Below are 137,197 nucleotides of genomic sequence, written 5' to 3'. Positions count from 1 at the left end.
CAACTCCCAGAATATGTCTTGTAGGTATTATGCTCACAGCCCAACAGGGGAGGTAAAAGCTCCAGAAATTACCAAGAGATAGCCTCTCATTTGTGGTGCTGACTCCATGAGATAGAATAATTTCCATAATTCTGTATTTCCTTTTCTCATATTGGACAGAGGAGAGACATTGCTTTCCTGCAGAGGAAAATTAAACATGCTAGAAGTTGGATTGTTGGGGTAAAGGGCTGTGGTACTTACATTCTTTCTGAATATTTCTATCTGAAGTTTGGGTTTCTGAAGTCCTTCTCTAGGAGCGATTTCTAGAGATTTTCAGGACAAGAGAACCGGGAGAATACATAGAGGCTTTGTAGTCCAGGCAATCAGATAAATGTTGTTACTATTAGATGAACTATCAAAAGTAATGGCATAGGGGACAATAACACATGTAACAGTCTGACAATAACAAATATCACTGCCTTGTCTCTTTGAACCAGTTTTCCTGCCTTAATTTTCTGTAGTCCAGTGGTGCACTACTTTTATAGAGGGATGGGATTTCAGAGAGCATGCTGAATGGAAACTACAGTATCCAATACATGGGAGGCTGAGTACTTAGCCATTGCAGTCGATAAAAAGAAGCATTACCAACTCCAAACTGAAAGAAGATTCAGAGATTTTTTTATTCGAAAATTAAAATATATAGAATTCTTCTGTGAATCTTTAGGGGACCCATAGTTCTTCCTTTTGAAAATTATCTTTGGACACCAATCAAAAGAGGGTTTGCTGTAGTTGCTTGATGTCTGAGCTTGCAAAGTAAGGTCTCATTTGAAATGACCATGGTGTGTTTTGCTGAGACATTAGAGACCTTGGTGATTACAGTTCTGCTCGAAACCCCATGTTTAAGAGGGTTTGCATTGCAGTTGGCTTATGAATCTGGAATATTATCATTTTCAGTTATCCTAAGAATGCAAATGCCTACAATTAGCAACAGACTTTAACACTTCTGCCTGTTACAATTAGGCTGTTATGATTTTAGTCCTTCTTTTTAATGAAGACAGTATTTTTAATCTTTGAACGGTGTTGCAGCAATTAATTTTATATTTCTTCTATGAGATAACTAATAAAGAAAAACATGTCCTCTGTATTTGTTCAGTAAGTTACTGTTCCATTGTGCTGTTGAAATCTTTGACAAGATAAAGGATAACATATCTGGTGCTTTCCTTTCTCAGATGCAGGCAGAGATTACTGAAATGAGGATGCATTTCAAAGAGCAATGGGTTTGAAGGGTTGGTCTCTAAGTACCCCAGTCTACAGAGCTCACCAAAGAAGTAAGAAAACAAACCCCTGAAAAAGCCAATCTCAGCATCAGCCAGCTTCAACTCACCCAACAAACATTTTTAACTTTGGAGATTTTCCAAACAGAACAATTGTCAAACCAAATGCTGTCCAGTCATGGTTGGAGATGGAGCACTTCTTGCCTTCCCGAATCACTTTATGATTAATAATTTGTTTAAGTAAATGGTGGTGTGTGAATAGTATGTCTCTATCACTTACAAAACACAGTTTCTAATGAAGAGAGCAGAAATAACACTTTGGATATCTGACAAACTCTGTGAGATATCTCCTAATGGGAAGAGAATTTTTTTTCTAGCTAGATATCCAAAGTTCCTGAACCCTGTCCTGGCAAAAAACTTGCTTTTTATCCTTATAATTTATAAAGGGGGAATACAGGCATCTCTGTTTGTCTTGATTTAATTTTATCCCACATGTATAGGGTTACAAGTATGTGGCAGTTAGGCATAAGTGATAGAATTTTATGCTCCAAATGCTGGTAAGAGAGAAGCTTCAGATCACATAGATTAATGCAGGCTTGATTCAAAGACACCTAGCCCAAATCTCCTACACTTTTTTAGATCCTACCCACCATTGTAGCAGAAGATCATAAATATTAACAACTGCCAGCTGCTCACTCCTGGTAGGGACAACTTCCCCTGGGGTTAATCTTTCTAAGCCAACAGCAACCTTTAATTGCCAAGCTGACCTAGGGACTTCTGAAACCTGAGATTGCAAAGAATGGTTTGCCATCTTCATAGCCCATTCCTAGCAAGACTGTTTTCCTCCTGAGTCTAGTAACAGCAGGACATACCCCTAAATTTTTTCTCAGATGCAGAAATAGTGAAGAATAATGCTATAGCATGGCCATTTCTACTCCTTAGATTTGTGCAATGTATGGTTTGTTTTTATCTAACATCTTTATTCTGTTTTTCAAAAAAGATTGATGAAATTTTTTTGTTGTTTTTGTTGTCCTTGGAGTTTATTAAGCTAGAGCTTTCAGAGCCGTGCTTCACTTGTTCCCATGTTTTTCCTGGCAAAGAGTAAAATTCAAAGCTGAGCCTTTTTCTGCTGGATGTTTTTCTTTTCTGTGATAAACACAAAGTATGCAGTTGGTGTCATGAGAGCAGTAGGTGCAGGGTTCAGCTGACACTCCCCAGCAGAAAAGTCTCCATCTTGCCAGGCCTTTGAGGAGACATGACAATGATTCATTTTGTGATAACACAGCAGGAACACAAGTCCAATTGTTTGCTATGTAGGTCAGAATGGGATATGTTGGCACCTCTGTTTGCAGTCTTTACAAAGATGTCTGGGAATGGGAAGCATGATAGCAAAAATCCTATTCTGATATAACTTAAATTGTTCTGCTGATGGAAGTAATCTATGAACAGTTTGCTGTCAAATACTTGCTGTCTAGCTAGCAGAGCTGGACATTGTCTGTGTATGAGGAGGTTTAATTTTTCCCATTAAACAGCTCATTTACTCTTTACCCAAGCTCTGCAATTAAAGTCTGTCTCTGTGCCAAGGAGAAAGCCTTTAGAAATACTCAGTCTTGCTGTTCCAGTATGAGTTCCTTGCAGTAGCTGATGTACATGTACACAATGTACTTAAAAATCAGAGGAAATTGACAGTTAACTTGGTTAGCTCAGGACTTTTCTTTCAGTCTTGTGCCTTTTAATGTCTGTGCTTCAGAAACTTGTTCAGCAGTCAGTTTGGGTTTTGCTTGTTCAGTCAAAAATGGCTTCGGGAACGTAATTTTTTGTAACACATTAAAACATTTTGCTGCACACCCCATTGCACATCATGCAGGAAAATGACATGCCTTTTTATGGGAGTCTACCAGCTCTCCCCTGATGTCTCCTCCTTCCAGAAAAGCCTCTGGTTATTGAAGATGAAGAACAAAGCTTTTCCCTCTTTCCCCAGGTGAGTGCTCCAATGGAGGGCCCTGGGACTGCTTTTGTTTGGGATGTTTGGATGGTGTCATGCACTCTTTGGACCAGGCTTGTGCCTCTGCAAACACCTCATGTCCTCACTTCCAGGTCTGTCCCTCTGATCCTCTGTGTTCATCACCTACATAAACAGCAGCATTATTGCTAATTCTGCTCTACAGCTAGGAGAAGCTGGGGCACCTTCCTATTTTGGGGAGAACAGCTCTTTCCCAAATGATTCTCTCCTTTAAATTAACTGTCAGTTTCTTCTCATACCAGTGGGAGAAATGTGAAATACCTTACAACATTGCTCAAATAGATGTTGTGACAAACATTACAGCCAAAACCATACCTTTTTGTTTTTAGGTTCTTCACCACACACATTCAAGGAAAAATATTCTTTGTCACACATCTTGAGAGCTGCATAGATTTTTTAAGCAGTTGGAGGTAGTGTTGCAAGATCAGAGATCAGACCATGTCCTATTTTTTTTCTTTTTGAAAGAAGGAAATAAATCCTAATGGCTGGACACAATATTGTCTGTGATCATACTTTGTCTTGGCATGTTTATTAGCACAATGCAGATTTTTATGAAACTGTTCTCCTCCCTCTATCAGTCCTAAGCATTTATAACTATTACTTTCTTTGGGGTTCTGTTGGTTATCTTATGAAAATCTGTCTCATACAGGAAGGACACCCAGTCAGGTGATAAGTTTGAAATAACAATATGAGCAACAATTTGAGCTTGCAACACAGTTCAGAAGGGAAGTGGGTGGTAACTGATATTTTTATTTCTGCCTCATCACAAGAATTCAATTGAATCTAAATTTTATTGCTGGTGAGGCTTATTTCAAAATAAAAAAAACAACCCAAAAAACAACCTAGCAGGGAAGTTCTGTATACCTGCCCAAAGGTGAGATTTCTCTTCTAGGAGGGCTAAAGCCCTAGACAGGGTTTGTGGAAGTATCTGTAGCTTAATGCCTTTCCACAGCAGTCCCTAGCTGAGGATCTTGATTGTTCTTGATCATAAAGAAAAACGTAAAGAATAATTATGGGAGGGGATCTTGATTTCTGTTGCTGCACTCTTATGTGAAATGCATGCCAACACAGACCAGAGCACCACATTCTGACACAGAGAGGCATCTGTATGTAAATGAACTTGAGTTTTCAAAGGGCTCCAGTGCTGAGTCCCAAATCTTTTCAGCAACTTCGAAAATTCCCTAAAAAAAAATCAATAACAGACTAGTTTATGCAGGGAAGAGGAAAGGGAGCATGTCCTCTGCTGAAGCATCATGCTGTGATGAATGGCCAGCAGGTCTGGTGAGCCAGTTGTCTGTTCCAGTTTTGTCTTTGTTCCTGTAAATGAGCCAGTGTATATCTGGAAGAACAGGAAGTTGTCTGGAAACTTGATCCAACTGATCCAACAAATAGCTCCGTTGTTGCTGTGATAAAAGCAGAGGATGGCTATTTCAAATGTTTAAATAATGGTGATATTTTTAATTAAATAAGTTATTATAGCCTTCTTTAACACTGCCATTATTGTTTATTGCTGAAATAAGTAAAAAAAAAAAAGGAGTATAGATCATGTGCTACACTCTAATCTTTCCATATAAACATCTCTAAAACCAGAGTAAGAAGTAGCACAAAAGGATAAAAAAAATTTTGCTAAATCTTTATCACATACATTTTGTCTGCCAAGCATAAATATTGTATTTAGTTTTGAATGGTGTAACAATTGCTGTTATATTAGGTTATTTTTATATGCATTTATTTAACGCACTAATCTAAATAAAGCTGTTTTTAACAAGTGCTAGGTTTGGTCTGATTCCTATAAAAATAAGAGAAATGGAGTCCCCCTTGATCTTCTCCTTTGGCGGGAAAGGTGCTGCTGAGAGGACGCTCAAAATCCCTTCGTTGTTCGAAGCTGGATTTCTCAGCTGCTCATGAAAGTTTTCTTGTTCCTCCCTCACATTTATGAGGCATTTTATACACATCTACATACAAGATTTAATTTTTTTCATAGATAATCAGTGGAGGTAGAGTAATCCCGTAATCAGTAAAAAATAAATCTGCTGTGTTCTAACGCCCTGCAATTTTAGCACTGTCGGGGTGTGATTGGGGCTATAGCACTTCACCCTCGAGTGGAACAGCAAAATGCACATGTTCTCTGGAGGCTCAGGCTAAGACAAAACAAACAGGAGGCTTTTCCCCGTGCCTCTGGAGAGAAACTCGTGCTGCACCTTCATGAGCCACTTCTGGCTGTAGCTGCTGGGAAGCAGCAGCTTTGCACACCCCTTCAGCTGAGGTTCGCACACCTTTCAGCTGAGTTTCACACACCTTTCAGCTGAGGTTTGCCCACCTTTCTGCTGAGATTCGTACACCTTTCAGCTGAATGTTGCACACCTTTTAGCTGAATTTCACACACCTTCCACCTGAGTTTTGCACACCTTTCAACTGAATTTTGCACATCTTTTAGCTGAGTTTCGCACACCTTTTAGCTGAATTTCGCCGACCCTCCAGCCGCGGCTGCCGCCGAGGGAGGACCCTCCCGCTGTCCCTCTGTCCTTCTGTCTCTCTGTCTTTCTGTCCCTCTGTCCCACTGCCCCGCTGTCCTTCTGTCCCTCTGTCCCGCACGGCCCCGCAGCGCTGGCCCCGCAAGGGCGGCCCCGAGAGTGTCCGGACACAGCCGCATCCCTGCTCTTCCGCATCCCTAATGAGCACAGCAAGCTACAACCTTGGTTTTTCTTCTGCTTTTGTGAGCTCCGGCAGGCTGCCGGCAGTGAATACCAGGCCAGTTTCTAATAGCTCATGTTCTCTGTGTGTTTGATCAGAAAAAGGCTGGCGTGGGCTGTGTTCCTGCGGCAGCCGCCCCAGCAGGGCTGTGCCTCATGCCCACACAGGCTCCGTGACGCACAGAGCGGCTCCAGGCTGCGCTCCGCAGCTGCGAGCCCCGGGAAATCCCCCTGTGCTCCAGAGCCCCTGGGCAACAGCACGGACCGTGCAGCTTCCGCTTCTCCAGCGGCAGGAGCGGGGAGAGGAGAAGCTCCCTGCCCGTCCAACATGGTTTTGGAGCTGGGAATAATGATGCTTCGATGCTTGAACAAGCTGCAGCTCTAATCAGGGAAGTTTTGGGGTAGAGGTGTGGCTCACAGAGACCTTCTCAGCATCCTCCACCACTGCCCGTTCTCAGGGATTCCCTATGAAGCTGCATTCCCCAGATCATTTGACGTCCCTAGGGATGGGAGTGATGATTCCTCTGCTTGCTGTTGGCAGTGAAAATCACCTCCAACCCTTCACACCTGCGTTTTGCTCCAATCCTGAAACCTTGGGCAAAGTGCTCTATTTCTTCCTGGAAATGGAAATTCCAGCTGAGAGAAGTTAATAAATCTGTTAACAAGGAAAGTGCCCAATTCTCTCCTTTGCCAATCTCACCTGCAAAGTCCATGGGAGTGTTTGCATGATGCTCAACCCTGTCAGAGATACAATGCACAGCGTGTTTTCTCTTGATGTAACACTGGAGGGAGAAGATGTTTTCTACATTGCATGAAAACGGTGTTAATTCTGCTTTCTCCCTTTCAAGGCATTTACACAGTTTGAAGAACTTCCACTTGTATTTTACAACCAGAGAGCAAAGGCAGGCAGATGGCTGCTGTCAGCACTGAGTGGCTCTGTGCTGCACCAAGCCTGAGAGCAGGCACTGCTGATGGACTTTGGGTGAGAACCAGCTTGCTGCAGGCACCTGGATAACAAAACTGGTGCCAGTAAGTTAACTTTCTCATCATCCACTCCAATTCAAAACAGGAGAACTTTTTCTGTCATGGAAAATGGTTGCTTCTTGAATGGTAAAGTCCACAAGAAAAAAACCCTACCTTTCAGAGAGATGCTTTTTGATATGTGAATCTTGAGACTGCTTGTGTGTAAATATGAAGCTTAATATTTGTAAGCAATTATCTTCACGTTGGATAAACACAACCTTTTGCCCATCACCCATCTGAAAAACCAGTGCACTACAAGCTGGAGCCCCATTTTCCCCTGGGTGAGATCTCTGGGATCCTCGGGCGTTTGCTCTCCCCCTGTGCTGCAGCTGCTCTGCCCCATGTGCACGTACAGGTGCCCTTGCAAGCAGCTGCTGCACAGGTGCCCTGTGTGGTGTGTGCCCCAGTGAGTGCCCATGGCAGCAGCTGGCTGCCCCCATCACCCTTTGTCACCCAGCCTCAGCTGGCAGTGCCACTGCAAGCCCCCAGCACCCTGCAAACTCCCCTCTCATCTTCTGGGAGCCTGGCAGGGAGGTAGGGGCACACCAAAGGGTGATGTGCATCCATGGCTTCCTCTAGTGGGGACAGAGCATCCCACTCTGAGCCCTCTGCAGTTCCCCTGCAGTGCTGCCTTGTGACCTCTTGTGCTTCTCTGCCCTTTGATTCACACTTTCATCATGTTAAAATCACACAAGGCAGGGCCTGGGCCATGTGCCATCCCCCCTCTTCTGGCCTGCTCTCACCTATCTCTGAAATTTGCTTTCCTCTCTCCCTTGTGCTGGGAAAAGCCCTGGGTAGGCTCTTTATTGAGATAAATAATTCCTGCTCTCTGTATATTTTGTCACCTGCCAGCTCAGTCAGTGCTGGACAGCTGCACCATTTTTACCTTTCTGGTGCTAAGTCCATGCATAAATGTTGTCTCTCTTCTGTACATTCAACAACTGGGAAAAGGGCAGGTCCTGACTGTCAGAAGGCAGCAAAGCACCCTCTCCTGTTTAGATTTTGAGTTTATCCCCAGCATTAATAGAAAAAACTTTTTATCTGCATGGAGTTTAAACATAACCAGTCCTGGGTGATGGCAAATGGTCTGTTGGAAAGCTCTCCATCTCCCAATGTGTGGGGACAGCATGGACATGGCCTTGCAGGAGCCTGTAAAGCACTGAGAGAGAGAGTTTGGGTGGTCTGCTCCCAGGAGCAGCAACTCAGTGGGTGGGGTGGTGCTGTAGATCATAATTTTGGATGACTTCAGTGCAGCACAGAAGACTAAACTTCACACTGCTGTTCCTTGTCAGAAAACATTTACTGCTCAGCTGCAGCACAGCCAAGCCTCCCCATTGCTGCTCTTGGAGCTCCACGTGGCACCACAGGCTGCAGCTTGTCCTGCTCTTGGGACACATGGCCCTGCACCAGCAGAGCTGCAAGGGCTCACAAGGCTGAGCACTTCTCCCCAGCAGGGATCTGCTCCCAGCCACACAATCACTGGGCTGATGGGCTCCACTTGAGGCTGTTTAGAAATGTTCCACCACAAGTGCTTGGGAAACTATGAAAAGCAAAGAAGAGCTCTGGCTCTGCCAGCAAAAACATCTCCTAAAAGGAGAAGATAAACTACTTTTTCTATGTGGTAGGCTCACTTTCTAGAAAGAAAAATGCCACCAAGAGTGGTGGGAGGGATAAAGGAGGCAGCTTGTATAAGGAGGTGATTTCTTTCAGCATGAAATTATGCATCTGTTCTGCCTGCCACAGGCCTTGCAGCATCAGCCCTCCCTCCCTTGGCTCAGCTTCTTTCTCTCAGCATGAGGCTGCAAGCTGCTGTGCTAAAAATACATATTTTTAGCATGAAATAGCTGCTTCTGCAGGATCACACCTCAGAGACACCAAAGCACTCCTTGCAAGCTCTGACCCAACCTGCTTGGACTTCTTTCCTGAGGGTGGAGCATGAGGCCATTGACTGGAAAGGGCTTTGCTGACACCCCAGGTGAACTGGGAAATCTTTCCCATCCCTCCATGGATTTCTCCATGTCCTGGGTTTGGCTCAATTGAATCTTTTTGTAAGGAAACTGAATTTGAAAAAGAGTCTCCCCAGAAGGTTTGTTCACAGACCTGTAAGCATGAACCTGTCAGAATGAACATGTAAGAATAATGTTTCTATTTGTTCTGTGACATTTTCCTACAAATGTCTCATTATTCCAGGGTAATTCATTCAAGACTTGTTGTTTACATGTAGTAGTTGCAGTGTTTAATCCCTGTGAAGAGCTGTAGACTTTTCTGTTTGGGCTGAGAGCTGACAAAGTCTGGTTTATCACGTGCTTCTTACCAACAAAAAACTGTAATTCATTAAAAACGTTGTCTATCAATCACTGAGTGAAGAGATAAAAATCATGACAAATTGAAGCCAGGTAACATTTGAATCACAGACTGATAAGGCTGCATAAGACTGCTGGGGACCTCTGGAGATCATCTTGTCCAGCTCCTGCTCGAAGCAGGTCAGCTAGAGCAGATTGCCCAGGGTCATGTCCAGTTGATGTTGAATGTCTCCAGGGATGGAGGCAGTGTTTTCCATTCCCCTCTCTGCAATGCTTGACCATCCTCACATTAGAGCATGTTTTTCTTGTGTTTAAATCCATTTCTTGCATTTCAGCTTCTGCTCATTGCCTCTTGTCCTAGCACTGGGCACCACTGAAAATAACTTGCCTCCCTCTCCTGTAAATCCTTTCTTCAGGTGTTTATACAGAAGGGTGAGATCCTCCCTGAGCCTTCTCAGCCTCACCAGTCCCAGCTTTCTCAACTCCCCCCTCTATAAGAGATGGCTCCAGTCCTATAATCAACTTCACAATCCTTCATTGGACTCTCTCCAATGTGTCCATGTCCCTGTGGCACTGGTGAACCCTGAACTGGACAAAGCACTCCAGGCATGGGAGGGGACCTGCTGGCCAAGCTTTGTCTCATGCAGCCCATGACACCATTAGTCTTCTTTGCCAGTTTCCCAGACCTTATTTTTGGCTCTCCTGAAAGAGGAGGACTATTTTCTTTCTTCTTTTTCTTCATCTTCAGGTATCTCTCCTGACTGCCAAGGTTACAGAGTGACCTTGCAGTGACATTGGCTAGCTCCTCAGCACTCATGGTTACATCCCATGGAGTCTCATGGGCCTGCCTATGTCCAGTTTGTTTAAATGTTCCCTAACATGACCAAAGCAAGTCTTTCTTGCTCTGATCTCAGGGTAATTATAGCATTGTACAGTAAGGATGCAATTTTCTCTTAATTCTCTGCAGTGCTCACAGCATGTTGTGGTTTTTTCCCTGTTGAGTTCTGCAGTATTTTCCAGAAAAAAAAATACTTCAACAGCAGGTCTTCATGTAATTATAACCTCTATATCTACCTTCCTTTCCTCCCTTTTCCTCCCACTCACCTCCAGCACCTTATTTCTAAATCCTCCTCCTCCCTCAGTACCTATGAGAGAACACCAACAGTGTAGCATTTCCATGGACTCACATTGACTGCTCTGAAGGGCACAAGAGTAGCATGCTTAAACCCTTGTGGTGTTTGCTTGAAAATTTCAGCTTCATTTTGCAGAGGAGGCGAGCTCTGGTGAAGATTTTCCATTTGCCTCGTCCTGTCCCCAACGCTGACATCACCAAATCCCCAGCAAGCAGTGCTCTTGCTGCATCTTCACAGTGGAAAGGTGAAAAGACTCTGTTTAAACATACAAATTTAACTTGCTACCCAGGGTGTGCTTTAGAATACTGAATTTCCTGAAAGATTAATGACGTTAAACTGTGCTGATGGCAGGCGAGAGCAGCACTGCACATCCATCAGAGGTGGTGCAGGCTGGGGAGCTGCTCCCTGGGCACCCTCTCCCACGCATGGGATGGCACAGCATGGCATGGCAGCCCACCTGCCCCAGCACTGTGAGCCTGGCCTGAGCTGGCTGTGCTCTGACAAGCCTTGGACAGGCTTGGGGAAGAGTTCCTGGTGGTGGCTGTCAGGCGTGCTGGTCCTCACGCTTCCAGAGGGCAGGCGTACTCTGAAATGACAGGTTTTTTTCCAAAGTGCTTGTCTGTCTTTTATGCTTGCCTCCTCAAGCAGAAGAGCACTCTCTGCATTAATACACCACTGCAGGCTTTTCAGAAATATTGGCCTGGCCTTTGCCTGTCCATCTGCAGAGCCCCTGAGCTGACTTGTGGAAAGGATGAGCCCTGCTCCATTTCTTTGAGTATGTGCCCACATCACCCCAGCAACCCACCTTGGCCCCAGCCTGCTCCCCATCTTCCTGTCTGCTCTGGATGCCAAAACCTGCCTCTTGCTCCACACAGATACTTTTTCCTTCTCAGCTCTTTCAGTGAGACAGGATCCTTCTGTAGTTTCCACCATGGTGTGACAGTTGGATTTTGGATGCTGCTAGCTGAGAGGATCTTCTGTCCAAGAAAACATTACCCATGCTACAGGACAAAATAAAAGGAGAAAAAATGTAGCAGCTTACACTCCCACCCTGGGAGATCTGTTTACAGCGAGTGTGGAGAGCCAGGCTTCATCTCCAGCTTATTCCTGCACAAACAGATCCTGTTTGCAAGCCCAGAGCAGGTTGCATTTGGCATAAACCAGATGTCTAAAGCCAAGTATGGGCCCACTGAACCCCTAAAAAGGCAGAAATTATGGTCTCTGACTTCAAGCCCATGCCCCTGCCAGGTTGGGATTCTTCTGAAAAGATTTCAATTCCACATTCTAGTGCATGAACTTGGAGGGAGAAAAATTCTACCCACAGGCTTGGTTAGAAAATGAGATGCACCCCATAAGGCACCTTCATTTTGTGCATGTAACAAAAACTTAATTAGCTGGTGTCCTTCTCTATTCATCTGCATATGACCAGTGAGTGATTTCTACAGAACAAGTGGGATAATCCCATTGCCAAAGCACACCCTGCACAGCACCTGTTAAATGAGTCACCAGAAACTGCTGTGGAGGACACTGATAGGGCAGAAACCAAATGAAATGTTTAGCTGCCTGCTGCTGGAGGAGGCTCACCATGCTGTGGCAGGCTGCTCTGTGGCACTGCTTCCAGAGGAACAGACTGGAGCCACACAGCCTCTGGTTTGCCTCTGACGTGACAAAGGAGAAGCACTGCAGCAATGGCTTGTGCTCTGAGGTTGATCACATCTGACTTTCTGCAACCACACTCAATGGACAGAGATGATTAGAGTGAATTCTGGTGCTCTTTGTGTCTCTCCAGTGCTGGGATGTTGATGAGCAGTGACACTTGCACGACTGCTGTCCTTTTCCATGGTGGATATCGGAGATGGAAGGGGAAATGGTGGGACATGCTGCTTCTTACAGCCCTGTTCTGGGAGGCTTTTGCCCCTGAAGATCCTCACTGGACCAGCAAAATATTTACATGGATCTGTTGTTGTTCTATTATTTCTAGAGTCTCATATTGTTGTTAGATTTCTAAAGTCCATACCTCTTTGGTGTATTCTCTGGCTGCAGATCTTCACTGACTCCTTCTTCTGCATGTTGTTCTTTCCCAAGTCAGGGCTCCTCCAAGGCTCTCCCTGACTGGCTAACCCACCCCCTTTTATCCCAGTCATCTTCATTGGTCACAGCTGCAGCCCAATTAAGGGCATCACAGCTGCAGCCCATCAAGGGCAACCGGGACCTCCGGGGCAAAGCCTCTACACAGATATTTAAATACAATACATTTCCTCTACTATATGGATTCATATATATTTATATGTATGTATATATATATATATGTATGTATATATATATATATGTGTGTGTGTATATTTATATATATATATCAGTATATTTATCTGTACTTCTCCAAGTAGATGTAAAGATTGGTCATTGTCTTTGGGGAGGGGAGGGAAGGTCAGAGTGGACACCTTACCTAACTGCACCAGGAACCAGGTCATACTGTGTTTACTGCATGAAACAATCTCTCTTGAGATCTGTGTCACACTCTAAATGCCACCAGAGCCAAACTGCCCCCTGGTAACTCACATCACCCTGGTTCTGCCCTCCCTGTGCAATCCCTTCACCTCCCTAATGAAACAGCACAAACCATGATCACACCCATAACCCTACAACATTCTTCTGGAGCTCAGTGGGAAATCATCAACATTCAGAAATGCCACAAAAACACAGCAGCTCACAAAGAGCTTCAAAATCAAAGAGTCTGTGTGTGTTTGAGCAGTTTGTGAAGGATGCTCTGGACAGCCCATGTGCCTGTGCCGGCTTCTGCTGGCAGAGATTTGCCTGGAGAGCAGCACGTGCTCTGCAAGGTGAGCAGAGGCACTGTCAGCACGCTGGTGTCCTGGCTGAGGTAACCACTGCAGGGGACATCAGTGCTGGCAGCACAAAGCAGCCTCCCCACCTCTCTGAGCTCTGTTTACAGAGCCTTAGCCTCAGCTGGCAGCAGCCACATTGACATGGCCAGTGGGAAGGTGGTTGTACCCCAGGCTTCAGAAAAAAAGATGGCATTTCCCTGTCTTCAAAGCCACTGAGCTGTGTAACCACTGTGTTTGCAGATGCTCCCTCTTTAGGGAAGAGAGCTTTTAGAGCAATGACCTCTCATCTAGCATCAGTGTCCTGTGGGACACTGAGCACCAAAAGGACAGAGGGACACCAATGTGAAGAACAGAACATTTTGCTTTGAAGTCTCTGTAGCTGGTTACGGAGAGAAAATAGTTTTAACATAAAGTCCAGCCTGTCCAGATTTTTCAGTAGAAAATGTCATGTGGAGTTTTAGCTGTTTTACATATTTAAGAACATGTGAAGGTGAAGTTCTGTTTTTCCTGCACATTTCTCAGCTATTCTTTGCCATGAGACATTTCATATGTTTTATACTCCAATGCACTTCCCATCCCATTTCTGTAGTCCTGAAGTATTTAAATCATAACTTTGTAACTTCACTTCACTTCATTGAAAAAAGAAAATACATTACTGCCTCTCACACAAAAAGTCATTATCCCAAAGGGTGTTCTGGTGTCTCTCTTGGTCTTTGTCATGCATGAGGTGGAGTCTTGGTGCTGAAATTTTTTGTTCCAGCAGAAATCATGGTCATTCCTATTGTCCACTTCAGTTGAGTCAATGCAACTCTTTTAGAGAGCTGTAGCATAAACTAAATCACTGACATGATTTGGGTTAAGAAGCAACAAGGCAAAGGGGGAAAGCTGCATCTTTTTAATGTATATTCAAGCAGAGCAAATAGTTTACTTTCCTTACCCATTTTCAGAAGTATGGTACCTTTCTGCTGGCAAGTGAGGTGAGATGCTGGGCTAGCTGTGCCAGCAGCTGTGCAGCCCCAGGGCACAGGGTTCCATGCTGGAACTCCCATGCTGGAACTTCCACTGAGACTCCCAGGCAGGTGTTGGAACAGGGGCTGGCTCTGCTGATGTGGAAATGAGCCTATGCTCCTGTCCCAGGACATGCCAGGATCCACCTGCCAGCTAACAAGGGATGAGCTGGAAATCACCAACTCCAAAAAATCCACCAGCAGCACAGTGTTGGGAAATGTGTCATCCCCAGTGAGGCAAATGCAGCATAAAGCCATGAAAATAAGTGCCCCAAAGAAACAGGGGCACCATGAGGCATTTTTTCTCCTTCCAGTGTGCTCCATTTACAGACCAGGACCCTCTGCTATATCCTCTCTACTCAGCTCCTTTCTTGTGCATCACCAAGGGGTTCTGTGCCTGGCCATGCTGTCAGGCACTGCCACAGCAGTGCCTTTGTAGTGCCTCTTTCTTCCCCTGATCTAAGACTCTCTTCAAGCATTGCCAGCTACATGATCCCACTGTCATGAAAAAAACAACAAAAAGAAGTATTTTTCAGCAGCCAGGAAGTTGGCATATTTCTCGCTACAACAAAGAAAGTGGCCATAGCCTGTTTTGTACAGATGACTTCCTTTAGTTAGGCCAAAAAATGTGACTATTTCAAAGCTGATTTATGTGGCTAACTGAAGTCCAGAATCTTAATCTCTCTTACTGTTCCCCCTGTCTGAACTCTGCTTGGCTGTGTGCAGAGCAAGGAATTAGGGTTAGAGGTGGAAACCCGAAGGAAGAAGGATCAATTGTTCCTATTGCAAAAGTAAACAGCAGCAAGTGCTTAATTGTTTCTGTATTTTCTCATCAAGTGGATTTTTCAGACAGCTGCAAAGAGCCCTCAGTGTGTGCAAGCAGCACAGACTGAAGTCAAATCAATCAATCCATGTCCTCCTCTCCTCTGAGGTGCTGCTTTTCTTGTCATCGGTCCAGGGCAAGGACAAGCTCCTCCAGTGCTCCAGGCCTCTGCACAGGACAGAACAGCAAAAATCCCAAAATGGGGGTATCCAGACCCAAACTGGGACAGCTTTAGAGAAATGTCTGCAAATCTTACTGGGTCACCTTCTGGGTGCAGCAGGGCAATGATCAGCCCTGAAAGCTGAGCCCTGCCCCTACAGCTGCCACCAACATCAAGGGACCACAGCACAGGGCTCTGATCCCCCAAAGCCCTTGGACAATGCAGGAGGAAAATACCTCATGTGAAAACCAGCCCTTTGGTGAGCACGTGAGCTCCTGACCTTGGGTTTGTGGTTTGTGTTTGCCCTGGGAAAGTGTGGTTTCCTATGCTGTAAATTCCAGAACAGCAGCGCTTCACCCAAAGCAAAGAAAAAGGGGGATTTCCAAAAATCACTTGATTTTCAGCATCAGCCATGCTCTGTGTGTGCTGGTCCTGATGCTAACCAGGCTTTATGAGGATGTTTGGATGGAGGAAACTCACAGAGCTTTGAACTACATATCATAGCATGGTACCCTCCTGTCTGCAGCAGCCAAGTACCATGGAAAGCATCAACCACTTTGGAACAAGTTCTTATCCCCAGTCAAGCCACAGTCTAAGCCCCTGGCTGCCCACATGTTTGCATGTCTTTCTGTCACCCCAGGCTACCCAGGAGTTTCCCTTTCAGCAGGATTTCTTACTCTCCCTCCTTGCCCTCCTGGAAGTGTGCTATTTATTTTAGCCCTAGCATGCATCCTTCAGAAACAAATCCTCAAGTACCCAAAGGCCAAACTGGGCTCTGCTTTAATCTGATTTTTACCAGGCTGGCTGCCTTCAGCAGCAACCTGACCCTGCTACCCACACCAGCCCTCAGCTTTGTCCCCTCATGAGGATGCTGAAGGATGAATTTCCCCACAAAGACAAGGATGTTTGATGCTCTGGCACTGAACTGGGCTGTCATGCTAATGAATGATACTCCTGTGCTTAACATGGCCTTGTGGATAGTGAGATGGAGAAGGACTGGATGAGTTTCCAGAGGCTCACTGTCCTGTATGTTGAGCAGATGATTTCTCCCCTCTTTCCTGTTTTTTTCCCAGGATTTCATGTGTTTCAACAAACAAATGTAACCAGGATGCTGAAGGGATTAACCAGGATCAAAAAGACTTTCTTGACTTGGTGGTTTGGACTGTTAATCTTTGGTCTGCATTTCTCAGAGTCACTGGAAGGCTGCAGTGCTCCTGTGTGGGATGTAATGGGTGTCACATAAATCCAGGCTGCTACACTGCAGGTTAACTGTGAGCAGAGCAGAGATGAAGAAAGGAATTTAGCGTGGGCCAGAGGCACACCCTCTGTTTTGGCAAGAAGCAGTTCACATTCTTACTCTGATTTACACTAGTTTATAGAGAAGGCTGAACTGAGTTCTTGAAGCATGTGGTAGTATTTAACTGCATAAAACTTGGAATCAGCTTCAAGTACTGCATGTGGAGAGATCAAAGCTATTAAACTATATATTTTGTGTAGGAAATATCTATGATGAAGAAATAAATTCATCCCAGTAATAGCCAACAGGGAGAACTCTTTGAAAACAAAGGCTGGTGTGGTGTCATCCCTCTGTTTACTTGTTTTGCAGGGAGATTGATTATTTGAGCTCCCATTTTGACCTAAGCTCTGCAAAGGCTTGTGTGCTTTGCACAAAGCCCCTCGTGCTCCTGAGGCTGGGGCCAAGGCACGTGCAGTGACAGGGCTGCGCTCTCCGGGCTCCTGCCCAGGGGAGGGATGGGGGCTGCACCTTCCTTCTCAGTTACATGGGAAATCCTTCCCTCCTGGTGCAGTCAGGCTTAACTTGCCTCTGGCCATGTTTTTCCAACGGTGAAAGAGGGAGAAAAAAGTCTTTGCTTGGCTTTTTTTTTTTTTTTTTTTTTTTTTTGGCACATCTAATTGTTACCTATTCCAGATCAAGAGGAACCAAGGATGAACTGCAATGCCGGTTCTAAAGAATCTGTGAAAGTCCTTCTGCAACCCTTGGCACTGATGCTGACCTTCAGGCCATCACCATGGAGGGTCCTTTGCCACTGATGATGCCATTTCCTCCACCATGCTCTTCTGAGGCCTCTTCTCTCCCCTCCCTGCTTGCTTTCCCTCACCTAGAGCAGCTCATCTTTCGTGTTCTGGTTATTTATCTGAAGGCTGCTCTCCAGGGCTGCCTCACGTGGCTATTTTAGTCATTTCCTCCAGCAAGTTCCTGCAATTGTTGGGCTGGCATTGTGTGAGTCACCCACCACACTTCCTCCCATGCTCCCTCCCAGATGGGAAAAGCCTCCTCCTGCTAGTTTTCCTTTGTTAACCAAGGCATCCTGAAGTAATTCCACCTTTAACAGCACAAAGGCTGTGCTTGACTGTGGCAGCCAGGTGCTTTGCAGGACCAGAGCAGAGACACCATCAGAGCAGGGGACACCACTCAGCTGCCAGGCAAGTGGTGCAGACAGGGGAAACCAGCTGGGCTGACCTGCCCCTTCCTTTTCTTCCTGCAGGTCCATGTGGTCACTCTGTCCCTGGGGCTTTTGGCTGGGAATGAAGCCAGATTTCAACCAGAGAGAGACCTGGACCTGGGCTTTGCTCCTGCACAGTGACCTTCCTGTGGCCTTTCCTGCCTGGAGGACACTTGTACCTTGCATCCAGCATCTGCTAGCCCTAGCACCAGCAAAAAACCCTGTACCAGACTGTCTGCTTTAGTACACAGGAGGCACAACAGCTCTGCTGCCCAAAGCCCCAAGTCTCTGTAAGCAGAGCCCTTTTGGTGACAGCAGTGATGGTGCTGACTGTCACCACTCTGAGAGGAGAGCAGGGCTGGCAGGAGCCATCCCAGCCCTCTGTGTGTGCATCTGGGCTCCACATGGCCCTGGGAAACCACAGCTCACACCTGGCCACACATCCTGGCTTCCCAGCTAATGAGCTGCTAGCGTGTGAGCACTGGAAATATCTCAGATACATGCAGGGCAGGTATCTAAATACACGTGATAGGCATGTGTTTAAAATCTGAAGGAAACAGCCCAGCAAGGTTTTCTTACATTCCATCATGTTTCTTTCTGCCTGTTTGTTTTGCTTTTGGCTTTTTGTGTGTTGTCATACGAAATAAAATTGCATTTTTTCACCCTTGAGTACCAGACTGGTATGGCATTAACATTTCTGTTCCTGTAAGAGTGGCAATCATTGGCAAGTTTGAGCCTAACAACTCTTTTTGTTTATTTGATGGAGATATAATGTTTTTCCTGCTTGTGCAGTGCTGGACAGACTGATCCTCAGGGATGCCTCTCACAAGGGCACACTCACTTCTCTGCTCTGCCTTGCACTGAGTGTGGGTGAGGTGCAGCAAACAACCCTCTGGAGTGAGCCCATGGGTGCCCATGGGTGGGTGCTGAGCCTCACTACAGCCAGGCAGGAGAAGGCACAGAGAGCTTCCAGCTTTCCTGAAGCTGTCCCTGGAAGACCAGGGACCATGCATGGGTTTTACACAGCTTTACACAGCTCCTCCTTTATCCAAGAGGAAATCTGGCATTTCTCCCCGGTTAGTACCTGAGGACATTGGCTCAGCTGATGTTTTTTGTACTGCTCTTCAGTGGCACATTTCCCACTGGGAAGGTACTAAAATCATCACCCAGTTGCAGGGCATAATTACAATTTCTGCAGGAGGGATCCTGATGTTTCTCATTAGCACCAGTGCTATGTGTGGAAACTGCACTTTGGAGGGAGCAGGTGGCAAACCTGTCCCTCAGGAGCACTGGGAGAGGAGGGAGGCTGGACTGCCACCACCAGAAGCATCTGCCAGCTCTGTGCATGGATAGCATAATCCTGGGACAGTCTGAAGCTTTGCTAACACATGGAGACGTATCAGAGGGTGGAAGAAAAGGAAAAGGCTGTAGAAGAAAAGCTCTAAAAAAGTGTCCTGTGAAAAAAATCCTGTGACTTCATTCAGAAGCCATTCTCTTCATGGCTTCAGGTAGTGATGCAGGGGGAAGGTCAGGAGGGAATTTGGGAGCCATGGGGTGGGCTTGGCCCATCCTTCAGCATCTCTCAGCACAGGGCCATGAAGAACAGCTGGTTTATGCCTCAGGTATGGTGCACAGGTTCTTTTCAGTGCCAGTGCAAGGAGAGAAATTTCCTCACCTGAACACAGTGTTCTTGCCCCACAAGGGACAGAGAGACACCCTGCTGCTGCAGTGTGATGCCATTTCCCGTTTCAGCTGTCCCAGTAGCTTCCCAGGCGTGGCAGTACCTTCTCCCTTCCCCTCCCTTGCCTCCTTGCTAAGTGCTGTCAGTCCATCTTATCATTCCAGCAGGGGCGTCCTGTGATTGGCAAAATTTCAAAAGCTGCCCCTCAGCCCTGGGGTCATTGGCCTGTCCAAGTGTCACTGTCCCCTGAGCCTTCCCCCTGTCCCACCTGGTTGGTGGCTCACCTGTCCCTTCCCTTCCCCTGCCCCCGGGCCTCAAAGACACGGAGGCCGTGCAGTCGGGATTGTGTGGAGCTGTTACGAGATTCAGACATATGTGACTGGAATAAACTCTGGATTAAACCCTCTGCAGAATCTGCCTCCTTTTCCTCTTCACCGTCGCCTGGAGCCTTTCCACCAGAGGTAAACTGAGTTTTACCATGCCTGGATTTGTTCTGAGTGCCTGACTGCAACTCCCAGCCAGCCCAAGGTGTCTCTGAGGGGAAACACCACAGCTGCCGCCTCTGGCCCAGCAGCCAGGGTCAGACGAGCCCAGGCACGTCCCACCTGGGAATATTGGGATTTTATCCCAATGCCCTGTACACATGAAAAGAAAAGGCAGGCAGCACACCCCAATTACTCCACTCATCTGTGCAGGCATCAGTTCTCTCTCTGCCTCACAGCTGCAAGGAAGCTCTTGGCTCTGAGCCTGGTGCAACAGTGCAGCAGCACTGGGGTAATACACCCAGACCTTTCCTTCCTTTGTCTTTTCTCAGAGCATCTGGGATCTTATTTCCTGAAAAAACAAACCAAAATCTGAAAATTACCTAAAACTTGTCAGAATCGGGAGATTGGGAGGGCTGAAAGTGCCTCCTCACACCTGTTTGGGGTTGTGCTACACCTGTGAGCTAGGCTGCTTTCTGAATTTGTTCCTCTAAAGCCTCTTGGGATGGTGACTGTAGGAGGCTGCAGTGGGGCCCAGAAACACTCTCCTGAATTTGGTACCACACAGGTCCAGCAGATCCCTGCTGAACTTCTCTCTGCTCTCTTTCAGCAGGGCTACTGGGATGTCAAGGAGCGAGCGCATTTAGGAATCTACTTCCTTCTGAATTTAATAGGCTTGGAAACTGTGAAGCCCTGGAGTTTGAGGTGAAGAGGTCGGCGAGCTGGAAAATGTTTCTTTTACTCCCAGTCCTGCTTCCAGCAACACTTGAAACAGCAGAGAGAAACAGTGAGGGATTAATTCCCTTTTTATTCCCTATGCCCACAGCCTCAAATCCCTGTCTTCTCCAGGGCCATGGAGAGCAGAATCCCTGGAAGCATTTTTTTCCCCAAAGATGAACTTCTCTAGTTCAGCCAACTGTTACCATGAGTTAAATACTAAATATCCAAGAATCTGAGAAGTCATGTCCCAAGCCTACCTCACACAAAGCCCTAGTTTTGCTGATCTGCACCCACTACCTTGGCCAGCAGAGCAGGTGTCTGAACTCCTCAGGTACTCACACTAAGACTGGAGTGTCTCACAGTGCTGAAAGTGATTCTCCCTTCCACAGACCTGAGTGAAAAAATCATAAATGCAAGTGACTGGCCAAGGTCAGATGAATGTTTGCAGCGAACTGGTGTCTCCTGAGCTGATTGTCACCAAAGACCTCAGCAGGATGGCTAGGACCAGGATGCTCAGGTGTGATTTAGGCCCCTGGCATAGCCTCTATGCATTTTAAAATGTGTATGCCTGCTCTGCTTTAAATGTACCCCTTTAAGCTGTAAGGTTTTCTGGCACTGGCACAGGGATGCTCAACCTGACCTAATTTTATGGATCTTTCTCATCTATAACCTCTATGGTTCATTGACTATGAGGATTGCTGTGTTTCTCATTAGGGGTTAGAAAGTATTTTTATGCTTTTGTTCACTCAGCCCAGAACAAAATCACTTCAGCATAGAGCAAAATCTTCCATGTTGTCTTTCTATGTTGGCCAGGGCTGCAGTCCATGGAGAAGCAGCATCCTGCTGCAAAATCACCTCTTTTCCCTAAGAAAGATGAAACCAAGAAAACTGGGATCAGACGTACAGTATTCCAGTAAAACATTCTCCCTGTGTTGATATCTTATTTTTTTATCTGGACTGGTCAAACTCAGGACTTCTTTAATGGGGCCAGTTCTCTAAGCACATAGCCATGAACTACTTTTTCATCTCTCATTGCACCTTTGGCTGGTGGAGCTGCCTCTCACAGGCTGGCAGTGGAGCTCCTACTGATGTGTGTGACAGCACAGGGGCTCTGAGGTGTTTTTCCAACATCCCAGCCTTGCTGTTGATCATGGCAATGCCTTCCAGACCCCAGGCAGCAGCACAGTGTGCCCTGTGCAGGGAGCAGCAGCACAGTGTCCAACCCTCACCCTGCAGAGCCCTGGTGTCCCAGCCAGGCCATGGCCCTGCCCAGGCTCACCCCAGCAGGAGCAGCAGCCTGGGGATTCTGCTCTCTCTCTCCAAGGGAGGGAGCACCCAAGCAGCAGCAAGATGAGCAATGAGGCTGAGCTTAGCACAAGCCTCCCTCTCCCAGCAGGCAGCAGAGGTTGTGTCCCATCCATGGGACAGCGCTATTCCCATTGCTCGTGTGTGCTCTGCTGCCCATCCTGCTGTGTCCTCTTAGTCCGTTTTTCAGTCTCCTTGCTGACCTTTCTGATGTCCCATGGCCACCCCCATGACCCCCACAGGCAGGGGCTCTGCCCTCACCCACTGGTGCCAGTGCTGCTCCAGGCACCACATCACAGAGCTCACAAGAGGGTGATGGGCAACAGCACCTCTCCTGTGGCTGGGATGCCTGGGGGGTGTTTCCATCCTTCACACACCAGGATGCTTCCCCTTATTTGTTTCCTCCTAAAAAGTGACTTGCTCTTTCTTACTGGAAAGAAAAAAGAAAAGAAAAGAAAAGAAAAGAAAAGAAAAGAAAAGAAAAGAAAAGAAAAGAAAAGAAAAGAAAAGAAAAGAAAAGAAAAGAAAAGAAAAGAAAAGAAAAGAAAAGATTTAAGAAGAGCAACTATTAATTAAGCCTAGGATTTCACAAATACCTTCTGAGAGGCTTCTGGTGAAGATCAAGTGTAATATAACATTAAATATTTAGTGTGGCCTCTCAAAAGGGATTTGATCTTTACATATGAAAAAGGGATGAGACTTAAAGATTAAACAGATCTTTTTAATATCCAGCTTCAGTTACTCAAAATAACAATGCAATCTGCAGTGACTGAAGAATTAGCATGTGGGGGATTAGGCAGTGATCAGACATTAGGGACAGCACTCAGGTCTGCAGGGGAAGCTGGGCCATTTTCAGGGTGTCACTAAGGGACACACAGAGAGACCTGGGAGGAGAAATGCTGACAGCCCGAAGGGATGAGGCAGCAAGAAGTGACCAAGTGCATGAGGAAGGGTTGTGTGACATTCAGGTGTGGTGGCCTCATGGTTTCCCAGTTGGCCATCAAGTGAACAACACATGCTATTACACTGCTGTGGTATCTCCCTGTATACAAGGAAGCTCAGGAGTGTTTCCAAAGGATCTGAGGAGTCCCTCCTGCCTCAGTATTCAAGCAGGAAATACCGTGCCACAGGTATGTATATTTATATACACAAATGTATGCATATTAAAAAAAAAAGAATTTTTGAAATGCATTCCTCAGGCAGACAAAAAAATATTTCAAAAGGCAGAATCATAGTGTGGTGTGGGTAGGAAGGGACCTTTAAAGGTCATCTAGTCCAACCCCTCTGAACAGGGACATCTTCAAGTTTATCAGGTTACTCAGCAGCCAGTCCAACCTGGTCTTGAATGTTTCCAGGGTTAGGCCATCTGCCACCCCTCTGGACAGCTTGTTCCACTGTTTCCCCAACCTCCTAATAAAAAGTTTCCACATTTCCAATGTCATTTCCAATGACTGCCCCTTGTCCTATTGCAACAGGCCCTGCTTAAATGTGTGTCCCCATCTTTCTCATAGACTCCCTGCAAGGACTGAAGCACCACAATAAGATCTTCTTGGAGCCTTCTCCAGCTGAACAACCCCAGTTCTCAAAGCCTTTCCACATGGAAGAGGAATTCCATCCCTCTGTAAGAAGAAAGGGAAAATCACAACATACACAGTTTGGTAAAATGAAGGGTTAAAAGAGAGGGATGTCCATGCTGCCATAAACCCTTCTCTTTTTCTTCTTTAAAGCAAGAAAACAATGAGGTGAAGACAGGTCACATCAGAGCCAGCAGTTTGTTTCTCTGGGTGCCTCTAGGAGAGTTTAGCTGTGTGATGTGGCACTGCCCATGGCAGGGACCAGCCAAACGTGGCCAGAGCTGGGGGGACCCTGCACTTCCCTGCTGCCCTGGCTCCAGCCCCTTTCTCACTTCAGCCTTTCCTAAACAATGCATTTATAGTGTTTGGCCTGGGAAAATATGCTTGTCTGACTTTCTTTGAAGTTATTTTCAGCCCTTTTTCCCAAGCACAGCTCTGTGCCATTTTTGTGTCTGGGTGAGCAGTAAGTACCTACATGGGAAAAAGGTGGGGGTGGCTCAGTCAAGAAAATAAGCCTTCCCCAGTCCTTCCACAACATTCCAGTTTCAATTGTGTCCTTTTTTTGTTCTGTGGAGCAAAACCCTGAATGATTTCAGTCATTTCCCTTTCAAAATAATTGCTTTCCTGATGCAGCTTTGGACAGTCCAAGCAAAGAAGTGTTTTTTTCTTTCCAGCAGCCCTGGTGAAGGAGTGGCAGACGCAGCAAATGGAGCCCTGGTGAGCTCAGCATTACTAATGCCCATCAGATCCAGTTCTCATCACTGTATTGCAGCAATTTGCAAATTTTAAAATGTACTAAAGCTGGTGAAACCTGTCTTCAGTTTACCATTTAGATTTGCCAAATACAGAATCAGAAGACACTCTTACACCCATTTGCTCTGACTTCCCAGGCAGCTCAGGCCAGAGGTTCCCTGAATTAATTTGCCTTTGAACTAGAATATTTCTGTTTAAAAATGCATTGTAGGAAAATTTCTGAGGTTTGAAAATCCATCCCAGTCTAGGCTAAACCTCTCCCGTGTTTGGTTAATGCCATTCCTAAAACACATTCCCTTTGATCTACAACTCCCATCCTCTGACATTCAGCTCTAGATTTTGCTGCCCTTTGTGTTCCAGATTGATGAGCTCTCTCATTATATTTTATTCTCTTTAGATTCATTTACAGTGGAGTTCACCTTGCCTTCCTTTGGGTAGCTGCAGTGAGGATGTCTCCAGCAGGGCAAGTCAGCACAGGCTCTTTATACTCAGTTGAGGGAAAGAGGTACTTTGAGGATACATTTTTGTCACCTGTTTTAGACCTCTCCTTTAGAAGGAGAATTGCACCCCTAAAGTGCTTATTTTCTCTGCATTGCCTTCAAAGGGAGCCTAAAGGATAAGTTTAAATAATATCTGTGCTTAGTCAGATGAGAACCACCCAAGCAGGCAGAGATCCCAGCCTTCTGAATTCATCTCTGACAAACTCCCAAACCACTCTGAGAACCTCAAATGCTGTTTTAACAAACAGCTTTCACTCCTTGCAGTTATGCCCATCATACTTCCTCAGTGCCTCACAGCTTCCCTACCCCTTCCTGCAGTGGCTGCTACTGTGATTCACAAGATCCCACCACATCCCACCAGCCCAGCAGGCTCAGCTGGGGAGTGAGCTCCCTGCCCATGGCATTGCTGTGTTTTCAGGGGTTGTTTTCATTGTGTGCAGAGCTCCAGGGTCTGTTTAGCAGCTCCATGCTTGCAATGATGCTGACAGCTAAATAAGCATGACCTGCTCCCAGGGGATGGCACATCTCCTCATCCCTTGCAAGACAGCTCTGCTGTTCTACCCCCCTGCCTCACCCAAACACTGGGATGCACTGAAGGCAGGGAATAAAAAGGGAGATGCTGTTGAGTCAAGGCCAGAAGGGAGTTTACTGCTCTCTCAGAGAGAACAGTCTCACTAAAGGGAAAGTTTCTTGGATGGCTGGGTGAGCCCTGAGCAGAGATTAGTGCCTGGGAAAGATGGTTTGTGCAGGGAAACACCATCTGCCTGCTGGCACAGCAGGTGCATATCTGGCTTCCTCTGTGTGCCATGGCAGAGGCAGGTGGCTCTGCAGCTGCAGTGACACCACTGGTGGCTCTGCCCCTGCCCCCTGGGACAGGCACTGCAGCTGCTGGGCACTGGGTGTATCACTCCCACCCTGCTCTCCCTGGACTGTTATTTCCCCTCATCACTCTGTTCCAGGTGCTCTTTCTGGAGAGCTTTCTTCCTGGACAGCCTTTGTCTGCACCATTTATGCATACCACAACCTCATCCAAAAATGCCTCCTCTCTCCTAGGCCTTTCTCCAGGACACTGAGAACAGGGAGCAATCAAGTAGACCAACAGAGACCAAAACAAGAGGGTCTCATTTTCCTTCCCCTCATCAGCTCTTGGGACCATTAATTATTTCTGAAAATTCAGAGAAATCCTTGCTTGCTGTGGGGCTGTGTCTAGTTCTTTGCTGGGTCCCCAGAATCCTTCCCATTCCCATGGCAGCTCAGGGAAGGAAGAGAAGTTCTCTTCTTTCCCAAGCAGGAGTACCTGCCTACACCTTAGCCCAGCCTCCAGGCAAACATCCAGTGCCTACATGCAGGATTGGAATTGCCACCTCTGCAAAGCAGCTGAGAAACATGCAGAGCAGAAGGGAGCACAAAAAAGACAAATTCTCTGTAAGTGGATTGTTCACATATTTGGAATGAACACCTGGAGAGATTGCTGACACCCCATCTATCCAGGCAGCTTTAGGCACTTCAGAGCAAACAGCACAGATCCAGCTGAGGGATATGTGCTTTCCCAGCCTACCCTGTCCCCTCCAGCCTTATTTCCCTACATCCTGCCTCCTCCAGCCCTATCCCTTGTTGACCTGTTCCCTCAGTCCTTAACTTCATCCTTGAAAACCTATCTCTGATGTCTATTAGGTTTTCCCATTTAAATGGATAAAATGTGATGTACAGACACACAGTGTCAGATGGGCTCAGCTACCTGAGGTGGAGGTGAGGGGGGCCTGGTGAGAGATGGAGGATGGCCAGGGGGGAACCAGAGTGTCCCCTTTACCTGCAGGATGGGGTGAGGGTGATTTGGCTTTACCAGCTTGTGGTCTGTTGGCTACTGGGGTTTAACATCCACCCCTGGGGGAAAGGGGCTTGGCTGAGGCTGACCCACAGCCAGCAGCAGAGGACAGAGCTGAGAGCCCTGCTGTAGCAGGGACCTGGGGTGGGCTGGCCCCCCAGCACTGCCAGGGACACAGCATGGACACAGCCCTGCCATGGGACACGGCACTGCCATGGGACACGGCATGGACACAGCCCTGCTGTCCTGTGCCCTACCACTTGTGCTCATGTGGGCAAGGAGAAACTTCAACCTGTTTGTTTATTCATTTTGCTTCCAAAGTAATAATGGATATATATCTTAATATAAGACAACATCACTGTCACAGAACTGCTGTTGTTTTTTTTTTCTTCTTCCTGGCCTGGCTTTGACAGAGATTCCTGTGTTTCTATTGAACTTTTTCCCCATTAGTTTTACGACCAGTTCATCCCATACTGACTTTCCATCAACTGTGTCTTAGCTTTTGCTTTTATACAGTTCTCCCATAGCACAGAATTTCTTTAAGAGGTAAACAAAATCATCATTTTCTGCAGTTATTGTTGCTATTTTTTCCATATGTTATTCATCACTGATCCATGGGATAGTGAGTTGTTTTGTTTTAAAAACATGTCTATTGAGGTAAAGTTAAAAGGAAAGTAAACAACCTACTGGAGAAGAGTCTTGAAGGCAATGAAGGTTCCCAACCAGTGATGCTTCTTTCTTTGCTAAGAAAATCTCCCCAATGAAACAGCTGTTGAGCACAAGTCTGGGGAAAGGCATTCCCACAGTCACCTCATAGTATGGATCTGGTAGGTCTGAGCCTTTGCTCTTCCAGCCATTTCCTTGCATGTGTAATTAGCATTGATCCTGAAATATAAAGCAGCTCTTAAGAAGGATAATAACTGCTAAGAAAATGGCATTGTTATGCACAAGTCTGTTCTGAGTGTCTTTCTCAAAGACAAATCTTAAGGCATAACGTATGTTTCTATAAAGACATCACACCTCCTGGAATAACTGGGATTATTGAGAGTGAAGCTGTTAGTACAAGTCAATCCATTTTAGAAGATCCTCCTTTGCTGCAACACCTGGTGCAGAGCATGAACATGCTCATTGCAGGCACTGAGACATGGAGAAGGGCAGATGGTTTGGGTGAGGGCTGTAGAAAACAGCACAGACAGGAAAGGGTGGGTCAAGTGAGTTAAGAGCCAGCCTCGAATATTGATATGCACAATGTTCCTGTGCCAGCAGCGTGGCTGCCTGTCTCTGAGGCAGAGTCCAGAGGTCAAGGACTCTCTCTCACATTTCCATTGAACTGCATCTATTGAAGGGCCTTTCAAGTCCATCCCAGCTGTCAAAGGCATTTTCTTTTCAGATGACCCAAGCTCATAGAGTGCAGCAGCCTCAGGCTGAATCCCAGCTGAGAGCAGAGCCAGGTCAGTTATGTTACTTCAGTTTGTGATTGTCCTCATGAGTCCTCCATAAAATAATACAGCTGTATCTAAGGTAGCTTGTCGGTGACAATGCATGCTGATTTGTGAGGAAGGATTTTAATGCTAAAGGGATGATACAGAAATCCTCTCAGCAGGGAGGGCACAAGAACACACTATTGCTCTGTCCCTGCAGTCAGTGGGCTGGGTAGAGCTCCTTAGATGTTGGCCCTTCATTAGGGCTTGAGGCTGTTCCCTACACACCAGCTTTTCTGTTCCTCTGTCCAAAGTGACCAACAGTGGCACATTCCTTGAGACATCCCCTGTCTGATGGGACCAGCTTGGGGTGGTGGTTTCCAGCTCACAGGCACCAGGTCCATGAGCCCTGTGGTCACACTGACAGGGAGAGCAGGATTTCTTCAACAGCACAAGCATGTAGCACATGGGAAAGACAGTCAGTACCTTTGGTATAAGGCACTGAATGATCTGGCCTGCTGTCTAATTAATTTTCTATTTAATAGTAACAATGATAATTAATACTGGACTCATATTTATTATTTTTATTAGTAGAACAGAAAGCACAATACAGAAATGTTAATTTTTCTCATTTTATATATGGTGAAAGTGAAGCAGAGATGGGTGGAATGCCTTCTTCAATGTCACACTTCCATTTACTCTCAGATCTGGAAATAAAATATGTTTTCCAAGTCCTGGTCCAGCCTGGAGGTGCCAGGTCCCCTGATAGGGTTTTCTGAGTGCTTATGATTGCTTCAATGACTTTCCCATTGCAGCACTTCCAGAAACTGAAGGAAACCACTTCTGGGCCAGGGTTAACACATTTCAGTTGAAGGTCACACTGAAAATCACCTTCTTGATAAGGATTTTCTCCAGGGGAGCTGGTAGAGTGTCTCATGGCAGTGAACAGAGCAAGCCCTGCTCTCTGGAGGATTTACAGGCCCTCCAAGGACATGTTTCCTATTCTGAAATGAATGTCAGGTCTTTTGCTTTACTAATGTATGCCCTATGCCACCACCCAAACACAACCACCACATACATTTTTTTCTTTTATGATTCCTTATGCTGTGGTAGCCTTGATACCCCCTACTCCGACCACTCATTTTATTTCAGCTTCACTTTGTTTTTGCAGCCTTTTCACTCTTTCCCTGGCTCTTTTGTTTGAATTTGCTGTGTATCCTCAGATGTGTGTTCTGTAACACCTCTCCAGTTAGTATTTATGTTCATCCTGAGGCCATGAGCAGAGGGGGCTTTTATGGAGCTGCTCTTCTCTGTCCACTGGTACAACCTGAGACACTTGTCCAAGGTTATCTGACCCTTGAACACCACCTCTGCAGCACTCCACATCACTGTCCCTGGGTTTTGTTGAGTTTGTCTAATGATGGCAAGACCACAGGGAAGCCTACTGCCCTGGAAGGAATCAAGGATGATTAACTGTAAAGGTATATTTGTGTATTTTTTCAAACTGAGGTTTCCTGTATTTCTCAGATTTGATTAGCTGAATTGTTTTATAGAGGGAAAAAACACGCCAATTTCCATTTCAGTGACATAATACTTCCATCCTCTGTATCAATGAGTGAGTTGGTGCTTGTCTTTTTGCCAGAACCAAAATTTTTGCAATATCTCTTTCAGACAAGGCTGTAATCCTGAAATACTACAAGTTTAAGCAATCATTTTGTAGCTGGATATTCCTTGATTCCCCTTAAAGGAGAGCTGGAGAACAGGCTGGGAGAAAGTGGAGTAATTTCTGTATTAGCTATTAGCCAGCTAGAGATTTTTCCTAGGGAAACTTTCCCACTTAAATAGAAAGCTGAAAACTCAGAGTTTTTTCCTGCATCTTCCACTGAGAGTGAAGTGAAATGTAGGCAGTAGTGCTGAATTGTTTTCAGTTTTTGTAATGGCTTAACATAAACAGCTTTTCCTGCTCCAAGACAGAACACTTGACAGCTGTTAAATACCACCCCTGCCAAAACAGGCCCTTGTCACTTCAGTCCTTATCCTGATAACCTCCCAGTTCCCAGCTGAATCATGAGTCCCATGCTGCAAGGGAGCCACTGCATGGCTCTCTGTGGTTCCTGTGTGTGGGCAGGCAGAGCAGCCTCTGCAGGGTGACACACTGGTGAGGAGAGCAGGGAGGCAGGAGGGTGTGGGGCTGGCAGCACATCTCACATGGCTGAGCACCTGAGCCACCTTCAGCCCCTGCAGCCTTTGGCACCATCTGCTGTCCACCCAAACCAGGCCATGCACTGGGGGAAATGGCTCCTGGTCCTGCAGGATTGGCTTCCTGATGTGGACACCAGGTGCCTCCAGCTGTCCTTGGCACAGGATAACCATGGTGACACCCAGCTGAACTGACCAGGTGACACCCAGCTGTCCTTGACCCAGGTTAACCATGGTAACACCCAGCTGAACTGACCAGGTGCCTCCAGCTGTCCTTGGCACAGGTTAACCATGCTGACACCCAGCTGAACTGACCAAGGACACCCAGCTGTCCCTGGCACAGGTTGACTGTGGTGACACCCAGCTGAACTGACCAGGTGACACCCAGCTGTCCCTGGCGCAGGTTAACCATGGTGACACCCAGCTGAACTGGCCAGGTGCCTCCAGCTGTCCCTGGCACAGGTTAACCATGGTGACACCCAGCTGAACTGACCAGGTGACACCCAGCTGTCCCTGGCGCAGGTTGATTGTGGTGACACCCAACTGAATTGACTCCTCACATCCCAACAAGCAGCCAGGGTACCACCATCAGCTGCTGCTTGTTCCCCCTGCTACCAGAAGGACTCAGACACCAGCAGCGTTGTGGCATCTCTGGAGAGAGGAGCTCTAAGGGCAGCTGCAGTCCTCTGCTGTCCTTCAGCTCGTGAGTAACCATGCATGAGCCCACATTATTTTAGGGGAGCGTCTGTCACCCCGCAGACAGAGTCTCCTCAGAGTGGGAAGGAGTCCTGTAAAGCACACTAGAAAGATCCTTTTAGCATGTCCTGCATTTCTGGGGCTGCTGCAGCCCCTTTCAAGTGTCACTGAGGAGTGGGTGACCCTGACTCTGTGGCACCAGGCCCCCTTCCAAAACCACCTCCCACAGGGCGAGATTACCAGCCTGGCTGCATGGAGCTATCTCCAGAAGCCCTGCCAACAGCACACATGTGTGTAATTTGCCCATTACACCAACAGCAAAAAGAAAATGTTGCTTGCTTTCTGCACCATTTTCCCCTGGTGTCCTCTCTCTGTTATTTTGTTCTTTTTCCTCAGAGTAGTCATTTAAGCAATTTCCCATCTCACATTGAAGTGAACTCATTTTAAGACGGCTTCCTCCTGTTTAAATTAGAAGGAGAAAGAAAGGGGAAAGAAAATATTTCTTGCTTTGTTTTGCTGTCAGTCCACCAATATGAACAAGTAGAAACTGTGTTTGTTGGAGATAAGTCCCTTCACCATTCTGACAGGAGCACCTTGCTTGTAAAGGTACTGTCACTCTGCAAATCTGAGATACAGAATTACAAGGCACTCCCATGAAAGCAACTGCCAAGCCAAAAATACCCAGCTGCTCTTCTTTCACCAAAGTTGTGGTGGTTACAAGCTTTCAAACACAATATTTTCATTATATTGATATTTTCCAATACTGTGGTGAAATACATGAGTAGTTTAAAAAGCTGATCTTTATAAGAGGAATTGTATTTTTCAAAACTATGAATGTTATTCTGAAAGATCAATAAATAAAATATTGAAGGAAGCAGTTCTGTTCATCAATGCAGGATGAAAACCATAAAAACAAACAGCCGCCCTGCAGTACAGCTGCAGCAGCAGACACCAGCCAGGACACCCTCCCCAGGGGGCTGGGGATGCACAGGAAGGGATGCTCCTGCAGTGCCCAACACCTTTTTGGTCATCAGATGTGACCAGTGGGACCACTTGGCTTTTGGCCCTTTTTCTCTGGCCAATCAGCCTGGCCACACCTGCTTCTAAACTGGCTAAACTCCTTGGCTCCAGTTTCTGGGGCTTTTTGTTTTTTAATGTCACTGCTAATGGACTTCCCCAGGAGATGGGAGAGTGGAAGAATTTACATGGATAATGTTCCAGGAATACAGGATAGAGCAAGAACAGCGTTACTGCTCTTGCTGGGGTAGCCCAGGCCAGGCAGGGCTGCAGGCACAGCCCTCACTGTGACCTTGAACCAGGCTCTGCTCTCATCAGCTCCTCCCTCACCTGCTGGATGCCCAGCACATGTCTGGGAAGTGCTCAGAGTTGGGGTAATGAGCACCACTAATGAGTGGAGGTTGAAAAAGAGCATCTCACTTCCCAGCTCTGGCTGTCAGGGCCTTTCCCCAGCCCTTCCTCCCTGCAGGGAGCTCTGAGAGCAGCGGGAGGTGCTCGGGGCCATGAGGCCATGGCTGGATTTCAGCTCTTTGGCCAGGAAGAGCCAAACAGTGAAGGTGCTGCATCCCAGGGCAGGAAACCAGCTGTCTCCACCCACAGCTTCAAGCACTACCACAGCAACTAATTAGAGTTGTTTATTAGTGCTGCATTGCCCTGGCTGGGCATGCTGCAGACTGCAGCTGCTTTGGCCCTCCCTAGAGCCCAGGAAAAGCCCTGGAAGCAAATTGCCTTGCAGCATGCCCTGAGGGCCAGCCAGTGCTGCCCCTGCAGGACCAGAGCAGATGGCCGAGCTTCAGACTAGGAAACCTCATGCAAAAAAAGTCACCTGTTCAAGGCAATGAGTAAGGGTTTTCACCTTCTCTGCAGTGAGATGCTTCTTGCTGTCTGGTGAGACCAGCCTTGCTGGGGATGCTGAAGCTGTAGAAGCTGAGAGTGATGCAGCAAAGTCCCCTCTCCAGTGCAGCCTGAGTGGGAGCTGGTGCTGTGAGCCCTCCATGCACGTTCCTGAGCCCCTCCCTGCCTGCAGCACAGGCTCCCCAGCATGGCCAGCAGCTCATGGGGTGCCCTTGCCTCCACACCAGGAGGCTGGAGCCCAGCAGGCACCACTCAACACAGACACCCAGCAGTGAGCCTGATGAGAAACACCCCATGGCACCAGGGCACCATGAGCACCACACTGCTCCAAAGATGGGCACCACATCAATGGCAAATCTGCTCACACTACCTCTACTGCCAGCTCTGCTCTGCAGTGACCACCAGCTGAGCGTGCAGAAGAAAATGCTCAGGAGAAATTAAAGATTTAAGCAAAAAATTTGGTTTTGTCTGACTGCAATGGGATAAAAGAGGATCCAGCATACATGTTCTTGATGAGAGGATGGCACTTTGGCTTTGTTTAAGGCAGGTCTGGCTTTCAGGAGACAGCTCCACGGGGTACTGGGGTGAGTGTAGCCTCTCTGCCCCTCCTGGGTAACTTGTGGTTTCTCACACACCTGCACTGTGTCCATCTCCCTCACCAAGGGGGCTCCTGCCAAGTGCAAGGCACTGCTCTCACTGCACACCTTCAGTCCTGGTGCAGCCCTGCCCTGGGCTCAGCCTGTGCCTGTCCCTCCCAGCAGAGCCAGCCCTGCAGCAGAGTGTGCCCTGTGCCACTCTGGCCTGAGGCTGGCTTGGGATGGATACATGGTGTGAGCTGTGGTTCACAGATTGCACATGGCCTGGGCTTTAGAGAGCCTCCTAACAGGCAGACAAAGGTCTCACAAGTGAGAGAGCACCTCACAAGCAATGGCAACCTGAGGGGGGAGCTGAGAATAATCATCCAACAGCTCCTTAATTTACCTCTGGGATTTTGATCCCCTTAGTTTCATATGTTTCAGCTTTTCTCCTCAAACAAGAGAGCTACTAATATTTTCCTTAAATAAACTTCACATAAGGCATTTTCACATAATCAGATTATCCCAGGAGCTGGAGAATTAGAGGAAAGCCAGAGCCTGTTCCATGAGGGACAAACACGGAATCCCCCGAGCATCAGGGTGCTGTCACTTGGATAGATGGGAGGCACATTTTTGCAGGGGGAGGATTATCCTTCATTTTTAAGATTCACATTTTGATCTAGTTAGCCTCCTGAACATTTAGCAGCCCCAGATTTTATCAGAGCCTCAAGGGACCGTTGGTGGGAGAGCAGTGAAGGAGGAGGACAACACATCATGGCAGCACAAGACTGTAGCAAATGGAGAAGAGAAGCTGTGAAAAGAGCAGGGTCACTGAAAGGACAGTGCTTGGATCCTGGCTGTGGCAGGGATTCTCTGTAGTTTGATGCTAAATTCTATAACTTGGATTTGCCAGTGGTTTTGAGCAGCTATTGGTAGGACCACCAGCACCAGCCATATCACCCTCATCACTCTGCTGGGAGCTTCTGAGGGAGCAGAGTCAGATGAACAGGCACAGGTCAAGAGTTGCTCTTTGAGTCATCAATCTGACAATGACATACAGTGTGTCTTAAAGGCAGCAATTTAAAACCTCCCAGGTTTCTGTTCCTTTAACTGTAAAATGGAGGAAACAAAGTATTTCAGTTAAAAAACCTGAAACTCAACTTTGGGTTGTAAAGCAATGCTATGAATAATCTCATATCTGTGGATACTTAGGAAATAAAACTATTAAGGAGCTGTGATCTTTGGTTTCCTAAGTTCAGAAATGACTTTATCTTCAGATTGACGCAGGCAACACTATGCTTCTTTTCCTTAAGAGGCATAAAGGGGCTGTAAAATGTAAACTGTGACTGTGACTATCTAATTAATGTAATTTCTTCTCTGTTATTTTGCTCATCAGTTGAGTCTAAATGGGAGGAGAAGGAGCAGGTTTGCTTTCAGGCAGCTTGGTTTCCATAGGACTTGGAGTGATCAATGAGTTCACATCATCACCACAGGAGCTGGTATGGCCTGGCTGTGGTCACATTTATGGCACTGCCTGGGTTGGCTAAAAAATGCACAGTTTTGTTGTCTTAATAGTCCAAAGCTGGTTCTGGTTCAGTGGAGGCTCCTCTTGGATTAATTTTCTTGTGAAGCTATGCCAGCCTGCAGTGCATAAACAGTGGGAAGGTGCAGCACAGGGTGGGGCCTAGATTCTGTTGGATATTTTCCAGCTGAATGTTTGCTTGCATGTGAAGATACCAGTTGGCCAAAATGGGAATGTTCTCTGGGAATATGTCAATTTTGACAGATTGCAGCAGCCAGGGGAGTTAAATTGCTGTCATGGGGATTCTTGCTACAAAGCCCCTCAGCACCAAAGGGCTCCAGAACGCCAGCCCACACACCTGCAGGGCTGACAACAGCACCTGGTTTTGTTTAAGGTCTCCTCCCCACCCAGTAACCTTCCTAGGGAAGCCAGACTTCTGCAAGCAAACCAGACAAGCATCTCTGCTTCCACACAACAGAGCTTTCCTAAGCTTCTTCAAATCTTACAAGTTTTCCCATAGTGGAAGTTTGTTTTTCTGGTCTACCTCAAATACAAATCTTTAAAAACCCATTTATAGCTAATTCTGGAATACCAGCACACAGAGATGCATGAGAATCATCAATGGTTAACTGCTTTGCTTCTGAGAATTCATAACAAATTCAAACATATCTCCTTCAAAGGAAGACAAACAAAATGGAAAAGAAAAAAAATAATGAGACCAAGGAGACAAATCTGAACAATAATGGAAAATGTTGTGTGGGCCTGAATTTTGGCAGCACACTACCTTGCCTTCCTCTCCTTGGACATCCTTGGACTGGGGCTCCCTCACATCTGGGCAGGGGAGACACCAAGCAGCAGTGGGGAGCAGCAGCCTGGCTTTGTGCCCACAGAGCCAGGGGTGCTCTGAGCTCTGTGGTGTCTCACTCATCTCCTCCTGTGGCTGAGGACAGGCTGTAGTGGTTTTTCACCCCATCTGCAAACAGGGATCAGGATGCTGGCTAAGGCTGCTGCTGACCCTGCTGTGACAACGTCACATCTTCTGGAGCCTGGCCTAATTCATCTCATTTGAGCTGCCAAGTAGTTCTCAGAGGGTAAAAGCTTCAAACTGCTCCTGTCTTAAATTGGTTTGAAGAGATTTGCTAAAAGCAAAAGACTTTGTATCCAGGCTACTCCCTGCATACAGCCCAGAACAGCCTGACAGGGCTTTTTTTGTAGAGAACTGAAATGCACTGCAAAGGGGATGGTAAGGAATGAAATCCACATGGATTGTTACTTTACAGTTTAAAAAATCCAGCTTCAAACTCAGGAGCATCCACACAAAGGGGTAACACACAAAACTAAGACATTTGCACCTTGGTGTTGCTCAGGTAAATGTTCACACTTCTGTCTTCAGAGACACTTCTATGTGATGGGAAATGTCACTGCATCACTGTCCTTGTGCAGGGGTCCTCCCTGAGTATGTCTGGCATGGTAACTTGGCACTGAAAACTGGGATTGCAGTGGCAGCCAGGGGGCAAGCACAGGAGTGTGGCTCCATCATCCATGGAACATGGATGCAGATGTCAATATTTTTGGGATGCCTTCTCCATACTGAACAGACCAGCATGAAGTATGAGTGCCCAGACTGAGACTGGTGGCTTTCTGTGAGTTTTCAGACTTGCTGCAGGGAGGTGAAAGCAGAGCAGGCCATGGCACAGGGCTGACCCTGATTCCACCAGCTGCCTTGTGATGAGCTCTGTGGCAGGCAGTGCCAGCACATCCCAGCCTCAGAGCAGGGCTTGGCCCATCCAGTGCCAAATGCCCTGGCTTTAGAAGAAGCTACTGGCACTTACAACTTTCTACAATGCCCTCAAAAAATACCACTCTGTCAGGCCTGCAAGTTGTGTCTCTGAAGGATGGAGCTGGGAACTCATCTGACAAACGATGCATTATACTCCTTAATGTTACCTTGCTTTCTTGTAACTTCTGTTGGGAATGGTTACTATGAGCTTTTTGGTTGTAGTGCACATCTGAGTCTGATTATCAGAACTTTGCCAAAAAGTTCTTTGCCTTATTTTTCTCCTTTGCCTCTAAACACTTGTACATGGCCAGTCAGTGCACACCCAAGTGTGAGGCTTGGCTTTCTAGAATGCAAACAGGAGGGAATGAGTTTTGGTCTGCTAGGGGCAGTGCATCATTTGAGTACAATGACCCTTGCACCTTAGGTTGTGAGTAAGTTTCCACAGCTCAAAGGAGCAGTTCCAGCATCTGAGAAATCCTATGTTAATGTGAGTTTTAGGAAAAAAGAAAAGGCTTGCTATGGCCATAAAATTGGAAAGTTCCATTTGCTCTGACCTTAAGTGCAGTTTCTCTCTACTTCCTGGGAACTCCTGGTATTTTGTTCCTTCTGATGCTTGCCCTAGAGAAAGCATGCTCATCCTTATTCATCTTCATTATTAAAAACCCAAAGAAGATTTACCCTGCCTTTTGCAAAAAATGTGCCTTCTAACCCTCCAAATGTACACAGCAGAAATAGGTCCCAAACACTGAGGATTTTATAAGAGAAAACTGATTAAAGTGCATCAAAGAGGAACCTAACATGTTTTATTTCCCTTTCCAATGTCCTTCCTCTGAGCAGTTTACTTTTTTAAGTTCAATTCCTGCTGCCAGCAGTGTGTATTTGTGTAACAGGGGCAGGCAGATGCGTGCCAGAGGTTTGTGCCCTGCCATGAAAGACAGGTTAGAGGTCTCACCACCTGCCTTTGTGGCTGGAACAGAAAAGCCAGACCAAGGGCTGCAAGGAAAGATGGTTTATTTCAGTATACAGATGGCAATGGAGACAGAGAGGTGTGGGGATAAAATTTCCTAAGAACTTGGGTCTGCCAAGTGCAGGCAGGTTTTCAGAAGAGCTGAGCTTCCATTAGTAAGTAAAATAATGGGCTAATTTATCCAAAGAACTCTTGACAAGGGGAAATGAGATCTTTTGGGGATCTTGCCTCATGTAGTTACTATAACGACTTGGCTTTAGAGCCGAGTGTATGAAAATCCATCAAAGGTGATTTGCCAAAAGTGATGCAGGGAGTCTGTGATACATCTGGGGATCAAATCCTCATGTCTGAAACAAAGTACATTATTCAGGCCTCTTACTTGTTTGGGAAGGACAAGATTTAGCTCTGGATTAGCTGTCTTGCTTTAGAAGAACAGAAAAAAAAAGGCAGCTCAAAGCAGATTGTGCAGATCCTTTGTGGCCTTTTGATGTTTCCTGGAGTGATCTCTATGACCAGGTTGGATGGGGCTCTGAGCAACCTGGGCTAGTGATGGTGTCACTGCCCACTGCAAGGGCTTTGGGACTAGATGATTTTTAAGGTCCCTTCCAACCCAAACCAATCTATGGTTCCATGATTCTCTCTAAGAGGAAATGTTGTCAGGGCTGATATGGCTTTAACAAGGCAAAGACAGCCCCACATCACCCTACCCACCCTGGACAGTGCAAAGGGCTTCAGGGCTCAGTACAGTTTTAGAACTTCCACAGACATTTAATAATTTTTGAGCAAATTCCTTGGGGCTGCTAGGTGAGATGAAGGCTTGGAGAATGCCTGTGAGCAGGTCAGTGAAGCATCTTCCCTCAAGTCTTGTAATATCACTTAACTTCTCTTGTGGAAAACAAACACAAAGCTTGATCATTGGGGTGGTGCCACACTTTCTGCCTTTTTATTCAGAAATATCTGTGGCTCAGCATTTCCTTCAGACAGGCTTTCACACTGCATCCTGGACAGCCACTTGGCTAGTTGTGACAGAAGTAATTGCAGGTAAGTAGCTGAAGGCAAGGCTGCAGTTCTGGATACACTAAAAAGAGACTTTTCCCCCTCCTTGCCACATGAACACACTCTGCCTTGCTGAAATTCTCAAGAGCTGTCACATGAAAACAGCCAAGGAGCCACTGAGGCCATGGCAGAGGACTGCAATTTCTGTCAGACCCACTCTTGTTTCCATGAACAGCAATTACTCCTTTTCCCAGAGGAGCAGCCATGGGGCCAGACCCACTCTCTTCCAGGTGGCTGGTTTTGCAATTTGCTTTCATGGCATAGAGTGAAAAGCCAAAATGACCACCAGACATAGGCTGTGGGGTGGCATCTTCCAATTAACGTGGCTCATTTTGCAGTCCATGGTCCTGGGGCCTGGCAGAGGTCCCTGGGCTCCTGCAATCAGGGGTGTGAGAGAAACAAGAAAAGCACCGTCATTGCCTAACAAGAACCATCACACCTTTCTCTGAATACCAGTATTTTCTTAAGGTTAGGAGAGATCTCTGCTGTTTTCCTCATTAGCCTCTATTTTCCGGACCTCTGAAACCCTATGTTCCTTTCAGCCTACATTTTCCCTGTTTTCTACACAATGTGCCCAGACACCTCCATCTGAACAAGGATTTGTTATTTGTCTCATTGAATGCTCATTATAATTCTGTGTCATTGAATCCACCAGCTAAACCAGGCATCCTGCAGCTGACATCCTGCAGCTGGGCCCCAGTGTGGGCCTCTCCAGCTGGGCCTCAGTGCAGGGCTGTGGGGACAGAGCTGCCTCACCTTGGTCTGCACCAGAATCTGCTCCAGTGCCTGCAGCACCTCCTCCTCCTCCTCCTTCCTCACTGCCCCTGGTGTCTGCAGGGCTGTTCCTCTCACACACTCTCTCACTTCCTCTCCTCTGTTATTCCAGGCAGTTCTTCCCCTTCTTAAATAATGTTATCCCAGAGGCACTACCCATTGTCACTGATGGGTCCATGGCCAGTGGCAGGTCTGTCCTGGAGCCATTTAATCCTTTGCTCCTTTGCAGAGTCCTGCAGTTCCCTGTGACCCAGCACTGCAGGGGAGCAGAGCCTGCACCATTTCAGGTGGTTTGTGATATACTTTAGTTTGTGATGTACTTTAGTTTATTATATACTTTAGTTTATGATGTACTTCAGGGTTTGTCCAGTACTCCCATATTAACACTCAACACAGCTTCAGAGGTTTCTGCCCAGTGAAATGAAGCTGATTGTTGAAACAGGGCTAAGATGTGAAACTTAAACCTTCCTCCACAAGTGTTCATTCCAGAAGGAGATGGATTTGAAGCTGTTCATCATGCCAGAGCCATGGCAAAGCCTGGAGGGCCTGGCTGTGGGGCTCAGCCCACCCCAGCATGTCCCTGCCCTTCCTCAGCGCACCTGAACCTCCTGGAACCAGGCTGGGGGTGCCCCCCTCCCCTGGACCTGCCACCTCCCCATGGGTGCCTGGGGCTCTGTGCAATGGGCTGTATCCCACACAACCCTGAATGAGGGTCGGAGTCTGAATGCCATTAACTGGGAGATCCTTCTTGATGGGTTGGGAGCAACTTCTTCATGGTAGGGGGAAGACCTGCTGGGTTTGGAAAGGGGAAGCAAAGCCCACGTAGGGTCAATGGCTGTCAGAGCCCTCCAGTGCCTGTCAACAGGGCCTGGAACCCCCCTTTTCCCCTTGGGCTTGTAACAAAGGTGCCCACACCTCATTTAAGGGGAAGCTCTTTGGTGGAATTGCCTGGATTAACCTGCAATTAACTGTAAATTTGTGTAATTTTAGCTTGTCCTGTCTTTTGGTGTTTTATGTTCACTGATGGTCATGGTTGGTGTAATTTTAGAAATAGAACAGAACAGAAGGAAGCAGTGCAATCTAGAAAGAAAATAATTCAGATGCACGAAATTCACTTATTTCCCCTGCTTTTTTTTTTTTTTTTAGTTTTGACACCTATCATAGTTTTGTGTCTTATTGTGCTTGATATGGTGAAGTGCTGGTTCAGGGCCTCAGTCCATGGAGCGCTTTGACTAAAGAAAACATTTGCTTTCTTTTACAACAGAAGTACCAGATGTCAAAACTGTAGAGCAGAAGTGTCCAAATTGTGGTCTGTTACCATTCCCAATGGGCTCCTTTCCCCAAAAGCTCATGTTTTCTAGATCAAACACAAAGTTGTTTTGTGTGAATCCTAATGGAAGATCTTTTAACAGTGTGGATCGGCAATATCACTTCTAGAAGATGTTCCAAATTCAAAAGAAATAGAAACTTTTTACTTCCAGTTTTCACTATATAAAAAAGGGAGAAAACTTGCAAAATAAATGAGCAACTACTCAAGTTCCTTTAACATGTAATTTCCCATCAACAATGTCCATTACAGTGTCTTCATCTCATTATCTCAGAAGGAGTGGCCAGCGTAGGAGTTCTTGATGCTGCAAAATTGTACTTCATTGTGCAGTTTATTGTGCAGTTTACTGTGCTTCACATTTCCTTTTGTTTGTTGCCCAATTCATACAAATGCTGACTGGAGTGCAAAACTGAATCCCTAAATAGGGATGTGTTTTATTCTGCAGGCTTTAATGGGAGGCAGGTGAGCACAGCAGCTTCCAGACCTCAGCCAGTGATTACAGAAATATCCAGCCTTGCATGAGGCTGCTGAAAGGGAACGCTCCTCTCACAGGCCAGGAATGACTTGCTGCTGTTTATGCTTGGGAAACAGCCATTCCAGCTTGGAACCATGATGAAGAGAGAGGGAACTGCAGGGCTGCCTTTGTTTTGGAGGCAGAGTGTTTGTGGTCTGTAGGGCAGCAGGGTACATCAGGCAGGGAGCAGGTCTGAGCTGCCTCAAGGTACAGGGGCAAAATACAAAACATCATCAATAAGCAGGTCTTTGACTTCCAGATGCTGGATGATGTGACATTTTAACTCTGGCAAAGGTTTCAAACTGAAATATTGGGGTTTCTTCACAAAATAATGTGAACTTGAAGGAACTGGAGGTGAATTTGTGTTCATCTTGTTGACTTGTCCAGGAGAACAAAGGAAACACTAAACCCATCCCTCTGTTAGTACTTTTGTCCACACCCCAAAGAAACAGGAGTTATGTGGAATGCTGAAATGTCTTTCCTTGACGTCTCAGAAATGAAATTCTAAATTTCCTCTATGTTTGTTTTTAAAGTGCTGTTTCTTTTTAAATTGAGCACAGGCTGACCTAAGAGATAAGCTAGAAATACCAAACCATGCATTGGGATCAAAAGCTTTCACTTAATTCAAAATTATTTTTGCTTTCCCTCCTCCCAGTTTTGTGTTTTTAATTTCTCTGGAAAAATGGACTCTTTTCAGGTCAACCTGCAGAGCAAAGTCTGCTGGCCTCTCTTCCTCCTGCTGTTTCCTATTGAAACAGCGAAATGAAAATGAAAAATATACCCATCTGCAGCACAGAAACTTTCTTTGTACACACAGAATCCCCCATCCAGGTGCAGCAGGGACCACAAGAGAAGTCCTCTGTGGCAGACTGCAGCATTGTGGTGCAGGGGCCTGGTCCCTCAGTATCTGCAAACTGAGAGACCTGGGCTCTTCCTGCTGGAGCTTCCTCCCTGCCCCTGCCCTGGGAGCATTCCTCATGCCTGCTTTCCTTGTGGGGTCCCATGCAAGGGTGAGGTACAGCCTGTAGCTGGAAAACATCTGTGAGATTGATGTTATGACAACTACTGCCAAGGAAAGCCACCTTGGGTGGAGTGAGCTGCTCGGGTGGTGGAAGGAGGAGCTGGTTCATGATCCAGAGGTAAGCTGATGGGAGGCTTGGGGACATTTTGTGTCTAGCTCAGGTGCACATCTCTGCCTGTGGCACAGATGCTTGGGATCTGCTCTCGTTTCAGCTGGGATAGAATTGGTTTTCTTCCTAATGGAGGGTACAGTGCCATGTTTTGGATTTAGTATGAGAATAATGTTGATAACACACTGATGTTAGTGATTGCTGAGCAGTGCTTGCACTAATTCAAGGACTTTTCAGTTTCTCATGCACGAGAAGCTGAGGGAGCCATGGCTGGGACAGCTGACCTGAACTGGCCAAAGGATGTTCCAGATCATAGGATGTCATGCTCAGAGTGTAAACTGCAGAGAGCTGGCTGGCAGGGGTCAATCACCAGCAGGTGGTGAACAATTGTATTGGGCATTTTCCCTACTATTACTATTCTTAAAAAGAAAAATTGATTTCAGTTATTAGACTGGCCTTAACTCGCAGATTTTGCCCTTTTCTGATTCTTCTCCCCATCCCACTGTGGAGGCTAGGGGCAGGGAGTGAGAGCTTAGTACTCAGTTGTTGGCTGGGGCTAAACTACAGCAGGTTACCAATTTGCCCACAAAACCCCAGGCTCAGGGGAGCCAGGGTGAGCCATGCATCAGGGGAAGCTCAGAGAGCTCAGTCTAAGCTCTGAGAAGCAGGCTGGCATCTCTGGAGGTGCCTCAGTCCCCTGGGGAGCCTGCAGGCTGAGCTGGGTGCCAGGCTCTGAGCCTCTGCTGGTGTTACAGACACCAGAGCTGTACAGAAACTCTCTCAGCCGTTTCTGGGTGACCCAACAAGCTGAGATCCCAAGCAGCACCCACGAGCTGGGCTGCTGAGGGACAGGAGCCAGCCAGGCTGCTGCTGGATGCTCTGCTGCCTTCCTCCTGCACAGCAGCGGCCCCCATCCTCCCCTTCCTCCCCATCCTTCGGGCCAGGCTGGGAGGTCTGCCCGCGTTTTTCAGAAAGGATGATTACATCTGCAAAGCACCCGGGATGAAGAGCGTTATGTAAGTGTAAGATAAGGTTATTTATAGAGCCAGGTTTTATCCAAAATGGAATTAAACTTGTGTTCCTGAAGCCTCTGCTGTCAAAGACAAATTGGAATTTCTCCACTAGCTTTGCATTCGAATTGTTTTTCTCAGTTCATCCCAAAGTTTAAGAATGTGTTTTATTTACAAATTATACATCTCAGAAAGTGAGGAAATCTCTTTTCCATCAGCTCTGTGGCCATGTGAGCCTGGGCAGTGGCCATGGAAGCCTGGGCCATAGTCAAGCTTTGCAATCACATCAGCTGTGACACTGAAGTACCATAAACCAGGAAAGGAAGGCAGAGTTTGAGCTGGGTTAAACAACAAAACCACAAATAATTGTTCTAGGCACAATATTTTGCCTGCATTTAACACTCTCTGTAGCAATCCATGAGCTGCAGGAGGGTTATATCCAGCTTATATCCCTGTTGGAGGTGGCACTAGTTCAGTGGGTTAATGTTTGTGCTCCTGCAGAACTACAGACACTGTGACCTTTTAAAATCATGCATTATTAACTAAGAGAGCTTTACTTGAAATATTATAATCAAATCCCTCATATCTGTACCTTTTACAAGCCATGAAAATGCAAATTTCTGGGATGCCTGCTGAAATCCATGCTAACAGGTGTTAGGAATATTGTTTTATGAGGTACAATACCTTGCATAGGTTAGTTTGTGGAGTTCATCTGCTGCCCCTCACTTGTCATAGTATCTAGCATGAAATTCCACACATGCCTTTTATTTAGGAAAGAACACAAAAGTATGTTATCTTATTCCTCTGGAATTTTCCACAGTTATTTAGCATGTTAGTTTAAGCATAATTGGTTAGTGGGCTCTTGAAATCTATATCTTAGCTGTGCTTATTTACATCAGGCTAAAAGTAGTTCATTTCAGTTGAGGTAAATGTGAAGCATTAGATTGGAAACGTACCTAATCCATCTCTCCTCCCCCATGACTAGAAATCCTGTGGTTAAAATAACACAGCCTCTATTCAGAGCACAAACTTAGAGCTGTGAGCAGGAGCAGGCTCGGGATTTAAACAACTCTCAGCAGATGAGTCTGTTCACGGGTCTTCCTCGGGTTTGTTTTTCATCCTACTTTTGATCCATGAGAGGAAGAAGCCAGGCTCTCTCCTCTGGGCAAGCAAGGTAAAGATTTTCTGCATTCTGTCTACGGTTGCATGCGCTTGTAAAGGAGCTTATAAACACGATTGCAAAAGGGCTGTTGCAAAAGCAATTGTAAAAATGTTGCTGTTATAGAGCAAGTGTTTGGCAAATGGCTTCACAATCTTGCAATGTCAGTCTGGTCTCCTGGCTATTTCCACACGACAGTGAAAGGATGAAATGATAAATCTTGCACAGAGAAGCAAGGAGCAGTGATTCTCCATCACACACCAGAGAAGCTGAGCCTGTAGGAAATAGCAAACCTGGGAACTGCTGTCATCCAGCCAGGCTACAGCAGAACTGGCATTTTGCTAACTGCCAGGTATAGTCCCTCCTGGGTTTGTCCAGCTGCTGTAATCCCGTTTGGGAGGCTGAGGCTGTGCTGGAGGATGGCACTGAGTCTGTTTACTGAGGATATGCTAATGCTGCTCCAGCGTGACTCTTACAGGAACGGCGGATCCGTGCTTTCAGGAATGTTTGGATGCGGCGTGCCAGATAATTAACTGCTTTTCTTTCCTCTTACTGCTTTCCAAGTCACAGGGGATGTAGAAAAGCATCATCTTTCCTTGAATCCTTATTTCATTTGAAATCCAGGAAACAAGCGTGATGTCTGTGCTGATGCCCGTGGAACTGCACTCCCAGCGCCAGGGTCTGTTAACTCTGCCAGCCCTGCGCTGCTTTTCACAGGGGATCCCGAGTACCTCAGCAGCCCTCCTGCACCCGATGTCCAAAGGCAGAGGGTGGCACTGCTGGGGGGAATATGGAAACACCCGTTACTCACATTTTTGCTTAATTTAAAATAATGCTGCCCCTCCCTGCCCCAAGGCACGGGACAGTATGATTGCGTTGGGATTACTCTCTCCTTCCATCGGGGTAGCACAAAAAATGCTGCTCCAAGTGCTACCTGTCCAGTACTGGAGAAAGCCTTGTTTTGCTCACAGAGATGCTCACTTTCCCCTTCTTCTGCTTTCCACTCCTTTTTTTTTTTTTTTTCTGTCTGGTTTCCCATTGTCCTGTGTGCAGTCACTGGCCACCCCGGTCCCCACAGTCATGTCACTCCCCATGGCAGCATGCTCTCCGCTCCTGCTGGGCCAGAGGAGAGGGGGACACGCCAGCTCCTCTCAGCACGGAGCTGCCACGCTCTGGGGAAGCTTTTGAACTGGAAAAGGGGCCCTTGTCCCTTGAGCCAGCAGTGCTGCTTTGTCCTGGGAGAGAAATGCAGCGTTATCACTTGGGTGCCCGGCTCAGGGAGGGACAAGCAGGGCTGCAAGGAACACAAACACACCTCTTTTCCTGATTCTCTGAGCACACCACGGCAGAGAGGCAGCTCAGAGAGAGAACATGTGCAAAACAAAGAAATGCGGTCAGGCAGGAACTATAAAATTCCAATATAGAAAGTGGAGCTGATGTCATTTTAACGTCCTAAGCAGTGCCAAGAATTCTAAGCTCTGTATCAAGATTCAGTGCAAAACCCCCACAAACTCACAAGTTGTTCTTGTGGAAAAATTAACTTTTATGGAAAATATGCATGGGAACATGCCAGAGGAGTGTGTTGTTTTATTTCCTTTATTAATTTTGAATACATTAGTTCAGAGAGCAATCCCATTTTAGCATCAGCTGCCTCTATCCAAGAAGCAGAAGCTCACACACACAGCTCACAAATACTGGAGGCGAGGGAGCTGTGTTTTCCTGTGTGATCAGTTGTTAGATGGAAAGAGCTGCTCGAGTAGGAAGGGGTGTGGGAAGGCTCAGTGGGATGACTGACTTAAAGCTTTTTTCCTGGTGACATATCTGAATCGTGATCAGATGCACCTGAATGGAGCAGCATCATCAGCTATTATAATGCTGAGTGCGTCAGAGGTGGGATTGCTGCAGCTCCTGTGGTAAAGGTTACTCATCTCTGTCCTGCTGCAGGACCGCCCTCGCTGTTGCTTCTAACTTTGTCAGACTTGAAAAGTTTAGACTGAGCTCTTCCAACTTGATTGTCTGCCTTGGGATAAGTTCTTTTCTGGAAAATTTCAGCCAAAACTGTCCAGCCAGTTTTGTCCATTCCAAGAATGAGCAAGGGAAAAAGGAATTGTTGTCCAACTGGAAAAAAAAGAAAGGAAGAAACAGGAGGGGGGAATCTGGTGATCCTTTTTTTGGATAGTTCTTATCCCTCTGTGCTCTGGAGTTGAGATCTGAAATTTGGCAGCTTTCTGCTAGGAATGTGATTTTTTTTTTTTAACTTTGTAAATCTCCTCCAATTTGGCTTAGTGATAGCCTTTGAAGGGAGAAAATAGCAACTTCTTAGGGATGTGCTAAGGCTGAGCAGTCAAAATCTGCTGAGATTCCTTCCCACATGAGTGAGCTCAGCCCAGCATCCCAGCAGCTCCCAGTGCTGACCCCAGTGCTCCTGTGCAAACAGTCAGTGCTACCAAGCTCCTGCAGATCCTGGTTCTTCCCCACAGCGTGACAGGGACCCAGGTCCTCTCTCTGCAATCCAAGAGTCATCCCAGCCCGAGGAGCAGAATGAAGATGGGCTCTTTGTGTAGTGCTGCTCAGGGCACTGAGTTGATGGTCAGTGGAAAGGGAGGCAGGGAACAACACTGATATTTCCTGTCACAGCCTGGTGGCAGACAGGGACCCAGGCAATGCTGGGCTAAGCAAAGACCTGGTACTTGGATGCTAAAGCTGGAGGGATGCATGGAAATGGTTTGAGGAGTACATGGCACAAATGAGGAGTCAGGAGGCTTTGGGAGCAGGTCAGGAAGGTGTATGTCAAGGTGTGAGCCATAGGGAGAGTCCAGGCACACCAGAGCTTGATATGAAACCTCAGCTGCCCCATTCTTGGTCCCTTTTTGAGAATATGAGTGCTACCTCAGAACTGGCTTCAGTCCTACTCTCCCTGCAGGGTCTTCTGTGCCAGGTCTTGCTGAGGCTGTCCCCAGTCTGCAGCTAGTGGCTGTGGGTGCCCCACTGTCTGCACGTGCCAAAAGGCCCTGCTCCTGATGTCCACTGCTGGGATGGGAGCTGCTGGGAGCTCTGCCTCCAGAATGTCCAGTGTGCCTCATGATGAACACTCCTGCACAGCCCCATGGCTGTTGGTCACCCTCTGGGGACAGCTGAGATGGGTGACCAAGATCCTGATAAAATAGTGCCTGGTGCAGTCAAGCTGTTGCTTACATGCCTGTGTCTGTTTCCATTTTATTCAAATGGCTAAAGAACCACCACCCTTGACAGAAGTACTAGAAGAACCCTGGTACTACAGGGAAATGTGTCATTGTAGTTCCAAGTTTTGGGAAAGTCAGTCATTTTTATTTAGGAGAAGTTGGGAAGAAAATAAAGCCTAGGACTGCACTGAACTCTAAGGGAAAAAACCAAAATTCTGTAGAATTTCTCCAGTGAAAAAAGTCCATCCAGTACCACGGGATAAAGCTGAGACCTCTGGCAAAATATTGCGTGTTCATCTAATTAACAATTGTACCATAACACATAGCACAAAGGAGGCCTAATTCTGGCATCTCTTGCCTCATGGATTTTTCTGTCATAGCAGTATTCTAACAGCCTATTTTTGTATGCAATGCATATGCAACATTGGAGACAGATGGCAAAATCTCAGTGCTCATTGTGACGTGATTTCCACATCCAAAGGTAGGAGCTGCAGCCTGCTTGTTTCCACTCCTGCTGCAGTGGCAGGGAAAGGTGGTTTTCCTCACTTCTTTTATGACTATAGGCCATGGAGCAACCTGGGCAGCCCCTCCTTCCACAGAGACAGGCTGTGAAGTTTTGTCATCTTCATCAGCTCCTGTGAGCCCTATGCACACATCAGCACCCAGCTCTGTGAGACTGTGCAGAAACAAAGAACAGAAGGAAAGGAGCTGTGAGAACAGTGTGAGGAGATCAGAGCTGCCTACAGCCAGCTGTGGAGGGGGGAAGGAGCCCTAGGAAGCTGTGAGACATTGTTGGCCAGTGCTGCAGGCAGTGCTTGCTGTGCACTGACAGCCTTGCCTTAGTCAAGGATGTCACAACCAGGAGTTTTAAGCAGGGATTTGCAGGAGAACTGAAACAGAAAAGGAAAAGCAGAGGTGGATACTTATAGGTTTCTGCTCCAAGAGCCAAGGTAGAAAATGGACATCCCTAGATTTTGATGCTGAATAAGTATGGAGTGGAGTTGACAGTTGAAAGAGCAGAGATACTTATTGGGAATGTCCTTGTGGGAGCTGTCACAAAGTAAATAAATCCAGGAGGATGTTGCTCTTACAACTTTGATGAGATGATTACAAGTAGGGAGCAGCACCATGACTGAGGCAGTCAAGTCTGTGCATAAGGTTTCTTGCACAGATCTAAAAGAGCTGCTGCCTCCTCATCTGGCACCCCAGCTGGCCCAGGCAGCTCCTTGCACAGCCCAGGGCAAGAGTCAGGTCACCTCGTGAGTGCTAACCCAAAACCTTCAGGGCTTGATGAATTGTTTGACCTACTTGAGGCTCAGACTCCACTCAGAGAATCCCATGCTCTTCCTACAGTTTTGGCCTGAATTAAACCAGTATGAACATGACTGGTTCAACAATCACAACACTGTGCCTTGGGACTTCGCCTCTGCTGGAAACTAAAGTACATGCAATTAATTCTGTGGTTCCTCAATGAACAAAATGGGTCTTTTGTGTAATACTATTACTCATTTGTTTCCAATTAGTTATGAATCATGAATTGTTTTGTCTCAGAAATTAATGCTATTTTTTTCCCCAAATTATCAGTTTTTACCTACTTTGCATACCCCGATGTTTCCACAGATTCTGTGAGCCAAGTCTTCTGTCCTGATCCATGCCAGAATCTTGGGTTTCTGAATGTAATTGCAGAGTAAGATTGAGGTCTTCAGATCCTGTGGCTTGAGAGAATCAAAATGACCCAAGACCTGAGAGAAGGTTGCTACTTTCCTGCAATTGCATTTCAAATATAAATATGTCTTCATTTTATTCTGCTGTGCAGTGATGTGTGTTAGGGTGAAACATCCAAAAATCTGCTTATGGAGTGGATGTACAGATTTCGTCTCCTATCAAGGCACAGCCCTTTCTGAGTACTCTTGTAGTGACCATCTTGGTTATCCAAACAGTGCTCTCCTGTATAAATCAAGTCCTGCTTAATACAGGGGATCTGCCAAGTCTTCAAATGCATCCATGAAATGTGTCACTTGGGCTGTGTGGCCTTTACAGAATCCTCCAATTTCAGGGACACTTTGGAAAAGTGACTTATTATGTGCTCTATTGCCTTGCAGCTCAGATGCAGAAGGGGAGTGAATACACAGTCATCAGGAAAGAAATACTCATTTCTGATAAGGCAAAAAGGCCTTACCTTTTTCAAAAGAAGGAGGCTAGCACAGGGTGAGGAAGATGAGCATTTCAGCCTTTTGCACTGGTGAATTTGGGAAACCCCTACCCAGACACAAATTCACACTGACTGGATAGCACTGCCAGGGTTTGCACCCCTGCTACACATCAGCAGAAGGCAGAAATCTCCTTATCAATAACTTCCCTCAGAGAAACAGAATCAAACAAAACTATGTTTGATCCAGCTCCAACACCTTTTCTCATAATGGATTGTTTTGGCCTCTTGGATATGTGTAACCAAATGCTGCTGCTTTTCACACGCAGTTCACTGTGTTTAACTTGAGAGGGATCTTGCTTAAATATTTATTTAAACAATAACATCCCTTGAGTTCTTTGTAAATTGCTGTACAAAATTAACCCCAAACACTATTTTAAAAAATGATTAAACTGGTTTTCTGCCTGAGCGCAGTGCTGTGGGCCAGTGCCTCCTTCTACCAGGGCTGAAGATCCTGAAGCTCTGAAAGCCAGCTCCTGCTCCACAGGACTCATGGACCCAGCCCTCAAATTTTTCCAGCTGCTCTCAGAGTTGCAGAGCAGAGTTTCAGAAGTTGTGTTGGTTTTGACCCAGGAACCCCAATGTCCTGTAACTTCCAGGAACAGGCTCTTTTCCTGGATGCAGGAAAATTGCTCTGAGAGCTGTCTCTTCCTACTGGTACCCACAGACCATGGCTGAGGCTGGAAACACAGCAATGCCAACCCTATGCAACCCACAACTGCTGGGCAGCATGAGGAAGCTGAGGCTGCAGATTTTTTTTAAAATAGTATTTAAATTATAACTTCATAACCTTCAGGTCTGGGAATTTTCTGAGCAAAAGACCCTAAAAATACATAAACCACACAACATACTCTCTACTATTTGGCTGGAGTCTGCAAATCTAAGGACTCACTATCCCAAATAAAAATACTTTTTATTGTATTTAAAAGAGGGGGTTCAAACTCTTCATTAACAGGCCATTTTCTTGTATCTAAGTTTTGTTAAAGGTGGACTTACACAGAAGTGTAGGTAGCATTAAAATTATCTCTTAAAAATGTTGCACTGGATTAGCAATATTGAAGTGAAGAAGAGCAACAGCCCTTCTTCTGCAATTCTAATTCCACGTTCTTCCAGCATCTTGATGAATCAGTTATTGGCTAAATCAGTTATAGTCAACATGGACTTGGATGGAAATTGAGTTACTCACCAGCTAAAGTAAGTGCAAAGAAGATAATTCATTATGCTGCTCCTTAGCTATAATTGAAGCTCATCTCCTCATTTGAGGCTCTGTGTGGGTTTAATCATAGAGCTGAACTGGGGGAAAAATACCAGAGCTTCTCTGAATCATTTTTATTCTTGCTCTGGTTCTTTATCATTAATTACATCAAGACATATCTCCAAGGAGACAAAGAGTGGTGCCATCAGCCTGCTGCCGCTTAGGTCCCCCCAAAACCTTCACTTCTTTTGCTAAGTGCAATGTGTCTTTGCATGGTCCCTTTGGAGGAAGAGGCAGGCTGCATTTTGCTTGAGATCCTTCTTGTTCTGAGTGCAGATTTCCACAGACTAAATAAAAAGGTACAGCCTTTTTAGCACTAGCACTAGAGGTGAAGCTGGGAGATCAATCAGCCTTTTCTCAGCTGAAGATGATTGCAGAAACAGTTTTGAACATCAGGAGGGTATTGAGCATTACTTTCCTCCCATGGTGAATGCAATATGTGGAACATGGGCCTCAGACATCCCTTCCTTTTTCCAGTCTGAATGGGAAAGACCTCCTTGTACTTTTCTCTCCATTAGGCAAGGCCATGGTCAGCAGCATGGATGAAGTACCACAGTTCAATAACTTCAAATCAATACTTCATTACTCATCTCTGTTCAGAGGAAGCATATTTTTCTCTCCATGGGTACATAGAGCCTTTATCCAGCTCTCAATCACCCAGACATCTTGGTCAGTTTTAGGGTTAATTTCCTCCTTTTAGTTTCCTGCCATTATTTCCTCACAGCACCTGGAGTCGACCTTTGCCAGTAAATGTGTCTGAAATAGGATTTCCAGAATAAAGGGGTTTTTAATTTTTTTTTTTTTTTTTGCCTGGACCAGTCAATATGAACAGCTACTTGATAGCTAGAGAAGGGTTTTTTTCCAAACTTTTGTGATTCAGCTCTTGCATAGCCACTGGGCCTGGCAGTTCCACTTCAGGGGATCTGAGAATCATGCCTTTGTCCACAATCAGATCAGAAAGTGAAATTACAGAAAATTTTAGGGAACTGCATGGTCCTGAAACTGTAGTTTCAGACATGTCCAGGTTGCTTAACTCTAGAGAAACGAAACATTTTGATGGTTCAGAAAGGAAACAACTTGTTTCTAGTTTGAACTGAATGAAAGCCTCTGAGTTCCTCTCAGTTTGACGTTAGTCCATGCCCTCTCTCTTGTGCTGTGGTGTCTCATGAGGGCTCTTGCTTGCCCATAGCTGTGTCTGACCAGCTGAGCTGCACACACGCCTAACTCACAGCAATCCTGTGTCGCTCCACTGGAGATGGGAGTACCCCTTTCACCAATTTTCTCAAGATCATACACACCTGTAACGGAAGGTATTCACCCAGACAAGGGACTTTGGAAACAAGGACTGCAGCAGGAATCTCACCTCAGCCTTGGGAACCTGATGTAAGACCCTGTAAAATGCAAGACTGAGGAAACCAACCATGTAGCATGACCTGAAGCTGTGCCAAAAGAAGCAAGCCCACTTATTTCACTGTGCTCTTGCAAGGACTGGAGCTGCCTCCTGGACATGGTGATACTTCCCAACTTTCACCCTCCTAGATCTGGAGAAGCAGCTTGAAATGTGATGCTCCACATCTGTTCTGGCTGTCCTACCCACAAAACCAGCTGTTTCCTTCTGCCCAGTGAGTGCTGCAGGGTTGGGGACAACCTGGGCAAGGGGCAAAACAGAACCAGGAACTGTGACCACTGTACCAGGCACCCCTGCAAAGGTCAGAGATGTTTGCATGGCCAACATCTGCTCTGGTTTAATTCAGTCCTGTTTGTGTGGCTTTGTGAGCACTGAAGCAGCAAGAGCCCCAGTGTTTAACTACTGTTATTTATTAGGTAGAATACTGCCCAGTCCTGAGCCTGAACTCTCAAACTGAAGCTCAATATATACAGTCTATCTTGCCTCTCTCCAAACAGCATCCAGCATCAATCACAGCACTGTAAATTGTTTACACAAAACTGCAGACATCATAACTTATTAAATAAATCTCTTGTCGGTCAGATAAGTAAATATTTCGAAAGACTGAACATCGTGGCAGGCTGGAACTGCCTAGACCAGCTCCAAATGGATCCAAGCTAACAGGGGACCATATTTGCCTTGCCTTTGATGTCCCTGCTCCAAAATGGGCTGAGAAGGGATCTGAAAACAAGCCTCCCTAAGGGAAGCTTATGCAGTTTTAAAGATGCTCAACCTTCTGTAGAGGTAACAGGAAGAAGAATGTGGAAAGAGTTTGCAAAGAAACTATCTTCCTGAAGAAGTAAATTTGAACTTGTGGGAGTCAGACCCTCCCCCTCCTTCTCCATGTCCTCCTCTTTAAACCCAAACAAATCAAATGGATGCCAAAAACTCTCTGCTGCAGAAGGGGTTGAGGGTTTGTTCCTTGGGCCGTAGCTGAGATTGCAGGGGGGATTTCTCTCGCTGTTGGTGGAATGGATGGTGGCAGCACCTTCACACAACCACCTCTTCTTGCAGGCAGCCCTCCCAGGAGCTCTGGCTGTCAGAAGGGGAATGGTGCTGGCTCTGCCTCCCACAGTTCTGCTGCCTGCCCATGGTAAGTCTCTGTGCTTTTGCAAACAGACCATGGCTGTCTGCTATCGGAAACACGCAGAAACATGTTGTTCTATGAGATACTTGTTTCCAATCATTTCCAACAATTATTTGGGATATTTTTCTTTTCAAATTCACTGAGTTGTACCAGTTCACCTCCTTTTCAAAGGGATTGTGTTATATGCAGGAATGTGGAGTTGAAAGGACGTGAATTTTTGCAACAGGAATTTGTTTTGGAAGCAAGCGAGTTGGAAGGAGAGGAAACGGGCAGCCCACCAAGGGCTTCGGCAGGATTATCCCACCCTTTCAGCAAGCTACAGCCAGGGCAACTCATGAGCTGGGGCTCAGCCTGCTTCTGGGGGGGTAGGGACAGACAAACTGCTCTCCCCAGCAGTTTAATACAGCACAGGATCCAGTCATGTCTCTTGAAACCTCATCTGAAAATTCCCCTCAGGCACAGACCTCACTGATGTGAATCATGGAATCATAGAATATCCTGAGTTGGAAGGGACCCCCAAAGATCACTGAGCCCAACTGTGGCAGCCACTGCGAGGTAGGAAAGCTCCAGCTGGGTGAAGCTGGCTCTGGGCTGCTGCTGTTGGGTCACTGGGGTGCTGAGGAGGGCACTCATCTGCACAGCCCCTGCCAAAGGCCAGGCACACAGTCCATTACCAGATGAAAACTCATGGGCTTGAGTCTAACCTGGTGCTGAATGAGTGACTCAGCTGTGTGTTTGGCATTTACTTGTTTGGTGCCTGACTGGCACCTCCTGGCCTGCATTTTCTCTAAAAAGATTTTAAGTCTTAGTCTTTTGAGATACTTCAACACCTCCCGTTGCTGGTGCATCTGGGTAGTTTTCTTAAAATATATGTTTCCTTGCACTGTGTGTTTCACTGATTTAATGTCAGAGGCATGTGTGAGGCTGTCCATGTTTGCAAAAACTCAGGGGTTTCATCCCAGGGCTGAATCAAATGCTGCCAACACAGCACAGTGCAGACATAAATAAAACATAGCTTGTAGAGACCAACTGTCAGTGGTTCTCAGATCCTCAAATATCCATTTCTGTTTGTGCACAACCATACTTCCTGGCACTCCTGCCTCAATATATTCAGTATAAACTGATGATTGATTGAGAAAACAGGCTAAGAAAAAGAAAAAAAAAAAGAGTAATTTCTTACACAAGTGGGTGCATGTGGAGGGGAGATGGGAAAAGGGTGCAGAGGTAACACTGACCTGGTGGCATACAGGGCAGCATGAAAAGGTGTCAATACAGTCAATATGTTCATGTCCCACACGTGCAGAGAGTTTTCACACCTTGGAGTAAATGTTTCCTAATTCCTAAACACACATGATAGGAAAGAACAGCATGCAGAAGGAAACACATTCTGGTAACTTGCCAGAAGGAAAGGTGTTATTTTTCAAAAGAGAGCTGGAGACACTCCAGCTCTGGATTCATATCCAGCTCTAGCCTCCAGCCACAAATACGAACCTGCACTAATGCAGACACTGTCAAAGAGCCACCACTCTTGTGGGCTGTGTGTCACACAGCTGTGTGGCATGGCTGTCACTGAGAGGGTGTCCCAGTGTGCTGGATGTACCTGTGGGCATTGCAGGAGGAATACCCTCCCACACCTGGAGCCCCAAGGCCCAGGGACTCACTCACACTCTGCAGGACCCCACAGCTCCCAGAGCCCATCTCAGCTCTGTCCCCTCCCCTCTGCTGGGGCTATGGGTGATCCATTTGCTCCACCAAACTCTGCCAGCCCTGGGTACGTGCCCTGCTCTCTGCTGAGGAGGGGATGTGTGGGTAATCTCTGCTCGAGGCTTTGCTGTGAGATGAAGGTACTGTGCAGCTGGCTCTGTGGTAGTGTTCCTATTGACCAGCACCTACAGGAAGCTTGCAGTGGGGGTAAATTTGCCCTTAAATAAGTGCATTTCTTTTCCTATCTTCATTGCAACATCTCACTGTTTTTTCAACCATTAGTGATTTTTTTCCTCTCTCTCTTAACATTGTCTGTGATTTCTGTGTCAGAAGGGGGAGTATTGTCAGATCACATTCTCATGATGGGAGAGGCAGAAAATCCGTTCTGTATATCATGTGACCTTGGCTTGCAACTCCACGAAGGATTTCTTCAAGCCCTGCTCATTATCTCGTTTTATACTTTAAAGAAAAGCGAAAATGCTGGTGACAAATGGCCTCGTTTATCACATTTAATTGACTGACTATTCTTTTAAGCCTCTGAAACACACTTTGGGCCAAAGCACTGGGAAAAGAACATGCCATTTACCCTGGTCTGCTGCCAGGTCACATTAAAAAATGTTCAGGAGGTGTTTTCTAGATCAGTACATGGAGTGGGAGCAACGGTGTGCACTCTCACCACTTCCCTCCTGGTTTCTAGCAACCATGACAGTGTCAGCCCTTTCATAAGCAAGCAGCAGAAATGAGCAGAAATGAGAATTTCGAGTGAAACTGTTGTGGGAAGGGTGAAACCACTAAAAAATTGTATGTGAAAGGTGTCAATACTTCCCTGCTGACTAGGGAGTGCCTAGAATGGGACTGTGGGGGTCTCCCTTCTTCCCAGAACTAACAACAGAACTAACCAACATTTCAGTGACAGCTTAGGCAATGTGAAAATCAGTACCATGCTTGTTGCAGCTATGGCTGGTGTGGTGCTGACTGTAGGTTGTGGAATGACAGCTGGAAATAGGGACTGAAAACCCCAAAGATGCAGTTTGGGGGGATGAGTACACAGCTTTCCCCAGTGTCCCTGAGACAGGCTGGCACTGACTCTGTGGGCTGCTGCTCAGCCCCAAGAGCCCACGGGTTGTGATGGGTCATGGGCTGCCCCTAATGTGTACCTATAATGTCATACTGCTGCAAACAAAACCCCAAACACCACTGTAAACTACACAGATAGAAACACAGCCTGTAAGATATCCCTCTTCCCTCAGTTCAGCTCCCCTTGCCAGTGTGAGACTTCATCTAAAGATTTTTCTTATGGAAGGAGATGGTATTCCTCAAAAAGGGTGTATATGGGTATGTGCAGGAAGGTAGGCAAAAAAAACTGGGTTTGATTGAAGAACAGAAATCTGAAGAGAGAAAAAAAAAAATGTTGTCAAGCATATAAAGGGCTGTTCAACAAGAAAATTAATAACCTGGTCTCTGTCCCCGCTGCAGATATCAGCCACATGCTAAAATTTCAGTCAGGGTGTGTACTGGGTCTGGCTGGGAGGGAGTTAAGAAAGACTTAATACAGATTTAAGGAATGTTTTTAATAGTAAGTGTAGTAAAACACTGAAATACTTAGTCTCAGGAGACTGTGGAGGTTCTGTTATTAAAGATTTTTCAGAACAGGTTATACAGACATCTGTAAGGATTCACCTAGGCATGGGATGGAACGATGGGCTGGAGCCAGCCTGAATCCCTGGGGACCCTTTGCATGAAATTTTCATCACATTAATGTGAACACAAGACCCTTCTTATAGACTACTAAAGACACCACCCTGTTTTTTCACAAATCCCTCCAAAAAGGTTTCAGTCTCTACTGAGCCTGTCCCCAGTTTGGAGATGGGAATATTTTGACTCCTTTCCCCAACCCACTCAAAGGGGCCAATGAACCCCAGAGTCACAGAAACCTTTTCTCCCCTCCTGTCCTCTGCCAGCCTGGGACCCCTGGGATGGAAAGGACAGGGGAAGGACCCTTGCTCCAAGTGGCGCTGGAGTCTTGTGCCCTGGGAGAGCCATTCCCACATTGCTGCTCCTTCCCCCCAAAGCCCAGTGCCACCCCACAGCTGCTCACCCCCGGGGACACCAAGGGCCTTCACAGCCCCTGACCACCCCCACTGACCACAGGGGGACACAGCATTGCATCCTGAGTAAAAGATTGACACAAATCCCACAGTCCTGATTAGCCACCCCTCTAATCCCCGTGATGTCAGCAGGGTTTTGCCTGGCAGGATTTGGCCCATGGCCAAAGAGCTCTGGGTTTCATAGTCCTGGCTCTGGCTGCTGGTGGCAGGAGTGGACCTGCAGGAGGAGCCTGAGCTGGTGTTTTAGATACCCAGCAAGATTTACTGCCAAGTTTTGTTCATCTTTGTGGGAAAGGTATTTCATGAAGAATGCAAAAAAATCCTACCATGCAGTTCCTCTTTAACTACACAGCACATACATATATGTATATGGACATGGGTTTGATGATATCTATGTGCATAAATACATATATATATATATATATATATAGTAAGTATACAGTTTTCATGGCTTTTACAAGCACAGTTTCAGGGGACAAGACAAGGTACATGAGCGGTGGGGGGAGGAAAGGAAGAGATGGAAGGAGAGGAAACTGCTATTGTACACAGCAGCTCTTTTCTAACCCCCATTTTTTACACTGATGGAATGCACCCAGTGACTGTTTCTACTATTTAAGGAAAAAGGTTCCTATACAAAATCCTGTGGTTTTGAAGTGATCCTTTTATAGGCATAAAAAGATTTTTCCATATCCCTCTGTTTGATTTCTTTTCTTTTACTCAGACCTGGCTACTCAAATAGATATTTGCAGAATATCATGCACTGGAATCAGACACTTCATTCCTATTCTTGGTACTGGAGATCAAATATCCCACCAATTTACCACATAAAGCCATGGGGATGCAAACTGAAGTCAGTTTAGCTGCAGGGCAGTGCAAGAGAGAGTTGAATTTCGTCCGGCACCCATCCCAGGGGTCCTGGTGCTGGCAGTGACCCATCACAGAAATGAATGTGCTATATGTTCCACAGCAGGTTTGCCTCTCTCAGGCTTCTCACTGGTGGTGAATATTAATGGTGTTTGTAATCTCATTACTTGGAATAAGAATAACTATATGTTAACCTTGAGTTAATAACACAGGGGTTAAGGCTTCATGTCCTAAACAGCAGTTGGATGCAATGCTCAGCCTGCACCTGGAGCAGGGACCTGAACACTCATTTCACATGTCCCAGAAGTGGGAAATGTGGCATTCCCATCTGTTCGGGCCCAAAACGTGGTGGGCACATCCAGGACAGCGAGGTGCTGGCAGTGATGTGTGATGGGGCTGTGGTGTGGGGTGGCTGGGCTGTGTTTGTGGCCTCTCCTGGGCAAGACTCGTGCAGGCAGCACACATCATGTGCAGGGTCTCAGCTGGGACACACAGCCCAAGGGCAGATGCTGAGCTGCTTGGCCCAGCTAAAATCCTGGCATGCAAAGCAAACCCTGGAGAATTACAAGCAGGTCCTGAGACACCTGAGAGTTCCCTGTCTCTCGGGGGAATTGGGCACAAGGGCCAAGCTGGGGATCCAAAAGCAGCACCACACAGCTCCATGCTTTGTGAGAACCAGCACAATCTTTAATTTGGTACTCAAGCCTGTACAGTCATATACTGTGCTGGAGGTAGTTTTTCTGCACAAAACTACAAGCCAAGGGATTTACAGAGCTCCAGTAGCTACTCACTGCCAGATGTCTGTTATCTCATCACATACATATGCTCCACAATGGTGCTGGAGCTAATGCTTCCCTGCACTGCCACAGAGACGTGCCTGGTACCACCAGTTTGTGCAGACATAAATAACAACCTGTCCAAGCATCTCCCCTGCAAGTGCTGGGGGAAGGGGCAAGGACATGTGATCCAGATGGAAATACAACCAGGGGCTGTGCCCTTGGTGGATTTAAGTTATGTAATTTGATCTCAATGCAACATGAGAGGAAGTGATTCCTCCACACAGTGCATCGTATTTGGCTGCCTGCTCACTTACTTTTTATGAATGTAGGAGGACTGGTAATAGGGATGATGACAAAACTACAGCAAAACAACTGAGACCCCAGTATATCATAAAAATCAACCTGCTATGTGGCTCCCCCTTGACAGATGAGGTATGCTCACTCATCCCTGCCTTAAAGTTATGTAAATCTCTGACTTCAGAGGAATAAATTTTGATTTACTCCCACACTGAATGAGTGGGAAATGCTAAAGCTGAATTTTGGATCAGTGGTACAGGTCTCAACTCTACAGGCTTTGAGGACTTTCAATTTAAAAACATCTTTTTGCTGTATATGAGGTCACCACAGAAAATTATGTGAACCACATATGCTTCCAGCTCATCTAGAAGGAACAAGTAAGGCCAGGCTGAAGATATATAGGCAGAATGGGGATGAAAAACGAAGTGATGTCTGCCCACAGAGGGACAAACTCGTGGCACCCTCCCAAATTGTTTCCAATTTGGTGGTCCATTGTGCATTGCTCTAGTCAATGAGAACATTGCACTCATACATGCAAACCTAATTTGAAAAAACAGTATTTAAACAAACAATGAATGTATTGTAACCTCATAATTCATACCCACTAAACCTCAGCTCTGTACTCCAGTACATAGTAGCCTTCTCAAATCCTGCAATTTGATTTTAAAAAAGGAATGCTGTGGGCGTTGAGTTAGTGTAGAAGTACACAAGACCATTGATGACTCTGTTTTCATCTCCTCAGAGCATAAGGCAAGTAGGTGATTTATTTTTATTGGCACTGCTGGCAGATAAGCTTCCACTATTACGGAGCTGTCATAGGCTGGGTGGGCTCTGGCTGTCAGTCAGAGCACACCCAGCAGAAAACCCAATTCAGAAATGACATCCTCCTCAAGGATGTGCTGAGGAGGAAGGCTGTGATCCCTGCTTCTCCCATGGCACTTGGAAATAGCCAGGAGTGTTCCAAGTCAACAAAGGACTTGGACTGCTGTTGATTTTTGTAAATGTTGTGGCACGTCACAGGACATTGCAGCTCTGCTACAACTGAATGAAAAATGTTCCAATTCAAATAACAACTAAACCCCGAGACTGAAAAATAGAAATCCTTTACAAATATGCCAAGATCTGGTGCCACCAACCCCTTTTGTAGAGTGAGGCCAAGAAGACCAAGCTGGGGCATTTTCACTTGGCTGTTGCTCTCCCGGCTTCTACAAAAAGCTGTGATCACCTGGACTCTGGAATTAAGAAGACAAACTTTTGATAGATATTCCCACTCTTGCCAAGTTGTAGCTAATTTATCCAGATCCTACCCTTTCCTTGAAGGAGACCTTGATTATCATGCAAATGACAGTTTTACCCCATTCATCTGAGATCTCAGTAGGGAAAGGAATTTTTTAAATTAAAGACTGCTAGAGAGGTCTAACATGTAAAAAGATTATCACTAAAAATGGATGATGAGGGCTGAATATCAGATTATATTAACAGCCCTGAAGAATTGCTCCATAGCTTTAAATTTCTGTGCTGTGGGTTTGTGTGTCTCCACAGATGCACTCACACTTCTTGGACAATGGCAGCCTACTCTGTACTCACTTCTACTGTGGAAACAAGGCAGCTCTCCTGCAGCTTCAAGGCCAACAACAAAGATATCCCAAATAATGGCAAATCACAGCTCCATATGCACATGCACATTCTTTGAGCAGGTCTGAAAGCATCAGCAGTGGAGAACAGAGCTACTCAGACTTTTGTGACTGAAAAATTTTCTTCCCAGAACTAGAATTTTGTCACTGTTTTTCTTTAAGTCACTTGTTACATAAAAACGTTGCTTTTGAACAAGTATTTTGCAGTATATTTTAAAAAGACAGCTGTGATTTAGGTCTACAGTTTTTGAAAAAAAAAATACCTTAAGAAATTTAAATGTCATTTGTCCATCTTTAGTACCAGGTGCATAACAATTCAAAAAATATCAAAGGGTATTCTTTATATTTTAGGGGTCTCTTCACCTTGTTTGTCCATCTCTCTTGTACCCCCAAAGGCTGGGCCCCTCCTGCCTTTCCTTCCTTACTGAACCAGATCACCAGAGTGGTCCCAGGACCTCAACACCACCATCACTGGTGCACTCTGCATTTTGGAGAGGGATGAACATCCCCCTGTGCCCTCTGTGCTGGGAGGAGCTGCACCCTGGGCCACCCATGGGACCTGATGGGACATCCCAGGTCAGACCCTCAGCCACGTGCTGTACCCAGGGCAGCTCCCTGCTTCTCAGCCAGAGCTTTGCAAAGGTCTGAGTTTCCTCCAGCTGGCAGCTGGGCATGCTGCTTTCCTTGATGAAATCTGTTTGGAAACAGTGAAGATCTGAGGGCTCCCTCAGCCGGAAAATCAGATTTGGCTTACCTGAATGTCAGGTCAGCTGAGCCTGAGTTAATAAACAGCTGGGGATGAAGAGGGACAAACAGTGATGGAGTGGCTTCTGGGAGCCTGTCAGAGTGGTTTCCTGCAGGGTCTGGCCCTTGGGGCTGCCTCAGCTGCTGCCCTGAGCCCCCCTGCCCTGGCAGCAGCCATTGCTCGCCTGGCCAGGGGCAGCTGGTGCTGGTCAGAGCCAGCTCCTCGCGTGTCCCAAACCCGTGGGGACGTCGTGGCCTTGGAACACCTCTGCTATAGCAGAGCCACACACTGCCTGGTGCAGATGGACTGACAGCATAATGTCACAAGCCTCCTCTTGGTGGGAAATGCAGCTGAACAATCCAACTTGGTACTTGTCCCTGTCAGTCAGGGGGCCAGGCCCCGCTGCTGCTGGGATCCCAGACTCTGGGAACAGGAAAATGGACTGTCCCTGTTCACCGTACCTGCTTCCCTAACCACATAGCCAAGGCCCTCCAAAAATGTCCATAGAGGGGGAACAAAGTGGATTATGTGAGGATTATTTCAATACAGTAGCTCTAAACATGCTGAACTGCTTGAGGAGAGTGTTCCTGCTCTGTATGCCCACCTCCCCTGTGAACCCCACATCTCCCCTTTCCCTGGGCATGTCCTGCCCAGTGTGGAATCTGAGCACCCCCACACTGAGCTCAGAGCTCCTTTCTAGGGTGGAAGAAAAAGGCAGACTCCTCCCATGTGCCGTGGGTTGGTTCTAGGCCTGCTGGCACAGGCAGGGCTGTGCCCACACTGTCAGGAAGCTGTGCAGGGAGATATCTTGCTTGGGAAGAGGGGACAAAGACAAAAAATGCAGAAAACTGCTGAAAATGTGAGTCCTGGTTACCATGGCTGTAATCCTCCTCAGAACACCTCTATGCTGCAGCTGAAAGAAAAGCGGTTCAAGGCAGCCACAGGCTCTGCCATGGGGATTTCATGGTCTTCAGACAACATTTGGGGTGGCAGCAGGTGCTGCAAGGGGCATCTGCAGGCACACACTGGTTATGACAGTGCCCCTTCCCACAGATGTTTTGGGGCCCTGGCATGCCTGGATTTGGACCCCTTCTCCTTCCAAGGCATGGGTGCCCCTAGAGCAGGGACCACTCCACTGCATCCTCCACCCCTCCTTTTGGGCCTCTCATCACAAAATGGACACGGTGGGAAGGCACTGCTGGAGGTCCTCTGGGGATTCTGATCACCAGCCCTTACCCTGTTTGCTCATCTCCTTCTAGTCAAAAATGAGATTATTCCCTTCAGCTGCCAGAGGCTGAAAATAAAAATGAGTCAGATCTGATTTTGTATCACTGCAGTCAGACTTTCTGTGCTGTGCAGGGGAAACAAAGAAAGGTGAAATCCCTGTAGGGATGGATTTGCAAAATTCTGCGGGAAATTGGTATTACAGATAATTGTTTCCTGCTGAAGAGATATAACAGAACTTTGCAGAAAAGCTGCCCTTTTCAGCAATATCCACTGCAGTGTACCCAGGCACAAAAGTCTGTCTCTAGCATGAATATGCTCCACTGCACATTTTCCTCCTGCACCTGAAATTGAGTACTGGGTAATTCCACTGGGATCTCCTTTAAAAGAGACAATATAGTGTAAATGATAAACCTGTTAAATTACAAATGAGGTGAAATGGTGGGTGCTTTGGTCTCTGGAGCATCAAGACTTTGATTCTTAATGGTAGCTGTTGAGACTTACCAATTGAAAATGTGTAGAGAAAATTATTGTCTATCAGAACAGAATCCCCACTCCTAGGCAGGTTCATGCTGCCAGAAGGCACTTTTTTCCTGTTTGACTGAGCATAAAAAAAGACAATTATGAGTAGTTTCTTCTTTGTATCTAATTCCCAGTATTTTGAGAGCATGTTCTTTTTTTCTCCCTGTTGAAGGCACTACGTTAAAATAAGTCACCATTAATATAAAAAATATGACAATTAAAGTAGTTCTAGCTTTCATCGTGTACAGTGATGGATATGCTTATATATATTTAGAAAAAAATCTATTTTTTCTCTAAGCCAAGACACCATTGGTAGGCTACTCTGAGCTACAATAGTGTTAATAGTGGATGGGAGAGTGGGTCCTCAGACAAGCTCCTCTTTATTCTTCCACTGATCTTGCCAAAGGAGGATGATGGCACTTGCTGAAGCAGATAATGCCATCCATTGAACGAAGCCCTCTTGCTCAGCTCTCTCTGACAGCTCTAAATTTGAAGCAGCAGAATCTTTGACCAGACAAAAGAAAACTTCTGGTTATAATTATCACAATAAGACCAAAACCAAGAACAGTGTGACTGTTTTATTAATAGTGTGCTTTGCTGCTCCCAACCTTTGCAAAATCTGTGTATCTGGCTCTCCAAAAATATTACTACTTGGACCTATTTCATATGGATCGTGAAGGATAAAGACATTCCTGAAAGCTCACTTGCCAGCTCTGCTGTTCTGCCAGCAGCAGTAACTTGAGAAGGAATCATGGCCCCTTTGAAGTACGGATCACAGCAGGGCCAGAGGATGGGGCCCAGACAGACACACGTGGATGGACAGATCTACAGGAGATTCATTTTCTGTCCCACAGTAGCTCTCATCTTCCCTCTTCTGCTGCTCTGCAGTTTTCCTGCTGAGGACACATGTAGGCAGAGAAGACACCAAATCCCAAATCTTGTCCTTGAAATCTTTTCAGAAACACACTTCCACATTGGGCTCTTCTCCTGATTGTGGGAAGAGGTGCCAACTGCAGAAGGCTGGAGCAGGAAGTGGCTCAGATCTCATGTTTTCCTTCAACATCTCAGTAATAGCTTTTTGAAGAACTAGAGCACTTTTGCAGAACTGAAGGGGGCTGATGGCATCTGGTATAACATGATAAACTTTTCTTGTCATCCCAAATTTACTGGCTAGCAGATCAGCTCATCTGTTAGATGGGTATAGTGGCTCCCTGACATCACCAGGAGTGAATGTGTTGCATCGATTAAGCCTTTTACAGCCCAGCTTGGATTTAGGTAAAGAGCAGTAACTGAAGGGCTTAATGAGGAAAACAGCCTGTGCATGTAGAGCTATACCTGAGATTTATATTTGAAAAGTGCAAGGTTCTGTCACACAGAGCCCTAACTGCTTTATCAGACAAGAGGAGAAACCTGGCAAAGCATAATGGTCTCATGGCAAGACATGTGAATGTAGTCAAGATGTCAGAGCACCCAAACATAGTGCAGCAAGGGATGCTGCCATCCCAAATAACCAGTTCCCAGCACTGGAACTGTGTGCCTCAGTTTGTCATCTACTCAGAGCTTTCTTGGAAGTAAGTGGCTTTTTAAGAGCAAGGTGAATAAGCTGTAGTAGAAGAGCAACTATGCTCTTTCTCACTCCCTGTAAGTCACTGCAATTTATAATCAGTTTTCTGGCAACTATTTTGAGCTCTATCTTGAGAAAAGAGGCACATGGACATACATACTCTGCAATGTAATAGAAGAGCTGGTTATTGGAGGATTTTTTTACCTCATTAGGAATGCCTTTAAGCTATTCTTGTATAGATTTCTATTGAGAGGTGGCAGTATGAGTGGATTTGAGCCTTGCATCCCATGACCCATCCAGTTTCCACAGAAGGAGCAGATGCCAGACCTGCCTCCACCATTCCCCCTCAGGCCACCAGTAGCAAAAACAGCGGAGGAGAAAAACCCCATTTTCTGTGAAAGGCATCTTCATCACCTCTACTGTGGAGTTAGAGAGTGGGAGGAGGAGAGTGTGACATGGGGGAAACATACTCAAGCCAAGCTAGTGACTGCCTCCTCCCTCATCAGCATAAAATCACCTTTGTGCTGTTCTCTTCATGATCTTCTGTCTGCAAAGAGCCCCACGGTGGCTATATCAGCTGGAAAAACCAACATTAGCCACAGTTTGAGCAAGAGCAGCTGTGGCTGCTGAATTCAGAGCTCTGGCACATCCACAGAGTGTCTGGGTATCCCAAACACAACCACCTCATTTGCAGGGCTGCACAGCACAGACACAGCAGGCAGGCTCTGGTGGCCAAGCCCTGTCAAGATGTCAGCACCTAGAGTCAACCTTCTGCAGAAGTCCAGGTTTTTAAAGAGGTTCAGGGAAGGGGCATACAAAGGGGGGAACCTAAGTCCTTAGGCAGCAGTGAATCACTGTCTTGGATTTAGGCACCTAAGTGCTTTTTTGGACTTCATCCCAAACACTTCATTGAGTGAGTGTTGCATTAACAACAGCCCAGTCAGAGGATAAGCAGCAACAGAAATGCTCCAAGATGCTATTTCAATGCATCCTAGAATGCAAACAAATGATGCTGCAGAAAAAGCTGCACTGGGTTATGGTGTCATTGCCCCGGGCTGCTTCCTTCACTTGTACAAGGAAACTCCCCTCAGCAGAACTTCCTTCACTGCAAAACCTTCAGCCCACTGCAGTCCAGAAATCCATCCAGCCTGGAACCACTGACTTGGTGTTGAAATGGGTGTGCAGGTCCCACTATCCATACATCTGACTCTGTAGAGGGGAAGATGGCAGGTAGAGAACAGCATCTTAAAGCAGTATTGTTAGTTCTGTAGGGATTTGTTTGCCTCTATTTTCAAATATGTGGGGTAAGGGACCCCACAATTTTTGCAACTCACTCTTCAGCTTCCCCTCAGAAATATGTAAGTACCTACATGATTAGTGGTGCTGCTCATGACCACTAAGTTCATGCTCAATAGAGGGACAACAGAGGCTGATGGGAATAAAAAAGATAGGGCTGTGTGTGCCATTTTTCACTTTAGGCAAGCATACTCTGACTTTGGAGGGTAGGTGTTCAGGTGAACACTGCCTGCAGGGCACAACAAAAGATGGAGCTGAAGTAAGAAGATTCAGTTCTATTTTAACTTTCCCCTTGGAGTGGATGCAGCTTGACTTCTCTGATGTAGGCTGCCTGGCTGGAAGTTGCACATGCAGGGGAGGGTTTAATCTCCTTTCAAACAGCCCTTCATTCAGAGGCTGGCTGGCTGCTTTTCTCCCAGAGCACTCCAGAGCTTGAACAAAGAATCTCCTTCCAGGTTCAGATCTCTGTCAGGTGAAGGCAGAACTTATGAAGTCTCACATTAGACAGGGGAATGTGGGACCCCCAGAGCAGGGACTTGCCTGAGGGGGTGACTGGGTTTGGGCACAGTGGCAATGCAATTAAAGTGTGTGTGGGGTGTAAATGTCCCACAGCACCCTGGTCTTTAAACAGCCTGTCTCCTCTGAGGGATGCCTGCATGATGCTTCTCTATCACAGTGCTGCAGTATGCCCAAATGGCAGGGGTGAAGCTTGATCCAGGAAAGGAAAGGATGTGATAAAAAAGGCTTCAGTGGTGTCTGTTTCTCATCTGAAGTAGAGAAAATATGGTGAGGCAGAGGTGTAATTTCCACAGATGAGTCTGGAAGTCCTTTAGTGAATTGGAGGCTGCATAAATTTTGCATAAGGTGACCTCAGAACAAACCCACCTTGTAACATGCACATGGATGCTTTTTGATTAATCTGAATGAAGCTTTGCTAAAAATAATCTTCTATTATTTTTATTATTTTGGTGCTCAGTTCCATTTTTTCTCTGGGGAAGGAAGGAAGGAAGGAAGGAAGGAAGGAAGGAAGGAAGGAAGGAAGGAAGGAAGGAAGGAAGGAAGGAAGGAAGGAAGGAAGGAAGGAAGGAAGGAAATAGAACAATTCACAGCTTGATCAGGAAAATCTTCTGGTAAGAGTCTGCATTTCTCTGCCTTCCAAGAAAGGTTTCCTTGTAATATCAGTATAAATTTCAACAACATAACTAACAGATTTCAATGACTTTCAAATCCAAATGAAGCCTGGTACACACTGACATTCTGGTGCTGCAATCCTTTGCACAGTTGCTGTAACTTAAAAGGTTGTCAAGCAAAACTGTGTTTCCATAATGCTGCTCAGATAAGTTCTTGGTACCAGTACTTTTCCAAAGAAGTATCTCCTTTCCTATCTCTTCAATAAGCAATTCCACGGGAGAGTAGATAAGAAATGGGGATGACATCTGTATTTGCAGAAATGTGTGTAAAAGAATAAGAGAGCAAATAAGAGTTAAATTCAAGACTAAAATATACATGCACAGGGCAAGTTTATTACTGTGGGGCTGAAACATATCCCCACTCACTGTGCTAAACCTGTCTACAAGCAGGTAGAAAGGAAGGGAAGCAGCTTGGAAAGCTGACCCTGTACAGCAGGGATGCTCTGCACAGCTGTATTTTTCTTTTTCTGGTTTTCCGCATGAAGCAGAGGTGGGTCTGTACCACCCCCACAGATAACAGGACACTCCCTGTGTGATTTCATAGTGTAGCCAGGCATTTGGAGAAGATTTCTCTATGAAGAATGGATTTGAGTCATAATCCTTTGACCCCATGGCCCATCCGAGACGGCCGTGACATGTCGCTGCTCCCTGATAACCATTTCCGCGGTGTGAGCTGCTGCTGGGGCGGGGGCACGTCCCTGGCCTCCCTCCAGAGCCTGGGATCTGTGCAATCTCCAGTGTCAAGATGTGTTTGGATACGGGAAGCCGTGCCACTGCTCTGTATCAGATAGATAACAGGAGCAGCCCCTGGCTCCAGGAGACAAACGCCTGGTGCTGGGTGCTGAGCGGCCACAGCCCGTCCCTCTGGGGCTCTTTGCCTGCTCTTTAACCCTGCATGACAGTCACGTCTTCAAGGGGCTGTGGCTTGGAAGATAAACATAGCTGTCCTGGTTCAAAAATTACAAGCCATTCTCCCATTTTTTTCTTTAACTGAGGAAGACTGTAATTTCAGCATTTTGGGTGAGGCTCTCTGTGGGAATGCCCTGACATGAAGGGGTCTTGCAAACTCTTGTTGAACTTTTTGAGTGCTCCCAGTACAAACAAGCCTTTCTTCACTCTGTGCCCTTGCTACTGTGCTCAGATTCTCTTATTTAAAAACCCCAAACTACCTACTGGAGATAACTTTCTCCCCTTGATCTCATAAAAGCAGCTCATGCAGATTCACTGGAGGGAGGCACTATTTCAGAAAGGGCAATGCTGCCTTTTGAAACTTAAGATTTGAAAACTAGTATTACCACAGCTAAAAGCTGAAATCAGTCAAATAGCTATTAATTCAGTCCTTATGGACCTAATAGAAACTATGACACAAAGTATTGCTAAAAAGAGAGTTTATTGTATATTAAAACACAGTTTCAAGGATGCTCTCCTCTTCCTGGGAGAATCTGCACTCCCCAGGGAAGGGCTCTCTGCAGAGGCTCCACCATGACTGGTACCCAAAGTATGGCAATGCTGGGGGAAGGAAGACACTCACAGTGTTTATCTCCAGCCTCCTGGTGGCAAGCAGGAGGACTGCCACGGCAATGGCCGGCCCACAGCCCATGGCCCCTGATCCAGCTGCCCCTCCTGCTGCTGCCCCCTTGCCAGCTGCACACAGGTGCCTCAGCACCCCTGAGCCTCTCTGTATGGCAGTGAGTGGGCCTGGGAGAAGGCAGTAACCTGCTCCAGGGCAGCTTTCCTTTGTCTTCCCAATAATTACAGTCTGATCAAAGTTTTGAAGACTAAAACCTTTCCAGACTCTATTTCTATTACTGCTGTAGCTGTAGGTTCTTCTGCCATCAGTATATATTTTACTTTGTTTCTAACAAACCCCAGGGCTTCAGTTGCCTCTTAATAGCAGTGATTTCACAGCCCAGACATATCAGTGTAATTAAAAAGGATGATTTTATCTGTACTGTATTTGCCATCTTCCAGCTTATTGTTTATACATATATGTTCAGGAAAGGGAGGAGACATTCCCAAAAGGTCTCTCTGGTTTCTACATTACTTCACATACCTTTATCACTCTTGCCCTTGTGCTTCTCTTCCCCCAGGATCTCCGTTGTTTCAGAGTCTACTCTCCCAAATAAAGACCTGGTCAGCACCCATTATGTATTTGCAAGTTAAATTATCTGTACTAGTAAGAATATGACTGCAGCTGTTTTGAAGATGAAGTTGATTCTTTTCTTTTTCCCCCAAGTAAATTTGAAATTAATTTAATGAAAAAGGCAAAGAATTTTTTGCTAAAGCCAATGGGTCACCTCAGTTTATTTTCAGTCTTCACTGTAACTCCAACAGGTCAGTATCTGAGCTTGACACAGTAAATCTGGAGTCACAGCAGGATGGTGCTGAGCTGTAGCCAGATGTTTGATGGGAGGACAGGGTGGAACCCATTGCTTGACTGGATGATTTACACTGGACATCAGGCATGACCTGGTGGCTGCTGAGCACTCACAACTACATGTGAGGTGGGCATTTCCACAGACATCATCAACACCTTGTGGTAACTTATGAGTTCTGACCAAAGGCTGCTCTTCTTTCAGCTTATTTGAAGTCTGTTTTCCTTATGCTCTAGTCTGCACAATGATGTTAATGAGATCCACTCAGCTCCTACTAATTTATTGTTATTACAGAAATCAAGCTAAAACCTGTACCTGGAAAAAGACCTTTTCCCAGCTGCACATGTCTCACTTCCCAGTGTCTGTGAGTTTTCCCTCCTCATCAAGTGAAGCTCACATCTCTTGCAGGAATGCCAATGTGGCATTCACAGCTAAGCCTCCATGTGTAGCTTCATGGAGATGGATGGAGCTGCCATAACATCTGCATTGTACCACTCTGTACCCTGGGACATAATGCATATACTATCAAACCTACAGTACATTATTAAGGAAATGCAGGAATTGGTCTTCTCTGAAGTAGAAAGCATTCAAATGTTAAACTAAGAAAAGTAGGATAGATCCAACACCAACATGCCTTGCTACTGCATAACTTTTCTCCTTTTATCTTCCCCTACCTTTGGGGGATGACTCTTCCTCCCCTCATCACCTTGCTGAGAGGCCAGCTGGAGCTTCTAATCCTTCTCAAGAGCTTTTCAGCTGAATGACTGTACAAATATTTCAGTCAAGAAACACCCCTGAAAAACAAGGCTTAGCTGTTCTGTTCCCCAGCTGGGTGACAGGGGTAATTACTGCGATAACTTCCCATTTCTCTTGGGTGTTATGATGAGAAACTCATTAGTTATTTTCTGAGTACCCTGAGCCAAGTCCTTGAATGAAAGAGCTGTAAGGATTGTTTTAACAATATTTAGCACTTCAAAAGTTTTGGAAGCACTACCTAATTTTCCCAAATGTAAACCAGCTAAATTCTGCAGGGTAATTTGTGTGCCACACCCCTCAGCCTTTTCGTCAGTCTTCACAATGTTCAGGAACTCACACTCATATGGGTGTACGCTTCCTCCGTGTTAACTAGTTTTTATTTTTAGCTTTTTCCCCCCCATTTTTTCCTCCCTCCAGCACAATTTCATGTGTCATACTTTAGGACTTCAAGGTACATCTGACAGACCTGATAGCTTAGTCCTTACACTTGAAGGAAAATACTCTCCATGAGTGCACTATTTCTGCTCCTCAGCAGCCAGTGGCCCAACACCTTGCACAGACAGCAACTGAATCATCAGCAAATTAAATCATCTTTGCAGAATGGTCACCACCTGACATCATGAATTATTTCCCTCTATTCAATACACACCCAGCCCTTCTGCTCTTTTGGGATGCCTAGGAAGCAATAAAGCAGTTCAAGAAAAGGATCCCTGAATACCAAGTCAAAATACAGCTAAAGAAGCACCAGAGAACTGGCAAATGAAAACCTCCCTTTTCCACAGCAATGCTTAGTGTTTCCCTTGATATAGCAATAAAATATCTGAAGTTTCTCTGTTCCAAGCTAAAAAGAGGTGCCAATTGTATAAACAAGTTATTACTGTTGGGATGGGCAATGTGAATTTTTTCTTGCAAAAAGGTAATAGCTATTTTGGTTTTGACTAGCAGCTGTTCTAAGTAAGTTTAATATCTTATGGCTGTAACATGCCATATAGGATAGACAAGAGGAAAAAATAACCAGGGGTTTAATAGCACATCTGTGGCTAGTTAGTTATGGTAAACTTCAGGTATGTGGTGATTTCAGCACATGTTCCTAAATATTTTCCCAGCAACTGGATCTAAGACAAAACCTGTTACAGTCTTTTGGGGAGTAATTAATGCACCTAATCACTTCCAACCCCACCAAATTATGAAAAAGTATGCTTGATTTCACTGTAAAAAGCACTGATGAATGATCACCTCCAGAAATGAGGCCCACAACAAGTTCTGTAGGAATGGCAGGAAAGTTCCAATCCTGAGCAGTGACACTGCTGATGGGACATAAAACATAAACAGAGGGCTCCCAGTCAGGGAGTTTTTGAGGCCAGGGAGAATTATAAAGGCATAAAACAGCAATAACTTGCATCGAGCAGAGCACAACTTCCCATTCACTTGGCACAGTGATGACACGCTGCAGTGCTGTTGCTGAAGAGTTGGCTGGTGTGCAGCATGTCTCTGTGTTTTTCCTTTTCCCTTCCCTCTAAATTAATTCATCTGTATTTCCCCCATCTGGCCTGTCTTGCTCATGTTTGTGTGTTTCTGTTTTCCACAATTTCTGTCCATAATGGCCACTTGCAGGCCAGACTTGCAGAAGCTGCTCTTCATCTCCTGGGGAGCCAAGTCCTGGTGCTCCCTGCTTGCCCAGGCACGCAGACCTGCTCTGCCATGTCCCACAGGATCCTGATCTGAGCCTGCCTGCTGTGACACAGGGATGCTCTACTGCCTGCTGGGTTCATGCAGCCCCACTGTGTTCCTGTCCAGGCACCCAACTTTGCACATACAGCCACCAGCAGCTTCTGATCCGTGGTTTCTTTGCCCTTCTCCTTGCAGGGGGACAATAATGGTTCTCTCCTCTGTTGCCCCATGAGTCACCCTGCTCCATCACACTGATTTTTACCCACCTCAGGAGTCCTACATGGCAGGACTGTGAGTGGCTTTACTGCTCTTTTCTCTTCTGCAAACTCCATTTGTATGCTTTTCTCTCAGCCACATTTAATTCTTTTAGCCTTTTAAGGATGAAGGTCTAAGCTCAAGAATGTCTGACTATGGTCTGCTTCTCTGGAAAGAGCCAGGAGAGGGAGATCTCCTCAGGCAGCTGCAGGACTGTGGCCTTTGCAGGGGAGCAATGCTCCATCAGTTGTGCACATTGACCATCAAAAGGCAGAATTCTCTCCTGCCTCCTCTGCTTCCCTTCATCTTTGCCCTTCTGGCAGTCACAGTCTGCACTGCAGTAGCAACCTGAGACCACAACCCCGCTGATCTGGGCACAGGGCAAAGGCACAGCAAGAAGCAACATCTGCCCAAAGAACTTGCTCTCTAACAGGCAGAGGGCAAGGGGATGCAGGAGCAAAGGGAGTCCCTGGCAGCTGCACTGATGCTGAGAAGCTCAGCCCTCAGACTTCCCAAATCACAGACTAAGGTGTTACACCAACCCTCTGGGCAACCCCCCTTGGACATTAATTGGGGCTGCCAGCCATCATTTGTTGTTAATTGTGAATCCAGCCCAAGGCATCCCTCCTATTGTCCCCAAAATCATGTTTGCTTTCTGGTGTGTGACTGTGGAGCTATGTTCAGCTCACGTTTTCAGTTTTTTCTCTGTAACAGGAGACCTAGAAGCATGGACACTGATTTCTTTTTTTAGGATCTTTTCCTCTGTTTTTTCTAACTTCAAGGTCCTTTGACTTCACTTGAGGGAAATCTTCAGTGACTGCAGGACTCCAGAAACACCTGCAGCAGTGCCTCCTTCCAAGCACTGCACCTCCCTTTACAGCCCACAAAGCGTTCTCAGAGGAGATGTAGCAAAAATTAGTCCCAGGTGCAGAGGCAGGTCTGAGATGTGCTCTGTCCTCTGTGCTTTTATCATGATCTCTACAGGCTGTGACATCATGAAGACAAAAAAGATGTCCCTTCACTCTGACAATGTTCAGTAAATGGTCCCATTTCAAATGGTCCAATGGAATGGTCCAGCCTGCTCCCCCACTCTTCCCATCCCCTAAACCCAGGGCCAAAGCAGCTTTGCCAACAGAGAGCTGTGAGCTCCAGGAACAAGGACCTGCTCCATGTGGCACACCATGACTACCCAACCAGAGCAAAAGCTTTTGTCTTGGGAAGAAGTGATTTAAACAGGACTGTCTTCTACAACCAAGGAGAACAAACAGCTCAGAGCTGCAGCCATGCAGATGAGAAAATAATTCTGGAAATTTTTTCTAACAACACAGAGGAGACAAGTATTTTATAAACCCAGAACTCCCAGTTTGGGTTTTATAAACCCAAAACTGCCTGTCAGAGTCAAGATATTTAAATAATAAACTGGAAGTTGTGGCAGCACGGCTTCCTTGATGGAAACCCTTGCTATTGTCACATCCACATGAAGCTGCTCTGTGACAAAACTTAAACCTTCTACTGACTGACTACTGTGTCAGCTACAAGGCTTCACCACAGGAAAATACAGGGGTTTCCCAACCAGCAAAGCCACAAAGAACTTCACAGGTACCCTGCAGGGACAGGGTGCAAGGGCTCTGCTCAAAGTCCCCCTGCTGCCGGTGGCATTGTCTTTGGTGGCTGCATCATGTGTCAGCAGCTGCAGGCTCACACCGCCGCTGCTGGAAGACAAAAGGAGATGTTCGTAGAAAAGCAGGTCAATGACAATTACTCCCGGAGCCCTGGGAAACCGGGGCACCAGGAAACCTGTATTCAGTTCTGGGCTCTCCTGCAGACTTCTGTTGTGACCTTGGACTCATCATGTAATTTTACTGCCCTTGTTTTCTCACTATTAACTGGAGCACATATTGAATAGGATTCAATTCATGAACATGTGTAAAAGTGCTTTGATAGCCTGGGGTAAAAGTCAATTAAGACAGGGCAAGCAGTTGATGGGCCCAGCCAATTACTAAAGTAAATGATTCACAAACATACTTTTTTTTTGAGAGTGTCATTAAAGCAAAAGAGATTTGCAAATTATTCACCTGTTTCTAGAGGCTGAATAGATCATGGGGAGGGGAAAGGTGGGGAAGCAGTGCTTCAAAAACGTTTGAAAACCATGTTGAAGACAGGCCCTTTGGGCGCACGGCCAGGTGCCAGCAGGAACAGCACGTTTTGGAAAGGTCTGCTCATGTCCCTCTTCATCCTTAACAGACCCGTCTTCCCTTCTGCACATTCTCCCTGTGCTAAGAAAGTTGATGAAAGCTGAGCCATGAGTTGTGTAGAGGGAGGGAGGGAGGGAGGGAGGGAGGGAGAGCACGACCCGCCCGTTCAGCTTTCCGGAGCGGCCACGCCGCGCCCCGCAGCGCCCGGTGCGCCGCTGCCCGCGGAGCCGCCCGGGGCGGGCCGGGGCGGGCCGGGCCGCGGGGGGACGGGCAGGGATCCGGCACCGTCCCTCCCTCTGTCCGTCCCTCCGTCCCTCCCGCTCCGCCCCGCCCCGGCCGCCGCGGGCTCGGCGCCTCCCGCAGCCGCTGAGCGCGGCGGCCCCCGCGGGTCCTGCGCGGCGCCCGGAGCGGTGAGTGCCGGGCCGGGAGCGGGCGGCGGGGGAGGCGGGAGGCGAAGGGCAGGGCAGGACGGCGGCGCTCGGCGGTGTCCCGGAGCGGACGGCGGCTCGCGGCAGTGGGGGGCACATCCCTCGGGTTCCCATCCCTTGCACCTGCTCGTTCTTCTCTCCCCGTCTCTGGCGGGGCTCTCTGCCCGCATTCCCCGGAGCTCGCCCCGAGCCGGGGTCCCGGGGAAGTTGTTCGGTGCCGCTCGCTGGAGCCGCTCCCCTTCGTTCGCCGTCGGTCGCTGCGGTCGCTGCGCCCGGGACCGGGGCTCCGGCTGCGGCTCGGTGCCGGGTCCCACCGACCCGAGAGGATGTGGCACCAGCGTCTGAAACACCGAGTGCCGTCCCTCTTGGTGTTTTTCTGTACTCCGGTGTTTACACAGTAGTTAAATGGCTCTTTGGGTTATTTTACTTTCTGGTGGTTGTTTTAAGCCATGTCCTATTGCAAAGGAGACAAAACCTCAGCTGTTCTGTCAGAAGGAGATCTGTGCTGTTATGTCATTTCATAATTGCCTCAGAATTGCAAATCATGGCCTTAGTCTACCACTGGATCTGTGCCAAAAGACTCTTGCATCTATTAAGGATGGGTGGTTGGTTGGGTTCTTTTCCCTTTTTTTTTTCCCCCTTTTTTCCTTTTTTTTTTTTTTGGTCAAGAGTTGAGAATAATGGCTTTTTATTGTCATGGTCTCTACACGTTAAGTTACTCCAGCCCCTGTCTTTAAGTGAACACACGATGTAACTGTTCTAAGTAGTCAGTCTGATTCACAGAGTCAAGACATTAAATCTTGGCTAGTGACAATGAGAATTGTGTCCTGCTGAAAAGTATTCAGCTGCACTTCTTTGCGTGAGCTGAAGCAGTTTCTCATTGTTACTTCAGAAGTTCCGATTCTGCCCAGAATGGCTGTTGCTTTCTGTGGGTAACAGACACATGGAAAATAGCAACCTTCCGGCTTCAAACTAAACAATATCAGATTAATGACAGAGAAGGGTTCTACAGATCAGAGATGCAGTCACTTGCAGAGCCTTAATTTGTGCCAGCACTTGGTTTGTAATCACAAGGCTAGATCTGCTCTACCCTACTATGCTGTGCAGTTCTACCACTCACAAGGGTACCACTTGGAGGAAAAAGTGTGGTCCTGCCAGGTATTCCCTTTTCCAAGGACGCTTTGGGCAGCAGGAGCAGGAGGAAGTTGAGGCAGACTGCTGCCGTGGGATAGAGAAGCTGGGCATGGCTGTGCCCCTCAAGGCAGGATCATCTCTAAGCTGCACCATCAGGGCACATTAGAATACCAACTAAAACACCAATTTAGTCTGTCATTTCAAAGGCTGGGCCCTTCTGCATCCTCCCTTCCTATGGTGATGTTAAGTATTTCTCCACGCTGCAACATGCCTTTGCCAGCTCTTGGAAAAGATGGATCTTTCAGGGTCTGCCAGGCTGTGTGTATCAACTGGCATATTACAGTACTATATTGTTCTTTAGATGCATAACTTCTCTGGCCTCTTATGACCTAAAAAGGACACAGAAAATAAACAAGGGCATATTGTTCAGTGGGAAGGATGCAGAAAGTTCTTCCACGTTAGCTGTTCGTTAGGGAAACACGACTTTTAAGTGTTTCTCCTGATTGTCAGAAGAATGACATGGCACATGTGAGCTTGTTTTTTGCCAAGCAAGCTCTACTTGGAAGGTGAGGCATTTCTGAACTTCTTGGTCACCTTGGAACTAGTTATGAGTGCATAGCAAAGTCCTGCCCGAATCTTCTCCTCTAATTAATTTGGCCAGAGGCCATCCTAATTAACCTTGAGGGAGTTCAGGGGTGGGAGAGCTTGGTATGAAACAATTGTTCTCTTGTAATTTGCTGTTCACAATGTGTTGACCAAGCTACAAGCTACATCTCCAAAATCCTCTGGGTCTCTTGCTGAAGCCATTACACCAGTTTATTTGTTTTTTAACAGATGTTGTTTTCTAATCCTTGAGTGGAAGGGTTATCTTATTGCTTTCTGCAATCTTGTTATTGTGCTTTGTTGCAAGGGCAAGTGGGCTTGGGCTTGCTAGGGAAACTTACTCACCAGTTCCAGCTGTGAAGGAAGGGGTTGGGCAGCCTTTCAGCAGTCCATATGTGATTGTTAAGGTCTCTGTGTGAACTGATGGCATCTTTTCACATCTACCTAGAAATAACCCTCAGTTCCTCTGGTACTGGCAGTGCCTGCAGGGAAGGAAAAGCTGCAGGAGCCTCTTTGCCCAAGAGTATTACAGTTAGGATATTAATGGAATTTGTCAGCCATAACTTGGACTGTCTCAAATGGTGAGGCAAGGGAAAAAAATCTGAGATAGTTGAAAAAAGGAAAAAAAAAAGTTAAAGGCTGGGTTCTACTTTTTGAAAATGCTCATAGCACCCTGCAAGTCACTAAGAGTGTGATGAAGGGAAGAAAAATGAACAGCTGTTTCTGAAATTTCAGGATGGTCCATCTTCCCACTTGTGATGATGGCTGCTCACCTTGTTGGTCCAGGGGGCTTATCTGTGCTCTGGAACTGGGTCACCCTTCACCAGCCTGGGCTTACCTTGCTGCTGGGCAGCCCTGCCCAGCACACACAGCTCTTCAGCAGCACAACATTGATCATGTGTAGCCTTCTCAAGCATCTGTCTAGTTTTCTTCTGTGCTAGTGCATGAAAATGCTACTTTGGCATTTGTTTTCTGGTAGAGTGAGGGGTCAGGGGGAAATCCTGCTGAGACTACCAGTCAGGACACACAGATCCAAGAAAGAAAGATCAAAGGCATCTGTAATACAGGAAGAAGCAGAGGGTCAGTCCGGAAGAGAGGGCATTTGATTATAGTACAGGGGTAATATAAAGGGGATTACACACAGGAGAGGGTGGTAGTGTCTGAAAATGAGTAAACAAACAGATGTGTAAGACTCTGCTGAGAATTTATTTACTCCAGAAGACACAATCCTTATCTCTTTGAAAGAAGAGAAGACCACACCAACCTTGGAACACTTCTGCTCCCAGCCACGTTTGTGAGCAGGAGAAAGTGTTTGTTTAGGGATCCCTCCTCTGTGAGTCCTGGCCTGATGGGCTGGCCTGTCCTGCTGTGATTAGTAGGATGCTAATGTGTGTAATCCTTTTGATCACAGAGCCCAGGCTCTATAAGTCATGTCACTGTCACCTCAGAGGAGTTCAGCCATGTGATAGATCCCTTATTAAAAATTTTTGCTTTGACAGATTTAATACAGTTATTATTGAGATCCTTTTTTATTCTGTCTTGTACAGATGGAGAGCTTTTCTATTAAAAAAAATACAAAAAATAATGCTTATTCATGAAGTTCTAATGTGGGAGTAGCTTATTAGGACTTTGCCCATAGGTATTTTAGGTAGGATGATCAGCCCATAATATCTTAAGATGTGAGCAACAAATGTGATTCCCTGTGCTTTGTTCTACCAGTGTGAACTGCTCCATACAAAACTGTAAACAGCATGGAAACATTTATCTGTGTCCTAAAAAGCATCCTCTTCTGCAGTTCCTTTTTGGGAGGCAAAGAGTTGACTAATTACTCTTTGTGTAATAAGTGTACTATTTTGCTCTCCTGTTGTGACAGACAAAAGCTGTCATTTGAGGAAATACACCATATGCTGCCAATTGGTGTAAGGACTGGTTATATCTGGAGCACAGAGTATCAGTGAGTGCTCTTTAACAATTGCTCCTTCTCTGAAAAAAATCTGGGCCAATTTCAGTGGACTGATGTGCTGGCCTATCATCAGTGAAAGCCAGCTGTTGACATTTTGAAAACCAGCTAATACAAACAGTGGTATCTGTGCACGCTTGGATATCCTCTCTCTCTGTTAGACATTTACATCTATTTGGATGCTCAAGAGCCTCAGCCTATCAGTGCTCAGTCAGGCCTGGACTGGTCCATGGCAAATTTAAAAATCAAACTTATTTCGGATACCAACTCCCATCCGTGCATAGTCAGACATGTTTTTCTGAATTGTGTGACCCCAGTACTCAAACACCCACATTACTTAAAAAAATAATCTCTGTCTCTCTACCATTTTTCCTTGGTGAATGTGAGAAAGCAGAGTCTGAAAGCTCCTAACAAACAGCAGCACCTGAAGAGCAGCTGTCACTCGTGGAGATCTGCCCCAGGAGATGCTGTGCACTCTCTCACATGCCATGGTGGGTTTGCAGATGCATCTGCACCGGTGAGATGCAAGACAGGAATAACTACCTTCTGAGAGTTAAATAAACTCTTTAAGACTTGTTCCTCTCATCCTTCCCACTTCCTAATTTTATTGGAGACACATTGTATCATTAATTTGTTCTCTGGCACGGTTCCTCCAGGATTTCAGTGAGGTCTTTTTGCTCAAAGAATGCAAAGAGGATGTGAGCTGTAATTTTCACTGTCTGTGAATCTCTGTGTTAGAGAAAAAATGTGAACTCTCCTGCCCGCAGGTAATGAGAGTTGAACACAAAAATTCACATATTTCTTTTAATTTCTTTGAGGTGGATGAGAGGGACTGGCCTGAGAAGACATGCAGAACCAGCATAAAGTTGGCTTATCTTCCAGCAAAGACTTTGGCACGTCTTCCTCCCATGTAGTTTGCAGAGGTGATTATGCATGTAGCACTAGCAGCTTTGAAGCCTTCAGTACAGCCCTGGCTGCAATAGGAACTTTCTTGAAGCTTTGCCTGGTGTATCCATGATGTGATCGGAGTCGTTTGGTCAGGACCCCATTCTGGTGCCTCCTCTCATCTGCTGCCTCTCTCTGCTCAGGAGCCTTCACCCCGTGGTGTGTGTTTTGTGTCCCAGCCTCCCTGTCCCTCCCATCCCTGAGGAGAAGCAAAGTTTCTTTTTCTACCCCTGTGCCAGACCTGCACCCCCTTATCAACCCCCTCACTCTTCTCTGCAGTGCAGAGATGTCAGGAAAGGAGGGTGCAGGGAGAGTTGTAGCAGGGGGCTGGGGATGGAGGGGAAAGTCACATGGTATTTGAGGTGAGGTGGCTATTTGTAGCACTGAGAGATTTGTGGGAAAGAGTTTTGATTTTCTTGGAAATGTGTGGGGCATGTCAACAAGACATTTTTTGAGGGAAAGGTAGAGGAAGAATATTACAAAGTTTAGTTTCCATCTTAAACCCCTTGTTTCTGGGACAGGATTGCTTCATCTGCACCACTTCTGATAGATGTTCATTCAGTCTGTTCTTGAAGACCTGTATTGATTCACAGCCTGCCAGCATAAACAGTCAATAACTATCATTATGGCTAGACAGTTCCTTTCAATACCTAATCTAAATCACCCTTGCTGCTTCCTAAGTCAGTCCCTTTGGTAATCCACTTCTGCAGGGAGTAGGACAAGATTATTGCAGCCTTTTAGCAGCCTGACATATTTAAAACTTGTTATCGTCTCTCATTCTCTCACCCTCATTCCTCCACACTTTTCTTCCAACCCAACAAGCCCATTTCTTGTTCCCCCCTCTCTAGGGGTCACACTTGGCTAAATTTTTTATCATTCCTCTGAGCATCTTGCTTGAGGTAGGACACAAACTGGATATAGGGCTGAGAGGAGTAAAGAGCCTGATGTGTGATGCTCCTCTTGATATATCTCCAAGCTTTTTCACCTCTGTCTACCAAGCCTTGCACTGCTCTTATCATGAAACCATAGAATTGTTAAACTTGGAAAAGGTCTCTAAGATCATTGAGTCAAATCATGTCATCCCTCTTTGTGACTATAGCCCCAGAGACTCTTTTGCTGTACTGCTCCTTTTTGTTTTGCATGACATCCTTCTTCTTCAACGTGTTTTTTTACACCTGCCTGTATTGAATCTCAATCATTCATTTCAGACTGGGTCTTTGATTTATTAAGATTTTATTCTAATTTTAATCCCTGAAAATGCTCACAGCATTCCCTAGAGATTTGTAATTGTAATCCTCCTCCTAATTTACAAGTCATTAATGGAAATACTGAGTAGAACAAGACCCCAGGCACAGCCCTTATGTGTCTTTTCAGGTTACCATTGGACTTGCTACTGTTCCATGAGTATGTATTTGAAGCCTGCCCTGTATGCCTGCCCACAGTGAATTATACCTCAATTGTATTCACCTGGTTTGCATATAAGACTATCACATGCATTCATCAAAGCTTTCCTCATTCCAACGTGTGACTTGTGCTGTTTTTCCCTCCCTAGACACTATGCTCCCAGCTCAGTCAAAGAAGAAAATGAAATAGATTAGGCTTAATTTGTTCTTGACAAGTCTGTATTTTCTGTTTTCTCATGGCTTTATTACGTGGGAGTGGATGCAGCTGCAGTGCAAGGTGGCAAGCAGGGAGTTGGAAATTCTTCTTGGATCGCACACTTGCTCCCTCCTGCTGCACAATAATCAACATTTGTTATAAGTATTTATAAGGGAATTGAATAATAATTTGTCTGATTTGCTATCAAAGCAAGGCTGTTTGGTCTATGATACCCCAGATCTGTCTCCTTCTCTCTTTTGTTTGAAGTTACATAGTGTGTTTGCCCTTCACTCATCCTTTGAGAATTTCTAGGAGGTATTTACTCGTGGCTACGAGGCAGCCCTGGCTATTTCCCTATTCCTTCCTTACTCCTGGCCTATGCTTAATTAAGCCCCACCAAGTTGGATACATCCAACTTACATTAACGTTCTCCAATCTTTCTCCTGCATTCTAGAGTATCTTTGCATTAAATAGCAAACATTTGATCATATAAACATTATTGTTGAAGGCTCTTCAAACACATTCATTTAATCTTTCCCGACGGAGCGTGTGTCTGCAAGTCAGTGGAAGTGGTGCTGGTTGTTTCCGTGGCAGAGGGCAGGGGCACGGCATTCTGGGGTGGCTGCATGCACAGCACCACTGCAACCTGCTGATTACAGTCCCATCTGACTTTATTGTCCTGCAAAAGATGAAATTAGAAAGGTAAAAACCTTGTTTAATGTGCTTTTGATAGGCTGTTTTATATGCACACATGCAAAGCCAGAGTGAGAAAACAGGAGCAATTAAAATGTCCAAAGCCTTAGATATTCTCCTGGGATATAGCTCAGGGTTATATTTAGACAGAGCAAGTAGCACCATCTAGTATTGAAACAACCATAAGAACCTGTTTTCCATTGCTCTAGTCTGTCAGGCTTTTATCACTTGATCTGAGACTTTCAGGTTGTGTGTGTCTCTCTCAGGCTAGGTTTATTTTAATATTGTCAGCTAAACCAATTCAACCATTTCCAAGAAAAACTAGAGGGGAGGAGAGAAGGAATGTTGTTTTGCCCACATTAGAAAGGGGAAAGAAAATAAATCTTTCAGCTTTTTGATTAAGAGCTGCAGTGCCATCATGTTCAAGAACAGGATCTGTGGTGACAAGGCTTGGAGACATCTCTGCATGTTCTTGGCAGACTCATCTCTGCTTTGAGTTCTCCATTTTCTGAAGGCTTTTCCCCCCATCCATCAGCAGAGCCCAGCCTCTGGTGCTGAGCAGCCCACTGGTGACCCAGCCCTGTGCTTGTGCCCTCACTGCTCCAAGGGATGTGCCAGCAGAGCGTGCCTCTGTAGGGCTGTGCTGCTGGAGTGGGATCATCCCTGGGATGACAGCTCCTGCTTCTTCCAGTATAGGTGAGATGGGGTCTCAAATCTGGGAGCAGGCACAGAGGTTCTTCTGCTGGAAGTGTAGACAGGACAGTAGGAGTTCATCAGAGGGGGAAGGAAGAAGTTGGGGTGATGGATGCGAACTGAGGACTGGCCAGCAGAAGCCATGAGGGGTGCAGGAAGATGGATGGGCTGACTGCCACAGTGGTGGGCTGTGTGGGAAGAGCGGCTCAACTGGTGGGACCAGGAGACAGGAGGGTAGAGAAGGGATCCTGGAGGAGAGGGGGAGGGCAGCAAGAAGGATTGGTGAGTGTGGGAAGGGGGAAATGAAGGCACTGGGTTACATGGTGGTGAAGAGTTAACAGGGGTGGGGGGATATGGGGCTTCCTGGACAAAAGTGTTGGAGTTGAATTAGATGGACAGAGGGGTAGAGGAAAGCACAGTACACAAATTACTGCAACCAGGTTTTTTGGCTTATCCTGTGTCTTCGTTGTGTGGACAGCTATTTGCCATACTTAGGTTCATGTGCAGAGGCACTAGGTTCTTGCAGCAGTTGCTTTGAATGTACCTAATTCACTTTTAAAGCTGAGTCCTTCAAAAAATCAGGTTGTAAGCACTTCAGACTGGGTGCCTAGAGTGGAGAGGATTGTTTCACTTTAGTCTGTCTGCATAAATATTCTGTCTGGCACATGTCTGACATGAAATGGGAATAATGTCACCCAGACGTGAGTGAAGATAAGCTAGTTTAATGTGTGACCCATCTAGATAATACTCTTTGTAATTCAGATGCCTGTTAGTAACTATATCTTCAAAGCAGTGTTTGAATAGCTGCTGTAGAGACAGCCCAGGAAGAACTGCCATCACCTAGCCTGCACACCAAACGAGGCCAGAGTCCTGCAGAATTCAGTAGCCTCAAGTCATGTAATTAGAGACACACAAATTGTGTGTCCTTGATTTTGGCAATTCTTGATGTTGTGCGCTTCATTTTGCAGTATGAATCATGTTCCTTCAATGTTTTATTTTCTTCAAAGTTGTACAAAATCATTTATATTATTGTTATAAATAGTTCTGCGGAGGTGGGAGGGCAAATCATGCTCAAGAAGGATTTCAGGGGCTGTATTCAGCCAGTTAAAGGGTTACCACCTTCCCCTACATTTCAAGTAGTGGAGGGCAGGAGAGATGTTACAGAGGGCAGCCAGGACCAAATCCTCTGTCACTTCTGGTCTCCCACCCAATATGAGGCTGCTGTGCCAGGGCAGTCTGTGGAACTTGGGCTAAAGGAAGGAGCCTGCCAAGGGGCTGCTCAGAGCACCATGGAGGGGGCATTCAATGCCATGCAAGTCATTTCAGAGCACAGAGCTAACACCTGCTTCTGCCACTGCTGCAGTGTTGGCATTCACCATCACTGGTACTGGTCATCATACAGATGGTGATGGTACCCCCCGAAATAACAAGGCTTGGGACCCCCTGCCACTGAAAACAACTGCAGACAAAGGCAGATCATAAATAGAAACCAATGTGTTTCCCCCACTGAGAATGAGTTCCAGAAGCAGCTCAGGGGAAACTAGCACCAAATTTCTTCAGGTTGTTTTTCAGGAGCGTTGGGCTTTTCTCAGGCCGGAGGTGAGATCCGTGCTCCTGGAATGAGCACCCCAAGGTGAGGTGCTCTGATGACATTTCCATCTGCTGATCCCATTGTGTTCCTCTTGCCCAGGCTGTGGGTCTCCATTGTGTCTGTCTACATGGGGGCTGATGCTGATTTCCGCCGTTCACACTTGTTTCTTTGCATCTGAGAGTGCTGCTGAGAAGTTTCCAGAGAAAAGCTTGGCCCCTGTTTCCAATGTGCTGCAGAGTTGTACCGGCTGCCGGGGACAAGTCGGAAACACTGGCAAGATAGCAGGCATCCTCAGGAAGCAAACCCTATCAGAAAGCAGTGATGTCATTGGGAAACAAAACAAATGAGGGCTGGAAAAACAAACTGCTTTGCAGCGTTGTTGATCTTCCCTCAAATTAGAAGCTCTGCACAGCCTTTACTCTGCGGTCCAGACTGACAGATTATTTACATGGAATGCTGCAGCAATGGTTTTGTTACTCCTGCCAATCCAATTACTTTGATTTTATTTTTTAGGTTTATTTATCTAAGAGAGGGTGGGGTGAGTGTCCTAGAACTCTAGTCAGATTCAGAAAGCTGGCCAGCCTCCTTGCAGATGATGGGTGCTGACATGGTTGATGTCCTGCAAGCTTTGATCAGGCAGGACTTCTGGCTTCCCTGTCCCTGATCAGGTCCCTGCAGGAGATGCTACTTCCCCATGACTTCTGCACTGCCCTTTGAGGCTGTGTCCTGACAATGTCCCAACTAGTGGCCACCTGCCACCACTGCTAGTGGCTCCTTGGAGCTTGTGCCGTGAGCGCGGAGCAGGATTTTCCCCCTTGGCTGTTCCCATTGTGGTGTTGTGATGGGCATAGTGATAGCATCCTTCTCCCAGATGGGCCTTCATAACACACATAACACCATGGGGTTTCCCCTTCCACACATGGTGAGTTTGCAGAGCAGGAAGAGACAGTCATACCAGTTCCTCATGGCACACTTCCACTTGTTGCTCCTCACCACTGGTGCCAAAAGAAGGATCAGAGTAAACCCCATGGGCTGGAGGTTTCTCGCCCACACAGCTTTGCCTCTCTGATGGCTGCAGTGGGTGGCAGAGAGGGGGTTAAACTCTTCTCCAAAGCAGCCCTCTAACAGCAGGAAAAGCACATTTCTTCCTTGCACCTGTGAGCGTTTCGATGGGCTTTCTGCTGTTTATGGAAGTCACATTGGATCTTTCTCCTGTTAGAAGCTGAACAGCTCTAGCAGCCAGCTGTTCCCTCTGCTCTGCTTGTACCTGGCTCCTTGCACAGTCCGGGCAGGGGGTGGATGGAAAATCAGCTTTTTAGGTCAGCATTCAAAAATAACCCACAAAGCCTTCCCTTCCTTCCATGAGGGAAGGGTCCCATTCCTCCCTGCTTTCTGCCTGCTTGTACTTACTGCTGGCTCATCTACTCCAAGCTCTTAATGGGAATTTGGAGTTCTGTTCTAGCAGGGGCCAATATCTTCAGCACAGAGCTTTATTTCTCTGTTTTGAAAGTGTGTGTAATGTTGCTTGTGTGAAAAGGGAGGAGATTCATTAAGCTCTAGGGACAAACCGGTTTAGGTGTTCAGGAGGCTCTCAGGGTGGAAAGCCACTTTTGCAGTGTTCCAGGTTAAATTGTGGCTCTGTGGCTCTGCAGCAGTAGCTGGAAGGTTCCTGGGTGCCTGGAGCTGCACACCAGGCTGGCCCAGAGCAGCTGGCCAGACTGGCTCCACAGCTGGCACAGCATCCAGGAGTCAAGGTGGGACAGAAAATGGATTGGGCACTGGATAGGCAAAGAGTGGCCATAACACATGGAGTGCTGCAGCACAGAAACTGGTTTATATAGAGTGCCAACACATGCACTTCTGTGTATGTGTAGCCTGAGAAATTTAGTACTAATAAACATGGAACAGCCATCTCAGTAGTTGCTCCATTTCAGGTAAATCCTTGTGAACAATAGGAACAGACCTTCTCCCTTTCTTCATGCCCAGGAAGAGCATTAGAGACAGTGTATAAAATGTACTTTTGTTATGATCTTTGCAGAGACAGTCTCCTTTGGGGAGCTGCTCATGATCCTCAGGTGGACCTGCTGCTACTAAGGACACACAGTAGTCACTAGATGTGTTAAATGAACTCTTCATGCAGGGAAAAGAATCTTGTGGTTATATTTTACATAAATCTATTTCTGTGTGTTTTGTGTGTTTTACCTTTTTATCCACCTTTTAAAATGTCTTTCTTTTGTTAACACAGTTCAAACAGGGAGGAATGTATCAAGATAGGTCCATTGTTTTGTACAACCTTCACAACAGAACATTACCTTCCACACTTTTTAAAACTCTGGAAGAATGGGTATTCTATAATTACCATTACAAGCTGTGAGAGTGGTATAGACAATAGAGACGGTTTTCAGACAGCTAATCCAGTTTGCTGGATCTGTGCTCTAGTCAGTACAGAATTGAGGGCTGTCACTGGGGAAGAAAAATCTTGACCATCCTGTGTCTTGCAGATCCTTGAGACATAATACACATGGGCATCACGTGTTGTTTATAGTCATGTTGCACAATGGAAGTGTGCTGTAAAAACAGCATACTTGAAATCTTAGGTTTTGTGTTATTCTAGCTGAGGATTGCAGCAGACCAATCTAGGGAGAAAAGAAAGTAATGTGTAAAAAGGACTGTTTAGCTGGGGTATTGCATGATATTACCTGGGTTTCTCATGTGGTTGCATAATTCGTTTTTGTTCTTGTGCATATTTCATCCTTGTTCATGTGAACATTTTTTTTTAATTGGAATATGCAGAACTATGGGGAGAGGCTTATTGCTCTGTAATCCACCCCCTCCTCCTGCAGCAAATTAAAACATAATACAGAGCACACCTCTCCATGACTGGAGAAAAATAGTTGTCTAAGGAAATGCCTGCTCAAGTTGTAGGCTTACTTCCAGTGCAAAGTTTTTATTTTGAGGTCGCATTAGTGAAACCTGAAAGCTGCAATCACCAGTGAATTCTTGAGTGAAAGGGACTGAGTCAGCAGCAGCAGCACAGCATCTGCTGCTTGGCTGAGTGCAGGGAGGTGTATTGTCTAGGGAAGGACAGCACATGATTCATCAGCATCTGCATGCACTTTGCTTCTTCTATTTTATTAAGAGGCTGAAAAACTGAGTAGAGGAGATGAGACTCCTAGCTTCCTGAGCCGACCAGGTACCTTCCTGATCAAAGGCACCTTTTCTTGTCTAAAGTGGCCTTCTGATTGTTTTTGGTTGTGTTTTGTAGTGATGGGTCCAGCTGGAAAGAGCTTTCTGATGGCACAGCTGTGAGTGAATCCAGCACAACATGTTCAGTGTGGAAGACCTTCTGATTTCTCATGGATACAAAGTGTCAAAAAATCCCCCTGTTTCATACGAGAACAGATACGATGGATACCGGCATGAAACCACGGGGAGCAGATCTGCTCAGAGACCAGCACTGAATGGGATTGAAGCAGAATCCAGAGCTGGGGCCTACAGCAAGAAACCTCTGGTGAAAACCAGCTCAAGCAGCACTGAAAGCAGCCATGGGAGCCAAGGGAGGCAAGCAGGTCCTGGTTACCACCATGACCTTCAGGGTTTGTCCACTTTTCATACTTCAGAAGGGGGGTAAGTTTCAGCATCATGCCATGGCTTTGCTTTCTCTTTCTTTTGGTCTGGACAGATAACTAATCATGACTCTAACCCTTAACACCATCTTCCTGTGATCCTTTCCTGCTCCCATCCCAGTAACCATTTCCATTCACTGGATGGCCACATCCAGTGGCACATCCATTCACCTTCTGCTAGAGAAAGGCCTTTGGGAATACTGGGATAATGTGAAGTGGCTGAGTGTGGGAAAATATGTTTTGCTAATGAGAAAGGCCTTTCTGATGGACTTAGGAAAGCTTAGTTCCGGCACAGGGGGAAAGAAAAGGAAAAAAGTCATCCTTTTCATCAGTTTTAAAAGTGCACCCAACTTTTTCTGCCACTTACACACCCAAGTTTTACTGTGGATTCAGCCACATGCAGCTCTTGGTGGGTGATCTTACATTCGTTGAAGACTTGCTTGTTCTCCTAAGGCTGCTCTTGTGGAGTAAACATGAGAAGGTGCCTGTGCACTTCTTTTACAAACAACTCCAAGCCAGTGGAAGCTGTTGCTGTCACTCCAGAAAACGTGCTTGTGCAGCCATGGCTTGCTCAGCACTGAGTACGTGCACACCGGGCTGGGGCTGGCTGGGCAGGAAGAGCTGAGTGTACACAGCCACACTCAGCCATTGTTCTGCAGCTATTTGAGGGCTGCAGATGGACAAAGGAAAGGGGCTCGAGCAGGACTGGAAGCCAGCCCAAGTATGACGATGGTTTACAAGGAAAAGCCCCTTCCTCCTGCTGAGTGGGCTTGAAACTGAAAGCAGGGCAAACACTGTCACCTTGGGAGCTGGTCCTCTTACAAAGACCTTCAGTAACATGTGGCAAAGCCATGTGTCCCCTTACTCCTGGGCTCGTCTACTCTTTCCCTTCACATCTTTTCCCCTTGCAAGTCTGTTTGCCTGGAGCAGGAATGGCTGCTGGTTGCCAGTTAGGATAATGGGCAGGAAGAGATGTGAGCCCTCTAAAGCAGTCATAGGGTCTATGGGTATAGACCTGGTGAAGGTCTCCAAGTGGAACCATCCATTCTAGAGAAGGAAGGACAGAACACAGATGTAAGGGTAATTGGGAGAGTCCTTTCTGGTGTGTTTTGGATGAAGTGAACTGGACAACAAAAAAAGTGAGGAAAGATACTGAAAAAAAATGAAAGAGAAGAAGGTTTTGAAACAGGGGACGAGGGCATGCAGTGGTGCTGAAGCTGATGCTCAGTTTAGTGTGGAGAAATACTGTTGTGAAGAAGATCTCACTGTGTGAGGCTGGAAGCTACCACAGCACTGCTGCTCCTGCAGCCTGTTTGTCAGAGCCTGAGTGGGTACACAGGGGTTTGGGAGGGCTGCTGCCTCCCTGCTTCCCATTCCTCTGAGTGCACATGTGCCCCACATCTTGGATATGGCAGAGATACCTGTAATTGCTGGCCTTGGCTAAATATCAAATAATGCTCTCTAACAGTTTAAACATCTCTTCCTAAATGCAAGGGGTGAGACCTGAAAATCTACAGTATAGTTAAATATTAATCCTGGTTTTCAAAAGTGGCTTTTCCACATAACATTTGGAACACAACACTGGAAATGGCTTTGTCACCCTTTCATAAAAATAGAAATATTTTCTTGCTATTACTGTTACATCAAGCTCTGATTCCCAGTGAACCTACTGGGAGCTCTCACAAGGCACTAGCAGCTGGAAAAACCTTTGTATCATCCCTTCCTTGCCATGCCTGGGAGTGTGGAGTCCCTCTGGTGTGGAGCATGACACAGCCGCGGCTGGACTGGGAAGGGAGGAGGGAGCTCTCCAGCCTGGATCCAGGGAAGCCTCAGCGCTGCAGTGCCTTGTGTCAGCTCCTGAGCCCCTCCAGGTCCCCTCCCAAGTCACAAGGCTGCCATGTGCATGTGAGCTGCTCCAAAGCTGGAGAGAAGATACCTGTGGGGCCCAGCTGGGCGTGCTCAGGCCGGTGACAGGCAGGCCATGGTGAGCTCCAGCAGATGTTTTGATATCGCTCTTGGTTTCTGGACTGCTCTGGGAAATCAGCTTCTGGTTCCCAGGTTGGGAAAGTGCTGCACACTGCAGAGACCTGGGGACAATCTGGGCCCAAAGGGAAGATGACCACCCAGGGAGTTACTCTCTGGGCATCACAGGCTTCCTGCCACCATTTCTTGGTGCTGCTTTCCCTGTTAGCACAGGGCAGGAGAGGCCCTGAGCAGGCTGTGTGTGTCCTTCAGGGGTGGTGACAGTTCCATGCAAACTCTGAGCATGGCTTAGGCTCCTTGTCCAGGGAATTATCTACACCAAACTCCTGTTTACACCACTGAGGTAGAACTAATCCTCTCCCATAGACCACGGAAGTGGGTGATGCTGCCAGCCTCGTGGCTGCCTTTGCAGGCAGGTTTGCAGGGCTTGTGGTGTTTTGTGATGGCAGGGGATGATGCTGTTGTCTCTGCTTATTAAGGTTGTTCTGCTAATCAAACCTTGTTGAGCAGGGTAGAGGCTTCATAGGCACTGCTCCTGCTGGTTGTGAGGGGAGAGTGATGCCCTGGTGGAATGGGGAAGGGATGTTTGGCTCCATCCTATTGTTCTTCAGGCACAGTGTGAGGGAGCAGATGGTGGGAGGGCTCTCCTGGCTGTCCTTAACTGAGCATTTGGAGGCCACACAGTAAAGGTTTGGAAGAGGAGACAAGTCAAAAAAAAAAAGGGAAAGCTGATCCTATGGGTATAGATGAGAGTTCTCTTCACAGGAGAACTCCCTTCTGATTCTGTTCTAAGTAGAGAGAAGAGGCACTTTGCTTAGTTGTTTGTGTGGGAGGAAGTGTTAGTAGCTAGCAAATTTAGTGATAAATAGATATCATTAATGAGATCACCTGCTGGAACAATTAGAAAAGTATATTGGTGTTTTCCAATGCTGGCTCTCAGAAGAGTGTATATGAGGATAGGATCTCAAAATAGAACAGAAGCAGCCAGTGTCCAGAACAGCCCTCTGAAAATTTTTCCACTTTGCTGGCTTTCTTAACAGTGCCCTTTGTGGGGCACAAAGTCTGTGCCAGTGCCTACAGCTCATGCAGGATGAGCTGCTGAGTGCCCAACACCTTCCACTTGCATGCTGGCAGCCAGCAACGGGGACAGACATTCCCTACATAGTCCTGCAGTGGCCTCATTCTGCAGGATTTGGACTTGATGCTTGCACCATGCTGCTTCACTTTTGGCCCCATTATTGCATCATGTGAGGTCCTGCTGGTCCAGTGTCACCCTAGGGGAAAAGGGCAGCTTCAACCCATGGCTCTGAGCAAGACAGCTCAGTGAAATATGGTCATACAGCCAGTGCAGCTTAGACTTATGGCCTCATTTCTTGTAAAGACTCAAAATTCACAGAAAGCTAGAAATAGTTTTGGGGGTTTTGAACCATTTTAATTAAACTGACTTTATATAGAATCAATTCAAAGCATTTTATGAGAGCAAATGTGATACGTATTAGAAGCAGGCCTGTTAGACGAGAGTTCATAATGTTATAACCCATCTCCTTGATCCCTTGGGACCACTCTGTCCCTGGAACTTAAATCTCCACAGTTGGTGCCATGGGACTGCTCCATCCTCAGCTCCATCCTCCTCCCAGCTAGCAGGCACGTGGAAGCTGCTGTGTCTGGGTGTGCATTTCTTTGTGCATCAGCATTGGCACATCCTGGAGAGACACAGAATTGTGTAGTGGCAGAGTCAGAGATGAGCTGCTGCACAAAGGGGCTCTGAAGTCTTCTCTCTGGTGATATGCACCACCTCACCTTTGGTGAGGCTGCAGTGAAGCATTTTAAACTTGGAGTGGCTCTTGGAAGTTTCCCCTTCCAGCACTTGATGGACTGCAAGAGCCAGAAGTGCCACGTGTCCAGGAGGGAGGCACTCTGTGCTGCAGCTGTGGCCACAGGCAGGGTGGTTGGGCTGTGCCTGCCTACCATGCCTGCATGCAGGGGTGCAGGAGCTGCTCTCCATCACTGGCAGCAGAGGAGACTTCAGGATGGAGCTGCACTGGAGGGTCCTTGGAGCATCCTCTCCACACAGTGCAGTGTCATCTTCACAAGTTTATGGGGTCCCTGATAGAGGCTGGCTATATAAGCACTTCTAGTGCCTTAGCCAGGATTTAGACAGACAGATACTGTCTGTCCTATGAGTAGATCTTAGAAAGGATCAGGTTTTAAAATGCTCTAAATGCCTCCTTTTAAATGTCTTTTTTACAGTCTTGTTGCAATGATGTACAGGTTACACAGTGGATTGTATCATGTTCTAAAGTTCATTACTGAAGCCTAGTTATTAACCTTTAAAAATAAGTTTAATATTTTAAACAGCTTTTAATAAATGGAGGGGCTTTCTTTCTGTTGAAAAGGATTTTGGGTTACTTTATGGGGTTTTTTTTAATGGTGACTTAAGCTTTGCAACATCACAGGATATTTAAAAATCAGAATTTTTAGGTGCTTTTCTAAGAGACGCTACCACTTAAGCAGGAATCATGTCAAAGAAGTCTGATGGCCTGTGCTGAGCAAGATGTCAAACTAAATAATTCTAATGGTCTCTTCTGATCTTGGAATCTACGACTGTACTTCCTGAAATTTCTGTAGACCCTTTTACAATGATGGATAAAATCAATCAGAAAGAGAACCTGTTCATTTTCTCCTCACTCTTCCTGGACCCTGTTTCTCACCTCATTTTGTAAACACAGATACAGATGGTGCCACAGCAGTATGGGGATGAGATGAAAAGGTAGAAAACAACATTTGTTCAGCTGTATGTTTCCACATGGAAGTTTTTGTTGTTACCACAGTCAGCTTCTGATATAGGAGGTGTCCTGTTATATTTCATTGATTAATGGAGATGCCTGTTCCTTCTTGGGGTTCAGCAATCAAACTGTGTTTCATGCTTCAGAGGCAGAACATTTTGTTCAGAAGCTCAATCTCAATCCAATTGAATTAATGTGAACAAGATGCTCCTTATCCCAGTCTGGTTTTTAAACTTTTAGACTTATAGGATGAAAGTAATATACATAAAAGAAAATTGCTGTGGATCTGCATGGCTTAATTTTCATTCTGAATTTTGATTTGTATTATGTCTTCACAAAGTCCTATTTAAATAGATCATTTACATAGATCATGTTTTTAGTAAAAAACAGCCAGATGATGCTGTTTATATACCTTGGGGTGCAGGGAGGAGGAAGAAATTCTTGGGTTCTATCTACATACTTGTCCTATTTCTGTCAATTTTGATTTTTCTTTCCAGTCTTATGCTGGTGGCAGCCACATAGTGTAAAGGCAGTTATATTGTTGGACACCTTAGGTACAAGAATAGCAGAATGCTATTCAAGTAGAAAATTAATTATTTATATAGAAGGGTACCAATTTTGTTCTGCAGAAATGTATAAAACAGTTTACACTCTGTTCAGAATAGACAATGAACCTATTTTGTTCATGTAAATCTGTGTTCTGAATATCTAATCTGCAATGTCTAATGTCTTTCATATTTCACCGATGGATTATTTTATTTAAGAATTTTAAACTTCTTTTGAGGTATTTTACATTTAAAATATTGGTTCCGTCTTATTCAGAACTGTGTTGATACATCACCATTGTTGTGACATGTGTCATTTAATCCAAAGCACCCTGAAGAAATTTGTTCCTCAGAAAGATGAACAAGAATCAATTCAGGAACTGACATGTTTAATTTCAGCACTTTTACCAGGATGCAAATCATGTTTCTTACAGACTGTATCTTATGAAATCTTATGATATAGACACCTACCTGTTCTCCCTACCTCTGCTTCTTGGAATCCTATTAAACTTGAATACCACAGTAGTCTCCTTGACATCTATAGATTTTAATTTAGCAGGATACAGAAGTAATTTAAGACAGTCACTTCTGGTTTTAGAATGGTATCTTAGAAGCAGAGGCTGGTCTGGGTTGGAAGGGGCCTTCAAGGTCATCTAGTTCCAAGCCCCCTGCTGTGGGCAGGGAATTTTCTAATGTCCATCAAGGAGGGCTGTGCATGTTTGCACAGCAGGTAACTCTGCATTTGTCTCTCTAACATCTTTGCATAGCTAACAACCTGTCAGAAGAGCTTCTTTCCCTTCCTTTACCCATGTTAATTGACTGACTTTTAAATCCTCTCATTAAAATTGTCATCTGGTTGCAAATTGATTACACAAAACCCCATTGGCATAACTCATCATTTGACCTCCTAATGGCCTTACCCATGGTAGAAAGAACAGGCACCTGTGCACACTGCCTCTGACACTGCTTTTTTTTCCAGGGCTTATGACAGGCCTCATTTAGCACGGTCTTCCCAGCCCAAGACTGATAAAGATCTGGCCTATTGGAGAAGACGAGGACAGGACTTCAGTGTGCTACTGGGCTATTCCCAGAAGGCCAGTGTGGAGATGAAAGGCCTGGCTGCATCCCCAGGGGCACCCCGGCAGCCCAAGGAGAATCAGCTGAAGGTGGGCACAGCTGCAGGGTATGGCAGAAGAAGCGGCTTGCAGAAAAGCTGTGAAGTGTCCAGCAACTGCAAATGGCAAAGTCTGGAAGTAGAGAGCTGGAACCAGCCAAAAAAGGTAGGGAGGCAAATGTCTGAGGGTGACAGGGAGAAGCTGCTTCAAGAGCTGTATTCGCTGACACTGGGAGACAACGTGCTCAGCACCCAGAGCAGGGGGAAATCACAGTCCTTGCCAAGGGTCCTTTCACCTGAGAGCATGAGGTGCGTGGAAATGCCCTCCCTGACCAACAGTAACAACTCGCTCAGTGTCACTAAAACCCCCTCCTATTCCCCAAACAGACTGAGTGTGGAACCAGCCAAGCACCATGGAACAGGAGGCAATTTCCTTCCCCTGGTGAAGCCCAAGTATGGGAGACCTCTCAAGCCTCCATCCTATGAGCTGCAGCGGCAGACTAGGGCACCTGCAGAAACCGTGGGTTTCCAGGACCACTACCAGAAAGAGGAACCTGTCACCTACTTAGCCAAAGTCAATGAGCCAAGGCAAGATGCTGGCATTCCAGATTCTGGTTTGGAGCCCCCAGTGTATGTACCTCCTCCTTCTTACAAATCCCCACCTCACCAACACGTGACCCCCCATTCCCCCAGTGAAGTGCCTAAAACCAACACGTGCGCCAGCAGTGATCCGCAGGGTCCTGCAGAGCGGGTTGTCCCCTGCCAACGACCAGCAATGAATACTTTTGAAGTGGGGGGTGACCCTTGCAAAGACAACCATTTTCCTCATGAGAAGCAAAGCCATGCAAGGCGCCCTGCTGACCACCTGCGTTCCGTTCAGTACATTCCCTTTGATGATCCTCGGATACGACACATTAAAATTGCACCACTGGAAGGTCTGCAGGGCAACTCTAACCACACTGAAAATGCATGTAGTCCCAGTTCTGGTGCTTTGCAAGAGAGAAATCTTGAAGTACAGTACAACAGTGCCTTTGTGGATGCATCAAACTTGTCCAGTTCTGCGAAGGGAGAAAGAACTTCTGACAGCTCCACCCATAGCAACAGATGGTTGGCACCATCCATCCGAGATCAGGAAAACTGTGCCTTGCCGGACCAAAGAGACAATTGTAGAGCAACTAATCACAGCCCCCGTAACGAAGCCAGCACAGAGTACACAAAAGGCAAACTTTCTGTAAGAAATTCACATATGGACAACACCTGTGAGACTGTTACAAAAGTGAAAAAGTTTGAACCTGGAGTTGGGATGCAGAGCAAAAAGAGTTCAAAGAAAAAAATGAATGAAACTATATTTTGTTTGGTCTCCATCCCAGTTAAATCAGAATCCAATCTGCCAGATACAGATAGGAACAACAACATAACTCAGAGCCCTGATAAGAATAGGTTTGATAACAATGGGGCTTTGCAAGAACAAAGTCTCTTAAGTATGTCTTCAACAGACTTGGAGTTACAAGCGCTTACAGGAAGCATGACCAATAAAAATGAGTTACAAAAACAAGAGCTGTGGAGACCAGAAGAGTTCAAACAAATGAATGACCTCAGATTTATTCAGCCTACAAAACACAGAGAGCTCAAATATTCTGGCTCCTGGCCAGGTGATCAGTACAAAGACCAGCAGACACAGACAAGTTTCTCTGAAGAACCCGAGAGCCCAGAATTTTTCCATGGTACAAAGCCTGGGAAGCCTGATAGTAGCAAACAGCTATCTCCAAAATTCCCAGGATGTACAACATCCCCAATGGGGCCAAAACTGACAGGGTCACCTTCTGATGAGAGAGGCTGCAGACAGAACAGTTACAGTATGAAGGGCCAGACACACCTTAGCCAGTCTAGCAACAGTGCATTTTCTAGGACTGCCATCTCAGTCCTTAAGTCTCCCTCCCCAAAAGCCCACCAGAGCCAGCCTGTGCCTGTCCAAGAGAGGGAAAATGGCCTTCTTTCCAAGGGAGATATAGTTAAGGGAGAACCAGGTGCTCCCTGCAACAGTACAGAACCATTTGGGCAGTTCCTGTTGAAACCTGTAAGTCGCCGTCCCTGGGATGTAATAAGTGAGCTAGAAAGTTTTAACAAGGAGCTGCAAGGGCAGGAGGAGAGCACAAGCAGTGAAGAAGATTTGGAAAGTGCTGCAGCTCCTCTGCAGGCAGGTGCCTTTATGCACAGGAGGGAGTCCAGAAAAGAGAAATCAAGCCAGGAGCCAAAACATGGTGGGAAATCAGAAACGGTTGTGCCAGAGGTGCCTGTATTTAGGTCAGGAAGGGTTAAAAGTAAGTCTGAAAGTTGGAGCATGGGGACAGAGCATGGTGGCGAGCTAAGATGTGGTGGCTCTCAAGGTTTCTCAAAGCCAGGAGGGAGCAGTGAAGGAGTCAGGCCAGCAGATGGAAGACTGATAACAGAAATGGGGATGGGGGAAGCCAAGAGCAGAACAAGCAAACAGCCAGTTCATGACAGCCCTATCAAAAGAGTTTTGTCCAGTAGCTCAAGTAGTTCATGTCACAGTAATCCTTTCAATAACCCTATCTTGCAGGAGATGAGTGAAGACCAAAATTACCTAGATTTTGTTAAACTAAGCAGAGGTGCAACTCCCACAAATGATAGGGTATTAGAGAGAGGGTCAGGAGTAGGCTTGTCACTAACAAAGAGGAACCAAAGGTGCTCTGAGCCAGATTTGAGGTCAGTAGGACTTGATGTGGCCCCAGAACCTGGTGCTAACAATTCTGATCACTCTTCAGGTGCAAATGCAGTGGAAATCCCTGTGAATGAGTCATTGCAGGCAAGAGCTGCAAGAATTTTAGGTATAGATATAGCAGTGGAGTCTCTCCTTCCAGATGACCATGCTGGGCCCCACCCAGGCACTAGCCCTTCAAACGGTGCTCAGGACTTTGAGTCATCAACTGTAGGGAACACAGTAAGTAACAAAGAAGGAAAAAAAGAAGATTCTTATGAAGGCAGACGAAAGTGTGGCTGGACAGAGAGCGCTCTCTTTGTCAGAGCAGGAGGGCGATCTTTATACCCTGTTGAAAGCCAGGCCACTCTCCAAGAAGCCAGCGCTAAACCACTGGTAACTGAGCAAGTCCTTGAACAGCCTGTGAGTCCCAGCCAAGGTGAGGACCAAAACTTGGTTTGCAAGTCAGCTGCTTATCAGCATTCAGAAAAGAGAGTGAGGAGCACCTCAAAAGTGATAGAGACGCTCCAAGGCAAGCTCACGTCTCCACCCAGCCGGACTGCCATGGATCGCTTGGTGCGGATGAAAGAAGTTGACTCTGTGTCACGCATGAGACGCCTGAGCATTAAGAGCGCAGACTCGGGAGAGGAGGTGGATGAGGAGAAGCTGTTGAAGGTACCAGAGGAGAGAGGAAGCAAACTGGCAAGCTCAGGGGCTGTTTCCAAGCGTGTTATCTCTCTCAGTGAAAATGGATGTTTAGGTGGAATGGACAAGAAGAAAATCGACAGAGATTTTTCTTTAGGTAAGACCCTGTTATGAGAGATCCAGATGGGTACTCGTTTCTTATGTAACGGGCATGATCGGTTTGCTTATGCCCACGTAATGCTGCTCAAATAGTAACAGGCTGTAGGTGGTACTATCCTCATCTGGGAGCCACCCACTTTGCTCTCCTTGTGGAAAAGATGAGTGTTCTCTGGTCCCATTTTAGGAATTGTTACTGTAAAACTCACTTGTGATACAGAAATTCATTCACAGAGACTGGAGTGCTCCCTAAGGTCTTGTCTCTGTCTAATTGTTTCAGGGAATGGCCAGGCTAAAACAGTGGAGTTCAAAGACAGTCACTCTAATGCCAGTGTTTGGGAACATGTGGTCATTTAATCATAGCTGTTCCTTGCATGCCAGTTTTTTTCCTTCTCTAATACTTAAGTAGACACATACTATATCATAGTTCAGAAGAAACTAAAAATAAAAATTTGATGTTCTACTATGAAGCCTCTGGGAAATGGCTGCATATAGGGGCCTGGAAATTCTCTCTCTCATGAATATTTTCCAGATCAGATGTTGAGAATAACTATTAACCCCAGGACAAATGGAAAGTTGACTTTTTCAGTGAACACCTTTTTTTTTTTACTATTTTTTGGTGTTTCTGATCTCTCTCTAAAACATATAAACTTGTGTAGTCCATATGCATCCCCAAAGTAACATGAGCAGTTCCCTCTCTGAAACAGTTTTCATTTAGCATTTTTTTTAACAACTGAAAATCAGTTGTTGCTATAGACCTGTGTAAAGGGATAAATCTCCCAGGCCACCTGCCTAGTCCATTAAATAAATTGGAGTGAGCAAACATAGAGTGTGAAAGCTGTTAAATTAATATTAATCTCCTCCTTCCTTTTTCCATCCTTTTTGTTACAGTTGACACTTTGCCTTGAAATCTGCACAGGTTATTCATTTAACCTTATTGATAAAAATCTATTCACAGTTTTCCAGTACAGAGGGACTGAAATTAAATGAGGTATACTTTAAACTGGATATATGTAATTCCAACTGAAAAGAAATGCTTGTGTGAGTTCTAAGTATTGACTCCTGCAGCCTTGAAGCCTTTTTCTCCATATCTTTTTCTGTATCCCACATCTTTGTCTCTCTCTGCTCTGAACTGTATTTCTCCAGACCAGATTTTTCAAACAGACTGATTCAGCTTTCTTGTACCCATCAGGTCTAGTCTGCGCCACATGCATTTCATATGCTTTCCTCCCTTGGGGTTTCTGCTGGAGTGAAGAAAATAACTGTTGTGGTGACATGACTTCAGGGATGTATCAAAACAGATTGTGTGCATTTTATTGGAGAGTTATTCTGCAGTAAATTAGATCTAAATTTATCCCTCTTGCTGACAATGCCAGGCTTATACTCTGCAGTGTGTTCCCACTGCAGCAGCTCCCTCACAGCCATAACAGCCCTTCTTGTGTTTGAATGGCATGAATGTCCCTTCCTGCTGTGCATGTCCAGGGTGACACACGTGGGGTGGGCAGGTGGCTTCTGGCCTCTTCCCATCCAAAGAGACCCTGATTTGTTGCTGGCCCCAAAAGCTTCACCTTACAGGGTGACTGTAGATTCATGTTTGTAAGAGGGCCTGATGTTGTGTCTTCCTCTTTTAAATCTCATTCCAATTTTCACAACAGCTCATTGGTACCATTGAAAGCCCAAATGAGAATTAATCCTGAAATCCTGATTGTTTTTGTTGCTTTCAAAGAGCAAATATTCCCTTCTAAAAGGCCACTCTATTTGGAGCAAGGTAGGATGATGTTAGACTTATAATTGCAGACTGGGCCTGTCACAGAGGCTGCAGCCCTTAGCAGAAACAGGCTTTCACATGTATAATGTAGCTTGGCAGACGAACAGTCATCTCAGAGTAAGAGCCCTGCCAAAACTGAGTGCAAGCTCATCTTACTATGCAAATACTGCCATTAGGAGAACATCTCTAAGTGTTCCCAAATGCATTGGATGTCTTTTCTCCTTTGCTTTTGAAGACATGAGTCTGCTAATCTGGCTTTGTTTCTGTAGAGAGCATTTCAAATGAGCTTAACCAAATGTTGAATAAGCATTTCTGTATCAGTGCTAGAACTCCAGTGTCTGTCCCCCTCAAAAGGGTGACCTGGCCTGTCAGTCTGGCACTTTTGTGTCCTTGGTTTAGGTGCTGAGGGTAAGCTTTCAGGGAATATACTGAGCCATGCAGAGGCTCCATGTCTTGTGGCCTGGTTTTCTCCCTTCCTCCCCACCCCTGTCTTGCCACTCCCTGAAACAGTGAGCACTTGAAATTTTGTGGGGAATTCTGTTAATGTGAATGTGTCTGGCCTTAGGAAAATCAGGTTTCTGAAATGCAAATCCATTTTTATCCTTAGGTCAACCTGTCACAGAACACTTCAGAATTTTTAGCAGAATTTCTAACAGTTTAGATGGCAAAATATTTACGACCAAAAAGAATGTTACTGCTTTAGAGGCATCTTCATACACCATCAGTGCATTAGGCTTAAAAAGATGCCTCATTATCCTAGAGCTCATTATCCCACAAAAACTTTATTTCTGTTGATTTTTTGCATTCATGTGGTGTCTGTTTGGAAATACCAGAAAAGGCTTAGCAGAAATAATAGGTGTTGCTGGCACAGACTCCTTTCTTGGCTGGACTAGCAGCTCCAGGAGGGTGGGCAAGAGAAGTGATAAAAGATTCTGCAATACAAGTCCACCCACTGGGGCCAAATCCAGAAGTCCTTTCTTACCCAGTTCCCCCTTGACGTGAGTGTGGATGTAGCAGATGGACACTTGCACATGGGAGCAAAAATTTCCCTGGAGGATTTTTATGCTTTTTATGTTTGAATGAAGACATTCACTCACATCAACACGAAAGTCCTGAGGATGAATGTTTTACTCCAAAGTGTGATATTTGTGTGTGGAATTATTTTCATGCTCAGCTGTTTAAATGTGAGTGCAGTGGGAGTACAGCCTACGGGAGGGACGTTTAAGGTTAGCACAGATTCCCAGGTTGTGTAAGAGCAGAAGCAGCACGCGGCAGCGCGGCTGCAGTGCTGGTTTGTCTGGGCCCTCTGTGCCTGCAGACTCCTCCCTAGGTAGCCCTGGCTCCTACATGCCATGATCATGCACATCAAGGGCAAGCCAGGTGTCTGCATGATGGCACTGGGCAGGCAGAGCTCACAGGGCAAAGCCTTTTCATTGCAATCCTCTGCCAGAGTGACAAGGGTGAAGGGAAAGGCTCATTTCTGCTTACTATATGGCCAGCAGTGGGATAAACCCAATTAAGAAACCTGATAGAAGGGTGTCCTCAGGGATTTGGGAAAAGGAAAACCAGCCTATGGTATGTCCTGTGAACTGGCAGGAGGGAGGCTAGAAGTGAAGAAGAGTGGTAGCAAGCCATTCCAGTGCTTTAGTGAATAAGGCTGAAACATGAGCTGCAGTTTTGCAGACTGAAGCAAGACAGACTAACCATAGTCTGTCTTGCTTGATAGTGATGCAATGCAGCTGTGCTTTCCTGTTTTCTGTTGAATTAATCTGAAATGAAGGATTTGCAATCAAATGAAAAGACCCTGATGACTGCATGGCATAATCACTCCTTCAGCCAGCCTTACACACCCTGCTAGGATGCTTAAAGCATTTGCTGGTCCTTAGTGTTCAGTACAAGGGGGAACAAATCTTATGTCTTTTTCTTCCTGTCAAAGCACCTGAAAACTGGAAGTAATCACTTAGCATTCAGTATGCTTGTTCCTACCTATCCAAGGCCTTCCCAAATTCTATCTTCATGCATTTGGTCAGAGCTGTTCCTGAATTATAGTGGTAAAAACACAGAATTTGGGTCAGGAATGTGATATGTATCTTTAATGTGGCAAGCTTTATCAGCTTCTCTTTTTTAAAATAAAAACTAGGGAAAAGATGTGTCATTTTCACGGCTAGAAATATTGAATAGATTTCACAATACATTATTAATGGTGTTTTCTTGGTTTTTTTCCAGATACATATGACCCCACCAAAGTTGAAAAGGTGTGAGATTAATGAAGAGGAGAATAGAGAGATTTCTGCTCTACTAAGAATGTTTCACTGATTTTTTTCTGGGTGCTTTTTGTTTGGTTTTTGTTCTTTAACATTTGGAAATTGTCTCCATTTGTGATGTTCATGGTGTACTGATAATGCCTTTACCACTGCCACTAGGAATTAGCTATTCATGTCTGAAACTGTTGCGGAGACCACAGGAAAATGACTTCTACATTGGAACCATCTGGCTTTGTAGTGTTTAAGACAATACCTACCATTGGCAAAGAGTTTTCATCTGAACTTTATTTCAGTCTTTAGCAAGGATAATGAAATGCATCAAGTGAGGTGTTACATTGATGTAAATGTAAACGTGGGAAATTTGTGAAATTATTTTTAAAAGAATGTGAATCTATAAGCTACACTTCTAAATATCTACATTCTAAACTTTGTTTAACTTAAGGGATTTTTGGCCATAAGTAGAAAGTGCTGCTGCACTGCGTGGGGGAAGGAATGTGAAAGAGTGGTAGCAAAGACTGATTGTGAAATTCTCTCTGACTTCCAGAGTTTGAATTTACTTGGATTAAATACTTACTTGCCACCTCTAAAGAAGAAAAACAAAACCCAAAAGCTTCTAAAAGATGGAAGACTTTTGTAGTACAGTGTACAGAACATGTAATTATAGTAGCTGGCAACTATGTTTCAAACCAATGCAAAGTATACCACTGGCTGTTTTGCACTCAGTATTACCTGTTTTTGTTTTGCTGTTTAGAAATTCTTTATATGAAAGAATAGTAGCTGGTTTAAAATAGCCCATTTTAACAAAGTAACTATATTTCTTGTTACAGAATACTATCTATTTTTCTACGATGTAAACAATTGCTAACAAGTGGCAAGTATAAAGAAGTATTATTATTATTATAATTATTATTATAATTATATTTTAAGAAGACTTATTCCTTTGAGTGAAGGTGCCCCAAGCAGATTTCACTTATATATCTTAATGCACACACCATATTGCCACTTACTTGGTAGTGCTACCTTATTTTGCTCTGAAAAAAAAGCCATCTATCTATCCATCTATATCTATCTATCTATCTATCTATCTATCTATCTATCTATCCATCTATCTATCCATCTGTCCATCTATCCATCTATCTATTTACCACAGGGTTAATTTCTAATTTTTCCCACTCAACCCTTGGATTGTTCTTCTTGGAGCCACTTTCTGAAACACACTGAGAACTCTCCAGGCTGGTGCTGCTGCCATTCCATTCCAGGGACGCTGATTACCAAAAAGTGGGTTTGGATCTTTGTCCCAGTGTTGCTGAGTGGCTCAGATAAAATGCCTGCTTGCTTTCTTATACTTTGTTCCCTTTTACAGATTATGAGTTTGGATTAGGCCAGTGCACAAAAGTAAGTAAAACTGGGTTCTTCTTCCCTGAAGTCAGCAGGTGTTGCTGGGGAGAAGTTCAAGTGTCTTTTTGATGGCATTTAAATACATGGCTTTAAATATATTTTATCTGCACACACAAATGCATGAATTACAGAATTTATAATAAAGCCTATGCATTCTGCCCTTTGATCCTGAATTAGCCTGCTAATTATCTGTGTCTTAAAAGCCTTTATGTCCATTCCTGTAAGTTTTTTGTAAGTACCTGTGTACTAACATTTTTCTGATGACTTGTTCATGTACTTCACCAGTCTATTCTCTTGGCCTTTTTTGGGTTTTAGCATAATTTTATTTTTTAAAATCTTGTAATTTCTTGAAATATTTTTTCCTAAGTCTGTAATTTGGAAAGAACGATCGGGAAAAACACTCATCCTGTGTTTTGGCAGCAAGAGTTTCTTGTCTGTAACACATGATTCTGTTACATATGGACTATTTAAAGCTTGCTTGAAAAGAAAATGTGGTGTATAATTTATTTTATTAACTCTTGCACATGCTGTGTAGCAATACTTGTTGACAAACTGTTCCTACCACTCTTACTATATTCACCTCTCTTCATCACCATCTAGGACATCCAGGGACTTGTAGATAGCTACAAAACATGTTTCTCCCCCCAGTGCCTCCTCACCTGAATCCTGCCCATAAAAAAACAGTTCTGAAAGAAATTCATCCACTCTCATCTTCCTACTAACCAGTGAAGCTGAGATGCATAGCAATTAATTGAAAGTTTTAGTTTAACCTTGATTGCAGAAGAACTGTAAATTGTCCCATGTAAGCATTGCTATTGCCTTCTGTTTATGTCTACATGGAACAGAAGTTTTCTGTGCATTTTATTTTCTTCTGATACTAATAGGTTTATTGATTCTGCAATGTGTCTGTTTCATTCATCAGTTATGTCAAGTAATTACTTTTCCAAAGCATACAAACATCCAAGATCTTAAAAAAAAAAAAATGAAGAAGAAGAGGCAAGAGGCAACAGTATTAACAATATTGCAGAGGAAGTTTTATTGATCAAAACCAAAAAAAGAAAACCTAAAAAGTGGGTAAGCTTTGTTTTGCAGTAGTATGTGACTGACCAGTGGATGAAGGAGCAGAAATGGTGTATTCCTCTAACAACATTGGTAGTTTCATTTGATACTATGATACAGACAACTGAGAAATCCATAGGGTACAGTTTTCTTAACAATTCTGCCTCAGTGTTTCTACAGTGTCAATACCATGGGTCAGCTATTGGAATGGACTGTATTGTACCATAGCTGAACCACCTTTCCAGAAGCCTTTTGTCAGTTTGCAGTCAACAGAGAGCTCCTTTTATGCCAGACATGGTTAAAAACCAGTGAATGGGGATTGCCAGTGCCTGTCTCAATAGGTCCATAAAACTGTCTTGGCAACAGCCATCACTGGAATGGCAGCAGCAGGAGCTCAGGGCTGAGCGGGTGCAGAGGTGGAGGAGGCAGCAGGCTGCTTCCAGTGCCTCGTGCAATGCAAGCACAGTGAAAAGTAAGGAACTCTGCCTTTATTCTAGGGGGAAGAGCAGAGCGAGACCTCAAAAATTATGTTTTTACAACGTGCTGTGTATCCAGCTCATGCTGCTGCTATGCTGTTATAGCTGAGGAAGCTGACGTTGGGGGAAGATACTGTTTTCATGAGCAATCTCAGAAATTCATGCAAAAACCCCTAAACCTGACTGATCCATACATTTAAAAACATGTTTAATGGGGACACCCACGACTTGGATGGCTAAAGAGGACCTGCCAACTCCTTCCCTTTACCCTGTTGAAATCCAGAAGGGACAGTCACATCCTGAGGGGCTGGTGCCAGTAAACAGCGGCTGGTGGCAGGGAGATAAAATCGAACACGACATTCCAGGCTCCTATCTCCTATATGAGGGAGAGAAGCCACCCGTGAACTCCGGGGCTGCCGAAAGGCCCGAACCCCGCGGGCGGGGCAGGACGGCCTCTCCCGGTGCGGCAGAGGCAGGGGGAGCGGAGCTGGGATCGGGGCTGGGATGGGGAGCGGGACTGGGATCGGGGCTGGGATGGGGAGCGGGGCTGGGATGGGGAGCGGGGCTGGGATCGGGGCTGGGATGGGGAGCGGGGCTGGGATGGGGAGCGGGGCTGGGATGGGGAGCGGGACTGGGATCGGGGCTGGGATGGGGAGCGGGACTGGGATGGGGAGCGGGGCTGGGAGCGGGACTGGAATGGGGAGCGGGACTGGAATGGGGAGCGGGGCTGGGATCGGGGCTGGGATGGAGAGCGGGGGCCGGGCGGGCTCTGCCCAGGGGCGGTGCATCTGAGGAGGGCAGCGCGCTCCCTCCTGCGGCTCCCGAGCGCCAGCGGGAAGTTGGTTTTCCCGAAGAACCGCTGTTGGCGGGCCCCAAGCCATCCTCCTTGCTAGAGTCGTCTGGAACTAGACAAAGTGAGGTCTGAGCAGAGCTCTTCAGTGTTTGAAATGCCACCACACAACAGCTAAAGGAGGGGATGGGAAGGCAAAGAAGGGAAATGCCTCTGAATGACCTGAGACCTCCGGTGACAGAAATGCCCTGTGATACAGTGCACCTGACCAAGCATCACTCATCAGATATTAACTCAAGAAGCTTTCCCAGGCATAAGAAGGGCTGTTGTATTTCATGCCACAGGTTTGTCTTTATTTAAAACACCAGCATCATGTATCAAAACCATAAAGTTTCCTTGACTCTGCTCCTGGTGTGGGGAACAAGTCTTTGTACTGAAACATCCAATGATTCTTGGAAAACAGGAAGGACAGCAATGCTTATATTTGTTAAGTCACAGAATTAATGTCTCACCCTTAAAAAATAATCCTATCAAAGATTATTTAAGGCTAAATATTGGAATTTTGCAAAATATTTCTGTTTAGTATCACAAATCAATATAAATATCTAGAGTCAACATTTTATTGCCTTTTCCACATGGACGGACAGCTGAAGATTAGTTTTATAGTGCTTGACCTTCTCTCTGGGTTAAACTGTTGATACGTTCTTCACTGCCTTTTTTCAAAGGAAAAAAAAACAAACAGTGGAGTGATTGGGTGAAATGCAGAAATCCAATGTTCTTGGATTGGGTGAAATGCAGAAATCCAATGTTCTTGCTTTTTAAATGATAAAAGTTCTTGCAATTGCTAAGTGGGTCCTTTTGTCCAACTTCAAAATATGATAGGCAAGTATATGTGAGAAATGAATCTTTATTTGGCAGGAGCCTTCAACTCAAAGAAGACAGACAAAACAGTGCTAAAAGGAATGGAGAGAACTGACAGCTTGTTAGACTTTTGAATGTTTTGTGTGAAGCTGTCCTTTTGGAAGACATTGGTATTTTCTTGGTTGAGGATCAAACAATCCCCTAATTTCCCTCCACTGGCAATAAGCCACAGTGCTGGAGCCCTAATTTACTGGAGTGGGTTTTAATTACAAGTGGAGTCTACAAAATTTAGACTTCTATTCTTCTACATAATCCAAATGAAGGTTCAAGCTGAAGATTTCATGAGATGATGAATATATCACTGAGTTAATGATAAAAATTGGAAAATTGTGATTTCTTATTCAAATTTGCAAGAAAATGTTCACTGTCCCTCCCCTGTGGACTAAATGAAACCTGTTTACCATCAATTCTATTTTCAAAGAAAAAAAATTTCAAACAAAGAAAAAGGGAAATCCTGATATCAATAGCAAAGCCCAAACCACAGTGCTACCTCCCACCCATGCTGAAAAATATGTTTGCAATATGGCATGCAGAGCTGCACAGCAGGGAGAGGGTGAAGGGAACTTAAATCAAAATTGACCGACACATGGCTGAGATTAGAAATAGAAATGAAATTTCCCAGCCAAGAGAAACCACAATAACATACGTATTATAAAATGAAGGAGGAACTTTCTACCCTTAACAGCCACAATCTCAGCTTTCTTTAGAGCTCTGGATCAGCAGAGAAAATAATCAGAACCATTCTGAAAGCCATTCCTGACCTGGAAAACAAGGAGATGTGTGTGCTAGACAGTGAATCAGTATCCATGTGTCTTTGTCCTTATACAATACAGATAATTCTCCACATTGTCTTTAAGATACTGTGGCCTTTCTCCAAAACTAATACTATGTCATTGCCTTGCTTTTCTTCTCTCACTAGTCCACAGGCAGATTTAGTGGGATAAAAATAGAGGAAATAGACGTAAGCAATTATAATACTATTTATATGATATCAGAAGATCAATGTGTTTTGAGAATTTTCTTTGTATTTTTTCCTGCACAATGCAAATACTGTTTCTGGGCTTAAAAGTAAACCAGAGGAGTGCTTTTATTCTTGACAAGACATTTTCCAAATAAAGATTTTGCATGAGTACCCTACTCAGTGCTATTGTTCACATTGTTATCATGAGGTAAAATGACGCCTGTGCTCTGATGTTTGCACTGCCTTCAAGAAAGATAAATGTATTGTATTGGTGAAGTGTTAAAAGGCTGCAGTATTCTCCAAGGGTCTGCTGCTTCCAAACCTGGTGTCTATAGAATGAGGTACAGATTTTTATTTTTTTTTAAGAATTTCTTTCCACATCCACACTGTCTCAGACCAGCACAAACATTCATTTCCAGGTTGTGTTCTGTTTGTTTGTTACCTGTAGGGTGTGTTCTGCCTCTGTGTGAGGGCAGATTCCTCCTTTACTGCCTGGCACTCAGCCATGTGCACTGGCCAAACTTACGCCACCAGAGCATTTTCCACTCCATGTCAGTGTTTTCCCCTCCCTTTGCAAAAGTTGATATGGCACTGGGATAGTTTACTTTGGCTGTGTTGCAGTAAAGAATGGCATGTTCTGTATCTGTGCTGATAGGACTTCAAGAGAGCTAAGTTATCAAGTTAATACAATTTTTTTTCCCCCAGGCAAAACTGTAGGTTGCTCATGGCTAGAACGTGCAGCTCTGTCTTTTGTCACTGGCTCACAAGCGGGTTAGACCTTACTGTCACATGTATTGCTGTGTAGAAGCACTGGATTCATCCCAGTACCTCTCACATGTAACCAACAAACCTGTGGAACAAAAGACCCAACAGATCTGGGGAGGCTGAAGATAGAAATCATTGTGGCAGTTTTGCTCTCCTCTTCATTGTCCAGCAAACCCTTTCTCACTATACCCCCTCCTTCTCCACCTGCTTGAAGTATAAAAATCTCTAGTCCAGCATAATCCCACCATCTACCCAATTTGAGTCTAGAAACCAATTTTCCTACATTTTTTCTGCTGGTAGGAGAATGCTTGCAGTTCTTTTCCATTGCTGATACATGGGAGTTTTTGTTTCTACTCTTTACCTTCGTTTTGATCCCTGAATCAATCCAAGCATGTTGTTCATGACTTTTTGCAGATGTACCTAACAGAATGGGCTATTAGCTACAAAAGGCAGAAGCCCAGGGTCCAAACTCTCCTGTTCCATTGAGACCCAACATTTTGAAGAAAGGGGCTGGCCATATGTTGGGGAACCCACACACAGCCCCATAGGAAAGGTGAAAGCATAAGAGCAGAGACATTTCTGCACTTGCTGCCACCCACCCACACACAGCCCCATAGGAAAGGTGAAAGCATAAGAGCAGAGACATTTCTGCACTTGCTGCCACCCACCCTCTCTGCTGTATCAAGGCTGATGCCAGCCCCTCCAGCAGGGAGCTATCTCTCACTTTTGCTCCTGGATGTCACCTGGCCAGCACTCTCATGGCATGCTTCAGGGAGCACAGGTTCTGCTCCTGCTACCAGACAGGGACTGGGGCTGGCCAACACAGTCTGAGGTCCTGCCAAGCAAATCTTTCGGTGCCTAGGCCCACCCTGGCCTGCAAAGCACATCAGTGGGAAAGTGTAGTAATGGCTAAGGGTGAGCAGAGGTTGCTCAGCTCTCACTCAGAAGTTTCCTTGCTAAGTCAATCAAAAACTCTCCCAGATGCACTGCTTCCCTTCACCCCCTCTCCAGCTCTAACTGGGAGAACACAAGCTCACTCATCCTTTTGCCACTCTAGCCCACACATGCCTGACCCTTGATAATCACATAAGACCCTCAGCTCTTATCTTACTCTCCACACACCTCATCTTCTTTATCTCTCCCACTGACCTCTCATAGCCCCTTTGTTTGACCTTTCTGGGCAACAATGGTATGTTACCACATTCAGTTAAAGCTATTTTATCTCTCAAAATCATCTCTTTCTTGGGGGAGACAAAAACAGCCCCCTGGGGAATCCCTTTGCACCATTTATGCAGTGAGGTGCTAGCATCAGCCTGCAGAAGTGTGATACCTCAGGAGATGATGCAGAAAGGAAGGAAACCAACTCCTTCCTTTTATCCCTTAAAAGAAGATCACTTATTGTAACAATAATTAAGATCAAGGCGAATTCCTGGGGAAAAAAAAAAGGAAAAAAGCTCTAAAATCTCTTTGAGGTGCTATGCTATGCTCTGTAGCAGTGTATTTACAGGCCATCTGTAGCTCACTTTGCAGATGTTGCCCTAACCAGGAGCTTCATCTTCTCTTACCCCTTCCCTGTGTGATTTAGTCTGCAGCATATTTAGACTTTCCTTCCATGTGCTGCCCCAGGTATAGTCTTCAGCCTTTCAGCATAGTCACAACAACAGCAGTGCCCTGAAACTCACAGAGCCATGAGCGTGGTGACCTGGCCAGCTCGCGTCATTTGAAGTGGCAGGGGGTTATGACATTTTTGGGCAGGAAAGCTTGTCATTTGTCCCATTTTCTCATTATTATTGTAGTGTAATGTTCAGAGTACAAAGGAAGTCCTCTGTTCTCCCAGTGGTGGGTCACACTATAAATACCCCAGATGGCACAGGACAAGGAGGGCTGTAAAACTCAGGATGTGGGTCACAGGATGGCTGTCTGCTTGCTGTCTGAGGGAACATGATAATAAACTCTTCCAAAGAGCTCTGATAACACCACATGAAAGGAGTACAAACACTGCGGAGGGGTCTTCAGCTGCTGTAAAATGTCACTGCTCTCTTCAGTTCATGATATGCTGCTTTTCTTATTTCCTTCCCTTCTCAGCCTCCTCCTGAGTGCCTGGGGTAGAGAAGTATCCACAAACCATTTTTTGCCTTTTGCATTACTTTCCAGCTCCTCTTCCCTCTCAGTGCAGACACACCTCCGTGTTCCTGCAACACCCTCCTTAACCTATGCAGCTCTCATACAATTCTGACACTTCAGCCAAGGGTCCTCTGAAGGATATCAGCACCGTGCCAAAAATACAGAGCCCTTTTCCCTGCCCCCAAGGGTCACAGGCACAACAGGGAGGTGATTCAGGACAGTCAAACAGAGGCCACCAGGTTCCTGGGACAGATTTTAAACAGAAACATCCCTTATGTAAAAACCATCTTTTATTCTCCTGGAGAAGTTAAAAACAAAATTCAGGAATTTTGTCAACTCATGCAATAAGAGGGTGTTCATTGAGAACATTGTGCCTTTTACTGCAGTTTTATTATCAAAATATTATTGGGTATGTCATTGGTGTTTTAATAATCCTGGGATAATGTTTTTGCTAAGATTTAGAAAGAGTATTTGGGAGAAGTGAAAATAACAGAACAATAGTGGATTGATTTCAAACCTTCAGAAATGGTCTTTGCATACCCCCTTTTCCCCCCAACCCAAAAGCTGTTATTCATGGTTTTGATCTGAGTATCTGAATATTTCCCCCGCCCTCAACCTTTCAAACCACCAAATCCTGGTGTGGACATAGCTCTATGGAGTGTCTTTTCTGGCTGAAGTTCAGTGGTTAGTAAATGCTTGGGACTGCATTTATATCTGTACAGTTTTGTTAATGGCTTAGAAATTACACTGCTTTAGCTATGCAAGTGAAGCAATATAGTTTTGTAATCTAAGTCCACATTTCACCCAGACAGGGTTGAAAGGTGCAACTCATGGTTCCTGAGGGAAAGTAGATTTATTTCTTTTTTATTCGCCTTCCCCCTGAGATAGGAACTGCCCTCTGCTGCTGAATCAGCAGGATGTGCCCCGTGACACTGACTTTAGCTGTCTGGAAAGCTGTTAATGGGTCTGAAATCCATCCCCTACCCCAGCTTCTCACACAGCGTGCACAGGAGAGGCAGGGAGCCGAGCAAACAGCATGGGAGAGGGAAGTGGAGACCCCTGATACACACAGCTGCTATCTGTGATAAGCTGCATCCTGTGCCATGCTCCACCTCGCTGCAGCAGGGAAGGTGTTTGAACTCCAAGACCCTTCCTCAGTTCAATCCCTATCTGACAAACACACAGCAGGCAGCTGGAGGAAAAAAAAGCAAAGTTCAACCCATCCCAAATGACTCAGTTTCTGAGATTTCTGACCAATTTCCTAAAACTCTGCCCTGAGGAATTTTTTTAGGCAGTGTCAGTAAATTTGAACGATATAAATAACTGAAGAAGTTCATAATAGTTGTGGGGTGGTGATGCAAAGAGATAGAGATGAGATGGGGGTAAAAGCACCTCAATTATGCGCAGGCAGAGTAGTAAATAAACAGGCTGCTTTCAGGAGAGTGCCTTGTTTGGAATGGCTGCAGCTGAGCTCGGGTCTCCCAGCAGCCACAAACCCACCCGAGCGTGGCTCTTGGCTTGCGTGTCCCCTTTGCCCTGAGCACGGTCCCTCTGACAGCCGGGTGCCACGGGGCTCCTCAGCAGAAATTGCTGGGAAGGCAGCAGCAGATCTCCTTCTCCACGTCCTCCGCAGGGACCTTTCATCCTCCTCACGTTAGCAGAGACAAAAGTCACGGCTGTGATGTGTGTTTGTCTTAACTTCGTGTCCCCTCTGTCATGAGCCGCTGCCCCGACCCCTCCTCAGGCGTGTCCCGACCCTAAGCCACAACCCGCGGGGAAAAGCCCCTGCAGCCCACAGCCGGCCGTGCCGTCCGGGAGGCCACACGCCGCTCCTGAGGGGGACGGCTGCCACCGCGCCTGGCAGCCTTCTTGGAAACCTGCTTGTTTCTTTTCCGCCAAAGATTGTTCGCCACTGAAAACTTATTTCGCTTTTGTTTGTTCATATTGATGCTCTCGTCTGAGGCGAAGGGCAACCGGCGCGCGCCCGCCTCAGCCCGGCCGCGGGCCCGGCGCAGCAGCGCCACCTGCGGGCCGGGAAATGGCGCCGGGGGCGCTGCCCGCGGCCTCAGGGAGCGGCGGGGAGAGGCCGTGCCCGGGCCGACACCCTCACCGAGGGACCTGGGCTGCGGGCAGCCGGCATGGAAACAGGCTGAGGCAGGAAAGTGCAGCGGACATAGGGTGAGGAGGGTGGCAGGCAGGTGGAATAGGTGAGACTTGATGGGTCCAAGTCCTGTTGAGCCTGGACAAGGGACAGAAAAAGCTGGTGGGAGGTGAGGCTAGGGAGGCCAGGTATATAAGGTGTGCCAGCCTTTTGGTCTAGCTGTGGCATGCTGTTAGAAGCATCATTTGGCAGACCTGGACAGGGACAAAAAATTCAGAAAACCTTTCAACAGAGCTCACACCTCCTGAGATTTACCTGTGAGGCATGTGTCATCACAGAATCACAGAATACCCTGAGTTGTAAAGAACCCACAAGTATAACTGAAGTCTGTCTTCTGGCCTTGCACAAAACCACCCCAAGAATTACAGTAGGTACCAATTATGCCTGTGCTGAACTACTTCCATTTTAAGTCTCTTTAGGATGAGCCTACCTGGGATGATGTACCTGACTGCAGCACTCTGGTTAGATCTGCAGAGGCACCCATGACAGCACCTGCTGTTCTGCTTCTAGGTGGCCAGTCCATCTACTGCCATCAACCAGATTATCCTTTCAGCATCCCTGAGACACGTGAGTTCTGCTTCAGCAGATTCCCCAAAGGCAGGGGGACCCGCAACTTCACTGTAAGAGGATTTCCCAGGATTAGGAAGTGATCACAACATGAACAAAATTACTCAGCAGTGTCACCACATTCACCAGCTACCACTGACCTTTGAAAACTTCTGCGTCTGCTTCACTGACATATACTCTTGATTCTGAACAAAACACCTCTACTCTCATTTCAGCCAAAACAACATCACCAACATTTGACTCTTCAGTAAACCCCTTAAGAGCATCCTATTTGCCATCCCTCCCACAGCCATCCCTCCCTGCCCTTGGTGTCATACCTGGCTTGATCTCATTTGCACCTTGCACTCTGGACAAAACCCTGTATTTTAATTCTTGCCTATTTTTGAACTGGAATGCCAGTAATCAGTCTTTAGTCTACACCAACTAGTACCCTTTCTCCTACCTCCTTTCACCAACTAACAGACACTTTCTCCTAGTCCTACTGAACATCAATTTTTTTAATACAAAATAAGATTCTAAATAGGAAAAATGAAATTTTAATAAAAAGGGATAAAGGTCAATGCACAGCAGCATCTTCAGACAATCTTCTCTGTCTGATACAAACCCAAATTATGAGGTTGGACTTAGATATTTCAGGCTACTGGACTCTTCTGGCAAGGGAGAATCTTTTCTTTTTAAAGAATATTTCAAAAGACACAGGGTTTATTCCAATGATGGTTTTCATGGAAGCAGAGCAATAAGATACTGTTTTCAAAATTGCTTCAAGGACAGTTTCCAGTTTCTTCCCACTTGCCAAACCCTAGCAGCCAGAGCTCCACAGCGCTTTTCATGCCAACCATCCTATATTCCAGTCGCAAACATGTAACTCATAATCCCATTTAACTTTGATACTACAACTGACTTGCCCCATCCCAATCCTGTGGTTTCAGACCCAGCAAATTTGACACTTCACACTTGTATGGAAAATAGCTTGAGGGCTAAAAACTCTGTGGAGGTTGGCTTTGTTCTTCATTGTTGATTGGGTGGAGATGGCTGAAGAATTACTGGGAAGGGATTAGGCATGTTAACTTCATGCTGGATGAGGAAAGCTGTGTCTTGGCATTTCTTTCATGGGGAGCTGTGTTCCAGGATGACTGGGATCACCCACTGAATAGAATAATTAATTGCTCAGCTGCTCATTAACTTCACCCATCCTTACACATTTTTAGTCAGTTTGAAAGAGCTGTTGCCAAATCAACACCATTTTTTCCTGAAATCCATCTCAATTCCAAGTCTAACTTAGATTTTCTCCAACCTTTGAACTCCATGAACCTCAGTTATGGGGACAGGGACATTTATATTGAAACATGTCACAACATGAGCTGGGAGAAAGAAAAGGAATGTTTCAAGAGTGCAGTAGCATGGAGGTAATTTTTCACCCTTGATTCTGATGTAAACATATTTGGTGAACATGGCATTGGGTTTTGTGTTCTTATAAAGTGGTGAAGCATTTTGAAATCTGAAGGTGGAAAATGTTGTACTAGCACTACATATTCATGACTGTATTCTCTGTTGTTTGTCATCTGTTTTTCTTAAAATGTTTGTTTTTCCAGCTGTCTACCCGTCCCCTCTTTCCTGGGAGATGTGCAAGTGCCTTCCTCCACCTCCTTCTCTTTAGTGACACAAAAGGCAGGCAGTGCCATCACATTGTCTGCACTGTGTCAGCCTTGGCTTGTTACACAGTCCTTGGAATTCACACAGCAAGTCACACAGCATGGCATAAACTTTTATACCTATGCTGTTCCCTTTGGAGTTACAGACTAAGGAGATGAAGGGCAAGCAATCCAGATCTACCTGGGTGGGAAGAAACATGGCAACTGCATTTCTTTTGTCTCCCCTTCTCCCCTCAGCTTCTAATACTTTCTTTGATAAAGTAGGATATTCATATGAAAGGTATTGAAGAGGGAAAAAAAAATCCATAGTAATGATAGCAGAAAAAAAAAAAAGAAACAGAAAAAGTACAAGTTCTGCAAAAAGAAGCTACGATTGTTTCAAATGAGTAATGTATCAGTCTCTCCTCTGCAGAAGCATTTATCTGACTTTTTTTTACTGGCCTGACTAAAATCAGAGCACAGGCTGCCCTAGAGGGAAATGCCTGCCAGACACAACCTTCAAATAAATCTTTCTCGAATGAAGTATTTTTTTACAAGAGAAACACAAAATCAAGCCTGATAGAAATTTGCATGTGATGGAAAGAGCCAAGCAGCCCATTCTGCTTGGAGCCAGGAAGGGGTGAACCCTCTTCAGGGACAACTACTGCTTCCTCAGGCACATCTTCCTGCTCCCACTGTACTGAAGGCCAGGTCTGAGTGCAGCAGCTGCAAGTCTGACCCTCTGGCCAGTTCCCAGCACCTGCAGGCTGCTTCCTGCAGAGCCAGCTGCTTTCTCGGGTCTCTGAAGGGCACAGATTTATTTGCATAAAATGAGTGTTCTTCAAACTTAGATTCCTTTTATTTTTCTTTTTAAGATCAAAAGCCTAGTGCCCTTTACTGCAGCTGTGTGTATTGCTTAGCATGTTTTAAAAGCCAGTTTTAAAAATCTACACAAACCAGCTTTGAGGGGCTCTTTTTCCTGCAGTGCAAGAGGCTTTAGGGGAAAACTTGTATCAGTGAAAACTAAATTCAAAAGAATAGACATGAGCATAAAGCCAAAAACCTGAAACATAATTTGGGATGATAAATAATCAAGCATATCTTACATTAGGTATCTAAATCAGAACCCTTTTGGAGTTCCTGTTTCAGTTCCCACATTTTAGCCCTCAGAAAAATAGGTAAAGAGAGGCAATGCTCATACAGATAGTGTAAAAGTGATGCCTTTCCTTTCTCTTCCAAACAGGGCTTTCTTCAAATGAACAGTAACATTTTGAAGAAGCTATCTGTAGGAAGAAAGAAGGTGATATGCATGAGTACTTGTTTTCACCTTAATCTCATAAGTGATCAGTTATGGCCTATGAATTAGTCTTACAGATTGTTAGTGTAGAACAGAAATCCAGCAACTCAGTCTGAAGAGACTTGCTACTCATATTAAGCAAGAGACTCTATCACTTTTTTGGCTGTGGATTTAGTTCAGTACAACTCTTGGTGTCAGTCTAATCTCAGTGAATGTCTAGAGGAAGATGTAGAGCATTCTCCACAGTCCTATGTCTGTAAAATACACCAGTCCTTAGCTTATTAGCTTTGAACCCTTTGTGGAGAAATGATTTTAGGTCTTACAGAAAGTGCTATTTTGGAGAGATCTAGCAAGTCTACTCATTATTTGGGTTGAAGAATTTTCTCTTTTATAAATCCCCAGTCTTTCTGTTTGTGATTTTGACAATCTTTTAAAAATGTTGCAGCAGGAGATTTTCCATGATATCCAGCTTAAGTTACTTTCAAGATCCAAGTTAAGGATCAAAAAATGCTGTTTTTTTCATGCCCTGAAATTCTTGAATGGTCTTTCTTGTATGGATGATGGGATGACTGACAGTTCTTCCATTCTTTCAGAAAGGCTTGAAATGTGGCAAAAGAACTGACTATAGTGCAGAACATGGAGAAAAAGAACAGCCTTTGAAAGACCAGAGCAATTTTCAAGGTACACTTAGACTGTGATTTTAGAACCTTAAAAAGTCCATCTTCTCTGAGCACAAACAGAAGGGAAGCACATATTACAGCTAGGAAGGACAGGGATAGAAAGGACAGTAGTGCTCCAAAAAGATGGACTGTCCTTGTCCCTCTGTCCCAGGTGATGCAGGGCACTTCATTCAAGCAGTCTTTGAAGAGGTGGGTGATACCACTGAAAGCCAGTGGTAGCTGTGCTTTGGGCAGATGAGGTGCCAGGCTTAAAAATCCTGAAAAATCAGCAAAGACACATGTCAAACAGAAAAATCAATTTTCTGGCAAGCTCCAGCTGTCATAATTTATATGGGTGAGTACAGATGGGATCTTCATTCATGGACATACTAATTACACAGACCATGTATTTGGAGGAGAGTGATGACTCTCCCAGAAGGATAACATGGCTGTGTCATTCAAAGTTCTGAAACTGAGCATAATGACCTTATTTCTGGTACTGCTTTGCTTTTGAATCCTTATCTTGGCAACCTTTGGATTGTTCGTCTAATCGAAGTTTTATGTGCCATAATATGACTCTGACAGGCTAGAATGCTAATTATTAGGCAGGCTTCCTAATCTCTTCCTAGTTTTACTGTCCCATACAGAAAAAGCCCAGCCTTGAAACTGGGTTATGAAATATGATTGACCTAAAACTACAGTTTTCAGTCATCAGATCCCTGGAACAACTGCTTTGGAGTTTGTCCAAGGTAACTGCTTGTTGCCAGTCAGCTTGCATTTGAAATTCAGGTTCTTCCCCTCTATTACATGGTTCTTGGTTTGCAAATGAAAAACATGGATTTGAAGCATCAAGGCTGATTTTCCTGGTGTTCTATTGCTGATGGCTTGCCAGTGGGGTTTAACTAGATACACCTGAATGTTGCCATGTGATTAGAACAGAATACACTTTTTGGAATAAAGATAATATTTGGACAGTTTAACTTTTTTATTTTTTTCTCTTTGTGAATTGACCACAAGCAAGTTATGACTATTTACAACATTTTTGCTTAATCAAAATTACTCAGTGGATAACTCCCTGGTCAAAAGCAATTTAAGAGCAACCTGTATCCAATATGCACTATTTAGGCACTGAATGAGGAATAAATTCATGACTCGTAAGGGTGGTTTTGCACCTTGTTCTCCCACTGGGCAAATAAAATTTAGCTTCAGGTTTTGTGCAAGATCACTCCCACTGCACAAGTCCAAAATTTCCCTTTTCTCTGAATGTTTCCAATTGTTCCTCAAAAATCTACTGCTTGGCATAAACAATAGATGTCAAACTCAATGTGCACTCGGACACCTGCAGGGCCTCTGGAAAACAGCTCCTGATTCCTGGACAAGTATGAACAACTTAAAGGCAGTAAATGCTTCACTTCACACTTCCTTTTTATTAAAAAGCCAACAAACTTTTTTGGCCTATATGATATCACTAAGTAAAGATGTGAAAGAATGTTTCCAGAAAATCATTTGTACATACAAGGCTTGGCCAGGGAAATTGCTTGGTTGTATACAGGACACCCTCTGGAGGAGCTGTGTGTCACATGTAGGTCACTGCAGCATATCAGATCTGCAAGAGCAAAATGCTTATAACATCACATCATAATCAAAACAAATAACAGTTTCCCTTGTTCACTTCTATAGGTCTCTTAACTCTTGGCTGTCTTGACCAGTTCCAACATGTCTGACACTAAGTCGTACAATGCCTCATTGTACAATTACTCATTGGCTTTATTAATCACATTATAGCCTTTTATGAATTCTCAGAGAAAAAACTCATAAAAAATTTTAAGCTTACACAATTTTTTGTAAAATAAATTATTTGTCTTTTAAAAACAAATATAAAGGCTTCAGTGAAAGGACAGTAATTTTTACTCAATTTGTTTTGCATTCTAGACATAAAGGCTAATAGGCATAAATATTAGCCTTTATTATGTTTTTAGGGGAGAGGGAAGAGGGAAGGGGACTAGAAAAGTTTTGGTCTGTCCTCAGGATTTACCCACCTGGACTGAGTCATTGCAATGCTTCTGCCAATACAGACAGCACTGTACATAGCATGTTTGTACTGTGCCCCATGGGCAGCAGCAAGGTTGCAATTAGGCTTGAATCAGGACCCATGGAGGGACTTCACCTCAGCTGGGTGCAATCAGAACCCTGGCTCCCTTGGTAGGCAATGAAAAGAGGGGGTTATTAGAGAGCCTGTTGTTTTAGACACCCAGTTAGGATGAGATATGCTCAAGACTCGGCTGCTTGCACTGACCAGGTCCCTGGTTGCTATTATTATTTATTATGTCATTATTTATTATTGCCACTATTATTTATTATGCCATACCCAGACATCACACACATCTCTTGCATTGTGGCTCCCACAGCCACTCACACTACAGCTGCAGCACCCCTTGCTAATCTTGCTGGGCTGTACTTGCCAGTCTGGCTGGGAAGTCACTCCAAGTGTAGAAGATGTCTACAGGGCCTCAGCATTTAGCTGAGTGGTTCAGAGACAGGAGAGCTACACTGTGGAGGCAGTGAGCAGCGGGAGCTGGGACTCCCTTGTTCCTTGCTAGCTCCCCTGGAGCTGCTGGAGCACACTGGAGAGTAGAAGGAGCAGAGTGTTGTACAGAGCAGCACAACAAGCCCAGTGTGGTTTCGTCTTGCTGAGACATCTCCTGGGATGTCAGCAGGTAAGAGGAGAGATTGAATTCTTTCCCCAGATCTGTGTCACATTTCCACACTAAACTATTCTCACTCCAAGAATCTTGCTCACATGCATTTCTCCCCATAATTCAGATTTTTCTTTCCTCTGTAAATCACATGCACTAGAGAGCCCCATTTATGAAAACAAAATCTATGACAAAACCCTCCTAACACTAGTAAATCTTCTTTTAATGAATTGGGCCTGTAGCTTCAATTATGAAGCTGGGATGTGACGGCTGCTGAGTGAACCATGCCAACAACAACACTGAGGCAGATCACTGTCATAAGGGTGTTTGGAGAGTCTTGGGAAAGGCTTGGATGCTCCCTCTTTCCCTTCAAGCATTTTCACATCTGCACTGCATTATATCCCCATCCAGATGACTTTGCTGGGATCTCCAGTGTTCTTGGGAGTATTAACATTATAAGAAAAAACCCATTAATTTATTTGTTCAGTCTTCTACATAAGTATACCCATAGTCTAGTGTGAAACAACTCACATTTATCTGGTTTGCTTTCTTTTCAAATGCACCTAGCTTGGATTTTCAGTTTTACAGTGTATGTAAAGAATTAAACCCTTTAATTACATTGTAAACCCTCTGGTTCATTTTTTTACCCTGTTTCTGTGCACTGCATACCATAAGACACAACTCTCCTTTAGCATTACCAGGAATAAAGCACTTCCAGGTATCCTGTAGAAGTTGGATGGGCCACTCACAGGGAGGGGCAGATCTAGTGACTGTCATGGACAGGTGATGTGGGAAGGATGAAGGTGCTATTTCTGTCCTCTCCCTTGGGAAGGACATTTGGGCCATCCATAAGACACAGGGCGTTGCCCAGCCCAGTTTTCTCCTTAGCACTCAGAGACTGCCAGTGGACTGACACATGATAGGTGATGCTCTTATCTTTTCTGGCCCTGGGAACAGAGAAAGCAGCAAAGCACAAATAAAACGTTCACTCTCAAACCCTCCTGCCCTCATCTGTGACCAACGTGATGATGAAGGCACTGCAGTGGAGGGATCAGATTGTTTCAAGTCTAGGATGATTTTCACCTGTTCTTGTCATATTGATACCAGTAATAAACTTTTCTTGCTACCTCCTTCTTCTGTTGGCCTCCCAGGGTAGCTCTCTTGAGTCATCTTGGTACCATAGTATAACTCAGTATTGCAGAGGACCTCTTTGACTCTATTTTAATTTTTGAAAGTCTGCACTTGTCCTGTTGTCTGTCTTCCTGCACCAGTCTGGGTCATGTTGATTTAGTGATGGAAGATTCCTTGGTTGAGAAATGGGAGAAGGGAATATTAAAACAATAAATTTCACTTACTGGAATGCTTGGCCAAGAGACACCTGTTCCTGTGGATTTTCATCACTTGAAGTGCAGCACATAGGCACTTTTGTGGACTGCAAGTTTGCTAAAGGGAGATCTCTGAGCAGTGAGGAGAACTACTGAAGTTTTTCCATGTTGTACCATGTGTTATTCCACCTTCTTTCCTTAAGTTACATGGTTTCCTACTGTCAAGGAGGAAAAGATATTGAAAGTATGAACATTTCCAACACATTCATCTGAAACTGGGCTTCTGCACAATGTTAATGATCCAACTTTTTTATTGCCTTTGTTTCTATAAAAGTGCCTGGCTTGTAGGAGCTTCAGTTTGGGGGAAATTTCAAAAAATTTGGGGAATATTTAGCTGCAGATTTTGTGGTTTTCTTATTAAAACAAAAAAGTGGGAATTTATCGGGTTGCAGAAAATATGTATTCTCATGCATTCCCTTACTTTCAAAATACTGTGATGAAAACAGAATACATCCTGCACACAATGTCTGTTCTGCTTAACCCTATCACAATCCTGAATTAATGCACAGTCCTGCACAGCATGGCTTGGCAGGGGAGGGGTGGCTGTACAGGAGCTGTATGTGCAGCTGCTGCAAGAAAGGTATCAGCTGTCACCTGTGTGTGCACCCAAGCTCAGGACAAAGGCTGCAGATGTTTCAGCTTCTGAAGGGCCACAGCATCCTGGGGTGCAGCAGGGGAGGGATGTGTGGGTGCCCATTTGTCATTCTGGTGACAGCCACATGACATCTATGGCGCTTGAGAATTTGAGGATGAGTATTTCCCCTGACAGTTCAATTTCTGAAAACCAGGCACATCAGTAAGGTCAGGCATTACTCATGAGTCAAAAATTAGTCACTCTTTATCTAGATATCAAACTGTAAATGTTCTGGTCTGGAAAAATCATTTTGCCGTTATAGACTAACCCCATGGACTTGCGGTCAGCTGCATAACCCAGAAGGAGATTTCAGGGAAGGGTGTGGCTGAGAAAGCAAGAGAAAAGACCCCAGGACTGTGGCCAGCATTAGTCAGAGGAACTGCTTTGTTGTTGTATTACAGCTGCACAGTGATTTTAACCACAAACTCTGCTCCAGACTCAGGCTGTAATGGGTGCCACAGCGGTTTGTATGGCAAAACAAATTACAAATCCCTCATGACGCACTGTTTGAAAGTCCTTTGAAAGCATTGTTTGGGCAACAGCAGGACTCTTCTCAAACCCTACTCGGGTTGCAGCTCTTATTTCTAAAGGTACAGCTACACAAACAAGTGACTGTGGGGAGATGCATGTACATCACATCATGTTTTCCACAGCAAGATCTCATTCACAGCCTATGGTAAGTGAAAAGTTCCCTAACCATAAGGGAAATTTGCTCCAAGGCAAGAGGAAGAAGTTGCCGCTAGCAGCTGCACTGACACTACAAATCTATACCTCCACTTCATTCAGAAATATCTGTAGCTGCACCCTGTGTTACTAAAGCACTTCTTAGAGGTGCAGTGGTGCAAGAAGCAGCTGTGCAGGAGGTACCTGCAAAGTGCTAGGGGTGTTGGAAATGGATACAGCTATTTGTGCGTTCAATGGGAAAAGGGAAGTATGTCCCTTATATGCCTATGTGTTACAGTGTTATCTGCCTCCTCCATTTATTGCCTGGAAAATTCTGGCTACTGGGATGTTTTCTATGTGAATCCCAATCTAAACTCTCACAGTTAAAAGGAGATGGGCTGAATTTGCTGTCTGCTGCATTGGACACAATGAAGTGCAGAAGTGCTGCTGCAGGTGCTTGTGGCATCACAGGAAAACAGCTCCTGCACTTCTGACGAGCTCCTGAGGGCACAGCATGGCCTGAGCTGGTGGAAAGCCCATCTCAATGTGTGAAGAGGCCATAGACTCTCAGTGTAGACTTAATTTTATGGACTTCATTCACAGACTTCATTTTATCTGTTACTCTCCTTTATACAAGCAAAAGGAAAACAGTGAGTGAATGGGACAAGGGTTGTATTTGAAGTCTACCCATATTTCCCCTCCAGCTAGGATTTCATGTGCCTCTAATTCCCTAAATTAGTGACAAGGCTAAATACTGCCAGAGAAATATGGGCTATGGTTGGAGCTCCAGCCAGCCAATATCTAGGTAATAATTTAAAATGTATTATTCATGAATCCTTTATTACTGTTCACATTAAATTATAATTCTTTCAGTACCAATGTCCCTGCTTCACATGAGTGGTGTTTAATATTAGCTGCTGTTCAGCCCTTTCCAGCCAAATAAAATCAGTCTTAGTTCATTCTGTCTTGCTTGAATCAACAAACATGCAACTTAATGAACTCCCCCTGCTCTGTGACTTATCTTGCCAGGATGGGAGGGGGAACATACCACCACAAAACATTTCACAGCACTTTCCTTTGACAGCACACAGTCCAACTCATGCAAAGACCGTGACAGTGCCACAGGATGCTGACTGTGCCAGCTCCTCTGTCTGCCAGCACAGGTGAGCCACTGTGCCTGCCCTTCTCCACACAGCTGCTTTGGGAGGGCAGTTCAGCAGGGCAGTGGGTCCTACAGTTAGTCTGCTTCCCAGAAAGATTCACTGAGGGATATTCCCTCTTCCTCTGTCCTCCCCAGTATTCCCTGTACAAGGCAACAGGTTGGACACTGTGAGAGCAACCCTGGTGCTGGGCTGGCAGCACAGAAGGTCCAGGCTCTGCAGCAAATAATGGGAAACCAGCCTATCCCTTGAGTGAGGCTGACACACAATGATGGAGACTGGAAACTTTGGGTATACCCAAACCAATCTCTATTAAGAGTTTGAAAGTTGGGCACTGGGAATGTTTTTGAACCACAAAGCAATGCCAAGAACAAAACCATAGAATAATGTCAGGTTCTTTTGGTTAAATCTAAAATGTTCCCAGAATTACTTGAAAACTAGAAGCAGACAAAATTATCCATCATGCTATAGATAACTTGGCTGCAGAAACATGGCATCAGCATATGCTGAAAAGTAAAAGCTAACATGATTAGTAGACTATTAATTCTAGCATCAGACTTGCCTGCATGAGATCCATATGTACAGAAAATAAAGTTTTTGGAGCAAAGACCAGAGTTTGTGTGTAGCTGTAAAGCAGGTGGAATAGGTCTGAGCATTAGAATAAAAATTGTTATATTGAAAAACTGGCAACAGCCTTCAAAAATGTTTGCCCATTTGAAGAGTTGCCACAGACTTGTGCTTCTATTGAAGCTGGATGATATCCATATGTTTAATTCCACTGAGCTGGTTAGGCTAACTCAGATCTGGCATCCAACTCCACACTACAGCTCCTGGAGTTCATAAAAGCTGTGATTACAGAACTTGGAGTCAGTGCTCTATGTGGTGCAGTTTGCATGATAATGCATCAAACACTGGCCCCCAGATTTCCCAAGCCTCTGGGTTTTTACACTTGCTGTTTCCTAAGTGCCCTAACTCAGAAACTGCAAATACCTCTTTCCTCACTTATAGGGAAAAAAAAAAGGGACTTGATTAAAGATAGTTAAAGGCTAGATACCTGCTAGTATTAGATTAGCCCCACAGAACTGCAGTGGGAACATTCTCAGGGTACATGAAGAAGAAATTGCATCCTGCTAAGTTTTGGCAACAATTTCACAGGGGAAGGTCCATAAAGAAAACACTACCAGCAAAGCTTGTGAAAAACAAACTTCAAGATCACTTGATTCAAAAAGTCCTAAGTTAAGTCATGTTAAATGTTTTCTATGCATCCATGAAGGGTTTGACAGCTAGTGTCTCTGTATCACTGCAGCCTGGGTTAAGTTACAAATTAGACACATGCCATCCTCTCCTAGACTCCCTCTCATGAATCCAGCTTAGCCCTTCCAAATCAATTTGGCTATAGCATTTTCTGGCCTGATCTTCAGTATTTTAACACTAATAATGTGTGTTGCAGTTCATCTACCCAGGATTTTTGTTTCCTTCTTGGGATCTGAGGAAATTCATATTCTCTTTCCTGGCAAAGGCAGTGATTTCTTCATGGTGGACGAAAGCTTGCCACTCTCTGCTGAAATAGCTCTCCCTCACCCAGGAGCATGCTGTGCTGTGCATGCTCCCAGCTGTGCCTTGTCTGACCTCCAGAAGCCACCCCATACCACATCTCAGTCATGGGAATTGTGACAGCCAGAGCAAACCCACAGAAGATCAGAGATCAGTAGACCCTTTCCTATCCATGGCCTCTCTATCATTTTAATGTTACCACATTTAATTAATTCCAGAAATTCTTATGTTAAAAATCTTGTTTGCAGGTGAAGGAGAAGCTCACCATATACTATTGGGAACCTGAACAATAATTTGAAAATCACTTCTAGTCTAAATCTAATTGATACAGAGAAAGAAAGAAAGAAAGAAAGAAAGAAAGAAAGAAAGAAAGAAAGAAAGAAAGAAAGAAAGAAAGAAAGAAAGAAAGAAAGAAAGAAAGAAAGAAAGAAAGAAAGAAAGAAAGAAAGAAAGAAAGAAAGAAAGAAAGAAAGAAAGAAAGAAAGAAAGAAAGAAAGAAAGAAAGAAAGAAAGAAAGAAAGAAAGAAAGAAAGAAAGAAAAGAAAGAAAAGAAAAGAAAAACAGTGCAGTAAAACTTCTTTCACACACACCTGATTTCTACCCCTTTTCCTGGTGTCAGGCTACTCCTCCATGCCCTGAGGTGGGTGGTCTCAGACTGGTAGGGCTGGGGCATTGCAGTGAGTCAGGGACATCCAGAGTGTTTTGCAAGGAGGATGCTGATGCTCAGGCTGATGTTCAGATGGATGTTCAGGTTGGTGTTTCCTTTCTTGATCTAGGATCCACTTGGGAGTAGTTTTCATAAGTTTTTGAACTTGCTTTTTTTCCCACCTTTCTCTTTCTGCACTGGTCTGCAGCTCCATGTGCTCTGGAATTTACTGTATGTAATGCCTTTTACATGTTTAGTACTGTTTCTCTTTCTTATTTTCCTCTAAAACCAGGTTTGCCCAGTTCCAAAATTCATTGAACTAACTCTACTTGAATTTTATTGAAGGGAGGGATATTTATAGCTTTGGGATCACCAGTGCCTGCCTGTGCCACATCTCTTGCTATCCCATGCCTGTGCATCCTGCGCTGTGGAGATCCACTTCTCCATAGATGTGGTGGCCAACTTGTCCACCCCTACACTGAATTATTGTATATATGTATTGATCAAAAATAGCTTATTCTGCATAGAATAACTACAGTCTCTGTAAAATTATGGCCATAGCATGAAAAGATGTGCCAAAGTAAAACCAACTAACTTTGCACACACAGTCACTTAGAGAACTTAACTGCCCCATCTAAATGAAGCAAAACAAAGTAAAACAAAACTGCAAGCAGATCAAGAAGAGCTCAGACAGAGCCCAAAAATCTCAGTCCTGAGTATTTTGAAATCCAGTGCAAAGCTTCTGGCCTGAGAAAGGCAGTGCTACACTACAGGGCTGCCTCACCACATGATGCCCTGCTCAGCTTCACAGGCAATAGTTTTTCCAGTGCCTCACCTGAAAATAAGATTGCAAGCATTGGAGCATGCAAGGATGGATGACAGTGACATATGAAGGCAACACCATGTTTCAAGTGTTAGACCAGTCTGTGCTTGCTTTTTTTTGATTAGCTGTTCAACAGCTGCTAGTGGGGAAGTGCTGCTGTGGGTGATGGAACAGGTATCTCCTGCTTTTCATCTCTTGAGCTTCTGGCCTGTCTTAACAGAGCCAAAGGCTGGGTTTTACAACCATGCTGTGTCCCAGCAGGCCTGGAAAGGTGCACATCCCCAGGATCACCCTGCTTGCTTCCAGGAGAGAGCAAAAAAACTTCAGATTTGGCATGGGCAGCATGTCAAAACTCTTTTCTTTCAGACGCATTTTATCACAGATAAATAGCACCTAAGAATTTCTGTCATCACTGCAGTAAATTCTGTTCTTTAAAGGGATATGAGTGTCTATGTCTGCATCAGTATGGCTTTCACTGAATTAGAGTCATGAGGCACTGGGCAGTTTTATCCTGAGCTGTCAGTAGGTCTCTGACCCTGACAGTCCTGCTGTAATAAGATACTTAGTGCCACCGAGCAAGGAAAATGTCATTTCTATCTGCAAAATGGACACACTTCATTGGGTAATAAATGAAGCAGGTCACTGTCCATATGGGCTGGCAGTTATCTTCAACTCCTTGCTCCTTGATTTACTGTGTGTGGGAGCAGCTTGGCACATCAATATTGCAAATTAAATACCAAGCAGATAGGTGATCTTTTGAGTTTGCATCTAGGAAGGAAAGAACTTTCAAACTGAGGTTCAGCTCTCCTTCAGTTCAAATCATAGCACTCAACTAATCAAAGTGTTTGATCAGCAGTTTTTATGCAGCTCCAGTCTGCACAGTCTGTTCTGGGCTTTTTCTTCTCTCTCTTTCTGTCTCTCTCCTTCAGCAGTCAAATTTTACTTCAAAGGCTGGTTGAAGCTTTTAGATTAGTATTACACCACTCACTGGTTAAGTGGAAGCTGCTTAAATCCTGCATAATTGCATTGTCTTTGTGTATCTGTTTTCTGTGGGGCCCTCCTGGTGTGTGGAATCAGTAGGCCTCTTAGAACTATTAGGGCCAGGCACAGTTAAGCCAATGAAAATGCTAATTAGGATTGAGAAATATATTGTGTGCATTCCATATGTTTAGCTCTAAAAAAATATGAAAAATCCATAGCCTTAACACTCTAAAAATGTCAGATGGTTCTCTCAGACAGTGTCTTGGGAGTTCTATAAGCCTTGGCAGAGATAATTTTGTTAATGCCCCCCCGATAATTAGATCCACATGCACACAGGATACACCATGAGCCCTGTCTTGCCTTTCAGCTTCAGGCCTGTGACAGTGGCTTGTGTTGAACTTCAGGGTGTGTTTTAAAATAGCACAAAAATATGTCAACTAAATATTGAAGCTCCCAAATGAAGCCCCTGGGCTAGGAGAAGCCAGTACCCATCCCAGTGCAACCCTGCTGTGCTGCCTTGTGTCACGTCCTCCACAGCCAGATGCTCCATCTCCTATAGGACCTCTGTCCCACCCAGGGTACAGCAGCCTAATTAACCAACAGCTAATCAAGAAGTGGGTTTCATCCTGCTCCTCATGAGGTAATCCAGGACCTTGGGTCCTGTGGCCCAGGGCAGGGTCAGAACTCAGACCCCAGACCCCACAGCTGGAGCTCAGCAGCCAGTTGCCAGCACCCAGTAGAGCTGGTGAGGATGTGGCTGTCCTCTGCCTTCTCCAGATAGCCCATCCACCCCAAGACATGGCTCCTTTCTCTTCATCATGCTCCCCTTCGCTCTTTGAGCAGAGCCCACTGATTCCTCTGTCCTTTACTTCCAGCTAAAGGCAGGATTTTGAATCCTGTCCCTTGCCACTCTGTTGGCAAAGGGACATTTGGGACCCTGTGAGGGAACTTGTGCCTGGCCCGGGGGGACCATGGGGCAGCCCACAGGTGCTCAGTGCCTGCAGCAGCGGGAGCATGGCTTCTGGTGGCACATGTCTGGCCAGTGCCATGCAGCAGCAAAGGGCAGTGGGGCAAGCTCACTGCTGGGGCACCTCGAGAGCTGGGCAGCTTCTGTCTCCACAAAGCATGTGAGAAGTGCAAATTCTCTGAGGCAAGAGTTACCCTTTATTCTAAAAGCAGGTGAGCCCTCGTCTGGGAAGAATGATGCATCTGACTTCATTGATATCAGAAGGCTAATTAATTACTTTATTATACTATATTATTCTATACTATATTACACTGCATCTAAACTGAAACTGCACAAGCATTCAACTGCTCAACTCAACAAAATCTTGTGACTGTCTGCTGACCAAATCTGCACACAGGCTTGGCCCTCATAGGCCAAAGAAACAAAACACCATCACTTTGAGTAAACAATCTCCATATTGCATTCTACTTTGGCACAAAACAGGAGCAGAAAATAAGATAAGAATTGTTTTGATCATTCTTTTCTCTGCTTCTCTCACTGCTTCTCTCAGGTTCAGAGAATGTGAATCCCACAACCCTTAACTTGGGGAATGTTCTTGGAAGGCCATACATCTGTAATGGCAATGCCAAACCTCTGCTGCAGCACAGGGGTGGCTGGAGGAGGCTCGTCAGAGAGGCTACAAAGGAGGCTGTTAATGTTGACAGTGAGCTGAGCAGAGTGTATTTTATTTTAGCCTTACTCTTGGAAATGGATGAACTAGTTTAAACTGCGCTCCCAGCGTCACAGGGCCTCTTATAATGCCAGCACTTTGCTACAGACCATTTCTGAAAGATGAAGGAGGTGAGAGCACATTTGCTCCCACTGGAGGAAGGGCCCACTCAGCCCCTTGCTTTACAAGCCTCCCCACCTGCTCTTTGTGGCCCACAAAGCCGTTCATGTGCCCCCAGCTCTCTGCTCTGCCGTGGGCTCAGGAGGGAAGAGGCACAAAGGGATGGTTCTTCACATGCCTGGCCTGTGTCAGGACTTGCCTTCCCTTCCCTCAGCCTCAGGGCTGCTGTGGAGACACAGAGGTTATGCATTAGTGCAAGAGAAGGGGATCCTCTCCTTTGGAGGAGGAGAGCATTAAAACATCAATAACTGCAGAAAATGAAAATGATGTTAAGAAAACAAGTCCAAAGGTTTTAACTGTTAAAGTGGTAAAATAAAATTTTATAAACATAATCTTCCTAATACTCCATAATGTACTTCTCTGTGTCACGCAGCACAATAATTTCCTGTTCAGCTTCACTTTCTGAGCAAAAGCAGAGACCAAGATTGGCAAGATGTAACAGGAGAGCTGGGGCTCTCCCCCAGCCCCAGCCAGCAGAGAGCCTGGAGAGCCTTTCTGCTGCCTTACCCTAGCCTGCCTTCTCCTGCCTTACTCCAGCCTGCTTTCTGCTGCCTTACCCTAGCCTGCTTTCTGCTGCCTTACCCTAGCCTGCCTTCTCCTGCCTTACTCCAGCCTGCTTTCTGCTGCCTTACCCTAGCCTGCTTTCTGCTGCCTTACCCTAGCCTGCCTTCTGCTGCCTTACTCCAGCCTGCTTTCTGCTGCCTTACCCTAGCCTGCTTTCTGCTGCCTTACCCTAGCCTGCCTTCTCCTGCCTTACTCCAGCCTGCTTTCTGCTGCCTTACCCTAGCCTGCTTTCTGCTGCCTTACCCTAGCCTGCCTTCTGCTGCCTTACTCCAGCCTGCTTTCTGCTGCCTTACCCTAGCCTGCTTTCTGCTGCCTTACCCTAGTCTGCTTTCTGCTGCCTTACCCTAGCCTGCTTTCTGCTGCCTTACTCCAGTCTGCTTTCTGCTGCCTTACCCTAGTCTGCTTTCTGCTGCCTTACTCCAGTCTGCTTTCTGCTGCCTTACTCCAGTCTGCTTTCTGCTGCCTTACCCTAGCCTGCTTTCTGCTGCCTTACTCCAGTCTGCTTTCTGCTGCCTTACCCTAGTCTGCTTTCTGCCGCCTTACCCTCAGCATAAGCCCGTTCAGCCACCGGGTGATCCTCTTGAATCGCTTTTAAACGGAGTCAAGACTTCTATGGCAACAGCCTTGTTTGTGTGTAAGGAAAGGGATTTGTCGAGAAGTAGTGAAGGGGGAGGAAAGAGAAGACATTTGGCTAAGAACTGCTTACACAAGTAAAAACCATATTTCCTCCACATCTTGCTTCAGAGCTTTTGGAGAATGGGAGCTCTAGAAACATGTACTTACCATTTGCTTTCTCTACAGATATATTTTTTTTTGTCTTTATGGCATTACTCTGGTCGAAGCCAGCTTGCTTTGCAGACTCCTGCGTGTACCTGTTGCTGTGTTCAGGAGACCCCCGGCCCGTTCCCGGGGTCTGTCCCCGCTCTGCCGTCCCCGGCCCGGCCGCCCCGCCTGGCGCGGGCCTGTCGCGCTGCGCAGCACGTCCCCACTTCCGAGGTGCGGGGACACTTGATGATTGTGCCCGACCGATCCCAGATTGGTTTTCCATTTCGGTACAGCTATATTTAGGCTGCCCAGTAACTGTGCCCTGGACTTTCTAAAATAAATCGGTGCACGAGGCCCTGTTTCAGCGGCGGCGGTGCCAGCGCGGAGCCCGGCCTGGCCCGGCTGGCCCGGCTCTGAACAGCCGCGGGCAGAGATCCCGTTCCAAGGCCGGGCTTAGGGAGCCTCCTCTCCTGCCCCGCTCTGCCCTTGAGTCCCGCCTGCCACCTGCTGACCTGCACTCAGGTTCATACAGCTCCGCTATGAATCCAGCTGAATTACAGATTTGCACCTACGCAGAGAGGTCAGAGATCCTGGGGTGTTTTCCTATTTTAACCATCACTTGATACATATTTAGATTTGTAAAAAAATAACCCACCCATCTTTGACCTCTGTAGGAAACAAGTCAAACAAAACAATCTCCTCTCTTGCAAGTTTGCTCCTAAATCTGTATTTTAATACCAGGGATCCACTTACAAACTGAACCAAAGGTTCAGTTTACAACCTGAACAATTACTGACTGTAATTTTCGTAAGTTGTTCTGCAAATCTTAGAGAGTTGGACGCCAGAAATTTTTTCCTCACTTATCGAATACTTTTTTTTCTCCTTAACTTGGACTGGACATGGTGAAGCTAGTTAGAAAGTAAGTCTGCAGGAATTAGGCCTCAGAGCTTAAATACAAATTCCCCTTATTTCAAATCATAAAGACTGATTTTGGCCCATGTCTTTACTGACCAGTAGCTGGGTTTGTAGCCACACACTGCCACTCCATCCTGTGGAGACTTTGCAGTGTTTCTGTAAGGCTCACTGACATATTTATCTTACAGAGTAGCCAGCGATGCTCCCTGCTCACAGACATCAGCTGTGGGCTGGTGCTGGTAGCATCATTCAGAGGCTTTTGCAGAACTGAATTCCCACTGGGCTGGCAAGGCTGTGTGCCAGCAGCCTGTCTGGCCCCACAGAGTGGAGGATCTCCAACATGAAACCGAGTTTCATACCTAAAATATCACCCTTGAAGACAACCACAGTGTCCTTTATTTAGAACTCATTTGAGACAATGTTAGTAATTAATTTGCTGTTCAGTTTTTGTGGTTGGGATAGGATTTTTATCAAGCTTGTGTAGTTGAAGCACACATGGGTCACATTTATAAATAAAATGTATCATTGCTGGGGTCAGGTAGATCTTGAACAGCGCCCAGCTGTTCACCAAGGTGCAAACTTGCCAGGCAATATGAACTTCCAAAGTTCAAAGGAATGGTCAAAGCCTACCAAATTGCAATGTTTCTCATAAATATAAATGCTCCAATGTATCAGCTGTCAGGAATTCAGTGCCTAATCTGTCCCATCATTGACTGGAGTGATAGGAACACTGCAGTTGGAAGGATGCCATTTTGGGAAGCTATCACATATAATCTGTAAATTAATTCTTGAAGATTTTCAGTAGTTTTGTCTAATCAGCTTTTTTATTGCTGTTTTCTTTTTAAGAAATATTGTGACTTCTGCTCCAGTGATCTGGCCAGACCCAAGAGTGAGGGACTGAGAAGCTTCAAATCAAATCAGATGTGAGAGCTAAATAAATTGGGGGGTTCTTGGCAAGACTTCTCAGGAACATAGAAACAGATGTAAAAAGAGGCACAGAAGAAACAGCAATGCCTCAGCTGCTCCTAATGAGGGTCCCAGCAGGGAGCTGGTTAACCCTGCTCAGGGACTTGCAGGCTCCTGGCTAACCAGAGAAGAACCTGAAAATGCAGTGTCAGCATGTGCAGGGGTTAAAATGGGTCTTTCCAACCTCTTAAGCTGCCACCACGTGCTGCTGGTATTGTGCTGTGGCATGTATTGCACAGCCTAGCAAGGCTTCTGTCTGTCTTGTGAGTTCTTGTGCAGCAGCCCTGAAATGATCAGTTCTGCCATTTTTGGCAAAGCTTAACACGCCTGAGAAAATGCAGAAATTCATGGACTGTCACTGTCATCAATGTAGTCTGTTTGGTGAGAAATACAAGGTATATGAAGGTTTCAAGAAGAGTCATTTCCACTGATGCCAGATTTGGGGCCCATCATGCTTCACCGATGGTGCAAAAAAATATTTCCATATGTCAAAGGACCGTCCCCAGAAGAAAGGTTTCTCTGAACACTGGCTGGAATAATTCCCATGCACTTCAAGTTCCTGTGGTTGTATTAGTCATGCAATGACAAGAAAATAATCTGCTCTGGGGGCTGTGTTGGTGGTGGCTGGGAGAGTGGGATGGAGCTGTTTTCCCCCAGCTCTTCCACCTTTCCTTTCCAGACCAACAGCAAAAGGGGCACAAACCACTGACACACATGCATGGCAGCTCAGGGCTAAGCCAGGGAAGCTGATCTGTTGTTGAAGTCATCCTGAGGATGGCAGGAGAGGAAGACATGCCCTGGTTATTTTCAAGTACAGAGAAGCAATATTTTAGCAACTGTTCTGAAATGTAAACAAGGAGAGGTTTAGTACGTAATGTTTCCTGGCTTTGAGGTAATCTTTGTTACAAAAGCAAGTTATCACTTGTAGATTTTTTTTCATTCCTGATTAACCAAACTCCAGACTGCCTGCCTCTAAAATAGTCCTATTTTGTAACTCTGTCATTGCTAGAAAATTAAAAAGAGAACTCTTGACTGGCATGAAAGCTCTTTTCTTGCCTTTTTTGGTAGTGTGTCCTACTACAATAATTCTGTTGAAACACAAACAAAGGGCACTTTCTAATTGCTAAGCAAAAAGCAAAACAAAAACCATAAAATATTTAGTGGGGTAACCCATGCTTTAAGTGTTGTATTTCTGAGCATTGTGTCACATTCTGAAATGAGTGGTAATGCCCTGCTGCTCCTGTAGTGGTGAGGTTTGCAATGCTGATATCCAGCAAGCAGGTAAAGAACTATATAATGATGTAAAAACTAAATTTTTTTTTTTTTTGCAGGGAAAAGAAATTCACCAAAAACCTAACCAAAATTGATCCTTACTTTCACTGAAAACCAGACATTGGGGTAAGTATGTTTCACAGCAGCAGCTCACAGGCCCATTCCACTGCTGGGGTGTAGCTCCCAAGCCAGACTAAGCCTCACATTGTGTCCCAGGTGTTGGTGTCCCCTAAACCCGAGGGGCTCAGCAGGCTGGGGGAGACCCCAAGGAAGAGAAGCATGGAGCTCAATCTAGTGGTAATCTAGGAATGGCAAAACTTAAAAGGTTCTGGTTTCTTATGGTTTCTAGGAGTCCACTTGTTCCATATAAAGCCAACACTCTGAAAACTGAGTGGCACTAAAAATGCAGATTTCACAGAGGAGTTAGACTGCATGGAAAAGTGTTGGCCACCTGTAGTAACAAAAACAATGAGCTGCTGAGCCAGTCTTGGGGGTGTACTGCAATGCTGAATGTGCCCCATAGCTAGGAGGGTTTCCATGCCTCTGCATTCCTGGCCAGAGAGGAAGGGCTGAGTATGGACACAGAGGATCACAGTGGAATGCAAGGCAGGTCATGAGCTGCAGCAAGGACAGTCAGATGGCCAGAGGTAGGTGTTTAGTGTATCTGTCTCATGGATTTACAAAGTGAATTTGGAGTATCTATATAAGGAGAAGCTGTGGTACCTACAATCCATTAGATTTGACAAGGAACATTACTGCATACAATATTGTTTCCTAGTGGTCTTGCTGGGATTAGAACCCTTGTTATAGCAGCTATTCCTATTTGTCTTGTTATACTTGCTAACCCATATTTGTTTCCTCTCTTTGTGTTTAACCCTGAATTTCTTTTAGTTAGCACTTTGGGGTATTGGGGAGGAAATTTGGACATGAAATTGCACAGCAGGGAGAAAGTTCTCTGTAGAAGTAACAAGCAGCAAGAAAATATATGCAACATTTAACTTATTTCTTGCTTCCTTGCCCTGGGCAGGCTGGTACAAATTGTGTCAGACTACAAGAACCGCAGAGGGAACACGGGATGCCAAGGGATTCAGTTAACAGGAGACAAAATGTGTTTGTATTAATTGCTTAGTGCTCAAATGTGTTAGAAATATTTATATAACAATAACAAACTATTTCATAGCTTACGTATGACTTGGTATTTCCAAAGACACTGTTAAACAGCAGGGCTTGCTGGAGTCTCTGGCAGTGAGAACAGTTTGTATGCCCATTAAAATAGATAGGTTGTATGCAAATAGACATTCTATTTTCTGGTAGAAGTCCCAAACTCAGATCTAAAACTTAGGGAATTGATGAAGTTATGCATCCTTAGCAGAAAGTTTGGGAAAGATTCTCTTCAAGGAAGACCACTTTTGCTTTGGCTTTTGGTACTGCAGCCAGGGGGAGCATCTACAGATACAAAGCCAAAAAAGCATCAGCACAAAAAATTTTGAGGAAATCTGCAGTTCTGTCATATAAACATGTTTTATGAGTGTTCAGAACTGCTCTAAGTCTTTCCTTGTCAAAGTGGAGTCTCACTGTTGTGGAAAACAGCTAAAAAATAAATTACAAGGAAACCAAGCTGTACCAAAATTAAATGCCAGCTGTACTTCAGCCTCACAGACAATATATGTTTGACTCTGCATAGCTGCGATGTGTGTGTGCTGGACAGGCATTGAACTTCTTTGCAGAAAAAAACACCCCCCAAAACAACCAAAAAGACTCACCAAAGAGGGAGAAAAAAAAGAAAAAATCCCATCCAGATAATGAGACCTCAGGGCAACTTGTTGTTTGGAAATTGGTTTCTCACTGAGCCACTGTGTCTGCAACGGGCCAAGCTAATCCCCAGTCATAAGCACTGGAAGGATTGATCTTGGCTGAACTCTGTGACTCTTGTCTGTCATGCTTAGTGAGAGAGGAGCCAACAGTCCCTAAAATACCCTTCCTCCCTGTGGCTGGGCAGTTGCCCTCCATCAGTGGTGTGAGCAGCACTCCTGCTCCTTGCATGCTGAGCTGCTGGTGACAGGCTGAGAGGAGGGTGCTGGAGACTGAGCAGCAGCTGTGCACGTCACAGCACCCTGAAAGTGCTGAAAAGTGACTCAACTGAATGGTTCAACTCTGGTTGGCCTTAAAAATAAGAATGAGGGAAAAGTATGAGGAGTGCATTGAACCTCCAAGGCTTGTCAGCATGGACAGCAGTCTGACAGATCAGGGGAATGCAGCAGGAGGGCTGGTGAGTCTCTCTAGCTTGTGTGTGCAAAGTGAGCAACCCAAACAAAATCAAAGTGGTTTATAGCCTGCTAAGAGCACAGCACTTAGGAGTTAGGCTGGTGTAATTAACACAGATCTTTATGCCATAACAAGACTTGCTTTTCTTGAAACAAATATTTGAGACCTTGAGCAACACATCTGAGAAACTAAAAAATAAGAATAAATGTAGATCTTCTTGGTATAATTACCTTGTCTTGTGTGCACCCTTGAAACACTCAACACCCTTACAACCTTTTCTGTAAAGCTTGTGAAACTTCATGGGCCCTCATTATTAAAAATATTGAAGTAATTTTTATCAGGGAGAGGTGGAATCCTTTCTCCTCATCACTTCACACTGAATCTCCATCAGCTCCATTTGATTTTATGTCATTTCTTGTGAACATGACCCAAGCCCACTCCACCATCAGAGGAGAGAGAAAAGGTCAGAACCATAAATTTTTGACCTTGCTGGGTGAAAGCAGACATTACACTCAAATCCCTGTTCCTAATGGTTGCTATACTTCATGGCAGCGCAGGCAGCGCAAAAGGGCACTAGCAATGACATCTTTCACCACTTGTGCTAACATGCTCTTCACTTACTGCCTCTTGCATGGGGTGCCAGCAAAATGAGATGTAAATGGATCTGTTGACAAACAGGTTAAATGTCAACACCCACAATGATACGTTGTTAATAGTGAGGGCACAAGATATTACAGAATTGTTTAAAAGGGGCAAGTGCTGAAAGGTGAGCAAAGTTATCATCAGGGTTATTTACTGTGTAAGTGCCATGGTTGGACTGCTGGCTCTGGTTCAAGGCAGCTCTCATCCTAATCTTCCTTTTCTTTCTGACAGCCTCGCTCCAGACTTTGCTGCTGATTGCTCACAGCCTTCTGGTTCCCCTGCCAGTGTTGCAAGGCAGCAGGAAGACTCAGAGATCACACACAGAGGTACCAAACCCTCTTGGGACCAGTAACTGAGGGCTAAAGTGCCTTTGGCTTGGTGGAAGCTGTTCTGGGGCACGGTGAGAGCTCCTAGTAAGA

General features: G+C 45.5%; 1 protein-coding gene across 4 annotated transcripts; it reads left to right on the top strand.

The window, feature by feature from the left end:
* The first annotated feature begins 44,444 nt into the window (after nt 1-44,444).
* On the top strand, nt 44,445-104,481 carry JCAD (junctional cadherin 5 associated). 4 transcript variants are annotated; one of them, XM_077173522.1, is made up of 5 exons: nt 44,445-44,586; nt 53,679-53,757; nt 87,842-88,203; nt 94,496-98,151; nt 102,145-104,481. In XM_077173522.1, the coding sequence occupies exons 3-5, from the start codon at nt 87,902-87,904 to the stop codon at nt 102,177-102,179; spliced, it is 3,993 nt and encodes a 1,330-aa protein (XP_077029637.1). In that variant the 5' UTR covers nt 44,445-44,586; nt 53,679-53,757; nt 87,842-87,901; the 3' UTR covers nt 102,180-104,481. The 4 variants fall into 4 exon arrangements, with proteins under 4 accessions (XP_077029637.1, XP_077029640.1, XP_054498297.2 ...); XM_077173525.1 differs by lacking the exon at nt 53,679-53,757 and having other exon boundaries at nt 44,447-44,586; XM_054642322.2 differs by lacking the exons at nt 44,445-44,586; nt 53,679-53,757 and adding an exon at nt 75,203-75,340.
* The last annotated feature ends 32,716 nt before the right edge of the window (nt 104,482-137,197 follow it).

The sequence above is a fragment of the Agelaius phoeniceus genome, chromosome 1 (genome assembly GCF_051311805.1).
Source record: "Agelaius phoeniceus isolate bAgePho1 chromosome 1, bAgePho1.hap1, whole genome shotgun sequence".
Taxonomy (NCBI): domain Eukaryota; kingdom Metazoa; phylum Chordata; class Aves; order Passeriformes; family Icteridae; genus Agelaius; species Agelaius phoeniceus.
The sequence above is the reverse complement of the archived record's forward strand: the minus strand, read 5'-3'. Positions and strand labels throughout refer to the sequence as shown.

Coding starts and splice junctions, on each gene's coding strand:
- JCAD (XM_077173522.1), top strand. CDS start 87,902: ATGTTCAGTGTGGAAGACCTTCTGATTTCTCATGGATACAAAGTGTCA. Junction 88,204..94,495: donor TTTCATACTTCAGAAGGGGG/GTAAGTTTCAGC, acceptor TTTTTTTTCCAG/GGCTTATGACAGGCCTCATT. Junction 98,152..102,144: donor CGACAGAGATTTTTCTTTAG/GTAAGACCCTGT, acceptor GTTTTTTTCCAG/ATACATATGACCCCACCAAA.